We start from the raw sequence: 131,465 nt of genomic DNA, 5'->3' as shown, positions 1-131,465 counted from the left end.
TTTTTTATTTTGATAGCCTCTCTAATCTCCCTTAACATTTCAGCATCACTATCACTGTCCTGGTTAGGTGGTCGGTAATATATTCCTAATGCCATATTCATATTAGAGGAATGAATTGTTATCCATAATGATTCTATGGAACATTTTGATTCCTTTAGGATTTTTGCTTCATTTGATTCTATATTATCCTTCACATATAGTACCACTCTGCCACCCGCACGACCTGTTCTGTCTTTCCGATACAATTTATATCCCGGTATGATAGTGTCCCACTGATTGTCCTCATTCCACCATGTTTCTGAGATGCCTATTATGTCAACTTCCTCCTTTGATATGAGGTACTCCAGTTCACCCATCTTATTAGACAGACTCCGAGCATTAGTGTAAAAGCACGTTAAAAAACTACCACTATTTATATGTCCGCCTTTCACAGACGCGTTGGATTTTTTTATATGCGATTGTTTCACATCTGATCTTGCCCATATATTATTTCCCACGTTCCCTATCTGACTAACTTCTAGGGAATCCCTATCTGTGGAGCCTCGTGTAAGAGAAGTCTCCGTCCCATCCAGGTGCTCCCCCGCACCAATCGGCTTTCCCCCACCTCTTAGTTTAAAAACAGTAGTAAACACAAGAAAATCATTATCCTGTCACTCAAACTCAGCGGCCATCTTGGTTTCATTCATAAAATTGGGCGGTCAGTTTAAAACCCTTTTTACTCGTGGCAGCCGCTTCTGTTGTACAATCGCTGCCAGCGGTTTTCCTATTAACTGCGACTGAAGTTATAACGAATTCATATTTCTGTGTACCTTTTAATTACCTGTGAGTTAAATTGTTTCTATCTTTGTATAAATAAAAAAACTAACTGTTAAAGCCTCTGATAAGTGTATTTCCTCTTGCTGCTGTACCCAAACTAAACGCAAACCAACGAACCCAGCCTGCCCTGGCTGCTCAGCGCAGCTTCCGGTGCGGCATCACACCCTTTGCCCCACCAGACCTTTAGCTGGCACCTGGGCATCGGCTCACACCATAGTCAACGTAGACTGAAGGGTGCCTACTACTAATCCTACAGTAAAACTGGCTTGACGAGCCTTCCTTGCCTGTCAAAACAAGGAGAGGGAGACTCGTGTTTGTCTGCATGTGACTCCACTTTGGTGGATGTTAAGAGCTGAAGTCGCGGAGCAGCAGCTGAGACCACCAAGAGCTGAAATCTCGGGGTTTTGGTTCAGGCCAAACCCACAGCAGAAGCTGCAACCAGCAGCTGGCCGGTAGGAGAGAGCAGTGGATGGGGAGACCGGCGGGAGGCCGGTAGGAGGGAGCAGCGGATGGGGAGAATGGTGGGAGGCCGGTAGGAGGGAGCAGCGGATGGGGAGACCGGCAGGAGGCCGGTAGGAGGGAGCAGCGGATGGGGAGACCGGCGGGAGGCCGGTAGGAGGGAGCAGCGGATGGGGAGACCGGCGGGAGGCCGGTAGGAGGAGCAGCGGATGGGGAGACCGGCGGGAGGCCGGTAGGAGGGAGCAGCGGATGGGGAGACCGGCGGGAGGCCGGTAGGAGGGAGCAGCGGATGGGGAGACCGGCGGGAGGCCGGTAGGAGGAGCAGCGGATGGGGAGACCGGCGGGAGGCCGGTAGGAGGGAGCAGCGGATGGGGAGACCGGCGGGAGGCCGGTAGGAGGGAGCAGCGGATGGGGAGACCGGCGGGAGGCCGGTAGGAGGGAGCAGCGGATGGGGAGACCGGCGGGAGGCCGGTAGGAGGAGCAGCGGATGGAGAGACCGGCGGGAGGCCGGTAGGAGGGAGCAGCGGATGGGGAGACCGGCGGGAGGCCGGTAGGAGGAAGCAGCGGATGGAGAGACCGGCGGGAGGCCGGTAGGAGGAAGCAGCGGATGGGGAGACTGGCGGGAGGCCGGTAGGAGGAGCAGGCGGCGGGCGGCCGGCGGCCGGTGGCCGGTAGGAGCAGGCAGCGGGATGCTGTGGACAAGTGGGCAGCTCTACTGCCATGGTGATGTATCTGCGGGCTCTGGGCCTTGGACCGTGCCATGAGAGGTACAGCCTGTAACCGTGTGTGGGGTCCAGGCAAAAGGCCCGCAGCTGTTTCTCTGAAGTCTGGGCTGGTGCCTCGTTCGAGGGGTTTCTCTCTTCTTTGGTTCGGTAGGTTGCACGTGTCGCTGTGGAAGGTTGGTTTCGGTTATCGTTATGGAACAAGCTCTTTCTGTGCGAGACGCTGCGCTGCACTTACGTAACCCTCCTGCTAACGCCAGGTGCCTGCTGGCAGGGCCTCGCTCACATCCTAGAGCTGTTCTGTCAAGGGCACAGCCAACCAGCTCAAGCCCCCCCAGTGCCCTGAGACAATCTCGCCTCACTTGCTGGGTGCCTGAAAGCAATTCTTCCCCTCTAGGGTAAAAATGGCCTAGTTAATAACAGGAAGGACGTTCTAGTCAAACCCACCTCACAGCTGTATAGCCAAAGCACTCAGCTACCTGGTTCAGCTACTCCCCCTCTCCTCCTGCTTTACAATGCTTTAGAACAGGGGAGCCCTGTGCCATCCATGTCTTATGTGTTTATGATGACTGCCCTGCCCCCCACAACGACTTCAAGCATCGGTGAAGTTTCACAATTCTTATACTGAGTGTCCAGGAACTGCTCATGGAGTCCAATACTCCTGAGCCTGGCTACCTCTTCCTGCAGCTCCACCACCTGCTTCTTGACAGCTTCTACCAGAAGACACTTTCACATTGGATGGTCTCCCCAGCCCGGATTTCAGTCATAGGGAATTGCAAGTCACTGTCCCTGCAAAATCACACCAGGGTCTGAGTGGTGGCATCCCTGGCCAGGAGGTCTGTCTGGCTACAGGCACAGGAGGAGGAGACAGGAGCAGTGCTCGCACAGGTGTTGTGTGTCTTCCTAACCATAGTGGAACCCCTCTTGAACTCCCTTGTCTGCAGCCCCCTGTCTGCTCTGCTGCTCTGGTCACTCTGACTCTGGCTTTTAAAAGCCTGTAAACCTTGGCCAGGCCTCTCCCGTGTTAGTCACACAGGGGAAGGCTGATCCTGTGTCTGATCAAAGTTGAACATGAAGGAAGAACGGTACATCTTCGAATGCAAGTCAAGCTGACAAAAACCCAGGCAAGCTGCAGAGGGGGCTGTCAGACTTCTGCTGGAAGACAAAGAAGCCAGGGAAGAAGAGCAGGAACTTTATCATCCTGGTAAGCCAGCTCCTCTCGGCAGCAAAGACAGGGCTGGAAGCTAGTCAGCTGGGACACTGATGGTGTGTTGTGTGACTCTAACCCAGGCACGGGTAACTGTGTGAGTGGCCCTCCCTTGCTGTGGTGGAATGCAGCAGCTTGAAGCCCACTGGGGTTCCACCGGCAGCCCCACTGCCCTCCCGTCTTCCCCCCCCCAGATGGTTCCCCTCCTCCAGGGGCCTCCCTCACCAAGAGCCCTGCACCTCCCCAGAGCTCCCAGCACTTTGGGAGCATCAAACCATCGGATGTGCACTCTGTCCCTGCTCTTCCCGCTCCATCCCAGTGCCGGAATGCCATGGACAGCTGGTTGGCAGCATCCCAGCACTGGGTGGGTTGGGGACAGCGGAGGCAGAACCTGAATTGGTGCTGGAGGGGGATGAGTCGGGGGTGTGGGTCTCTGGTACCCCAGTGTAGGACAGATGCATGAGAGAGGGCGGGGGTAGCCGGGGGTCTGCGGGCTGCAGGTGGAGGCCCAGTGGGAAGGCAGCAGAGCTGGGGCAGACTTGGTTACAAAACTGGTCAAACACAAGCAGCTGCTCGGAGCTGTGCTAGGCACCCTACCACTGGTGTTTGACCCGTGTGTAACCAGGTCGGCCCCTGCCCTGCAGCCTTCTCAGCAGGAGCTGGTAGTGTGAGTAGGTGGTGGGCGGGTCCGTGGCCAGTGCCAATGCCGAGTACAGGAGTGGTAGTGGGAAATCCCAGAGGCAGAGAATCAATGATGAATTCCAGTTAGGCCAATTCTAGCTCCTGAGATCACTCCGTTAAAGCCGATTTTGTCAAAGAGGAAGCTAACTTACCCGATCAGAGTGGGAATATTGTAGTCCTCCACGGCAGGGGCGGGGAACCCTCAGTCCAGATGTGGAATACAGCTTGCCTGGATCCAGTATCACTGCAGCTAAAGAATCCTCCATTGTGCCTACTTGCTTAGCTACCACATCTAGCTCCTTAACGTCTGCAGCAGCTGCCACAGGGCAATCTGAAACAGACTCTGGAGACCTCCTCCCTGAAGCCAAAGCATTGTTATAGGCTGCAGAGCAACTGGCTAAGCAGAAGTACAATGGGAAGAGACCTAGAGGTTATGGTGGATGAAAGGCTGGATATGAGTAAACAGTGGGCCCTTGTAGCCAAGAAGGCTAACTGCATATTGGGGAGCATTAGGAGGAGTATTTTGAGCAGGTCTAGAGAAGTGGTTGTTCCCCTCTATTTGGCACTGGTGAGGCCACATCTGGAATATTGTGTCCAGTTTTGGGCCCCCCAGTATAAAAAGGATGTGGATTTGCTGGAGCAGGTTCAGCGGGGGGCAACAAAAATGATTAAGAGGCTGGAGCACAAGACCCATGAGGAGAGGCTGAGGGATTTGGGCTTGTTTAGTTTACAGAAGAGAAGACTTAGAGGTGATTTAATAGCAGCCTTCAACTTCCTGAAGGGGAGCACAAAAGAGCAGGGTGAGAAACTGTTCTCAGTGGTGTCAGATGGCAGAACAAGGAGTAACGGTCTGAAGTTGAAGAGGGAGAGGTGTAGGTTAGATATTAGGAAAAACTACTTCCCCAGGAGGGTGGTGAAGCACTGGAATGTGTTGCCTAGAGAGGTGGTGGGTTCTCTGTTCCTCAAGGTTTTTAAGTCCCAGCTTGACCAGGTCCTGGCTGGGATGACTTAGTGGGGGTTGATCCTGCTTGAAGCAGGGGGCTGGACTCAGTGATCTCCTGAGGTCCCTTCCAGCCCTGTGATTCTATGAATTCAGTTCCCAGGCTTAGTCATTCCAAGGTAGGATCTGGGCCTCTACTTGAATCAACGTTTTTCTCATCCGAGCGAACAACCTACCGTGGCCTGATTTGTACCGCTCCCGTGATCGTAGGCTGGCAGCCGCTCACTCTGGCCAGCAGCGTGCTTCCTCTTCGAGTCCTGTAGTTGATACCTGCTCCAGTCTAACTTTTTCTCCAACTCTGCTTCCTTAGGAGTAGGACTGACGGCTCCTCCGACATGACGCTGAACACCTTCTCCTGTGTTCACTCTCCAATAGTCTTTTCTCTCTCCTCCAAGGTTTGCTGGGCTTTTCTGAGTAACTCTAATTTCTCGTTCAATTTCCTCCCAAGTGCACTGCAGGACACAAGCAGACGTTCAATGGCTGTTCCTTGCAGGAGCTCAGGCTTCCATCTCATCTGTTCCCTTCTACACCAAACCTTCACTTACAGAGCCCCAAGGGTCCCGCTGCAAGAGGTTATTTGCTGTCTCTGACTTGGACTAGACTGCCTCCCTGTTCCTGAACGTAAGCTCTGGCAAAGCTTTCTGAAGCCAGGCTGTGGGTAAGTGATCAAGGAGGCAAAAATGCAATTGGAATTGAGGCTAGCGAGGGATGTGATGGGCAACAAGAAGGGTTTCTACAGACATGGTAACAATAAGAGGGTTATCAGGGAGGGCTTGGGGGCATTACTGGATGAGGGAGGTAACCTTGTGACAGATGATGTGGGAAAGGCTGAAGTACTCAATGCTTTTTTTGCCTCAGTCTTCACAGACAAGGTCAGCTCCCCGACTACAGCACTAGGCAATGCAGTGTGGGAAGGAGGTGGGCAGGCCTCAGTGGGGAAAGAACAGGTTAAGGGCTGTTTAGAAAAGCTGGATACACATAAATCCATGAGTCCAGATTTAATGCATTCAAGGGCACTGAGGGAATTGGCAGAGGTCATTGCTGAGCCTTTGGCCATTATCTCTGAAAACTCTTGGAGATTGGGAGAGATCCCGGATGACTGGAGAAGGGCAAATGTGGTGCCCATCTTTAAAAAAGGAAAGAAGGACAATCCAGCGAGCTACAGACTCGTCAGCCTTACCTCAATCCCTGGGAAAATAATGGAGGGAATCCTCAAGGAATCCATTTTGGAGCACTTGGAAGAGGGGGATGTGATCAAAAGTAGCCAACACGGATTCACCAGGGGCAAGTCCTGCCTGACCAGTCTGATTAGCTTCTATGACGAGGTAACAAGCTCTGTGGACATGAGGAAGTCAGTGGATGTGATACACCCTGACTTCAGCAAAGCTTTTGATACGGTCTCCCACAACATTCTTGCCCATAAGTTAAGGAAATATGGATTGGATCCATGGACTATACGATGGATAGAAAGCTGGCTTGATGGTCAGGCCCAACGAGTAGTGATCAATGGTACAATGTCTGGTTGGTGACCAGTTTCAAGTGGAGTGCCCCAAGGATCACTTCTACAGCCAGTATTGATCAACATATTTATTATAGAAGTGGGGCTGCCCCATGAAAGCTTATCACCCAATAAATTATTTTGACAGTCTTTAAAGTGCTACATGACTGCTGGTTTGTTAGAATACAGACTAACATGACTACCTCTCTGTTACTATCTTTATTAATGACTTGGTTGAGGAGATGGATAGCAACTCCCCCTCAAATTTCTAGATGACACTGAGCTAGGGGGACAGGTGGATAAGTAGGAGGGTAGAGATAGGGTGCAGAGTGACCTAGACAAATGGGAGGCCTGGGTCAAAAGAAATCTGATGAGGTTTAATAATGACAAGTGCAGAGTCTTGCACTGGGGATGAAAGAATCCCAAGCATTGTTACAGGCTGGGGACCGACCGGCTCAGTATTTATAATTGGAGATGCACATCTCCTAAAACCGGAAGGGACCTCAGGAGGTCATCTAATCCAGTCCCCTGCCCTCTTGGCAGGACCAAGCACCATCCCTGACATCTATTTGCCCCACTCCCTGAATAGCCTCCTCAAGGACTGAATTCACAACTGCAGGTTTAGCAGGCCAATGCTCCAACCACTGAGCTATCCCTCCCCTGATATAGCAGAAAAAGACCTGGGGATGACAGTGGATGAGAGGCTGGATATGAGTCAACACTCTGCCATTGTAGACAAGAAGGCTAATGGCATATTTGGTTGCATTAGGAGAAGCATTTCCAGCATATCTAGAGAAGTTATAGGCACTGATGAGGCCACATCTGGAGTATGCATCCAGTTCTTGGCCCCTCAGTGTAGAAAGGGTGTGGATGTGTTGGAAGAGTGCAGCAGAGGGTAACAAAAATGATCAGGTGGTTGGAACACATGGCTTATGGGGAGAGGCTGAGGGATTTGGGCTTATTTAGTTTGCAAAAGAGGAGACTGAAGGGCGATTTGATAGCAGCCTTCAACCTCCTGAAGGGGGGCTCTAAAGACAATGGAGAGAGGCTGTTCTCAGTGGTGACAGATGGCAGAACAAGGAGCAATGGTCTCAAGTTACAGTGGGAGAGGTGTAGGTTGGGTATTAGGAAAAATTATTTCCCCAGGAGGGCGGCGAAGCACTGGAATGTGTTACCTAGAGAGGTGGTGTAATCTCCATCTTTAAAGATTTTAAGTCCTGGCTTGACAAGGTCCTGGGTGGGATGATTTAGTTGGGGTTGATCCTGCTTTAGGCAGAGGGCTGGACTCAATGACCCTGCCCTAGGAGTCTGTGATTCGAACTCCGACAGCTTCTACTCTCACCGTTGTGCAACTCATTAGAACACGTGGCTGAGAAGTCGTTTCCAAACTAAACTTCTGTATGTGCTGCCAGACCATATATGGAACTGTACAAACGCTCTGCTTCTACTGAGCTCTAAAGCTCTAGACCGTTAGCAGCTGAAGGACATGTCCCATCACAGAAACAAACAGGAAATAGTGCCTCCAAATGGGCTTTTCACATTTCTTGCAATGAGTCCCCAAAGCAAACCAGAGACGGGTGGACAAGGGTTCCTGCCCTCATCCTTCAATGGCTCCTCAGTGGTTATTCCTCTGTAGGGACCTGCTGGAAGGTTGGGGAAAACTGAGGAAGACAGATCAAGAGTGCAGCTGGGAGAAATGAGGGGACTGAAGAATTTGAACCCCACAGATTCTGATTTGTGGCCTTTCTGGAGACTCAGCCTTTCTGATGGCTAACAAATGCATATGTCATCTGCTCCCACTGCCACAAGGGCAGGTCGCTGAGCTCTTCTTGGCACTGTACCTTTAACCCTCAGGGTCAATGGCCCCTAATGTGTGTAGAATTTAAAGAACCCTAGTGCTGCTTTTTATGTTGGAATATTAAACTACAAACCTACAATACCAAGCCGGCAGCCTGACTCCTGGATGGCAAATATTACTCATCTAGATGGTTTGGGCTGTGGGCTCTCCAACTGAACTCACAGCTCATGGTTGAGCTAATGGTGGTGGAGAGGAGCAAAGCTTATTCAAGCTAACAGTTAATTTAACTGGCTGACCTAAATCTGGATTAAACTAAGACTGTTAGAAAAGGAGTGTTCAAAAGAGAAGGTTTAGAGACCAAGTTCAACTCCTCCTGCCCTTTGTTTTTCTCTCTCTGTAGTTTTCCCTATGTATCTATTTGCCCCAATCCCTAAATGGCCTCCTCGAGGATTGAGCTGACAACATTGGGTTTAGCAGGCCAATGCTCAAACCACTGAGCTATCCTTCCCCACCTTGCATGCCTCTCTTCCTCAGCTTCTCTTTTTTCCCCTTTTCTCCACTTTTTTCTTCCTAGCAAAACTCTGGATGCCCTTTCCTGTAAGCAGAGGAGCCTGGGCCCCACTTCAAGGCCCAAATTTAACTGCCTCACCCACAGACTATTGGGGTGTGCTTACTGCGTAGGCTAGGCTTGTATAACCTACGGATGTTGACGCCTGCTGGTGACACATTAGCTCATTCTCACCTATGTTAGCTCTGTGTTATTTTTTTCTCAGGGTGGTGCGCTTGTTAACTTGAGACTATTCTTGGAAGCCCTTAGAACAACTTTTCATGGTATATCTTACCACCATCTCTCCAGCTGAAAGGGCCCAAATGTCTGTTAGCTGACAGTGTTATCTCAGTGAAAGGCCCCTAATCTGCCTTAGCTTAACATACAGGATATAGCCTGTAAGTCTCTTGTGTTACAGCCAAATTACTTTGGTATAAACCTAGAAACTATAATAAAACAAACAATTAAGCCATAAGAAGCTCTGTAGGTATCTCTAGGTAAGCAAGCAGGTTAGCCCTAAAGGCTACAGTAGCTGCGGTGAGCATATTTCCCTATTCTGAATATGGGAGACCTGGAAAAATTACTGATATTTAAGTGAGTTCAATGGGAATCGATCACACAAACATTCAAACCAACAAAATGTTGCCTGAGCCCCTGTTAAAATACTGTATGCTTAGATTCTAATAACGTAAGAACAGCCATACTGAGTCAGAAGCCCATCTAGCCCAGTATCCTGTCTGCCAACGGCAGCCAACACCAGGTGCCCCAGAGGGAGTGGACCAAATCGATAACCCTCAAACTATATGTCTCCTGCCATCCGTCTCCAGCTTCTGACAAACAGAGGCTATGGACACCATTCCTCACCCATCCTGGCTAATAGCCACAGAATCACAGGGCCGGAAGGGACCTCAGGAGGTCATCTAGTCCAGCCCCCTGCTTCAAGCAGGATCAACCCCCACTAAGTCATCCCAGCCAGGACCTTGTCAAGCCAGAACTTAAAAACCTCGAGAGATGGAGAATCCACCACCACTCCAGGCAACACATTCCAGTGCTTCACCACCTCCTGGGGAAGTAGCTTTTCCTAATATCTAACCGACACCTCTCCCTCTGCAACTTCAGACCATTGCTCCTTGTTCTGCCATCTGACACCACTGAGAACAGTTTCTCACCCTCCTTTTTAGAGCTCCCCTTCAGGAAGTTGAAGGCTGCTATTAAATCACCCCTCAGTCTTCTCTTCTGCAAACTAAAGAAGCCCAAATCCCTCAGCCTCTCCTCATAGGTCTTGTGCTCCAGCTCCTCAATCATTTTGGTTGCCCTCCGCTGAACCTTCTCCAGCACATATAGCCACTGATGGATCTAACCTCCAGGAATTTAGTTAGCTCTTTTTCAAACCCTGTTATAGTCCTAACCTTCACAGCCTCCTCTGGTGAGGAGTTCCACAGGCTGACTGTGCACTTCCTTTTCTTTGTTTTAAAACTACTGCCCAGTAATTTCATTTGGCATCCTCCAGTTCTGATATTATGAGAACAAGTAAATAATTTGTCCTTGTTCACTTTCTCCACACTGCTCAATTTTGTGTACCTCTATCATATCCCCATTTAGTCCCCTCTTCTCTAAGCTGAAAAGTCCCAGTCTCCTTAATCTCTCTTCATATGGGACCCGTTTCAAACCCCTAATCATTTTAGTTGGTCTTTTTTGGACCTTTTCTAATGCCAATACATCTTTTCTGAGATGAGGAGACCACATCTGTACACAGTATTCAAGGTGTGGGTGTACCATGGTTTTATATAAGGGCAGTAAGATATTGTCCCTCTTACTCTCTATCCCTGTTTTAATGGGTCCTAACCTCCTGTTTGCTTTTTTGACTGCCGCTGCACACTGCATGAATGTTTTCAGAGAACTATCCACAATGACTCCAAGATCTATTTCCTGATGCGTTCTAGCTAAATTAGCCCCCCTCATACTGTATGTATAGGTGGGGTTATTCTTTCCAATGTGCATTACTTTACATTTATCCACATTAAATTTCATTTGCCATTTTATTGCCCAGTCACTCAGTTTTGTGAGATCCTTTTGAAGTTCTTCACACTCTGTTCAGTGACCTCATGTCTTTAAGGGATTAGGGCTCAAACAAGGACGGGTGTCATGCGCTCACTGCCACGTACCTCACTCACATGGAGTGGGTGACTGACTCCCTGCCCTCCGCACCTGGCTGGGCTCCCAGAACAGACCCACCTCTCCTGGTGCCTTGCACACCTTCTTCCTAGGGCAACACGTGGGTGTGGAGAACACAGCAGCCGTGTCTACACGTGCACGCTACTTCGAAGTAGCGGCACTAACTTCGAAATAGCGCCCGTCACGGCTACACGCGCCGGGCGCTATTTCGAAGTTAACTTCGACGTTAGGCGGCAAGATGTCGAAGTCGCTAACCCCATGAAGGGATAGGAATAGCGCCCTACTTCGACGTTCAACGTCGAAGTAGGGACCGTGTAGTCGTTGCGCGTCCCGCAACTTCGAAATTGCCGGGTCCGCCATGGCGGCCATCAGCTGAGGGGTTGAGAGACGCTCTCTCTCTAGCCCCTGCGGGGCTCTATGGTCACCGTGGGCAGCAGCCCTTAGCCCAGGGCTTCTGGCTGCTGCTGTGGCAGCTGGGGATCTATGCTGCAGGCACAGGGTCTGCAACCAGTTGTCAGCTCTGTGTATCTTGTGTTGTTTAGTGCAACTGTGTCTGGGAGGGGCCCTTTAAGGGAGCGGCTTGCTGTTGAGTCCACCCTGTGACCCTGTCTGCAGCTGTGCCTGGCACCCTTATTTCGATGTGTGCTACTGTGGCGTGTAGACGTTCCCTCGCAGCGCCTATTTCGATGTGGTGCTGCGCAACGTCGATGTTGAACATTGACGTTGCCAGCCCTGGAGGACGTGTAGACGTTACTCATCGAAATAGCCTATTTCGGTGTTGCTACATTGAAATAAGCTATTTCGATGTTGGCTTCACGTGTAGACGTAGCCAGGGACACATGCTCCCTCCCCCGATTTCTGCCCGGGATCTCGGCAGGATGTGGCTAACAGCAGCTGTTTGGCCCCGCGAGGGAGGGGAGTTGCTTTCAGATGGGGTTGGGGTTGGGGTAGGGAAGGATGAATTTACAGAACTCATCTCTTATCGCACACCCCCCGCCCCCGGCCCTGTTCCGATGTGGCTGGAAACAGCTTGTCCCTTGCAGCCTGACAGTGCCAAAACGCAGCTCTCATCTCCCGCTGCCTCCTGGCCCCGGGGATAGCGTGGGCAGGAAGAGGGTAAGCCCTAATGGTAGCCTGACTGCGCGGGCTTCAGCAAATCCCGCCAGAGAGGTGGCTCAGCAGAGGAGAGCTCCCTGTGGGATGGGGGGAGACATCCTCCAGGACAGAGCAGGAGCTGGGGCTGGAGGTGGGTGTGGGGGAAGAGGGAGGGCACTGACCCTCGGCCTCTGGGGCTGCTGTAGATTCTGCAGGCTCAGGGTGTGACCAGGCTGCAAATTGCTCCTCTCTCCTGCTACCCCAGAGCTGAGCCAAGGGGCAGACAGGCTTCCCTGTGCCAGCGCTGTGCCGGCCTTCAGCTCATGCAGGGCTTGGCTCCTCCTGGGCAGTGCCCCAGCCAGAGGTCTTGGGCTCTCCCGGCCACAGGAAGGAAGGAGCCTGCCAGCCAGGCCATGGGTGAGCTCAGTGCTCTGACCAGGCCTGGTTCTCTGCACAGCACTGGGAGTGGGATGTGCCCCTCCGAGGGGAGTGGGAAGTACGGAGGAGGTCAGGGTGAGGGGCAAGTCGAAGGGGCAAAGCAGGGATTGGACAGGAAGAGGGGAAAGACCGATGGGTGGGCGAGAGAGGTAACGTAGCTGGCAGCTACCCGGCACCTGCCTGCACTCGCCACCTCCTGTAGCCAAAGCGGCTAGGATGAGGACATGGCAGGGCTCTGCAGGCTGCACTGTAGGACCAAGGGAGGAGCTGGCTCCATCCCCAGCACATTTGCCTCATCGTCCGTCTTGCGCACGCGCCCCCGTCACTCATCATCTGATGCTCCCCCCGTCACTGCTGGTGGCAGGCAGGGGGTGAACAGGGACCCACCAGTACTGATGGGACAGAGACAGAAAATATGGGCCAATTTCCCAAATTTAAGGAGAAAGTCAGGGCATCTGCAGGAGGCTGTCCATGCAGGACTGTCCCTTTAAAAACATCTGGGCACCCTATGCCTAGGAGACCAGCGTGCCTGGCTCTTCCCTCTCTATTCCTAGCAGGAGGTGTGACTGCTGAGTGGAGCAGGACCGGGAGAGGTATCCCAGTGTCTTCAGCCACTCCCAGAGGGGCTGAGCCAGGAATCAATCCCAGCCTCTGGGCTGTTCCCCCACTAGGTCCTCTCTACAGGAATCCTGCCCCAAATTTGACATCCCTGCATGTACCCCAGAACCTGACAACCCGGCAGTCAGCCATGGTGTGCGGCCAGCTGAGACCTCGCGCAGCGAGGAATGATCCTCGGCCTTTGTGAGACCAGGGCAGAGGGCCACCCGCAGGCAGCTTGATCGTCAGAATGGGGGTTGGGGCAGAAGGCGATGGAAGAGAGGGGGTGGGAGTGCCCCGGGTTTTAGGTGTCCCAATGTATTGTTGTCATGGTTAGAAACACAAGACATGGCTGGAGATGGGAGAAGTGTGTGGAACGCAGGTGAATTGGTGACCCACCAGAAGTCCCAGTGGGTTTGTGCTTTCTCCGTTGGCTATCAACGGTTCAGTGGGATCAATACCTCACAGCCATTCCCAGGGAGCTTTCTTCGGGCAAGGGGCTGGCATCTAAACTCCCCATGAGCTGGATGGAAAGAGGCTCCCAGAAGCCCAGCTGGTGGTGATGTGGAACAATCTGACTGCCGGCGGCTATGCCTGGGGTGTTCTAACGCTATTGTAGGGCAGGTGCTTATATCTACTGAATTATAGCACAAGATCGGCCACACTGGGTCAGAGCAAAGGTGCGTCCAGCCCCGTGTTCTGTCTCATGACGGAGGGCAATGCCGGGAGCCCCAGAGGGAGTGAACACAGCCGGTAACTATCAGGTGATCCCCCCGTTATCCACGTCCAGCCTCTGGCAAACAGGCTAGGGACGCCATCTCCTCCTGTGCTGGCCAGCAGCCATCCATGGACCTGCCCTCCATGGCCTGAGCTAGTTCTATTTCAAACCTTGTTATAGCCTCGGTCTTCCCAACAGCCTCTGGCAAAGAGTCCCACAGGCCGACTGCACACTGTGCAAACAACTACTCTTTGTTTTGTTGTTTTCAACCTGCTGCCAGTTCCTTTCAGGTTAGTTTGTGTTACAAGGAGCAAATAGTGCTGCCTTATTGACTTGGTCCGTGACACGAGTCGTGGTTTAGACGCTCTGTCGATTGCCACGGCCCTGTTTTCCTTTCCCCCAGACCCTTTTCATACCTTTGTCGTGAGCGACTTTTGTCAATAGCAATGTTGTGTGTGTGTGTGTGTGTGAGACTCCATTTTGAGAGGACAAACTCCATTTTATAAGGTGCCAGATAACACCGGCACAGGCAGAACTGGGTGTTAGCTGGTGGCTGGGTAATGTGCGGGAGGTACTCCCCTGGGTCCTAAGCAACCCAGTTTTTTACTGTTAGAGCAGGCAGCTCCTAGCACTCTCACCCACGGCCAGGCTGTAGTAACCAAACGGTTAAAGTTCTTTTTGTTGTGCCGGCTGTGTTGCAGTGACAAAAGGGTTAACAGGGTCAGGCTCAGAGCTTAACTAGTTACAAGTTTATTTAAGCTACAGTTATAAGCGTGGGGTTACAAAAGGCTATTGTTTACTTCTTATATGCTAGCAAAGTACAGGTGTTAACAAGTTATGTTACAATCCAATACAAAGATATCTGTTACCATCTAACACAATGATATCTTGACACAATGACATCTAGTTACAGAGCTCTAATTCTTTAGCTGTGCACAAAAAGTCGGAGACCTAGCATGGGTGTATCTTACCCTCTCTGCGTCTCTCGATACCAGCGTAGCCAAGCCGGATCGGTCACTCAATTCCGCGGAAAGGCGAATATGAGGTTGGGCGTCCCCAGCTGTGGACCTCGGGAGGCAATCACCTGACCCGACCAGCAGGTAGTTGGTGGAATGCACTCAAAGTTAGAGTTCTGCTGGACCCATCTTTTATACCCCTCTGGGTTACGTATTCTCTTTCTTATCTATGGTGCCAGATCATACTGGTCTGTCTTTGTGACGCCAGTTTGTTACAAGGGCATTTCTTAGTTTGCACTTGTAAGACAGGAGATAAGCAATTTGAGAGTACAGGACATTCTTTTTGTGCGGGCGGGGCACTTCCCCTTCTGGAATGGTTGTGTGTGTGTGCATCATATCGATCAATGCCAGCTGGGGTGATTTCTGGAGGGTCTCCCCCCGTCTCATGTTGACAGTTTGGCCTGTTAGCCTTCTAGCTGTACTTTCTGCTTCTCAGGGTCACGATAAGCTAGCACATCTGGGCCTCAATGAGGGCATCAAAGACTGTGCTGTCAGCAGCCATTTCCGTGCCCTGTGTGCTCCTCGGTGGGGAGGGGGGGCAGCGAGCAAGCTGGCTTGTAAGGGGGAGACTTTGTGTGGCTACATTCCACCCCCTGATGCACCACACTACATCCCAGAATGCAAGGTGGTTCCAACTGGATTTTCCCGCCCTTGTACCTCAGAAGTTGCGTCCCACCGACAGCCAAAAGAAAATCCCAGCACCTGTTGGCCTGTGCCAGGGTCTCGGCAGAGTCAGAGCCGAGGCTGCCGGCTGCGCTACCCCTCCCAGCAGCTCTGTAGTGTTACTTCCTCGCTGTCCGCGTCTGCGCGATCCTTCTGTTCTTCCACGCGGGCGATTTGGGCCCTCGGCGTCATGCCGAATGCTGTGTTTAACTTACACGCTATGCATGCTGTCCGATTATTACTGATTATTAGAGTCATTTTCCCCTTTCCTACGTACTGTTTAAACTTGTTCCTCTGTCTTTGGTCTTCCCAATCCACGTTAATTCCTCACCAGTGACAGACACGGCCGGGGCCAGCAGGCTGGCACCTCTGGGGCAGGGACACCCCAGCTTGTGGGCTTGCCTAATTGGGCAGCTGCTTTAGCCCAGGAGTACCCCACTGAACACATGCAGGCCGCCGAGGACACCGATGGCCGCATTAGGTCAGAGCACAGGCTCTGGTATCAGTCGTTTCTCTGACAGAATTGTTGGGCTCCTGATACTGCGCACGACACCCCCAGGAGGAATGGTTCGGTTAGCACAGCTTTGTGCTCTGAAAAGCACTGGGAAACACAGGCACGCCGGTCTGGGGTGCCCTTCTGCCTCCACGCCTGCCCCGGATACCTCCCAAGCACCAGGCTGGGACTCTGCAAGCATAGCACTTGCCTGCCAGCTACTCCAGGGAAGCTGAGCTGAAGCACGGGAAGATTGCCATGTCACCAAGCTGGAAAGGACCTGGGAAATCACCAAGTCTAGTCCCCTGCCTGCTTGGCAGGGTAACGCGCCATCCCTCAGAAATGTTTTTTTTTAAAAAAAAAACAAACGAGGAATCTCATTGCTCCGGGTGGTCTCCATGAGGATTGAACTGACAGGGTGGGGTTGAGCAGGCCAATGCTCAAACCACTGTTATCCCTGCCCACTCAGCTGCACGGTCACTGGGTGTGAGCTGTCACATCCGTTCCCACTTCCAGGTTCATCTCCTCCTCCCCCACCTCCCAGCCTCAGCCCCAGCCCTGCTGGGTTATAAATGCCTGGGACCCAGCACAGGCTCAGCTCCAGTCCCAAGCACCCAGCCCAGCCACCCAGATCGACAGACAGACAGGTGAGTCCCTGCCCCCTGCAGTCCCCCCTCCCCTCTGTGCTGTGTGCTGGGTACTGGGGACAGTCAGGCCCTGAGGTGGGACGCGGGGCCTGGACTTGTCCGTGGTGTTGGGTTTATGTGGCTTCCCCACTCACAGCCCTGCCACCCAAGGGAAGGGTCCTGACCAAGAGCATGGTGGCCAAAGCTCCCCACCCCCCCCAGCTGGCACTGAACCAGGGTCCCCCCATGTAACTCCTGACACAGGATACCCCACAGAGCGGTACATGAGCTGCATTTCCCTCACCTTGCGCACCCCAGGGATGTTGTACAAACCCTTCCAACCCCTACCCTGGTGGAGCAGAGAAGGCAGAAGTGCTGGGGGAACCCCATGGCAGTGCAGGGATTCAGGATGGGTGTGGGATGCTCCATAGTAGCGCAGAGATGCAGGACAGGTGTGGGATCCCCCACGACAGTGCAGGGATGCAGGGCGGGTGTGGGATCTCCCATGGCAGCACAGGGATGCAGGACGGGTGTGGGATCTCCCACGACAGTGCAGGGATGCAGGATGGGTGTGGGATGCTCCATAGTAGCGCAGAGATGCAGGACAGGTGTGGGATCCCCCATGCCAGTGCAGGGATGCAGGACAGGTGTGGGATCCCCCATGGCAGCGCAGGGATGCAGGACGGGTGTGGGATCCCCCATGGCAGCGCAGGGATGCAGGGCGGGTGTGGGATCTCCCACGACAGTGCAGGGATGCAGGACGGGTGTGGGATCCCCCACGACAGTGCAGGGATGCAGGGCGGGTGTGGGATCTCCCATGGCAGCACAGGGATGCAGGACGGGTGTGGGATCTCCCACGACAGTGCAGGGATGCAGGATGGGTGTGGGATGCTCCATAGTAGCGCAGAGATGCAGGACAGGTGTGGGATCCCCCATGCCAGTGCAGGGATGCAGGACAGGTGTGGGATCCCCCATGGCAGCGCAGGGATGCAGGACGGGTGTGGGATCCCCCATGGCAGTGCAGGGATGCAGGACGGGTGTGGGATCCCCCATGGCAGCGCAGGGATGCAGGACGGGTGTGGGATCTCCCACGACAGTGCAGGGATGCAGGACGGGTGTGGGATCCCCCATGGCAGTGCAGGGATGCAGGACGGGTGTGGGATCCCCCATGGCAGCGCAGGGATGCAGGGCGGGTGTGGGATCCCCCATGGCAGCGCAGGGATGCAGGACGGGTGTGGGATCTCCCACGACAGTGCAGGGATGCAGGACGGGTGTGGGATCCCCCATGGCAGTGCAGGGATGCAGGACGGGTGTGGGATCTCCCACGACAGTGCAGGGATGCAGGACGGGTGTGGGATCTCCCACGACAGTGCAGGGATGCAGGGCGGGTGTGGGATCCCCCATGGCAGTGCAGGGATGCAGGGCGGGTGTGGGATCTCCCATGGCAGCGCAGGGATGCAGGACGGGTGTGGGATCTCCCATGGCAGCGCAGGGATGCAGGGCGGGTGTGGGATCTCCCATGGCAGCGCAGGGATGCAGGACGGGTGTGGGATCTCCCATGGCAGCGCAGGGATGCAGGACGGGTGTGGGATCTCCCATGGCAGCGCAGGGATGCAGGACGGGTGTGGGATCTCCCACGACAGTGCAGGGATGCAGGGCGGGTGTGGGATCCCCCATGGCAGTGCAGGGATGCAGGACGGGTGTGGGATCTCCCATGGCAGCGCAGGGATGCAGGACGGGTGTGGGATCTCCCATGGCAGTGCAGGGATGCAGGGCGGGTGTGGGATCCCCCATGGCAGCGCAGGGATGCAGGACGGGTGTGGGATCCCCCATGGCAGCGCAGGGATGCAGGGCGGGTGTGGGATCTCCCATGGCAGTGCAGGGATGCAGGACGGGTGTGGGATCTCCCATGGCAGCGCAGGGATGCAGGACGGGTGTGGGATCCCCCATGGCAGCGCAGGGATGCAGGACGGGTGTGGGATCCCCCATGGCAGTGCAGGGATGCAGGACGGGTGTGGGATCTCCCATGGCAGCGCAGGGATGCAGGGCGGGTGTGGGAGCTGCCATTCCAGATCAGGGTGGTGCTGCCTGGAGCTCACAGCCCACTCTCCAGCCAAGCTCTCCCTTGCTGCGGCTGTGCAGTAACACAGGCTCACAGCTCTGCCTTGCAGCCATGGGATGGGGGTGTTTCCAGTGGGACCCTGCAGGGTGCAGTTCCCGGCCCTGCACTAATTAAGGCTGACACCAGCGACCTGGAAGGACACACGACTCCGTCCCTGGCAGGTCTGCAGGTGGCACAAAGTTTGGTACGGAGGAAGGATGAGGGCGCTCACTGACAGGGAGCCATCTGGGTCTCCCAGTGAATGGGGACCAGCAAACAATGTGTGTCTCAGTTTGGCTGAGTGTCAGTGCAGACAGCTGGGTACGAAGAGCACAGGCCAGCCTGGTGGGTGGGGTCTGTATCCTGGGACATGGGGACTGTGTAAGTGATTTGGGGTCACCCGAGCTCCCAGTGCAATGAATAGTTTCCTTCCTAGAGCCGGGGGTGAGGAACGCGGAGGAACTCCTGAAAATGACAAGACAAACTGCAGCCTGCGCCTGGCAGAAGCAGTGCAAAGGCTTGAGGGCGTTAGGGTAACTGAGGAGCTAAGGGAGGGGCAAGGAGCCTGCAGTGAACCTGGTGGGGGTTGGAGCTGGGTGGGGAGTTTTCCTTTGTGGGGGATGGAATCACAGACTCACAGAACACGAGAACCGGAAGGGCCCTCGAGAGGTCACCGAGTCCAGTCCCTGCCCTCACCGCAGGGCCAAGCACCACCTCGGCCATCCCCCACAGACTCATAGAATTCCAGGGCTGGAAGGGACCTCGGGAGGTCACCTAGTCCAGCCCCTAACAGGTGTCTGTCTAACCTGCTCTTAAACATCCCCACTGGTGGAGATTCCACAACCTCCCTACCAATTTATTCCACAGTTAAACCCCCTGACAGTCAGGGAGTATCTCCTAATGGCCAACCTAAACCTCCCTTGCTGCAGTTTAAGCCCATTGCTCCTTGTCCTGTCCTCAGAGGCCCAGGAGAACAATTTTTCTCCCTCCTCCTGGCAAGCCTCTTTGAGGTACTTGAAAACCACTGTCATGTCCCCTCTAAATCTTCTCTTTCCTAACCTAAACAAGTCCAGTTCTTTCAGTCTCCCATCATAGCTCATGTTGTCTAGACCAGAGATTCTCAAACTTTTCAGCATCCTGTCCCCCTTTTTACCAAAAATTCAATTCATAATGTAAAATAAATACAAAAGCTCGATGTAAAAATGCTATTTAAAATTAAAAATAAGCAGAAATAGTTTTTCGTGGTCCCAAAATTTAATAAAATGTAATTTAACATCAGAAAGAGCAGAAACAAAACGAATTTAGTGTGAAGGATGACGCTGCATTTTCTTCTCAAGGTGGGAAATCCTCGCTTTGAAAGATGAAAGTGCGCAGAGCAAATCGTTTTCGACATCCAGTCGATTTCTTTGTTTTGTTTTTAATGTGAGTGAACCTGAGAAGCTTTTTCATGGGGCTGTATGTACAAGCATGGAGGAACAACACATAGCTCTTCTTCCCCAGCTTTCAAGTACACGGGGAAATATTTTATCCAAAATTCCTCCAGCCCTGAGGTACCAAAATTCTTTTGCACTTGAATCATATTTTATTTCGGGTGCCTGTTCTTGCAATTCTTCTGGCGATGTATCGACATGAGCATCGAATGGATTGCTCACTAATTTACAAATGGGGTTGTCAGAAAGTTGTTTGGAAAATAGCGGACAGCAGAGCCAGTGGAGCTGAGCTGCCCCACCCTGAGCTGGGCGCCAAATGCTGAAGCCTTAATGTCCCCCCACCCCGACAGCCCCTGGGGCCCCCTTAACTCCAAAGGCTGCGATGGCTGGATGCAGCCCCATGCTGGCTATGGCCTGGGCCCCATGGCCTGGAGGCCAACTATGGATCAGCCAAGCTAACGGCAGAGCCCTCACCTTGCAGATGCTTGGTGCAGACCCAGCTGGCCTGCTGCCTGTGTCCTGTGCCAGCCGCCAGAGCCGCCCACCCGCCTGATCCCTGAGCTGCCAGACCTGCCCACGTCAGGCGCCCGCCCACCTGATCCCTGAGCTGCCGGACCTGCCCGCTTGTCCCCACACCAGCCACCATGGCCAGTTTCCTGCTCACCCACCAGCTGCCAGGGATAGACGTCTGCACACCAGCTGGCAGAGCTGCCCACCCAAACTGCGGGTCAGCCTCCTGAGCCCCTCAATGCTGGGACCAGCCGCCTGCCTGCCAGCCCAAACCGGAGCCACCTTCCTGGGCTGGGAACTAGCGGTGTGACAGGGACCCTGCCGAGGATGTGGGGAAGGGCCCTGGGGTGCCTGGGGGTGTGATGGAGTGGGGGGAGTGCATGTGTGAGTCAGGCTGGATGTCTGAGGCAAGCAGAGCAGTTCCCAGTGGCTAAGGATGACCCTGGGGCTACAACTGGCAGGTAACACCTCTGCCTGAACAAAGAGGAGGGAGGAGCCGAGCTGGGTTTTGAATCGGGGGCAGCAGTTAGAGGCGAGGGAAAGAGGAGCTGGAAGGCAGCCAGCCGGAGGAGGGGGAAAGCTACACCCCAGAGGGGCACCCCTCGGGGCCTTCTCCCCAGGACGGGTTGGAAGGACTGTCTCTGGCTGCTGTACTGTCGCTTCTGGGAGAAACTGGGCATCTGTTGCCTAATAAACCTTCTGTTGTACCTGCTGTGTGAGAGTCACTCCTGCCAGCAGAGGGGGTGCAGTGCAGGGGGACCCCTGAACCCCATCACAGGGGGTCACTGGGAATCTCGTGCACCAGGCTGGGCGCGAAGAGGAGCGGATCCATGTGTCTGGCACTAAACCCGCTCTCTAGCGAGAGAACTACTGCAGAGGGGCTGCAGCTGCAGCTGACATTCCAACCACGTGCACACAGACCGGCCTCCAGCCCGGGCACACCGGGGCCTCCGCCAGACTCTTCCCTCCAGCCACCTCTGAGCACCCTCCCTCTGAGCTCCAGCATAGGGGGGAGCGGGACAGTGGGAGATGGCAAATGCCCCTTCTGAGAACCGCTTTCTGCTGCAGATGGGACCCTGGTGTCTGGAACCAAAGGCCCCTGGGCGAGCCTGGCCTCCCCTCCTCCCACCTGCTGCCCGGGGCCAGGGAGTCCCTGGCGGTGCTGCTGGCAGAGCCCATCTGTGCAGGGCTGGGGCCTGGCTCCCTGCTGGGCGGCCGGTTCTCTCCCTGGGGCACAGCTCCGTGAGGGCTGGAGGCAGAAGGGCCCTTTGGACCTAGGGAGAGGGGCTCTGAGCTGAGTCCTCTGGGACGACGGGACAGGATCCCTGGGGGCACTGCCAGCCCAGCCAGGCCCTTGGCAAACAGTCCCAGGGCTGAAGCCCCCCACGAAATGCCCCCGGGGGAGGGAGGTGCCTCAGGCTCCCCTGGCTCATCTCTCTGGTGCGGTTTCTCCCCAGGGGAAGTGAGAAGATGGGACCAGTCGCCTGCTTCAGCCTCTTCCTCCTCGGCTGCCTGGTCTGCAGCCCCTCGCTGGCAGCTGAGAACCTGCCTGGCCCTGTGGAGCCGGCGGCCCCGAGTGCTGCTAGCCAGGGTGAGAACTGGGAAGTAGATTCATTTCCTTCGGGTGCTCCCAGGGCCACGGCCCATCTCCTGCTGCAGGGGTCACTGCCCTGGAGGGAGGCCCAGCCCCACAGCCCCTCCCCAGGCAGCAGGGGAGAGACAGTGGATGAAATACCACTGGGGTCAGCCCTGCCCCAGAGGATGGGAGGGGACCAGCCTGGGCCATGTGCTCTCACCGGGGCAGCTGCAGGCTCCCACACCCCCTGTGGTCCCACACCCTCCCGCTGGGCATCCGTGTCCCTGTGGGTCCCTCTCCAAGGGCTGGTCATGGCTCCGTGTCACCCGCACACCTCGGTGTGTGTCACTGGCCATGGAGTGGGACCTAGACCACCTCCCAGAGAAAGAGTGAGTGTCCTCTACAGCCCAAGCCCACAGCCAGCCGGCCTCCAGCTCAAGCTGTAGAGGTGCCGGCACTGAGCTCTGGAGGTCCCAGGCTCTAGCCTGCCTGTGGGCAGCTATAACTGTGGTGGCTGCAGCTTCTCCCCCATCCAGCCCCTGCTCCTTGCTGGGCTGCCCTATGTGGGGCCCAAGGCTCCTTTGCCTTCACTATGGGCCTCTCTACCTCCCCTGCTGGGGTATGGCTCTGACCTTCTCCCTCTCTGGCCTGGATGGGCCCTGACCACCCTGTGTGCCCTGCCCTTGGGGTGGGAAGAGAAGATGGAGACTGTGGGGAGGGGCTGAGGACTGGGCAGTGGAGTTGGGCCTGGGTGGAGACTGGCAGGGCCACAGGAGGGAGAGGGTTGTCTCCCCAAGTGGCAGCTTCACCCCCAGGCTGCCCCTCTGGGGCAGGGGTAGCTCTTGCCCCTCACACAGGGCAAACAGTCCTTCCCCCACAGCTGCCAGGGGAAAGATGCCCAGGCCCCACCCAAGCCCAGAGGCACTGCCCCCCTGCAATCAGGGCTGGATTCCGGGGGTACTGTGGGGTCTGGGCAGGGTCAGCTCCTCCAGGCACCTCAGCCCCAAGCAGACGCCCTGGAAGGTCCCCGAGACAGCCTCTCACTGTGATTTCTCTCCCTTCCCCTGCCCCACCCCTCTCCTCAGGGCCAGTTGCTGAGCCCTGTCCCAAGGGCTGGAGGCACTTTTTCGAAGGCTGCTACGGATACTTCTCCCATGAGAAAACCTGGGAGGAGGCTGAGGTGAGAGGCTGGGGGCTGCTGCCGGGCGCAGGGTCATTACTCTGCATTTTTTCCGACTTCCTGACTCTCCCTCACTCCTTTCTGCTGGGGATTAGACTCACCTGGTGCCGCGTCACCTGTCCCTTATCTACCCCCACCACCCGGGCCAGTCGCACACAGCCCAGCACCAGACGCTGAAAGTCCCACTCCCACTCACAGCACAATGGGGCAGCCGTGGGAAATTGCCGGGCTACCAGTGTCTCGTCTCGCTGCGGAGCTTCCGCACCACCTGAAAGCACTACGAATAACACTAACTCGTCACTGAACGGCCTCAAACAGGTTCAGCCCGTTTGGCGCCATCGTCTCATCAGCGTAGCAAAGTTGACCACCTCGGTGCTCATTGCCTTTCCCAGAGCACTCACGGCTTTGGCGACTAGGGCTGGTGCGGTGCAGGCCCTGGAGGACACCATTTTCTGCTCCCCTTTGGTTCCTGTCTTCTAACCAGCTCCAGGTCCAGGGGAGAACCGAGGGCAGCTCCCATTGCTTCAGAGCCTTTGGGGAGGGACCTTGTCAAAGTCTTTCTGAACGCCCAAGGACCTTCCCCACAGGCTTGTTGGCCCCACACAATGTTGTAGTAGATTGGTGAGGTACAAGTTCCCTTTGCAAAAAGTACATTGAGTCTGTGTTAGTGTCACTCGTACGTGTAACACGCCCCTGTGCCCCAACCCCTACTCCAGTGCTTGCACTCGCAAGGCTCACACTTGTGCCCTTGTGTGTCTGTGCTGCGAGGGGTGGGGTCCGTGCAGGTGAAGGGGAAGGGAGGAAGGAGGTTGCTGTCGGTGTTGGGGGGAGGAATTGGCAGTAACACGGGGTCCCATCCCCTGGGCCTTTGCTGCCTGGGGTGAATCAGGGCCCAGGACTGTGCTGGACTCACGCCTGCTGCTCCCAGTGGTGGGAGAAATGGGGGTAAGAATCTTTGGTTCTCTCTGGCCCAGATTGAGTGCCAGCACAGATGGGATGGAGCCCATCTGGTCTCCATTCACAGCGCCGGAGAAGAGAGCATCGTGTCCTCTTATATCAAGCAGATGAACAAAAGCAAGAAGCCTGTCTGGATCGGACTCTCGGACACTGCACGGGTGAGTGTTGGGCACCTGCTCTGCCTCCTGCAGCTCCTCCCCAGGGCCCCGCGTTCTGGTCACGGCTCAAGGAGGGGCTGGTTGGGAGGTACACCGGGACCCCGAGAGCAGGAGCTCCGTGGAAGGGGTGACAACGGGCTACACCCACCTGCGTTCTCCCCCACAGGATCAGTCCCCAACATCCTGCGCAGAGCACTCACCGCTGTTATTAACATTCACATGGTTACACTCGTGCCCAGGGACCCAGCGACGGCCGTTGGGCTCAGACTGTCACACCCAGGCTGGGAGTCAGCTCGGCCCACACAGACGAGAGCTCTGGGCGAGGGCTGGGGACGTGGGGCATCCCCACAGGCAGAGTGAGCCGTGCGGGGGCAGCAGTGCCCTGGGACCATGGGCAGTCTGTGTGTTCTTCCTGGGCGTGGCCTCAGTGAGGTGGGGATCCCCCGGCCGGAGCTGCTTCGGCTCCCAGCCCTGTAGGGGTGTCACAATGCGTCCCAAGAACCACCAGACTCGGGCCCTGGGCTGGCAGGAAAGGGAAGGTCACAGGTAGCCCCTAGCTGCAAAGGCTTTGTCAGTTACAGGCCACAGCCAGCCCCAGAGACTCTGGTGTGGGCCTGGGTCAGCAGCATGGAGGCTCTTGCCTCACAGGGACAGGAGCACCTGTCAGCCACCTGCCTGCTGCTCCCACCAGCCATCCCGGCTCTTGGCAAAACGCTGTGATTTCAGCTCTCAGGGGTTTCAGCTCTAGGCCTCATCACAAAGAATCACAGAATCACAGGGCTGGAAGGGACCTCAGGAGATCATTGAGTCCAGCCCCCTGCTTCAAGCAGGATCAACCCCCACTAAGTCATCCCAGCCAGGACCTTGTTCAGCCGGGACTTAAAAACCTCAAGGGATGGAGAATCCACCACCTCTCTAGGCAGCGCATTCCACTGCTTCACCACCCACCTGGTGAAGTAGTTTTTTCCTAATATCTAACCTACAACTCCCCCTCTTCAACTTCAGACCATTACTCCTTGTTCTGCCATCTGACACCACTGAGAACAGTTTCTCACCCTCCTCTTTAGAGCTCCCCTTCCGGAAGATGGAGGCTGCTATTAAATCACTCCTCCGTCTTCTATTCTGAAAACTAAACAAGCCCAAATCCCTCATCCTATCTGCAGAGGACTTGTGCTCCAGCCCCTCAATCATTTTTGTAGCCTTCTGCTGAACCTGCTCCAGCAAATCCACATCCTTTTTCTACTAGGGGGCCCACAACTGGACACAATATTCCAGATGTGGCCTCACCAATGATAAATAGAGGGGAACAACTACTTCTCTAGATCTGCTCGAAATGCTCCTGCTCATGCACCCTAGTATAACGTTAGCCTTCTTCTCTACAAGGGCCCTCTGTTTACTCATATCCAGCCTTTCATCCACCATAACCCCTAGGTCCCTTTCCGTCGTACTGCTGCTGAGCCAGTCAGTCCCCAGCCTATAACAATGCTTGGGATTCTTCCACCCGGGTGCAAGACTCTACACTTCTCCTTGTTGAACCGCATCAGATTTCTTTTGGCCCAGTCCTCCAATGTATCCAGGTCACTCTGGATTCTCTCTCTACCCTCCAATGTATCTACCTCTCCCCCTAGTTTTGTGTCATCTGCAAACTTCCTGAGGGTGCAGTCCCGTCCCTCATCCAGGTCATGAATAAAGATGTCGAAAAACACCAGTCCCAGAACTGAGCCTTGCGGCACTTCACTTGAAACCATCCGCCATCCAGAAATTGAGCTATTTACTACTACCCATTGGGCCCGACCGTCACGCCACCTTTCTATCCATTTTATAGTCCAAGAATCCAAACCTTATTTCCTTTTCTTATGGGCAAGAATGTTGTGGGAGACCGTATCAAAAGCTTTGCTGAAGTCAAGGTATATCACACCCACTGACCTCCCCATGTCCACAGAGACAGTTACTTCATCATAAAAGCTAATCAGATTGGTCAGGCAGGACTTGCCCCTGGTGAATCCGTGTTGGCTACTTTTGATCACTTTCCCCTCTTCCAAGTGCTCCAAAACGGATCCCTTGAGGATCCCCTCCATTATTTTCCCAGGGATTGAGGTAAGCCTGACTGGTCACAGAATCGCAGAATCACAGGGCTGGAAGGGACCTCAGCAGGTCACCTATCCAGCCCGCTGCTTCAAGCAGGATCAACCCCCACTAAGTCATCCCAGCCAGGACCTTGTTCAGCTGGGACTTAAAAACCTCCAGGGATGGAGAATCCACCACCTCTCTAGGCAACGCATTCCACTGCTTCACCACCCACCTGGTGAAGTAGTTTTTTCCTAATATCTAACCTACACTTCTCCCTCTTCAACTCCTGACCGTTACTCCTTGTTCTGCCATCTGACACCACTGAGAACAGTTTCTCACCCTCCTCTTTAGAGCTCCCCTTCCGGAAGTTGAAGGCTGCTATTAAATCACCCCTACGTCTTCTCTTCTGTAAACTAAACAAGTCCAAATCCCTCAGCCTCTCCTCATAGGTCTTGTGCTCCAGCCCCTTAATCATTTTTGTTGCATTTCGCTGAACCGGCTCCAGCACATCCACATTCTTTTTCTACTGGGGGGCCCAAAACTGGACACAATATTCCAGATGTGGCCTCACCAGTGCCAAATAAAGAGGAATAACTACTCTAGATGTGCTTAGTTCATGGAGACTGGAGAACTGGAACACTGGAATAAGAACTGGAACCGGGACTGGAGTTGGAATCTTAGAACCAAGGTGGTCACTGCCAGGGCCATCTTACAGTTTTCCATGTGGAGGGGAAAATTCCTCACTTCTCCCCATAGCTACAGGAGGGTCAGGGTCACCTGATTCAGGTGAGCTGTGCCAGCAAACTGCCATCGGTGGCTGGCTTGGCCTGCACGTCCCAGTCCTTTTACATGGCAGGTGGGATGGATGTCTGGACATCTGATTTCCATCCCATTCTTTTGCCCAGTTCACCTGACAGTTGGGCTGGTGCGGGTCACAAGTCCCAAATTCCTGAGGTGTGTATTTGACATCTGGGCCTTCTCTTCAGTCCATTCTCCTTGGTGGGAGGTGATCTCACCGCCTGTTGTGAATCTCAGCACTAAAACATTTCTAACACACCTACAGAGCCAATTCCTGTAACTTCACCTACCAACACGGCACTGACATACAAGGAACAGAAACAAATTCAGGGTATAACCAGCTGTCATGAGACACCTCACTTGGCCCACTGAGCCCAAGAATTGGTGCCACTATAGACGATGGTGACAGAAATGGCTTCCGTCTCCAATTCAAAAATTCAGTCATGTCACACAGGGGAGCTGCGTGTCAGCGTCTCTGGGACGTGGGACTTGCACTGGGACAAATCTAATATTTCACCCACACCCCCAGCTGCTGCGGCTGCCTGGGATGTGTCTGAGAGCTCTGGTCTGGGAGCACCTAGGGGTGCTGATGGCCCTGCTGGTCAGGTGTAGGGGCAGAGCAATGGCCCCTCTGGCACCGATGGAGATGGGGCATCTCCGTGGGCAGCACTGCCTGGCAGCTCAGGGACCCCCACCTCAGCTGCTCCTGCCCACCCCAGCGTGCGGGAGGGGCGGGTGTTTGGGAGCAGTGACAGCACAGACTCCTACACGGGGCTCCCTCCAGCCCACGGGCCGGGGCCACTCGCTACACGCGCCCGACTGCGCTCGGCTCCTCACTTCAAATGTCCCCCCAGCAGCACGGCCATTTCGTAGCCAGGCTCTGTGTCCCCAGTCTGGCTGAGCAGCCTCTCCCGGTGCCCTGCCCGCGGCCCTCCGGCTCCAGCCCGGCTCCAGCTGGGTCACCTCGGCTCTCACGGCTCTTCTCTCTCTGCCTGCAGAATCAGTGCTGGGGCTGGACTGATAAATCCCAAGTCACCTACACAGCCTGGGAGCAGGGGCAGCCGGACAGCCCAGTGAAGAAGGAGCACTGCGTGGCGCTAGAATATTCAGGTGAGCCGGCTGCTCAGCCCCACCTGTGCCTACCGGGGAAGCAGGCAGCGCTCTGAGCCGGGGTTCTGAGAGGCTGACCCAGGCTGGCCCCCACATGCTCTGGAGCCTTCCCCGCCCTTCCCAGGAGAGCAGGGACAGCCCTGGTCCGACCTGGTGGCCCTGCTGCTTCCCCGCTGCCCTGGGTCAGTTCCCCTCTGCTCCAGTGACAGGCAGGAGACACACGCGTGTGGACAGACACAGGGAGTGCCACGGGGGACTCTGCTGTGCTGCTTGAGGGGGTGGCTCTGAACACCTCTGCCCCCGACCCGACTCCTCTGCACCAGGGTGTTGAGCAGGCTGAGCTGTGCAAACACTGAGCCCCACAATGATTTTGGCACCAGAGCTGCATTCACCCTGTCGTGGAATTACACAAGTGCTTGTGAACGTGCTTCACAGGCTGGGGGAGTGCAAATGTTTAGCACTAATGACTGTTCCCCAGGGAGCTGGCACTGGGAGGTGGCTATTAGTGTAACCCGCAGCCAGAGGGCAGAACCCGCCAGATGGGGCCCCTGGCGGGTGCCCAGGGTACCGGCAGGAGGGGAATACGTTCTGAACGGCCCAGCCAGGGAGAGCGGCTCACCAGCGTGGGGGAGTGACAAGGGGTGGGTTTACAGACAGGCTCTAAACGGGGGCACAGAGAATTTCACAGCCAATCCCCTGCCCAGCCCCATTACTGGGCGCCGTGACAGCTCAGGCGCTCCAGCCCCGGCGAGTGTGGGGAGCGAGGGGCAGGGCGGGAGCCTTCTGACATGATGTGGTTATCACTGGGACAGGCCTGGGCCATGCTGAGCGCAGGGTTTTAGGTGGTGACACACAATAGTAACAAGCTGCCCGTTGCCCCCCTGGCTCTGCGACAATGGAGTCACCTTTTTATTTAAATATTACTGATTTGTTACTTTTACAAAGAGTTTGTAAATTACACATAAAAATGTGAAGCAGCCCTGTAGCGCCTTAAAGGGACATGGTGGTTCCAAAGTCATGGAAGTACCAGACCAAGGCTGCCCATGTAACCTTAACTCCGCCCTTGTACATGTGCATTACGATACACTCGTCAGTGACAGGCTCCCTGGGCGTCAGGCCTGGTGCTGGCAGAGGGCCACAGCCAGGGCTGCACTCACGGGACAGGGAGAGAGTCAAACAGCAGCACAAACCCGCAGCCTGGGAACGGGGCACAGAGAAAGGCCTATTTGCCCAGTGGAGCTCCCTGCCGGGTGTGGGGTGCTGCTGAGAGCTGAGCCCTCCAGCCCCGGGGCTGCCCTTCCCCAGGTGCGCTCTGGCCCCACTCAGCAGGAATAGTACTGCAGGGGCAGCCCCAGGGCAGGGGGTAGCGCTGCCTGAGGGAGGACTGTGCTGCTCCGCACACAGCAGGCCGGTAACACTGACTCCTGGGGCAGGGACACATCCCCGCTGCAATGGGGCTGAGCCCTGCCTGGCGCGCACCTTCCCACGGCTACAGCCAGGCCCAGGTGGGCAGGGCACAGGGAGGGAGGGAGGGAGGCAGCCGCCCAGGTCCTGAGCAGGTGCCGCAGCCCCGGGGCAGGTCTCTCGCTGTCCTCTGCCCTCTGGCTGGGGTGGGAACAGGAGCAGCAGCACATGGACCAGGGTTTCCCCTTCCACACTGAGCCCCAGCGTCTCTTTGCAGGGTGGGGCTGCTCCAGTCTGAGGTGTTCAGGGCCCCATCCTGCCCTCCTCTTCCGTGGGAACCTGCACTGGTGCTGGGAGCTTCTCCCAGGGGTGCAATGGGAGAGGGGCTGTTTTATGGCAGGAATGGACCAGCCTGGCTCACCCAGACTTATTTCTATTTGTCTTTCTAGACTATGTGAAATGGCACGATTACCCCTGCGGAGACAAATTCCCTTTCCTTTGCAAGCACAGTGTGCAGGGGAGACGGCTCCCCAAGGCTGGGGGCTCCCAGCTCCTGGGCAGTGAGTGAACGGGGCCCCTCCGGCTCCCCTGGGAGACCAGCTCCTGCGACCCTGGCTGCAAAGCCCCTTCTGCAGAGCAATGCTGTGTGATGCTGCGTGACTCCCGCACCGCCCTGCCCCCTTCTCTCCCTGCCGCCCCCACCCCGGCACTGCTGGTCTGAGCCGTCTCAGCGAAGAGACTGATAATAAACTTCCCCTGAGCACTCAGCTGCGCGTGTCTCTCCCTCTGGCTACTGGCTCCCGCGGGGCAGCTCCATGTGTCGCCTGGCCCTGGCCTCAGCTGCCCAGAGCCAGTCCGGCAGGGGCAGGGGCAGGGGCAGGGGCAGGGGCAGGGGCAGGGGAGGGCACGGAGGAGAAATGGGGGCCCAGACCCACTGGTAAAACCCCGGGGCACTGGTACTGCTGAGGCCTGGCCCAGTCACCCCTCTGCCCCAGCCAGCGCAGTCAGCCCAGCTGTCCTTGCAGTTTCCCTGGAGGGACCTGTGTAACCTGCCTGCAAAGCCCCACGGCCACAGGGCCACAGAACACGGGAATAGAAAGGGCCCTCCAGAGGTCATCAGGTCCAGGCCCTGCCCTCACAGCAGGACCAGCACCGTCTGTATCATCCCTATTAGAGCTTTATCTCTTCTGTTCTCAAATATCGTATCACCAGTGATGGAGATTCTACACTTACCCGAGACTATTTCTTCCTGTACACTCGTCCCTCGCTTTCGGAGCACAACTGGTTCCCAACGTTCTGCTCCTAGACAGCAACTCGTAAGAGGGACACTAAATCCCTCTTAAATTACATGTAAAAGTCTCTGATTAGTTCCTGCAGCTCCCAACTCGGGGAAGGAGCGGCAGCCGGTTGTGCTGCTTTGAGAGGTGAGTGACCCTTGGCTTGGGGAGGGTTAAAAGCTGGAGGTAGTTTGGGGCTGTGAGCGGGAGGGAGGGTTCAGGCTGCTGCAGTTTGGGGCAGCAGGAGACAGGCTGCAGGGCCGCAGGGGTCTGGCCGCAGGGGTTACAGCGGTGGAAGTCTGGCTGTGGGGCTGGCAGGGGTGTCGGGGTGTTGGGCTGCAGGGCCGCGGTGTTTACTGGCAGCAGCGGGGTCTAGCCACAGGGCCAGCAGGGGTGTTGGGCTGTGGGGCATGCAGGCGGATGAGGGGTCAGGCTGAGGGCCTGCCGGGGCTCCAGGAGGCAGAGAGGGGAGCGTCTGGCTGTGGGGCTGTCAGGACCGTCAGTCTGCTGTGGTGTGGGACTGCAGGGCTGGTGGTGGTGGGGGGGTGTCAGACTGGGGGGTTGGAACCGCGGGGAGGGGGGTAAGGTTCATACGAGCAGGGGAATTTCACTCGTAGAGTGAACTAAGGCAGGTAAGGGTCTCCCTTGTTTAAGCGAGCACTCCTACATGAAGTACTCATTTAAGGAGGGATGAGTGCACTTCACCTCCCCAACAAGCAAGTTTTCCTAATGTCCGACCTAAACCTCCCTTGCTGCAGTTTAAGCCCATTGCTTCTTGCCCTCTCAGAGGCCAAGGAGAACCATTTTTTTCTCTCCGCCTGGTAACACCCTTTCAGGTAGTGGAAAGCTGTTGGCGTGTCCCCTCTCTGCCTTCTCTTTTCCCAACTACACAAACCCACTTCTTTCAGTCTCCATTCAATAATCATGTTTTCTGGAACCTTTCCTAATTTTGGCCGCTTTTCCCTCAGTCCTCTCCCATTTCTCCAGAGATGTGGGGCTCAGAACTGGACACAATACTCCACCTAAGACCTAAGCGGCCGAGCAGAGTGGAAGAATGACTTTCTCCTCTCTTGCTCACCTTGCTCCTGTTTATGCACCCCAGAATCACGTTTGCTTGTTGACTCGTATTTAGCTTGGAGAACCACAAGAAGTCCTGTGGCACCGTAGAGACTAACAGATATTTTGCAGTACGAGCTTTTGGGGACAAAGACTCACTTCATCAGATGCATATTTAGCTTGTGGTCCAGTGTGAGCCCTAGATCCCTTCCTGCAGTGCTCCTCCCTCGGGGGCCCCTTCCTAGTCTCTCGCTGTGACACTGATTGTTCCTTCCTAAGCGGAGCAGTTTGCATTTGTATCACAGCACAGAGCTGCAAGGGACCTCCAGAGAGTATTACTCCGGTCCCTGCCCGCACAGCCAGGGTCTGGCGCCAACCGAAACAGGTTTCTTTTGCTCATCTAACCTGCCCCAGACCCGTAAAAGGCCCTGCAAGGATGGAGCTCACAGCCCTGAGTTTGTGAGGCTGAGGGGCTAACCACTGAGGTATTCCCTCCCTCCCAGGAAGGGGAGGGTCTCAGGGCAGCAACTGGCTCCCAGCCACGCTGGGGTGCAGGGCCGCTGTGCTCCCACTCAGCGCCCCATTCCCCTGGGAGGTGGGGCCTTGGCACAGTTGCTCCAGCCCAAGGGCTGGGGTAGGGGGTGCTTCACTTCACAGAGGCAGGGCCTCGGGGGCAGAAGGGGCAGGGCCTGGAGGGCAGAAGTGGTGGGGCTTCAGTGCTGGGCTGGGGCTTGCCTTCCCCAGCTGGGTCTGCAGCTGCCGCTGGATGTCTGGCAGAGATAGCTCGGGGATTCTCCTGCCCTGACCGTGGCCAGCAGCAGCGTGTCCTGGGGCTGGAACCCTTGTCTTTAACAGCCCAGAACACGAGAGCGCCCATAGCGGGTTCACCAAAAGGCCGTGCAGCCCAGAGTCCCACCCCGCAAGAGTGACCAGCGCCTCAGAGGGAGTGGAGAGGACAGAGAATCACCAAGTGACCCTCCCCACCTCCCCCACCCCGCCATCGCCCATTCCCAGCCCCTGGTGCACAGGCGAGGGTCTTCATACCTGCCCCTCCCGGCCAATGGCCAGCCAGGGACCCGTCCTCCTCCTCTTCAGCTCGTCTTTCTCAAACTCTGTTGACGTCTCGGTCTTCACAACATCCTCTGGTGAGGAGTTGCACAGGTTGACTGTGCGCTGTGAGAAGAAATATTTCCTGTTGCTGGTTCTGCACCTCTCACCTATTCATTTCATTTAGTCTCTCCTGTCTGACGGGAACAAAAATAACCTTTCTTCATGCACTTTCTCGCCACCCATGGTGACTGTAGGGACCTCTGTCATATCCCCCCTTGTCTTCTCTTTTCTAAGCTGAAAGGTAGAAAGGGCATTTCCTGCCATGGCTCCTGCCCCTTCCACCTGACTTATGGGGGAGGTGAGCCGTAGCTCCTGACCCCCTGCCTGTCCCACAGCTTGTAGTCGGTCGAGGCCTCAGCTCCTGCCTCCTCAGCCATAGCTCCCAGCCCCTCCTGCCTGTCCTATGGAGTTATTCAGGCTGGGGGACCTGGTGCACCTGGTGTAATCCATCTCCCCAACATTCCTCGGGGTGCACATTCACCAGCCGATGCTGCAGCGATGCACAACTCCCAGGATCTGCTTTGTTGTGCCTCCAGCACCTCTCGCTCTTACAAACCACCTTCCTTCCACTGTGCCCAGTCAGTCACTGCTGGAAGGCCACACGGGGGTGCAGTGGATCCCACTTCTGCCACCAGATGCAATGGGGTTCAGGGTTCCCCAAGCACTGTATCCTATCTGCAGCCAGGAGTGACTCTCACTCAGCAGATATAACAGGAGGTTTATTAATCAACAGAGACACAGTTCAGTACAGAGGCGTCAGTACACCAGGCAGAGACAGTCATTGCAATTCACCCTGGGGAGGGGAGGCCTGAGGGAAGCCACCCACGCCAGGGTCTTGGTTCCCACCCTTTGTACCTCTCCTTCGGTCCAGGCTGACTGCCTTCCAACTCCCCACACTGACTGCCCGCCTCTAATACAAACCCAGCTGGGCTCCTCCCTGCTCTATGTGCAGGGACCCACGTGTTACCTGACAGCCTAGCTTACAGTCAGCAGGGGTCATCGGCTGCCTGTGTGAGCAGCTCAGCCTGTCACATACACGTGTGATGGGATGGGTTTTCTGGGCACAGCTAGAGAAATCGAACCAGGGTAACTTTGCTTACAATTCAGGCTACTGACAGCCCCAGAGTGGGATTCTGTTCTCACTAAGGCAAATCCAACCAGCCTCCACAGCAGCTCTGCCAGCCCCACTGGCCAGCCAGAGCCACACCAGCAAACCCACAGACTTTCCAACTGCTCTATCAGCCCAGACCAACAACCCCCAAACTCAGGTGAGAGGCTCTTCAGCCTGTTTCACCAACACCCCACACCCCAATCCATATAGACTTGGATTTTACCCAAAACAACACACCACCAACCCTTTAGATCTTAATAGCTAAAGGTGTGTGAATACCAAAGAGAGAGCAGGGCTGGCGAGAAGGACGGGTAGAGTAATACTTTACATGCATCAGTCACGACTGCCGGTGCAGCCAGCGCTGTTATGTGCTGATTCCTGACAGTCTCTGAAAGCCCATTTCTGATTACTTGGTTTCAGTTCTGGAGCATGTGTAGACCCAGCCCGCTGGGGTCCACCTGCTGGGCATGGGCCCTTGGAGACTGGCACAGGTACCAGGAGACAGAAGATCCAAGCTGGACACTGCTAAGTCCACATTACCCTTTGTGTCCTTGTGTTCAGGGTCCAAGCCCTTTCTTCCTCCTGCAGTCCCTTGTGCCCCCCCCGCCCCCCCGCCCTCCTGACTCAGGTGGGCTGTTCTGGCAAACTGTCACTGCTTGCTGGCTTCACTAGCACACCCCAGTGTTGTATTGAAAAGTACTGCATGAGATCTTTCCAGGCGAAAAGGCAAAAGGCCGCATTTATTGGTAACACACATATAGCAATCAACACTTCTCATGTGCATATGGTATATCCCATTTCCATTCACTCATACACACACACACACACACAAGCACACCCCTGTCTTGTTGCTGTTACCTGTCATTGCTCCCCTTAACTGCACTGGCCAGGTGAGTTAGATGGGGGAGTGGTGGAGCCGGGCTTCTGCCAATCCAGGTCAGTGCTCCAGTGATGACAAAACAAAACCTGGGGTCCCTGTGCGAGATGCCTTCTTTTACACAGGCCTCTCTCTCAGGCAGGCTGCCACCAGCTAGCATCTCATGCAGATGCATCATCTGGGAGAGCAGCCTTAAGAATATGCATTTAGCACCTTCCTCTGCGTGGTGCTTCCAAAGGCGGCACTTGCTGGTGACTCCCCAGGCGTCCATGTGTCCAGTCTTCTTTCAATGGGTCCACTGCACAGGCTCCATTGTTCTTCTCACTGGGCTTGGATCTACCTTCTCCAACCCTTGCAGGTACCTGGAGGTGCTGGTCTCCTGCCTTTCCATTCACACCTCATGCACTCAACAGGGCAATCAATGAAGCAATCCAAAAAGAAAGGGTACTGAGAGTTTTGTCTTTACCTTACCTCCTTCTAGGAGCCATTCGACAAAACAGAACTACATTCCTATCAAACAGGGCTTCGTACAGTGATACACCAAATGACTTGACAATATTTAGAAACTCCAATGAGAAGAGAGTTAAAACAGAGCTGTACCTACACCAGCCGTGTACATGGCGGGTGGAACCTACGTCTGGGCATCTCCTTTCAGCTCATTTGCTCAGCTCAGGTCACCTGACCAGTGGGGCTGCATCCCGCTGACAAGTCCCAGACATCTGGGATGTGGATTAGGTCTGAGCACTTTGTTCATAGTGCGTTACCCTGGCTGGAGCGGCAATCCCCTCCCATTGTGAAGCTTAGCACTAAAGCTCTGCAAACGCCCCTACAGAGCTAAAATCTGTAACTTTACCTCCCAACGGTATAGACATGTGAGTAGCACACACCGACTCCGGGCATTATCAGCTTTCCTTAGACACCTCACACGGCATTCGCAGTTCCTGAATGCCTGCTGCACAGCCTCGAGCCTCAGCTGTGCTGTTTGGAGCAATGGCACAAGTCAGGCAGGTCCGATCTGGATCTTTGTGACACCGGCTGGAACGAAGGGAACACGGTCACAGGGCCCTCCATGGGGTCCAATCATACACCTCGGCTGAGGGGCAGATTGCACAGAGACATTTGTGAAATGGAGTTCATATGCAAATTTGACACATTAACACGTGGTGTGAGCAGGGACAACAACTGCCTCACGCATTGCAAGCACTGCTTCCCTGCCTTTGATGCTTGTAATTATCTCAGGCAGGACCCTCGCCATCGCCCACCCTCCACCCCCTCCTTCAGTCCGACGTACTCGGTTTGTCAGGTTCTATGGCAGGTTTTGCATTTGGACCTCTGCACCTAGAGAGGTGCGTCTGGGCTGGAAATGCGACTGATCCGAACAAGTGGGTCTGTCCCACGAAAGCTCATCTCCCCGTAAATCAGTTCCTTAGTCTTCACAGTGCTACATGAGTGCGACCTTGTTTCCTACAAATGCTGTTAGCCTTTCCCTGCGCATGGGGGAGAGATTTCCTGACCAGCAGGCTAACATCTGGGGTTCACCCATCTCCCCTGCCACGTGGCTGTGCCCTGCTGCACTTAATCGCATCTGGAACTGATGTGGAGGCTCATTGGTCTTTGCGTTAGATCGGACAGGGGGTTACTCCAGCCTGCCCGGGGTGCTGGTTGTGTTCCATTCGGGCTAGTTTCTTCAAAACATTTCCACCCTGCTCCATACTCAGGAGGAAAGGTGCTCCTTAATGCTCGATACACTGTGAGCTGCAGGATTGTAAGCCCTCGCCCCTTGGTAAGCCAAGCACCCGTGCTATTTCCTGCACACGCCAGGCATGCACTGCAAGTGAACAATCCTCCACCGTCCCCACTTGCTTCCCTACCAAACCCAGCACCTTGAGGTAGGTAGCAGCTGCCACAGGGCAATCTGAGACAGACTCTGGACACCCCCTCCCTGAATCGGTGTCTGAATTCAGGTCCCAGGCCTCGACATTGGAAGGCACGATCTGGGCTTCTCCCACCCGAATCAGCATTTTCCTTATGCGAGCTACCGGAGCTCTCCCTGCCCAGTAATTCCCAGGGAGCAAGATAACCTGATGCAAAACATCTGTGTGCTTTGCTTAAGGCCTCTTCACTCTGACAGGGCATTTTCCAGTCCATTACACCGGGAGTGGCTGGCTGATCCCCAGGTTAACCAGCTGGTGCCGGCCTACACCATGGGGGCCAGGGAGCGCCTTAAATTCTCGGGTCTCAGGTAATGCCGATGAGGCCAGTGGAGGTCTGCCCGGAGCGGCTGGATCTTCTGATCTGCGTGGAGCCTGCGTGACGTGATGTGGAGGAACTGGCACGGTGTTGTGTCTCTCCCTGTTGTAACCCAGCTCTTACCACACCCCAGGCACTAGCTACCTGTGTCACCTGTGACGTGGCCTCTGCTAGTCCCTGCCCGCTCACCGGATCTAAAGAAACTCCAGCTGCTCCAGCAGGGTGGGCACCTCTAGAGGAGAGGGCATCTCCTCCTCCTTTGCACTGCTCCCCTCTGCCTTCGCATCACGAGCGACCTCCTCTCAGATGACACCTGACTCCACCTCCTGCAGTGTCACCCGAGGACACCCTTAACCCTTCCTGCAGATCACAGACAGCGCTCGGGCTACTGACTTCCTTCTCCAGCTTTCCCAGTGGCTCCTGAGACTCGATCACCAGCTCCACTCCAAAAGGTATTGTACCCGCCTGCACCAATGCTCTCGTCTTCCCTCTCGCGATTGGACCCACCGGTAGCTCTGTGTCTATCGGCTCCTCCAACAGGAATAGGAATGGACCCTTCGTTCCCTGCACCTTGTCTCCTACCCTTCCCACAGTCTGTGCCTCCTTCTGTACCCCTGTGCTCTCCTTTCTTTCAAGGAGCTGTCTCCAACGGGCACTTCATCACCGTCATGAGAATTAACTTTCTCCAACTCACTGCAAAGGATTTCCAACTCTGATTCTTTTAACAGCCAACCGCAGTCTGATGTACACCTGTCTAGAGATCGTGGGCTGGCAGCTGCTCGCTCTTGCCACTTCCCTCTTCTTTTTCCTCTATGTGCTGCTTGCTCCTCTAGCTTTTAACTTCTGCTTCCTTAGGAGAGGGACTGACCGCTCCTGCGACACTAGACCCAGCACCTCCTCCTGTGTTAGCTTCCCCCATCGTCTTTTCTTTCTCCTCCAGCGTTTGCTGGTCCTTTCTCAGAACTCGAATTTCTCGTTCAATTTCCTCCCACCCACGCTGCAGGACACAAGCAGACGTTCACCGGCTGCTCCTTCCAGCAGGTCAGCCTTCCATTTCTTCTGCTGCGTTGTACATCAAACCCTCACTTCCAAAGCCCCAGGGGCTACAACGTGGGGCTGAATCTCCTTCCTAGTCCGGAATGCCAGTTCTGGCAACGTTTCCTAACGCCGGGCTGTGGGCAACTCCTACAGATTCTACTCTCCCCTTGTGCTACTCATGTTCACACGGAGACTACAACTCCTTTCCAAACTAAACTTCACTAAGGGCGAGTCTATGTAAGGAACTATATGAACACTCCGATCGCCCTTAATGCTAAAACTTTACAAGCTCTAAAATGCTAAACCTTTAGCAAGGGAAGCAGGCGTCCCTTCACTGAAGCAAGCAGGAAATAACGCCCCAAACTGGCTTTTCACACTTATTTCAATGAGTCCCCAAAGCAAAGAGGTGGGGGGTGGGGGGTGAGTTCCTGCTCTCATCTTTCAATAGCTCTTCAAGGGTTGTTCCTCTGTTGGGACCAGCCAAGAGGCAATGTCCCCTAACATGCATAGACTGTAAAGAACCCTCTAACTGCTGTTTATCTTGCAAGATTAAACTACAAACCTGTGACCAGGAAAAGAGGTGAAGAAACCACTAACTTAAACTACAGTTTCAAGCAAAACTGGGACCAATGCCCAGAAGCAGCCACAGGAAATAAAAATGTCCGTGCTCTAAGACTCTCAGCTAATAGAGTGTGAGTCAAACGAGCCTCTGCTCCTGTTCTCTCCTTCTTCTACTTTTGCCTCAGGTGAGGTTCAGGAGGGTGTGAAATGCCTGGAATCTCCAGAAATTCCCAGCACGCACTCCTGGAAACTCCTGACTGGCTTCCCAGTCGGCAGCCTGATTGGAGGCTGGTATATATGATTTATTGGAAGGCTTTGGTCTGTAGGCTCGCCAGTTGAGCTCAGGGCTGAAGGTTGAACTAACAGTAACGAAGAGGTGCTAATATTGACACTAACTTAGTTTACTTAACTGACTGACTTAAATCTGGATTCAACTAAGATGCTGTTAGGAAACGAAAGTTGAAATGACAATGTGTAGAGACGCATCTCAACTCCTAACTCCTCCTGCCCTTCATCTCTCTGTCGCTTTCCTGATGCCCTTCTCTCTTCCTCTGGCTTCTTCTCTTTGCTGCCCTTTTATGCCCTTTCTCTTCCTAACCAAAGCTCTGGGCACTTTTCTCTATGAGAGGAGCCTCAGCCCCCTTCGATGCCCAAATTTAACTGCCTCACCCACAGATTACTGGGGTGTACTTCCTGTGTAGGCTAGACGTATAGAAGAGGTTTGTATATATTGATGACGTGTGCTTGCGTGTTCATGGTGTTAGCTAATTCTCACCTAGGGCCTTCTGGAGTGTGGCATCCTGATTAAGTATAGGTTTTAGGTCTGTAATGATGCATTGCAATGGTTTGAGTTGGGGGCTGTAGGAAATGCCCAGTGGTGCTCTGTTCTTGGCTGTTTTGGGCCTATCTTGGACTAGCTGGTCTCTGGGTATCTGTCTGGCCCTGTTGATTTGGTTTTTTGTTTCTCCTAGTGGGTAATTCAGGTTTATGAATATTTCATTTTTGGTCTCTGTCAGTTGCATCAGAGCAAATGCGACTGTACCTAAGGGCTTGACTGTAAACAATGGATCTAGTAATGTGTTCAGGATGAAAACTAGAAGCATGTAGGTAAGTATAGCGATCAGTGGGTTTCCGTTAGACTGTGATACTGATCAGGCCATCCTTGATTTGTACTGTAGTGTCCAGGAAATGTATCTCTTGCGTGGAGTAATCGAGGCATAAGTTGATGGTGGGTGCAGATTGTTAAAGTCTCCGTGGAATTCTTCCAGAGTCTCTCTGTGCCACGGGTCCAAATCATAAAGACGTCATCAATGCATCTTAAGTAAAGGAGAAGCAATAGGTGACAAGAGCTGAGGAATCGTTGTTCCAGATCAGCCATAAATATCTTAGCAGACTGTGGGGCCATGCAGGTACCCATAGCAGTCCCACTAATCTGGAGGTATAAATGGTCCCCAAATGGGAAATAATTGTGTGTGAGAACAAAGTTACGGAGGTCAGACACCAAACTGGCTGTGGTACCATCAGGGATGGAATTCCTGACTGCTTGTAATTCGTCTTCATGTGGAATATTAGTGTACAGAGCCTCTGCGTCCACGGTGGCAAGGATGGTGTTGTCAGGAACTTTTCTGATGTTTTGTAATTTCCCCAGGAAGTCGGTGGTATCTCGAAGAGAGCTGGGAGCGTTGGTGGCGCAGGGTTTGAGGAGGGAGTCCACATAACTGGACAGGCCGGTGGTAAGGGTGCCAATACCCGAAAGGATAGGGCGCCTGGGGTTCCCAGGTTTGTGGGTTTGGTAAGTAAATAGAATAATCCAGGCTGGGGCTCAGATGGTGTGTCTGAGTGGATAAGGTCCGGAGTAGCAGCAGCTTCCGCAACCGTGCACAGACTGACATCATTCACAAACAATATCAAATGGGTCACAGTCTCAGCTGTGCTGAATGCTGGGCTGTGCAGAGTCTCAGAAATTACCCAGACATTATAACCAACTCAGCTGACAAAGGGGGTGCTGCTGTCATCATGAATAAGTCAGAATATGAATAGGGGGCAGCCAGACAACTCTCCAACACCACATTTTACAGACCTCTCTCCGCTGATCCCACTGTGGAATTCCAAAAGAAATTCCCACAACTACTTAAGGAACTGCCTGCTGCTCCTCGGGACCCGGCAGTCGGTTTCAAGCGGAGTACTGCAAGGTTCCGTTCTGGGCCGCTGCTGTTGAACACCTCTATTAATGACCTGGATGAGGGACTGGGTTGCACCCTCAGCAAGTTTGTGGATGACACAAAACTAGGGGGTGAGGTAGACGTGTTGGAGGGTAGAGAGAGAATCCAGAGCGACCTGGATACATTGGAGGACTGGGCCAAAAGAAATCTGATGCAGTTCAACAAGGAGAAGTGCAGAGTCCTGAACCAGGGGGGAAGAATCCCAAGCGTTGTTAAAGGGTGGGGAACCGACTGGCTCAGCAGCAGTACAGTGGAAAGGGACCAAGGGGTTATGGTGGATGAAAGCTGGATATGAGTAAACAGTGGGCCCTTGTAGCCAAGAAGGCTAACGGCATACGAGGGTGCATTAGGAGGAGCATTTCAAGCAGATCTACAGAAGTGGTTATTCCCCTCTATTCGGCACTGCTGAGGCCACGTCTGGAATATTGTGTCCAGTTTTGGGGCCCCCCCAGTAGAAAAAGGATGTGGATTTGCTGGAGCAGGTTCAGTGAAGGGCAACAAAATTGACTAAGGGGCTGGAGCACAAGACCCATGAGGATAGGCTGAGGGAGTTGGGCTTGTTTAGTTTGCAGAAGACAAGACTTAGGGGTGATTTAATAGCAGCCTTCACCTTCCTGAAGGGGAGCTCTAAAGAGGAGGGTGAGAAACTGTTCTCAGTGGTGTTAGGTGGCAGAACAAGGAGTAATGGTCTGAAGTTGGAGAGGGAGAGGTGTAGGTTGGACATTAGGAAAAACTACTTCCCCAGGCGGGTGGTGAAGCACTGGAATGGGTGGCCTAGAGAGGTGGTGGATTCTCCATCCCTTGAGGTTTTTAAGTCCCGGCTGGACAAGGTCCTGGCTGGGATGACTTATTGGGGGTTGATCCTGCTTGAAGCCGGAGGCTGGACTAGATGATCTCCTGAGGTCCCTTCCAGCCCTGTGATTCTGTGAAAGGGAACACCCCCTCTCCAGCCTTCCTTCTGCCGGGTGCATGTGGCTGCATGGTGAAGGATCCCCAGTCAGTGCCTCTGGTGGGTTAATTCTGGGACACGTTTGGGGCTGGGGTTGGATTTTGGGGCTGAGGCAGAAAAGGTTGGGAGGTGGCAGTAGGTTTGGGGGGGCTAGAGCCTGGGAATGGGGTTGGGGGGGCAGCATGGAAACTATTGCTCCTGCCTCTGTAGGAGCCTGTCCCCGGTTACAGTGTGTTAATGATAATGGTGATGTTGGAGATACCCATGTCCTAGACCTGGAAAGGACCTTGGGAGGTCATTCGGTTCAGTCCCTTTCCCTCTCGGCAGGACCAAGCACCATCCTCACCATCCATTTGCTCCAATCCCTAAATGGTTTCTTCTGGAATTGAACTCACAGCTTCGGGTTCAGCAGGTCAGTGCTCAAGCCACTGAGCTGTCTCCCACCACCCTGCACGAAAACCAGGAGCACCTTCCCTGGCCAGCATGGGGCTTGAACCATGACCTTGGTGTTATTAGCACCATGGGCTAAACAACGGAGCTAGTGGGCCTGCAAAAAACCAAACCAAACCAGGAAGAGGCATGTCTTGCAGAACTGGAAGGGACCTCAGGAGATCGTTGAGTCCAGTCCCCTGCCCAGGCCAAGCACCACTCCTGAGAGGTGCGTTTTTGGAGTCTATTTGCCCAGGCCCCTAAATGGCTCTTCAAGGGTTGGGCGCACAACCATGGGTTTGACAGGGCGATGCTCAAGCCACTGAGCTGTCCCTTCCCCCTGAAAGTTGCAGGCCTTGCTGTGGGCAGGATTTGAACCTGTGCAGGGAAACCCTATTGGATTTCAAGTCCACAGGCAAGTTTTTCTTGTCCTCATCTGCTCTCCATTCCAGGGGGGAAAGTAACTTCAACCTTCTACCTGGTACCAATCACTGCGTGTGCGCTGCTCTGAACCGAGGGGTGACGCAAAGCACGGTTTGACGTTGGTTATTCAGGACTGTCATGTTCACTCACACGGCGGCTCTTGGAGGATTGATTTGTGGCTGACATGGTGAACCGGGGATCTATTCCCTCGAGCCCCAGATGGGGCTCCTACCTGCAGCCCAGCCTGAGTGCGACTGCGAAGGAAGAGGCACAGCCTTTGGGTCAGGCAGGGAGCTGGCTTATAGCCAGGGCCAGGGTAATTCACATCACAAAAGGCTTGTCCTTCAAGTGAACTGAGGGTCAGTAATAACAAGCAGTCCTCTGGCCCCTGAGAGACTAGCAAATGCACCAGGCCACGAGCCTTCCTGGGTAAAACCCACTGCCTCGTCCGGAAGCTGGCCAGGTATGGCAGGCCAAGGAGAGCGAAGCAGGGAGGTCAGAGGCTGAGTGTAAGGGGCTAGTCCACTTCCCACTTAACCTTCAGCTAAAACCAAACCAAACCCACCCGGAACAAGTTCCCCAGGGCCCTGGGGGATGCTCCCTCCCGCGCTGCGGTGAAACGGGCGTTGGACGTTTTCCTGAGGGCTCTGCTCTGGGCAGCCAAGCAGGGGTCTCCAGCCCGCCCGTGTTTCACAGGGGTCAGACCAATGGTTTCTCCTGGCCTTGCCAGCTGTGGACAAATTCACCTTTGAGTTGGCTGGGACTGGGAAATGAGCGGAGCAGTGAATTCACAGGTGGTGCTGTGCTGGGCCTTTAACAGGCTCAGCTGGCCCACAGAAGCTCACTTAATAATTATTTTGCTAGTCTTTAAAGTGCTGCTTGACTGCTTTTTGTTTTGATCGTGTATAGACGAGCACGGCTCCCTCTCTGTTACTAGCCAAACCACAGGTGTGAGAACAGAGTCACTTCAGGAGCAAGCCTTACCCCACCTTCCTCTGCCGCAGTAGCACCACGGCGCCAGGGTCACACAGCCAGACAGACCTGGGGAGGGAGGGTGGGTGGCCCACAACAGGGCCAATACCTTGGTCCGCGGCAGCAGCCTCAGGGCACAGTCTAGTCCTCATGGGCCGGACTCTCCCCCATGCCACCTGTCCCCCTTCACACCGTGCCCAGCAGGAGTACAGTGCTGCCCAGTGTCCCCGTGGGTCCCTCTCCAAGGGCTGGCTGTGGTTCTGTGTCACCCGCACACCTCGGTGTGGGTCACTGGCCATGGAGTGGGACCTAGACCACCTCCCAGAGAAAGAGTGAGTGTCCTCTACAGCCCAGGCCCACAGCCAGCTGGGCTCCAGCTCAAGCTGTAGAGGTGCCGGCACTGAGCTGCAGAGGTCTCAGGTTCTCGACTCTCTGTGCGTAGCTCCATCTGCTGCAGCTTCTCCCCCAGCCAGCCCCTGCTGGGCTGCCCTATGTCTGGCCCATGGCTCCTTTGCCGTCACCCCGGGGCCTATTCCCACCCCTGCTGGGGTATGGCTCTGACCCCCCTCCCTCCCTGACCTGGATGGGCCCTGCCCACACAGTGGGCCCTGCCCTCGGGGTGGGAAGAGAAGATGTGGGCCCTGGGCAGGGTGAAGGAGGGGCCTCAGTGGAGACCGAGTGGGGGATCATCACCCCAAGAAGCAGCTTCATGCGCTGGGTGGCCCTCTGGGGGAAGGGCAGATGTCAGCCTTCTCATGGGGCACTGGCTGCTTCCGCCACCAGCTCCCAGGGGAAAAGGTGCCCAAGCCCAACCCACACCCAGAGGCGCTGCCCCCCCAGGCTGGATGCTCTGGGTTGTGTTCCAGTACTGCAGGGTATGGGCAGGGCCCTGCTGTCCTGGGGCCTGGACGTTTCTCCAGCTGACCCCAAGCAGATGCCCTGTGTCATTCATCCTCCCTGGAAGGTCCCTGTGATTTCTCTCCCTTCCCCTGCCCCGCCCCTCTCCTCACGGCCAGTTGCTGAGCCCTGTCCCAAGGGCTGGAGGCACTTTTTCGATCCCTGCTACAGATACTTCTCCCAATAGAATACCTGGGAGGAGGCTGAGGTGAGAGGCTGGGGGCTGCTGCCGGGCGCAGGGTCATTACTCTGCATTTCTTCCGACTTCCTGACTCTCCCTCACTCCTTTCTGCTGGGGATTAGACTCACCTGGTGCCGCGTCACCTGTCCCTTATCTACCCCTACCACCCGGGCCAGTCGCACACAGCCCAGCACCAGACGCTGAAAGTCCCACTCCCACTCCCAGCACAATGGGGCAGCCGTGGGAAATTGCCGGGCTACCAGTGTCTCGTCTCGCTACGGAGCTTCCGCACCACCTGATCACACTACAAATAACACTAACTCGTCACTGAACGGCCTCAAACAGGTTCAGCCCGTTTGGCGCCATCGTCTCATCAGCGTAGCAAAGTTTACCACCTCGGTGCTCATTGCCTTTCCCAGAGCACTCACGGCTTTGGCGACTAGGGCTGGTGCGGTGCAGGCCCTGGAGGACACCATTTTCTGCTCCCCTTTGGTTCCTGTCTTCTAACCAGCTCCAGATCCAGGGGAGAACCGAGGGCAGCTCCCATTGCTTCAGAGCCTTTGGGGAGGGACCTTGTCAAAGTCTTTCTGAACGCCCAAGGACCTTCCCCACAGGCTTGTTGGCCCCACACAATGTTGTACTAGATTGGTGAGGTACAAGTTTCCTTTGCAAAAAGTACACTGAATTTGTGTTAGTGTCACTCGTACGTGTAACACCCCCGCCGGGCCCCAACCCCTACTCCAGTGTTTCACTCGCAAGGCTCACACTTGTGCCCTTGAGAACAACAAGAAGTCTTGTGGCACCTTATAGACTAACAGATAATTTGGAGCATAAGCTTTCGTGGAGAGAGAGCAGAAGTGAATGGAAGAATTCAAGACAGGGCATGTTAGGGCAAACAAACTTACTATGTTTATCAAGTATAACTATCTATTAATGAAACGTATATGTTCATTTATATTGTATTATACTATACGATATTAACTAGACTTTAACCTGTTATACTATACCCCTATATACAAAAATACATTAATTAAAGAGAGTGGGTAAATGGAAATGGATGTTTAGATTCTCAGGCTACCGCGGCTGGTGCCCGGAGCTCCCGGTGGTTACCAGCCTATCTCCGAAGAGAGTCCGGGTGGGGGCGCTACTCCCCACCCGGTACTGCGATAGCTTGCGAATTTAAACAATAGGGGTAGGATAGGGTAATCAATATCTTACTTATCTATATATTAATTGGCTATACTAATTATCTATCCTAATACTAACAATACTAACATACTTCACATCACCTTGGTATTTACGTTTATGTTACATGGGAAAGTCTGGCCTGGGCCCTTAGGCCCGGCCTGTACACAGTTAAATGAAAGGCGACACGTCCGGTAGTCTTTATCTAGAGTTAGTGGTCAAGTCCAGTAATCATATTTAAGTGAACAGTCAAGTCCGGTGCTTATAATACCTAGTAATGAAGTGGTGGGTGGTCAGATAGGTTAGCTAGAATGGCGGAGGTGGTGTTACCGCAGATGAGATGGTCCAGGTAGGCACTGGCGGGCGATGAGGTGGCCGTAGGAGCGGCGTCGATGAGATGACGTTGGTGGGCCTCCGGTTTCCTCACCGGGTACGCAGTACCCGCGGCAGAAGCCACGGGCCAGTTCGCCACCCGGTGAGTACGCCTGAAGGCCCACTTGCCGCTCCTAGATGCGAGCGCGGTGCTGGGGCTCGGGGAGGTGCTTGAACGACGGCACCGCTTCAGAGCTCAGCTGCCCCTGAGGCGAGCTGCAGCTCCGGTGATTCAGCACAGCTGCAGCCACAGAGACAGGTGCTGCAGTGATTTCAGCTCCAGGCGGTGCCCACTGAAGGGCAGCCGCCTCAGTGATTTCAGCTCTTGCCCGCAGTACCCGAGGGCCCTGAATGCCAGGACCATCCTGACTTATATAGACAGAGTTCATACATGATTCATGAGGTAATTATCATATGAAAGTTCTGAGCACCTGTTCTCAAACAGGTCCTCCGGGCCGGGGAAGCTTCCAGAAACTGCGCACCTGCGCCCAATCAGGAGCCCGGATTTCAAATCCATGATCATGAATTATTTATGAGTTCAGGTTACCGGGGAAACCAACTGACACAGAGTGACCCTTGCAGGGGGCTGCTAAATGGCAGCCTATGTGAAATTAGATTTTGCATGGGCCTGCACTGATGTTTACTGGCCAAAGGCTTGCCTCCCCCGACCCACGGGGGCGATGATGCCCAGGGGATGAAAAAGTCCCTGACACTCGTGTTCGCTATACCAGTGGTTCCAAACTTTTCAGCATCCCATCTCCCTTTTTACCAAAAATTCAATTCATAATGTAAAATAAATACAAAAGCTCGATGTACAAATGCTATTTAAAATTAAAACTAGGCAGAAATAGCTTTTTCGTGGTCCCAAACTTTAATAAAATGTAATTTAACATCAGAAAGAGCAGAAACAAAACGAATTTAGTGTGAAGGATGACGTTGCATTTTCTTCTCAAGGTGGGAAATCCTCGCTTTGAAAGACGAAAGTGCGCAGAGCAAATCGTTTTCGACATCCAGTCGATTTCTTTGTTTTGTTTTTCATGTGAATGAACTTGAGAATCTTTTTCATGGGGCTGTATGTACAAGCATGGAGGAACAACACATAGCTCTTCTTCCCCAGCTTTCAAGTACACGGGGAAATATTTTATCCAAAATGCCTCCAGCCCTGAGGTACCAAAATTCTTTTGCACTTGAATCATATTTTATTTCGGGTGCCTGTTCTTGCAATTCTTCTGGCGATGTATCGACATGAGCATCGAATGGACTGCTTACTAATTTACAAATGTGGTTGTCAGAAAGTTGTTTGGAAAATAGCGGACAGCAGAGCCAGTGGAGCTGAGCTGCCCCACCCTGAGCTGGGCGCCAAATGCTGAAGCCTTAATGTCCCCCCACCCCGACAGCCCCTGGGGCCCCCTTAACTCCTGCTGGACCTTGCTGCTGCTAGGCTGACACCAGCCCAGCCACAGGCTGCGATGGCTGGATCCAGCCCCATGCTGGCTATGGCCTGGGCCCCATGGCCTGGAGGTCAACTATGGATCAGCCAAGCTAACGGCACAGCCCTCACCTTGCAGATGCTTGGTGCAGACCCAGCTGGCCTGCTGCCTGAGTCCTGTGCCAGCCGCCAGAGCCGCCCACCCGCCTGATCCCTGAGCTGCCAGACCTGCCCACCCCAGCCGCCCACCCGCCTGATCCCTGAGCTGCCAGACCTGCCCGCTTGTCCCTACACCAGCCACCACTGCCAGTTTCCTGCTCACCCACCAGCTGCCAGGGATAGACGTCTGCACACCAGCTGACAGAGCTGCCCACCCAAACTGCGGGTCAGCCTCCTGAGCCCCTCAATGCTGGGACCAGCCGCCTGCCTGCCAGCCCAAACCGGAGCCACCTCCCTGGGCTGGGAACTAGCGGTGTGACAGGGATCCTGCCAAGGATGTGGCGAAGGGCCCCGGAGTGCCTGGGGGTCGCTGGGTATCTCGTGCACCAGGCTGGGCGCGAAGAGGAGCGGCTGAACCCTCTGGCACTAAACCCGCTCTCTAGCGAGAGAACTACTGCAGAGGGGCTGCAGCTGCAGCTGACATTCCAACCACGTGCACACAGACCGGCCTCCAGCCCGGGCACACCGGGGCCTCCGCCAGACTCTTCCCTCCAGCCACCTCTGAGCACCCTCCCTCTGAGCTCCAGCATAGGGGGGAGCGGGACAGTGGGAGATGGCAAATGCCCCTTCTGAGAACCACTTTCCGCTGCAGATGGGACCCTGGTGTCTGGAACCAAAGGCCCCTGGGCAAGCCTGGCCTCCCCTCCTCCCACCTGCTGCCCGGGGCCAGGGAGTCCCTGGCGGTGCTGCTGGCAGAGCCCATCTCTGCAGGGCTGGGGCCTGGCTCCCTGCTGGGCGGCCGGTTCTCTCCGTGGGGCACAGCTCTGTGAGGGCTGGAGGCAGAAGGACCCTTTGGACCTAGGGAGAGGGGCTCTGAGCTGAGTCCTCTGGGACAGGATCCCTGGGGGCACTGCCAGCCCAGCCAGGCCCTTGGCAAACAGTCCCAGGGCTGAAGCCCCCCACGAAATGCCCCCGGGGGAGGGAGGTGCCTCAGGCTCCCCTGGCTCATCTCTCTGGTGCGGTTTCTCCCCAGGGGAAGTGAGAAGATGGGACCAGTCGCCTGCTTCAGCCTCTGCCTCCTCGGCTGCCTGGTCTGCAGCCCCTCGCTGGCAGCTGAGAACCTGCCTGGCCCTGTGGAGCCGGCGGCCCCGAGTGCTGCTAGCCAGGGTGAGAACTGGGAAGTAGATTCATTTCCTTTGGGTGCTCCCAGGGCCACGGCCCATCTCCTGCTGCAGGGGGTCACTGCCCTGGAGGGAGGCCCAGCCCCACAGCCCTCCCCAGGCAGCAGGGGAGAGACAGTGGATGAAATACCACTGGGGTCAGCCCTGCCCCGGAGGATGGGAGGGGACCAGCCTGGGCCATGTGCTCTCACCGGGGCAGCTGCAGGCTCCCACACCCCCTCCTGTGGTCCCCTCCCGCTGGGCATCCGTGTCCCCGTGGGTCCCTCTCCAAGGGCTGGTCATGGCTCCGTGTCACCCGCACACCTAGGTGTGTGTCACTGGCCATGGAGTGGGACCTAGACCACCTCCCAGAGAAAGAGTGAGTGTCCTCTACAGCCCAAGCCCACAGCCAGCCGGCCTCTAGCTCAAGCTGTAGAGGTGCCGGCACTGAGCTCTGGAGGTGCCAGGCTCTAGCCTTCCTGTGGGCAGCTCTTACTGTGGTGGCCGCAGCTTCTCCCCCATCCAGCCCCTGCTCCTTGCTGGGCTGCCCTATGTGGGGCCCAAGGCTCCTTTGCCTTCACTATGGGCCTCTCTACCTCCCCTGCTGGGGTATGGCTCTGACCTTCTCCCTCTCTGGCCTGGATGGGCCCTGACCACCCTGTGTGCCCTGCCCTTGGGGTGGGAAGAGAAGATGGAGACTGTGGGCAGGGGGTGAGCACTGGGCAGTGGAGGTGGGCCTGGGTGGAGACTGGCAGGGCCACAGGAGGGAAAGGGTTGTCTCCCCAAGTGGCAGCTTCACCCCCAGGCTGCCCCTCTGGGGCAGGGGTAGCTCTTGCCCCTCACACAGGGCAAACAGTCCTTCCCCCACAGCTGCCGGGGGAAAGGTGCCCAGGCCCCACCCAAGCCCAGAGGCACTGCCCCCCTGCAATCAGGGCTGGATTCCAGGGGTACTGTGGGGTCTGGGCAGGGTCAGCTCCTCCAGCCACCTCAGCCCCAGGCAGACGCCCTGGAAGGTCCCCGAGACAGCCTCTCACTGTGATTTCTCTCCCTTCCCCTGCCCCACCCCTCTCCTCAGGGCCAGGAGCTGAGCACTGTCGCAAGGGCTGGAGGCACTTTTTCGATAGCTGCTACGGATACTTCTCCCATGAGAAAACCTGGGAGGAGGCTGAGGTGAGAGGCTGGGGGCTGCTGCTGGGCGCAGGGTCATTACTCTGCATTTTTTCCGACTTCCTGACTCTCCCTCACTCCTTTCTGCTGGGGATTAGACTCACCTGGTGCCGCGTCACCTGTCCCTTATCTACCCCCACCACCCGGGCCAGTCGCACACAGCCCAGCACCAGATGCTGAAAGTCCCACTCCCACTCACAGCACAATGGGGCAGCCGTGGGAAATTGCCGGGCTACCAGTGTCTCGTCTCGCTGCGGAGCTTCCGCACCACCTGATCGCACTACGAATAACACTAACTCGTCACTGAACGGCCTCAAACAGGTTCAGCCCGTTTGGCGCCATCGTCTCATCAGCGTAGCAAAGTTGACCACCTCGGTGCTCATTGCCTTTCCCAGAGCACTCACGGCTTGGGCGACTAGGGCTGGTGCGGTGCAGGCCCTGGAGGACACCATTTTCTGCTCCCCTTTGGTTCCCGTCTTCTAACCAGCTCCAGATCCAGGGGAGAACCGAGGGCAGCTCCCATTGCTTCAGAGCCTTTGGGGAGGGACCTTGTCAAAGTCTTTGTGAACGCCCAAGGACCTTCCCCACAGGCTTGTTGGCCCCACACAATGTTGTAGTAGATTGGTGAGGTACAAGTTCCCTTTGCAAAAAGTACATTGAGTCTGTGTTAGTGTCACTCGTACGTGTAACATGCCCCTGTGCCCCAACCCCGACTCCAGTGCTTGCACTCGCAAGGCTCACACTTGTGCCCTTGTGTGTCTGTGCTGCGAGGGGTGGGGTCCGTGCAGGTGAAGGGGAAGGGAGGAAGGAGGTTGCTGTCGGTGTTGGGGGGAGGAATTGGCAGTAACACGGGGTCCCATCCCCTGGGCCTTTGCTGCCTGGGGTGAATCAGGGCCCAGGACTGTGCTGGACTCACGCCTGCTGCTCCCGGTGGTGGGAGAAATGGGGGTAAGAATCTTTGGTTCTCTCTGGCCCAGATTGAGTGCCAGCACAGATGGGATGGAGCCCATCTGGCCTCCATTCACAGCGCCGGAGAAGAGAGCATCGTGTCCTCTTATGTCAAGCAGATAAACAAAAGCAAGAAGCCTGTCTGGATCGGACTCTCGGACACTGCACGGGTGAGTGTCGGGCACCTGCTCTGCCTCCTGCAGCTCCTCCCCAGGGCCCCGCGTTCTGGTCACGGCTCAAGGAGGGGCTGGTTGGGAGGTGCACCGGGACCCCGAGAGCAGGAGCTCCGTGGAAGGGGTGACAACGGGCTACACCCACCTGCGTTCTCCCCCACAGGATCAGTCCCCAACACCCTGCGCAGAGCACTCACCGCTGTTATTAACATTCACATGGTTACACTCGTGCCCAGGGACCCAGCGACGGCCGTTGGGCTCAGACTGTCACACCCAGGCTGGGAGTCAGCTCGGCCCACACAGACGAGAGCTCTGGGCGAGGGCTGGGGACGTGGGGCATCCCCACAGGCAGAGTGAGCCGTGCGGGGGCAGCAGTGCCCTGGGACCATGGGCAGTCTGTGTGTTCTTCCTGGGCGCGGCCTCAGTGAGGTGGGGATCCCCCGGCCGGAGCTGCTTCGGCTCCCAGCCCTGTAGGGGTGTCACAATGCGTCCCAAGAACCACCAGACTCGGGCCCTGGGCTGGCAGGAAAGGGAAGGTCACAGGTAGCCCCTAGCTGCAAAGGCTTTGTCAGTTACAGGCCACAGCCAGCCCCAGAGACTCTGGTGTGGGCCTGGGTCAGCAGCATGGAGGCTCTTGCCTCACAGGGACAGGAGCACCTGTCAGCCACCTGCCTGCTGCTCCCACCAGCCATCCCGGCTCTTGGCAAAATGCTGTGATTTCAGCTCTCAGGGGTTTCAGCTCTAGGCCTCATCACAAAGAATCACAGAATCACAGGGCTGGAAGGGACCTCAGGAGATCATTGAGTCCAGCCCCCTGCTTCAAGCAGGATCAACCCCCACTAAGTCATCCCAGCCAGGACCTTGTTCAGCCGGGACTTAAAAACCTCAAGGGATGGAGAATCCACCACCTCTCTAGGCAACACATTCCACTGCTTCACCACCCACCTGGTGAAGTAGTTTTTTCCTAATATCTAACCTACAACTCCCCCTCTTCAACTTCAGACCATTACTCCTTGTTCTGCCATCTGACACCACTGAGAACAGTTTCTCACCCTCCTTTTTAGAGCTCCCCTTCCGGAAGATGGAGGCTGCTATTAAATCACTCCTCCGTCTTCTATTCTGAAAACTAAACAAGCCCAAATCCCTCATCCTATCTGCAGAGGACTTGTGCTCCAGCCCCTCAATCATTTTTGTAGCCTTCTGCTGAACCTGCTCCAGCAAATCCACATCCTTTTTCTACTAGGGGGCCCACAACTGGACACAATATTCCAGATGTGGCCTCACCAATGATAAATAGAGGGGAACAACTACTTCTCTAGATCTGCTCGAAATGCTCCTGCTCATGCACCCTAGTATAACGTTAGCCTTCTTCTCTACAAGGGCCCTCTGTTTACTCATATCCAGCCTTTCATCCACCATAAACCCTAGGTCCCTTTCCGTCGTACTGCTGCTGAGCCAGTCAGTCCCCAGCCTATAACAATGCTTGGGATTCTTCCACCCGGGTGCAAGACTCTACACTTCTCCTTGTTGAACCGCATCAGATTTCTTTTGGCCCAGTCCTCCAATGTATCCAGGTCACTCTGGATTCTCTCTCTACCCTCCAATGTATCTACCTCTCCCCCTAGTTTTGTGTCATCTGCAAACTTCCTGAGGGTGCAGTCCCGTCCCTCATCCAGGTCATGAATAAAGATGTCGAAAAACACCAGTCCCAGAACTGAGCCTTGCGGCACTTCACTTGAAACCATCCGCCATCCAGAAATTGAGCTATTTACTACTACCCATTGGGCCCGACCGTCACGCCACCTTTCTATCCATTTTATAGTCCAAGAATCCAAACCTTATTTCCTTAACTTATGGGCAAGAATGTTGTGGGAGACCGTATCAAAAGCTTTGCTGAAGTCAAGGTATATCACACCCACTGACCTCCCCATGTCCACAGAGACAGTTACTTCATCATAAAAGCTAATCAGATTGGTCAGGCAGGACTTGCCCCTGGTGAATCCGTGTTGGCTACTGTTGATCACTTTCCCCTCTTCCAAGTGCTCCAAAACGGATCCCTTGAGGATCCCCTCCATTATTTTCCCAGGGATTGAGGTAAGCCTGACTGGTCACAGAATCGCAGAATCACAGGGCTGGAAGGGACCTCAGCAGGTCACCTATCCAGCCCGCTGCTTCAAGCAGGATCAACCCCCACTAAGTCATCCCAGCCAGGACCTTGTTCAGCTGGGACTTAAAAACCTCCAGGGATGGAGAATCCACCACCTCTCTAGGCAACACATTCCACTGCTTCACCACCCACCTGGTGAAGTAGTTTTTTCCTAATATCTAACCTACACTTCCCCCTCTTCAACTCCTGACCGTTACTCCTTGTTCTGCCATCTGACACCACTGAGAACAGTTTCTCACCCTCCTCTTTAGAGCTCCCCTTCCGGAAGTTGAAGGCTGCTATTAAATCACCCCTAAGTCTTCTCTTCTGTAAACTAAACAAGTCCAAATCCCTCAGCCTCTCCTCACAGGTCTTGTGCTCCAGCCCCTTAATCCTCTGGCTGGCTGCCTACCAGCTCTCCCTTCCCCTAGCATCTACCTGTGGCCCCCGCCCTCGCCCCCCAATTCCAAGCCAGCTCGGCTCCTCCCTCCTGTTTGTTCAGGGCAGAGGTGTCACCTGCCAGCTGTAGTGCCAGGATCCTCCTTTGGCCCTGGGAGCTCCTCGGCTCGGGTGGCTCATATGTAGCCTGAGTCTCCCTTTGGCACTCCCCCCACTCCATCGCATGCTGCTGCTGCGGGGTGTCCGACCCCCTCCGCCCGGGGGCCCCTCGAGGTTCCGCTCACACCTGGCCCGGGGATGGGGCATGGCACTGTCATGCAGGGTGGCAGGGGGCAGGGGCTGATGGCTGCAGTGCTGTGAGGGCCATGGCCCTGGTGTCCTTGGGGCCATGGCCATGTGAGCGTGTGGGGGGCCCTGGACACATCTCTGTTCCCCCCGCCCCTCAAGCCCCGGGGTGTCCACCAGAGAGGGGTACCTACCTGTGGGTCCGCTCCCATGGTCCGGAGATCCCCGGGGGTCGGAGGCCCTGCTGCTGCTCCGGGATGGCAGGAGGAGGATCTGCAGGCTGGAATCGGTGGAGGAGGAGCCCCCCTCCTCCTCCTCCTCCTCCTCCTCCTGCCGCGATGTCCCGGGGATGGCCTCCGGGGGGGGACCCCGGGGTGCGGAAAAAAAAAATTAAAAACACAATGGAGGGGGGTAACTAGTGGTGTTCCCCAGGGCTCAGTCCTGGGACCGATCCTGTTCAACTTGTTCATCAATGATCTAGAAAATGAGGTAAGCAGTGAGGTGGCAAAGTTTGCAGATGACACCAAGTTGTTCAGGACAGTCAAAAGCAAAAGGGATTGTGAAGAACTACAAAAAGATCTCAGCAAACTGAGTGATTGGGCAGCAAAATGGCAAATGAAATTTAATGTGGGTAAGTGTAAGGTAATGCATGTTGGAAAAAATAACCCAAATCACACGTACTACATGATGGGGTCAAATTTAGGTACGACAGATCAGGAAAGGGATCTTGGAGTTATAGTGGATAGTTCTCTGAAGACATCCACGCAGTGTGCAGCAGCAGTTAGTAAGGCAAATAGGATGTTAGGAATTATTAAAAAAGGGATCGATAATAAGACAAAAGATATCATACTTCCCCTATATAAAACTATGGTACGCCCACATCTTGAGTACTGCGTGCAGATGTGGTCTCCTCACCTCAAAAAAGATATATTGGCATTAAAAAAGGTTCAGAAAAGGGCGACTAAGATGATTAGGGGCTTGGAAAGGGTCCCATATGGGGAGAGGCTAGAGAGACTGGGACTTTTCAGTTTGGAAAAAAGGCGATTGAGGGGCGATATGATAGAGGTATATAAAATCATGAATGGTGTGGAGAAAGTGAATATAGAAAAATTATTTACCTTTTCCCATAATACAAGAACTAGGGGACACCAAATGAAATTGATGGGTAGTAGGTTCAAACTAATAAAAGGAAATTTTTCTTCACACAGCGCACAGTCAACCTGTGGAACTCCTTGCCCGAGGAGGCTGTGAAGGCCAGGACTCTATTAGGGTTTAAAAAAGAGCTTGATAAATTTTTGCAGGTCAGGTCCATAAATGGCTATTAGCCAGGGATAAAGTATGGTGCCCTAGCCTTCATAACAAGGGCAGGAGATGGATGGCAGGAGATAAATCACTTGTCTTCTGTTCTCCTTCTCTGGGGCACCTGGCATTGGCCACCGTCGGCAGATGGGATGCTGGGCTTGATGGACCTTTGGTCTGACCCAGTATGGCCATTCTTATGTTCTTATGTTCTTATATTTTTGTTGCATTTCGCTGAACCAGCTCCAGCACATCCACATTCTTTTTCTACTGGGGGGCCCAAAACTGGACACAATATTCCAGATGTGGCCTCACCGCTGCCAAATAAAGAGGAATAACTACTCTAGATGTGCTTAGTTCATGGAGACTGGAGAACTGGAACACTGGAATAAGAACTGGAACCGGGACTGGAGTTGGAATCTTAGAACCAAGGTGGTCACTGCCAGGGCCATCTTACAGTTTTCCATGTGGAGGGGAAAATTCCTCACTTCTCCCCATAGCTACAGGAGGGTCAGGGTCACCTGATTCAGGTGAGCTGTGCCAGCAAACTGCCATCGGTGGCTGGCTTGGCCTGCACGTCCCAGTCCTTTTACATGGCAGGTGGGGTGGATGTCTGGACATCTGATTTCCATCCCATTCTTTTGCCCAGTTCACCTGACAGTTGGGCTGGTGCGGGTCACAAGTCCCAAATTTCTGAGGTGTGTATTTGACATCTGGGCCTTTTCTTCAGTCCATTCTCTTTGGTGGGAGGTGATCTCACCGCCTGTTGTGAATCTCAGCACTAAAACATTTCTAACACACCTACAGAGCCAATTCCTGTAACTTCACCTACCAACACGGCACTGACATACAAGGAACAGAAACAAATTCAGGGTATAACCAGCTGTCATGAGACACCTCACTTGGCCCAATGAGCCCAAGAATTGGTGCCACTATAGACGATGGTGACAGAAATGGCTTCCGTCTCCAATTCAAAAATTCAGTCATGTCACACAGGGGAGCTGCGTGTCAGCGTCTCTGGGACGTGGGACTTGCACTGGGACAAATCTAATATTTCACCCACACCCCCAGCTGCTGCGGCTGCCTGGGATGTGTCTGAGAGCTCTGGTCTGGGAGCACCTAGGGGTGCTGATGGCCCTGCTGGTCAGGTGTAGGGGCAGAGCAATGGCCCCTCTGGCACCGATGAAGATGGGGCATCTCCGTGGGCAGCACTGCCTGGCAGCCCAGGGACCCCCACCTCAGCTGCTCCTGCCCACCCCAGCGTGCGGGAGGGGCGGGTGTTTGGGAGCAGTGACAGCGCAGACTCCTATACGGGGCTCCCTCCATCCCACGGGCCGGGGCCACTCGCTACACGCGCCCGACTGCGCTCGGCTCCTCACTTCAAATGTCCCCCCAGCAGCACGGCCATTTCCTAGCCAGGCTCTGTGTCCCCAGTCTGGCTGAGCAGCCTCTCCCGGTGCCCTGCCCGCGGCCCTCCGGCTCCAGCCCGGCTCCAGCTGGGTCACCTCGGCTCTCACGGCTCTTCTCTCTCTGCCTGCAGAATCAGTGCTGGGGCTGGACTGATAAATCCCAAGTCACCTACACAGCCTGGGAGCAGGGGCAGCCGGACAGCCCAGAGAAGAAGGAGCACTGTGTGGTGTTAGAAAAACCAGGTGAGCCGGCTGCTCAGCCCCACCTGTGCCTACCGGGGAAGCAGGCAGCGCTCTGAGCCGGGCTTCTGAGAGGCTGACCCAGGCTGGCCCCCGCATGCTCTGGAGCCTTCCCCGCCCTTCCCAGGAGAGCAGGGACAGCCCTGGTCCGACCTGGTGGCCCTGCTGCTTCCCCGCTGCCCTGGGTCAGTTCCCCTCTGCTCCAGTGACAGGCAGGAGACACACGCGTGTGGACAGACACAGGGAGTGCCACGGGGGACTCTGCTGTGCTGCTTGAGGGGGTGGCTCTGAACACCTCTGCCCCCGACCCGACTCCTCTGCACCAGGGTGTTGAGCAGACTGAGCTGTGCAAACACTGAGCCCCACAATGATTTTGGCACCAGAGCTGCATTCACCCCCTGTCGTGGAATTACACAAGTGCTTGTGAACGTGCTTCACAGGCTGGGGGAGTGCAAATGTTTAGCACTAATGACTGTTCCCCAGGGAGCTGGCACTGGGAGGTGGCTATTAGTGTAACCCGCAGCCAGAGGGCAGAACCCGCCAGATGGGGCCCCTGGCGGGTGCCCAGGGTACCAGCAGGAGGGGAATACGTTCTGAACGGCCCAGCCAGGGAGAGCGGCTCACCAGCGTGGGGGAGTCACAAGGGGTGGGTTTACAGACAGGCTCTAAACAGGTATCGGAGGGGTAGCTGTGTTAGTCTGGATCTGTAACAGCAACGAAGGGTCCTGTGGCACCTTATAGACGAACAGAAGAGTTTTGAGCATGAGCTTTCGTGAGCACAGACTCACTTCATCAGATGCTGGTCTTGGAAATCTGCAGGGCCAGGTATAAATAAGCCAGGGCAATGGTGGGGATAACAAGGTTAGCTCAGTCAGCAAGGGTGAGGCTTACTACCAGCAGTTGATCTGGAGGTGTGAACACCAAGGGAGGGGAAGCTGCTTCTGTATTTAGCCAGCCATTCGCAGTCTTTGTTTAAGCCAGAGCTGAGGGCGTCAAATTTGCAGATGAATTGTAGCTCAGAAATTTCTCTTTGGAGTCTGGTCCTGAAATTTCTCTGCTGTAGGATAGCTACTTTTAAGTCTGCTGCTGTGTGGCCTGGGAGATTGAAGTGCTCTCCTACGGGTTTTTGTATATTGCCATTTCTGATATCTGGTTTGTGTGCGTTTATTCTTTTACGTAGAGACTGTCCAGTTTGTCTGATCTATAGTAGTAGCAGAAGGCATCCTTCAGTCTGCATAAACTATGGATCGCGCCCTTTAAAGTTTCAATTGAGGACTTCATTTACAGCGTCTATTGTGACTATGAAGACCCACATGAGAGTGACAGTCCTTGCTGCATCTCTTGCAGATGTAGTGGGTGTCTGGCAAGTCCTTAGTGTGCTTTCTGTGCGCTCGCTTCTCCTCTGCTAGCTGTCTGATCTTCAACTCGCCCTTCTGAAGGCCCTTGTGTAACCCCTGCCTCCATCTGCTGCGGTCGTCTGCTAGTTCTTCCCAGTTGTCCAGCTCGATGTCTACCTCTCTGAGGTCTCTCTTGCAGACATCTTTGTAGTGCAACTGGGGGCGTCCGGGAGGTCTTTTGCCAGAGGCTAGCTCACCATACAGGATGTCTTTTGGAATCCTTCCATCGTTCATCCTGTGGACATGGCCAGGCCAGCGGAGTTGACGCTGCCTGAGGAGGGGGTGCATGGTTGGGATTCCAGCTTGCTCGAGGACGGCGGTGTTGGTCACTCTGTCCATCCATGATATTCCAAGGATGCGCCTGAGGCAGCGCAAGTGGAAGACGTTCGGCCTCTTTTCCTGGCGGGCATACAGGGTCCAAGTCTCGCTGCCATAAAGGAGGGTGCTGAGGATGCTGCCTCTGTAGACTTGCATTTTGGTGTGAGTGTACAGCTTGTTGTTATTCCACACTCTCTTGCTGAGTCTGGACAGAGTTGTGGCCGCTTTTCCGATCCTCCTATTTAGCTCAGTGTCCAATGACAGGGTGCCAGTGATGGTGGGCCCAAGGTAAACGAACTCGTGGACGACCTCTAACGTATAGTTGTCAATGCTGATTGATGGGGATTCAGCAACATCCTGACCGATATAGCAGAGATTATATATATATATATAGGAGAGCACTTCAATCTCCCAGGCCACACAGCAGCAGACTTAAAAGTAGCTATCCTACAGCAAAGAAATTTCAGGACCAAGGCTGCCTGAGTCACCTTAACTCCGCCCTTGTACGTGTGCATTACGATACACTCGTCAGTGACAGGCTCCCTGGGCGTCAGGCCTGGTGCTGGCAGAGGGCCACAGCCAGGGCTGCACTCACGGGACAGGGAGAGAGTCAAACAGCCGCACAAACCCGCAGCCTGGGAACGGGGCACAGAGAAAGGCCTATTTGCCCAGTGGAGCTCCCTGCCGGGTGTGGGGTGCTGCTGAGAGCTGAGCCCTCCAGCCCCGGGGCTGCCCTTCCCCAGGTGCGCTCTGGCCCCACTCAGCAGGAATAGTACTGCAGGGGCAGCCCCAGGGCAGGGGTAGCGCTGCCTGAGGGAGGACTGTGCTGCTCCGCACACAGCAGGCCGGTAACACTGACTCCTGGGGCAGGGACACATCCCCGCTGCAATGGGGCTGAGCCCTGCCTGGCGCGCACCTTCCCACGGCTACAGCCAGGCCCAGGTGGGCAGGGCACAGGGAGGGAGGGAGGGAGGCAGCCGCCCAGGTCCTGAGCAGGTGCCGCAGCCCCGGGGCAGGTCTCTCGCTGTCCTCTGCCCTCTGGCTGGGGTGGGAACAGGAGCCCCATCCTGCCCTCCTCTTCCGTGGGAACCTGCACTGGTGCTGGGAGCTTCTCCCAGGGGTGCAATGGGAGAGGGGCTGTTTTATGGCAGGAATGGACCAGCCTGGCTCACCCAGACTTATTTCTATTTGTCTTTCTAGAATTTAAGAAATGGCACAATTACCCCTGCGGAGACAAATTCCCTTTCCTTTGCAAGCACAGTGCGCAGGGGAGACGGCTCCCCGAGGCTGGGGGCTCCCAGCTCCTGGGCAGTGAGTGAACGGGGCCCCTCCGGCTCCCCTGGGAGACCAGCTCCTGCGACCCTGGCTGCAAAGCCCCTTCTGCAGAGCAATGTTGTGTGATGCTGCGTGACTCCCGCACCGCCCTGCCCCCTTCTCTCCCTGCCGCCCCCACCCCGGCACTGCTGGTCTGAGCCGTCTCAGCGAAGAGACTGATAATAAACTTCCCCTGAGCATTCAGCTGTGTGTGTCTCTCCCTCTGGCTACTGGCTCCCGCGGGGCAGCTCCATGTGTCGCCTGGCCCCGGCCTCAGCTGCCCAGAGCCAGTCCGGCAGGGGCAGGGGCAGGGGAGGGCACGGAGGAGAAATGGGGGCCCAGACCCACTGGTAAAACCCCGGGGCACTGGTACTGCTGAGGCCTGGCCCAGTCACCCCTCTGCCCCAGCCAGCGCAGTCAGCCCAGCTGTCCTTGCAGTTTCCCTGGAGGGACCTGTGTAACCTGCCTGCAAAGCCCCACGGCCACAGGGTCACAGAACACGGGAATAGAAAGGGCCCTCCAGAGGTCATCAGGTCCAGGCCCTGCCCTCACAGCAGGACCAGCACCGTCTGTATCATCCCTATTAGAGCTTTATCTCTTCTGTTCTCAAATATCGTATCACCAGTGATGGAGATTCTACACTTACCCGAGACTATTTCTTCCTGTACACTCGTCCCTCGCTTTCGGAGCACAACTGGTTCCCAACGTTCTGCTCCTAGACAGCAACTCGTAAGAGGGACACTAAATCCCTCTTAAATTACATGTAAAAGTCTCTGATTAGTTCCTGCAGCTCCCAACTCGGGGAAGGAGCGGCAGCTGGTGGTGCTGCTTTGAGAGGTGAGTGACCCTTGGCTTGGGGAGGGTTAAAAGCTGGGGTTAGTTTGGGGCTGTGAGCGGGAGGGAGGGTTCAGGCTGCTGCAGTTTGGGGCAGCAGGAGACAGGCTGCAGGGCCACAGGGGTCTGGCCGCAGGGGTTACAGCGGTGGAAGTCTGGCTGTGGGGCTGGCAGGGGTGTCGGGGTGTTGGGCTTCAGGGCCGCGGTGTTTACTGGCAGCAGCGGGGTCTAGCCACAGGGCCAGCAGGGGTGTTGGGCTGTGGGGCATGCAGGCGGATGAGGGGTCAGGCTGAGGGCCTGCCGGGGCTCCAGGAGGCAGAGAGGGGAGCGTCTGGCTGTGGGGCTGTCAGGACCGTCAGTCTGCTGTGGTGTGGGACTGCAGGGCTGGTGGTGGTGGGGGGGTGTCAGACTGGGGGTTGGAACCGCGGGGAGGGGGGTAAGGTTCATATGAGCAGGGGAATTTCACTCGTAGAGTGAACTAAGGCAGGTAAGGGTCTCCCTTGTTTAAGCGAGCACTCCTACATGAAGTACTCATTTAAGGAGGGATGAGTGCACTTCACCTCCCCAACAAGCAAGTTTTCCTAATGTCCAACCTAAACCTCCCTTGCTGCAGTTTAAGCCCATTGCTTCTTGCCCTCTCAGAGGCCAAGGAGAACCATTTTTTTCTCTCCGCCTGGTAACACCCTTTCAGGTAGTGGAAAGCTGTTGGCGTGTCCCCTCTCTGCCTTCTCTTTTCCCAACTACACAAACCCACTTCTTTCAGTCTCCATTCAATAATCATGTTTTCTGGAACCTTTCCTAATTTTGGCCGCTTTTCCCTCAGTCCTCTCCCATTTCTCCAGAGATGTGGGGCTCAGAACTGGACACAATACTCCACCTAAGACCTAAGCGGCCGAGCAGAGTGGAAGAATGACTTTCTCCTCTCTTGCTCACCTTGCTCCTGTTTATGCACCCCAGAATCACGTTTGCTTGTTGACTCGTATTTAGCTTGGAGAACCACAAGAAGTCCTGTGGCACCGTAGAGACTAACAGATATTTTGCAGTACGAGCTTTTGGGGACAAAGACTCACTTCATCAGATGCATATTCAGCTTGTGGTCCAGTGTGAGCCCTAGATCCCTTCCTGCAGTGCTCCTCCCTCGGGGGCCCCTTCCTAGTCTCTCGCTGTGACACTGATTGTTCCTTCCTAAGCGGAGCAGTTTGCATTTGTATCACAGCACAGAGCTGGAAGGGACCTCCAGAGAGTATTACTCCAGTCCCTGCCCGCACAGCCAGGGTCTGGCGCCAACCGAAACAGGTTTCTTTTGCTCATCTAACCTGCCCCAGACCCGTAAAAGGCCCTGCAAGGATGGAGCTCACAGCCCTGAGTTTGTGAGGCTGAGGGGCTAACCACTGAGGTATTCCCTCCCTCCCAGGAAGGGGAGGGTCTCAGGGCAGCAACTGGCTCCCAGCCACGCTGGGGTGCAGGGCCGCTGTGCTCCCACTCAGTGCCCCATTCCCCTGGGAGGTGGGGCCTTGGCACAGTTGCTCCAGCCCAAGGGCTGGGGTAGGGGGTGCTTCACTTCACAGAGGCAGGGCCTCGGGGGCAGAAGGGGCAGGGCCTGGAGGGCAGAAGTGGTGGGGCTTCAGTGCTGGGCTGGGGCTTGCCTTCCCCAGCTGGGTCTGCAGCTGCCGCTGGATGTCTGGCAGAGATAGCTCGGGGATTCTCCTGCCCTGACCGTGGCCAGCAGCAGCGTGTCCTGGGGCTGGAACCCTTGTCTTTAACAGCCCAGAACACGAGAGCGCCCATAGCGGGTTCACCAAAAGGCCGTGCAGCCCAGAGTCCCACCCCGCAAGAGTGACCAGCGCCTCAGAGGGAGTGGAGAGGACAGAGAATCACCAAGTGACCCTCCCCACCTCCCCCACCCCGCCATCGCCCATTCCCAGCCCCTGGTGCACAGGCGAGGGTCTTCATACCTGCCCCTCCCGGCCAATGGCCAGCCAGGGACCCGTCCTCCTCCTCTTCAGCTCGTCTTTCTCAAACTCTGTTGACGTCTCGGTCTTCACAACACCCTCTGGTGAGGAGTTGCACAGGTTGACTGTGCGCTGTGAGAAGAAATATTTCCTGTTGCTGGTTCTGCACCTCTCACCTATTCATTTCATTTAGTCTCTCCTGTCTGACGGGAACAAAAATAACCTTTCTTCATGCACTTTCTCGCCACCCATGGTGACTGTAGGGACCTCTGTCATATCCCCCCTTGTCTTCTCTTTTCTAAGCTGAAAGGTAGAAAGGGCATTTCCTGCCATGGCTCCTGCCCCTTCCACCTGACTTATGGGGGAGGTGAGCCGTAGCTCCTGACCCCCTGCCTGTCCCACAGCTTGTAGTCGGTCGAGGCCTCAGCTCCTGCCTCCTCAGCCATAGCTCCCAGCCCCTCCTGCCTGTCCTATGGAGTTATTCAGGCTGGGGGACCTGGTGCACCTGGTGTAATCCATCTCCCCAACATTCCTCGGGGTGCACATTCACCAGCCGATGCTGCAGCGATGCACAACTCCCAGGATCTGCTTTGTTGTGCCTCCAGCACCTCTCGCTCTTACAAACCACCTTCCTTCCACTGTGCCCAGTCAGTCACTGCTGGAAGGCCACACGGGGGTGCAGTGGATCCCACTTCTGCCACCAGATGCAATGGGGTTCAGGGTTCCCCAAGCACTGTATCCTATCTGCAGCCAGGAGTGACTCTCACTCAGCAGATATAACAGGAGGTTTATTAATCAACAGAGACACAGTTCAGTACAGAGGCGTCAGTACACCAGGCAGAGACAGTCATTGCAATTCACCCTGGGGAGGGGAGGCCTGAGGGAAGCCACCCACGCCAGGGTCTTGGTTCCCACCCTTTGTACCTCTCCTTCGGTCCAGGCTGACTGCCTTCCAACTCCCCACACTGACTGCCCGCCTCTAATACAAACCCAGCTGGGCTCCTCCCTGCTCTATGTGCAGGGACCCACGTGTTACCTGACAGCCTAGCTTACAGTCAGCAGGGGTCATCGGCTGCCTGTGTGAGCAGCTCAGCCTGTCACATACACGTGTGATGGGATGGGTTTTCTGGGCACAGCTAGAGAAATCGAACCAGGGTAACTTTGCTTACAATTCAGGCTACTGACAGCCCCAGAGTGGGATTCTGTTCTCACTAAGGCAAATCCAACCAGCCTCCACAGCAGCTCTGCCAGCCCCACTGGCCAGCCAGAGCCACACCAGCAAACCCACAGACTTTCCAACTGCTCTATCAGCCCAGACCAACAACCCCCAAACTCAGGTGAGAGGCTCTTCAGCCTGTTTCACCAACACCCCACACCCCAATCCATATAGACTTGGATTTTACCCAAAACAACACACCACCAACCCTTTAGATCTTAATAGCTAAAGGTGTGTGAATACCAAAGAGAGAGCAGGGCTGGCGAGAAGGACGGGTAGAGCAATACTTTACATGCATCAGTCACGACTGCCGGTGCAGCCAGCGCTGTTATGTGCTGATTCCTGACAGTCTCTGAAAGCCCATTTCTGATTACTTGGTTTCAGTTCTGGAGCATGTGTAGACCCAGCCCGCTGGGGTCCACCTGCTGGGCATGGGCCCTTGGAGACTGGCACAGGTACCAGGAGACAGAAGATCCAAGCTGGACACTGCTAAGTCCACATTACCCTTTGTGTCCTTGTGTTCAGGGTCCAAGCCCTTTCTTCCTCCTGCAGTCCCTTGTGCCCCCCCCGCCCCCCCGCCCTCCTGACTCAGGTGGGCTGTTCTGGCAAACTGTCACTGCTTGCTGGCTTCACTAGCACGCCCCAGTGTTGTATTGAAAAGTACTGCATGAGATCTTTCCAGGCGAAAAGGCAAAAGGCCGCATTTATTGGTAACACACATATAGCAATCAACACTTCTCATGTGCATATGGTATATCCCATTTCCATTCACTCATACACACACACACACACACAAGCACACCCCTGTCTTGTTGCTGTTACCTGTCATTGCTCCCCTTAACTGCACTGGCCAGGTGAGTTAGATGGGGGAGTGGTGGAGCCGGGCTTCTGCCAATCCAGGTCAGTGCTCCAGTGATGACAAAACAAAACCTGGGGTCCCTGTGCGAGATGCCTTCTTTTACACAGGCCTCTCTCTCAGGCAGGCTGCCACCAGCTAGCATCTCATGCAGATGCATCATCTGGGAGAGCAGCCTTAAGAATATGCATTTAGCACCTTCCTCTGCGTGGTGCTTCCAAAGGCGGCACTTGCTGGTGACTCCCCAGGCGTCCATGTGTCCAGTCTTCTTTCAATGGGTCCACTGCACAGGCTCCATTGTTCTTCTCACTGGGCTTGGATCTACCTTCTCCAACCCTTGCAGGTACCTGGAGGTGCTGGTCTCCTGCCTTTCCATTCACACCTCATGCACTCAACAGGGCAATCAATGAAGCAATCCAAAAAGAAAGGGTACTGAGAGTTTTGTCTTTACCTTACCTCCTTCTAGGAGCCATTCGACAAAACAGAACTACATTCCTATCAAACAGGGCTTCGTACAGTGATACACCAAATGACTTGACAATATTTAGAAACTCCAATGAGAAGAGAGTTAAAACAGAGCTGTACCTACACCAGCCGTGTACATGGCGGGTGGAACCTACGTCTGGGCATCTCCTTTCAGCTCATTTGCTCAGCTCAGGTCACCTGACCAGTGGGGCTGCATCCCGCTGACAAGTCCCAGACATCTGGGATGTGGATTAGGTCTGAGCACTTTGTTCATAGTGCGTTACCCTGGCTGGAGCGGCAATCCCCTCCCATTGTGAAGCTTAGCACTAAAGCTCTGCAAACGCCCCTACAGAGCTAAAATCTGTAACTTTACCTCCCAAAGGTATAGACATGTGAGTAGCACACACCGACTCCGGGCATTATCAGCTTTCCTTAGACACCTCACACGGCATTCGCAGTTCCTGAATGCCTGCTGCACAGCCTCGAGCCTCAGCTGTGCTGTTTGGAGCAATGGCACAAGTCAGGCAGGTCCGATCTGGATCTTTGTGACACCGGCTGGAACGAAGGGAACACGGTCACAGGGCCCTCCATGGGGTCCAATCATACACCTCGGCTGAGGGGCAGGTTGCACAGAGACATGTGTGAAATGGAGTTCATATGCAAATTTGACACATTAACACGTGGTGTGAGCAGGGACAACAACTGCCTCACGCATTGCAAGCACTGCTTCCCTGCCTTTGATGCTTGTAATTATCTCAGGCAGGACCCTCGCCATCGCCCACCCTCCACCCCCTCCTTCAGTCCGACGTACTCGGTTTGTCAGGTTCTATGGCAGGTTTTGCATTTGGACCTCTGCACCTAGAGAGGTGCGTCTGGGCTGGAAATGCGACTGATCCGAACAAGTGGGTCTGTCCCACGAAAGCTCATCTCCCCGTAAATCAGTTCCTTAGTCTTCACAGTGCTACATGAGTGCGGCCTTGTTTCCTACAAATGCTGTTAGCCTTTCCCTGCGCATGGGGGAGAGATTTCCTGACCAGCAGGCTAACATCTGGGGTTCACCCATCTCCCCTGCCACGTGGCTGTGCCCTGCTGCACTTAATCGCATCTGGAACTGATGTGGAGGCTCATTGGTCTTTGCGTTAGATCGGACAGGGGGTTACTCCAGCCTGCCCGGGGTGCTGGTTGTGTTCCATTCGGGCTAGTTTCTTCAAAACATTTCCACCCTGCTCCATACTCAGGAGGAAAGGTGCTCCTTAATGCTCGATACACTGTGAGCTGCAGGATTGTAAGCCCTCGCCCCTTGGTAAGCCAAGCACCCGTGCTATTTCCTGCACATGCCAGGCATGCACTGCAAGTGAACAATCCTCCACCGTCCCCACTTGCTTCCCTACCAAACCCAGCACCTTGAGGTAGGTAGCAGCTGCCACAGGGCAATCTGAGACAGACTTTGGACACCCCCTCCCTGAATCGGTGTCTGAATTCAGGTCCCAGGCCTCGACATTGGAAGGCACGATCTGGGCTTCTCCCACCCGAATCAGCATTTTCCTTATGCGAGCTACCGGAGCTCTCCCTGCCCAGTAATTCCCAGGGAGCAAGATAACCTGATGCAAAACATCTGTGTGCTTTGCTTAAGGCCTCTTCACTCTGACAGGGCATTTTCCAGTCCATTACACCGGGAGTGGCTGGCTGATCCCCAGGTTAACCAGCTGGTGCCGGCCTACACCATGGGGGCCAGGGAGCGCCTTAAATTCTCGGGTCTCAGGTAATGCCGATGAGGCCAGTGGAGGTCTGCCCGGAGCGGCTGGATCTTCTGATCTGCGTGGAGCCTGCGTGACGTGATGTGGAGGAACTGGCACGGTGTTGTGTCTCTCCCTGTTGTAACCCAGCTCTTACCACACCCCAGGCACTAGCTACCTGTGTCACCTGTGACGTGGCCTCTGCTAGTCCCTGCCCGCTCACCGGATCTAAAGAAACTCCAGCTGCTCCAGCAGGGTGGGCACCTCTAGAGGAGAGGGCATCTCCTCCTCCTTTGCACTGCTCCCCTCTGCCTTCGCATCACGAGCGACCTCCTCTCAGATGACACCTGACTCCACCTCCTGCAGTGTCACCCGAGGACACCCTTAACCCTTCCTGCAGATCACAGACAGCGCTCGGGCTACTGACTTCCTTCTCCAGCTTTCCCAGTGGCTCCTGAGACTCGATCACCAGCTCCACTCCAAAAGGTATTGCACCCGCCTGCACCAATGCTCTCGTCTTCCCTCTCGCGATTGGACCCACCGGTAGCTCTGTGTCTATCGGCTCCTCCAACAGGAATAGGAATGGACCCTTCGTTCCCTGCACCTTGTCTCCTACCCTTCCCACAGTCTGTGCCTCCTTCTGTACCCCTGTGCTCTCCTTTCTTTCAAGGAGCTGTCTCCAACGGGCACTTCATCACCATCATGAGAATTAACTTTCTCCAACTCACTGCAAAGGATTTCCGACTCTGATTCTTTTAACAGCCAACCGCAGTCTGATGTACACCTGTCTAGAGATCGTGGGCTGGCAGCTGCTCGCTCTTGCCACTTCCCTCTTCTTTTTCCTCTATGTGCTGCTTGCTCCTCTAGCTTTTAACTTCTGCTTCCTTAGGAGAGGGACTGACCGCTCCTGCGACACTAGACCCAGCACCTCCTCCTGTGTTAGCTTCCCCCATCGTCTTTTCTTTCTCCTCCAGCGTTTGCTGGTCCTTTCTCAGAACTCGAATTTCTCGTTCAATTTCCTCCCACCCACGCTGCAGGACACAAGCAGACGTTCACCGGCTGCTCCTTCCAGCAGGTCAGCCTTCCATTTCTTCTGCTGCGTTGTACATCAAACCCTCACTTCCAAAGCCCCAGGGGCTACAACGTGGGGCTGAATCTCCTTCCTAGTCCGGAATGCCAGTTCTGGCAACGTTTCCTAACGCCGGGCTGTGGGCAACTCCTACAGATTCTACTCTCCCCTTGTGCTACTCATGTTCACACGGAGACTACAACTCCTTTCCAAACTAAACTTCACTAAGGGCGAGTCTATGTAAGGAACTATATGAACACTCCGATCGCCCTTAATGCTAAAACTTTACAAGCTCTAAAATGCTAAACCTTTAGCAAGGGAAGCAGGCGTCCCTTCACTGAAGCAAGCAGGAAATAACGCCCCAAACTGGCTTTTCACACTTATTTCAATGAGTCCCCAAAGCAAAGAGGTGGGGGGTGGGGGGTGAGTTCCTGCTCTCATCTTTCAATAGCTCTTCAAGGGTTGTTCCTCTGTTGGGACCAGCCAAGAGGCAATGTCCTCTAACATGCATAGACTGTAAAGAACCCTCTAACTGCTGTTTATCTTGAAAGATTAAACTACAAACCTGTGACCAGGAAAAGAGGTGAAGAAACCACTAACTTAAACTACAGTTTCAAGCAAAACTGGGACCAATGCCCAGAAGCAGCCACAGGAAATAAAAATGTCCGTGCTCTAAGACTCTCAGCTAATAGAGTGTGAGTCAAACGAGCCTCTGCTCCTGTTCTCTCCTTCTTCCACTTTTGCCTCAGGTGAGGTTCAGGAGGGTGTGAAATGCCTGGAATCTCCAGAAATTCCCAGCACGCATGCCTGGAAACTCCTGACTGGCTTCCCAGTCGGCAGCCTGATTGGAGGCTGGTATATATGATTTATTGGAAGGCTTTGGTCTGTAGGCTCGCCAGTTGAGCTCAGGGCTGAAGGTTGAACTAACAGTAATGAAGAGGTGCTAATATTGACACTAACTTAGTTTACTTAACTGACTGACTTAAATCTGGATTCAACTAAGATGCTGTTAGGAAACGAAAGTTGAAATGACAATGTGTAGAGACGCATCTCAACTCCTAACTCCTCCTGCCCTTCATCTCTCTGTCGCTTTCCTGATGCCCTTCTCTCTTCCTCTGGCTTCTTCTCTTTGCTGCCCTTTACTGCCCTTTCTCTTCCTAACCAAAGCTCTGGGCACTTTTCTCTATGAGAGGAGCCTCAGCCCCCTTCGATGCCCAAATTTAACTGCCTCACCCACAGATTACTGGGGTGTACTTCCTGTGTAGGCTAGACGTATAGAAGAGGTTTGTATATATTGATGACGTGTGCTTGCGTGTTCATGGTGTTAGCTAATTCTCACCTAGGGCCTTCTGGAGTGTGGCATCCTGATTAAGTATAGGTTTTAGGTCTGTAATGATGCATTGCAATGGTTTGAGTTGGGGGCTGTAGGAAATGCCCAGTGGTGCTCTGTTCTTGGCTGTTTTGGGCCTATCTTGGACTAGCTGGTCTCTGGGTATCTGTCTGGCCCTGTTGATTTGGTTTTTTGTTTCTCCTAGTGGGTAATTCAGGTTTATGAATATTTCATTTTTGGTCTCTGTCAGTTGCATCAGAGCAAATGCGACTGTACCTAAGGGCTTGACTGTAAACAATGGATCTAGTAATGTGTTCAGGATGAAAACTAGAAGCATGTAGGTAAGTATAGCGATCAGTGGGTTTCCGTTAGACTGTGATACTGATCAGGCCATCCTTGATTTGTACTGTAGTGTCCAGGAAATGTATCTCTTGCATGGAGTAATCGAGGCATAAGTTGATGGTGGGTGCAGATTGTTAAAGTCTCCGTGGAATTCTTCCAGAGTCTCTCTGTGCCACGGGTCCAAATCATAAAGACGTCATCAATGCATCTTAAGTAAAGGAGAAGCAATAGGTGACAAGAGCTGAGGAATCGTTGTTCCAGATCAGCCATAAATATCTTAGCAGACTGTGGGGCCATGCAGGTACCCATAGCAGTCCCACTAATCTGGAGGTATAAATGGTCCCCAAATGGGAAATAATTGTGTGTGAGAACAAAGTTACGGAGGTCAGACACCAAACTGGCTGTGGTACCATCAGGGATGGAATTCCTGACTGCTTGTAATTCGTCTTCATGTGGAATATTAGTGTACAGAGCCTCTGCGTCCACGGTGGCAAGGATGGTGTTGTCAGGAACTTTTCTGATGTTTTGTAATTTCCCCAGGAAGTCGGTGGTATCTCGAAGAGAGCTGGGAGCGTTGGTGGCGCAGGGTTTGAGGAGGGAGTCCACATAACTGGACAGGCCGGTGGTAAGGGTGCCAATACCCGAAAGGATAGGGCGCCTGGGGTTCCCAGGTTTGTGGGTTTGGTAAGTAAATAGAATAATCCAGGCTGGGGCTCAGATGGTGTGTCTGAGTGGATAAGGTCCGGAGTAGCAGCAGCTTCCGCAACCGTGCACAGACTGACATCATTCACAAGCAATATCAAATGGGTCACAGTCTCAGCTGTGCTGAATGCTGGGCTGTGCAGAGTCTCAGAAATAACCCAGACATTATAACCAACTCAGCTGACAAAGGGGGTGCTGCTGTCATCATGAATAAGTCAGAATATGAACAGGGGGCAGCCAGACAACTCTCCAACACCACATTTTACAGACCTCTCTCCGCTGGTCCCACTGTGGAATTCCAAAAGAAATTCCCACAACTACCTAAGGAACTGCCTGCTGCTACTCGGGACCCGGCAGTCGGTTTCAAGCGGAGTACTGCAAGGTTCCGTTCTGGGCCGCTGCTGTTGAACACCTCTATTAATGACCTGGATGAGGGACTGGGTTGCACCCTCAGCAAGTTTGTGGATGACACAAAACTAGGGGGTGAGGTAGACGTGTTGGAGGGTAGAGAGAGAATCCAGAGCGACCTGGATACATTGGAGGACTGGGCCAAAAGAAATCTGATGCAGTTCAACAAGGAGAAGTGCAGAGTCCTGAACCAGGGGGGAAGAATCCCAAGCGTTGTTAAAGGGTGGGGAACCGACTGGCTCAGCAGCAGTACAGTGGAAAGGGACCAAGGGGTTATGGTGGATGAAAGCTGGATATGAGTAAAGAGTGGGCCCTTGTAGCCAAGAAGGCTAACGGCATACGAGGGTGCATTAGGAGGAGCATTTCAAGCAGATCTACAGATGTGGTTATTCCCCTCTATTCGGCACTGCTGAGGCCACGTCTGGAATATTGTGTCCAGTTTTGGGCCCCCCCCAGTAGAAAAAGGATGTGGATTTCCTGGAGCAGGTTCAGTGAAGGGCAACAAAATTGACTAAGGGGCTGGAGCACAAGACCCATGAGGATAGGCTGAGGGAGTTGGGCTTGTTTAGTTTGCAGAAGACAAGACTTAGGGGTGATTTAATAGCAGCCTTCACCTTCCTGAAGGGGAGCTCTAAAGAGGAGGGTGAGAAACTGTTCTCAGTGGTGTTAGGTGGCAGAACAAGGAGTAATGGTCTGAAGTTGGAGAGGGAGAGGTGTAGGTTGGACATTAGGAAAAACTACTTCCCCAGGCGGGTGGTGAAGCACTGGAATGGGTGGCCTAGAGAGGTGGTGGATTCTCCATCCCTTGAGGTTTTTAAGTCCCGGCTGGACAAGGTCCTGGCTGGGATGACTTATTGGGGGTTGATCCTGCTTGAAGCCGGAGGCTGGACTAGATGATCTCCTGAGGTCCCTTCCAGCCCTGTGATTCTGTGAAAGGGAACACCCCCTCTCCAGCCTTCCTTCTGCCGGGTGCATGTGGCTGCATGGTGAAGGATCCCCAGTCAGTGCCTCTGGTGGGTTAATTCTGGGACACGTTTGGGGCTGGGGTTGGATTTTGGGGCTGAGGCAGAAAAGGTTGGGAGGTGGCAGTAGGTTTGGGGGGGCTAGAGCCTGGGAATGGGGTTGGGGGGGTAGCATGGAAACTATTGCTCCTGCCTCTGTAGGAGCCTGTCCCCGGTTACAGTGTTTTAATGATAATGGTGATGTTGGAGATACCCATGTCCTAGACCTGGAAAGGACCTTGGGAGGTCATTCGGTTCAGTCCCTTTCCCTCTCGGCAGGACCAAGCACCATCCTCACCATCCATTTGCTCCAATCCCTAAATGGTTTCTTCCGGAATTGAACTCACAGCTTCGGGTTCAGCAGGTCAGTGCTCAAGCCACTGAGCTGTCTCCCACCACCCTGCAAGAAAACCAGGAGCACCTTCCCCGGCCAGCATGGGGCTTGAACCATGACCGTGGTGTTATTAGCACCATGGGCTAAACAACGGAGCTAGTGGGCCTGCAAAAAACCAAACCAAACCAGGAAGAGGCATGTCTTGCAGAACTGGAAGGGACCTCAGGAGATCGTTGAGTCCAGTCCCCTGCCCAGGCCAAGCACCACTCCTGAGAGGTGCGTTTTTGGAGTCTATTTGCCCAGGCCCCTAAATGGCTCTTCAAGGGTTGGGCGCACAACCATGGGTTTGACAGGGCGATACTCAAGCCACTGAGCTGTCCCTTCCCCCTGAAAGTTGCAGGCCTTGCTGTGGGCAGGATCTGAACCTGTGCAGGGAAACCCTATGGGATTTCAAGTCCACAGGCAAGTTTTTCTTGTCCTCATCTGCTCTCCATTCCAGGGGGGAAAGTAATTTCAACCTTCTACCTGGTACCAATCACTGCGTGTGCGCTGCTCTGAACCGAGGGGTGATGCAAAGCACGGTTTGACGTTGGTTATTCAGGACTGTCATGTTCACTCACACGGCGGCTCTTGGAGGATTGATTTGTGGCTGACATGGTGAACCGGGGATCTATTCCCTCGAGCCCCAGATGGGGCTCCTACCTGCAGCCCAGCCTGAGTGCGACTGCGAAGGAAGCTGCACAGCCTTTGGGTCAGGCAGGGAGCTGGCTTATAGCCAGGGCCAGGGTAATTCACATCATAAAAGGCTTGTCCTTCAAGTGAACTGAGGGTCAGTAATAACAAGCAGTCCTCTGGCCCCTGAGAGACTAGCAAATGCACCAGGCCACGAGCCTTCCTGGGTAAAACCCACTGCCTCGTCCGGAAGCTGGCCAGGTATGGCAGGCCAAGGAGAGCGAAGCAGGGAGGTCAGAGGCTGAGTGTAAGGGGCTAGTCCACTTCCCACTTTACATTCAGCTAAAACCAAACGAAACCCACCCGGAACAAGTTCCCCAGGGCCCTGGGGGATGCTCCCTCCCGCGTTGCGGTGAAACGGGCGTTGGACGTTTTCCTGAGGGCTCTGCTCTGGGCAGCCAAGCAGGGGTCTCCAGCCCGCCCGTGTTTCACAGGGGTCAGACCAGTGGTTTCTCCTGGCCTTGCCAGCTGTGGACAAATTCACCTTTGAGTTGGCTGGGACTGGGAAATGAGCGGAGCAGTGAATTCACAGGTGGTGCTGTGCTGGGCCTTTAACAGGCTCAGCTGGCCCACAGAAGCTCACTTAATAATTATTTTGCTAGTCTTTAAAGTGCTGCTTGACTGCTTTTTGTTTTGATCGTGTATAGACGAGCACGGCTCCCTCTCTGTTACTAGCCAAACCACAGGTGTGAGAACAGAGTCACTTCAGGAGCAAGCCTTACCCCACCATCCTCTGCCGCAGTAGCACCACGGCGCCAGGGTCACACAGAGAGACAGACCTGGGGAGGGAGGGTGGATGGCCCACAACAGGGCCAATACCTTGGTCCGCGGCAGCAGCCTCAGGGCACAGTCTAGTCCTCATGGGCCGGACCCTCCCCCATGCCACCTGTCCCCCTTCACACCGTGCCCAGCAGGAGTACAGCGCTGCCCAGTGTCCCCGTGGGTCCCTCTCCAAGGGCTGGCTGTGGCTCTGTGTCACCCGCACACCTCGGTGTGGGTCACCGGCCATGGAGTGGGACCTAGACCACCTCCCAGAGAAAGAGTGAGTGTCCTCTACAGCCCAGGCCCACAGCCAGCCGGGCTCCAGCTCAAGCTGTAGAGGTGCCGGCACTGAGCTGCAGAGGTCTCAGGTTCTCGACTCTCTGTGCGCAGCTCCATCTACTGCAGCTTCTCCCCCAGCCAGCCCCTGCTGGGCCGCCCTATGTGTGGCCCATGGCTTCTTTGCCGTCACCCCGGGGCCTATTTCCACCCCTGCTGGGGTATGGCTCTGATCCCCCTCCCTCCCTGACCTGGATGGGCCCTGCCCACACAGTGGGCCCTGCCCTCGGGGTGGGAAGAGAAGATGTGGGCCCTGGGCAGGGTGAAGGAGGGGCCTCAGTGGAGACCGAGTGGGGGATCATCACCCCAAGAAGCAGCTTCATGTGCTGGGTGGCCCTCTGGGGGAAGGGCAGATGTCAGCCTTCTCATGGGGCACTGGCTGCTTCTGCCACCAGCTCCCAGGGGAAAAGGTGCCCAAGCCCAACCCACACCCAGAGGCACTGCCCCCCGGGGCTGGATGCTCTGGGTTGTGTTCCAGTACTGCAGGATGTGGGCAGGGCCCTGCTGTCCTGGGGCCTGGACGTTTCTCCAGCTGAACCCAAGCAGATGCCCTGTGTCATTCAACCTCCCTGGAAGGTCCCTGTGATTTCTCTCCCTTCCCCTGCCCCGCCCCTCTCCTCACGGCCAGTTGCTGAGCCCTGTCCCAAGGGCTGGAGGCACTTTTTCGATCCCTGCTACAGATACTTCTCCCAATAGAATACCTGGGAGGAGGCTGAGGTGAGAGGCTGGGGGCTGCTGCCGGGCGCAGGGTCATTACTCTGCATTTCTTCCGACTTCCTGACTCTCCCTCACTCCTTTCTGCTGGGGATTAGACTCACCTGGTGCCGCGTCACCTGTCTCTTATCTACCTCCACCACCCGGGCCAGTCGCACACAGCCCAGCACCAGACGCTGAAAGTCCCACTCCCACTCACAGCACAATGGGGCAGCCGTGGGAAATTGCCGGGCTACCAGTGTCTCGTCTCGCTGCGGAGCTTCCGCACCACCTGATCGCACTACGAATAACACTAACTCGTCACTGAACGGCCTCAAACAGGTTCAGCCCGTTTGGCGCCATCGTCTCATCAGCGTAGCAAAGTTGACCACCTCGGTGCTCATTGCCTTTCCCAGAGCACTCACGGCTTTGGCGACTAGGGCTGGTGCGGTGCAGGCCCTGGAGGACACCATTTTCTGCTCCCCTTTGGTTCCTGTCTTCTAACCAGCTCCAGGTCCAGGGGAGAACCGAGGGCAGCTCCCATTGCTTCAGAGCCATTGGGGAGGGACCTTGTCAAAGTCTTTCTGAACGCCCAAGGACCTTCCCCACAGGCTTGTTGGCCCCACACAATGTTGTAGTCGATTGGTGAGGTACAAGTTCCCTTTGCAAAAAGTACACTGAATTTGTGTTAGTGTCACTCGTACGTGTAACACCCCCGCCGTGCCCCAACCCCGACTCCAGTGCTTGCACTCGCAAGGCTCACACTTGTGCCCTTGAGAACAACAAGAAGTCTTGTGGCACCTTATAGACTAACAGATAATTTGGAGCATAAGCTTTCGTGGAGAGAGAGCAGAAGTGAATGGAAGAATTCGAGACAGGGCATGTTAGGGCAAACAAACTTACTATGTTTATCAAGTATAACTATCTATTAATGAAACGTATATGTTCATTTATATTGTATTATACTGTACTATATTAACTAGACTTTAACCTGTTATACTGTACCCCTATATACAAATATACATTAATTAAAGAGAGTGGGTAAATGGAAATGGATGTTTAGATTCTCAGGCTACTGCGGCTGGTGCCCAGAGCTCCCGGTGGTTACCAGCCTATCTCCAAAGACAGTCCGGGTGGGGGCGCTACTCCCCACCCGGTACTGCGATAGCTTGCGAATTTAAACAATAGGGGTAGGATAGGGTAATCAATATCTTACTTATCTATATATTAATTGGCTATATTAATTATCTATCCTAATACTAACAATACTAACATACTTCACATCACCTTCGTATTTACGTTTATGTTACATGGGAAAGTCTGGCCTGGGCCTTTAGGCCCGGCCTGTACACAGTTAAATGAAAGGCGACACGTCCGGTAGTTTTTATCTAGAGTTAGTGGTCAAGTCCAGTAATCATATTTAAGTGAACAGTCAAGTCCGGTGCTTATAATACCTAGTAATGAAGTGGTGGGTGGTCAGATAGGTTAGCTAGAATGGCGGAGGTGGTGTTACCGCAGATGAGATGGTCCAGGTAGGCACTGGCGGGTGACGAGGTGGCCATAGGAGCGGCGTCGATGAGATGACGTTGGTGGGCCTCCGGTTTCCTCACTGGGTACGCAGTACCCGCGGCAGAAGCCACGGGCCAGTTCGCCACCCGGTGAGTACGCCTGAAGGCCCACTTGCCGCTTCTAGATGCGAGCGCGGTGCTGGGGCTCGGGGAGGTGCTTGAACGACGGCACCGCTTCAGAGCTCAGCTGCCCCTGAGGCGAGCTGCAGCTCCGGTGATTCAGCACCGCTGCAGCCACAGAGACAGGTGCTGCAGTGATTTCAGCTCCAGGCGGCGCCCACTGAAGGGCAGCCGCCTCAGTGATTTCAGCTCTTGCCCGCAGTACCCGAGGGCCCTGAATGCCAGGACCAGCCTGACTTATATAGACAGAGTTCATACATGATTCATGAGGTAATTATCATATGAAAGTTCTGAGCACCTGTTCTCAAACAGGTCCTCCAGGCCGGGGAAGCTTCCAGAAACTGCCCACCTGCGCCCAATCAGGAGCCCGGATTTCAAATCCATGATCATGAATTATTTATGAGTTCAGGTTTCCGGGGAAACCAACTGACACAGAGTGACCCTTGCAGGGGGCTGCTAAATGGCAGCCTATGTGAAATTAGATTTTGCATGGGCCTGCACTGATGTTTACTGGCCAAAGGCTTGCCTCCCCCGACCCACGGGGGCGATGATGCCCAGGGGATGAAAAAGTCCCTGACACTCGTGTTCGCTATACCAGTGGTTCCAAACTTTTCAGCATCCCATCTCCCTTTTTACCAGAAATTCAATTCATAATGTAAAATAAATACAGAAGCTCGATGTACAAATGCTATTTAAAATTAAAACTAGGCAGAAATAGCTTTTTCGTGGTCCCAAACTTTAATAAAATGTAATTTAACATCAGAAAGAGCAGAAACAAAACGAATTTAGTGTGAAGGATGACGCTGCATTTTCTTCTCAAGGTGGGAAATCCTCGCTTTGAAAGACGAAAGTGCGCAGAGCAAATCGTTTTCGACATCCAGTCGATTTCTTTGTTTTGTTTTTCATGTGAGTGAACTTGAGAAGCTTTTTCATGGGGCTGTATGTACAAGCATGGAGGAATAACACGTAGCTCTTCTTCCCCAGCTTTCAAGTACACGGGGAAATATTTTATCCAAAATGCCTCCAGCCCTGAGGTACCAAAATTCTTTTGCACTTGAATCATATTTTATTTCGGGTGCCTGTTCTTGCAATTCTTCTGGCGATGTATCGACATGAGCATCGAATGGACTGCTTACTAATTTACAAATGTGGTTGTCAGAAAGTTGTTTGGAAAATAGCGGACAGCAGAGCCAGTGGAGCTGAGCTGCCCCACCCTGAGCTGGGCGCCAAATGCTGAAGCCTTAATGTCCCCCCACCCCGACAGCCCCTGGGGCCCCCTTAACTCCTGCTGGACCTTGACTGCTGCTAGGCTGACACCAGCCCAGCCACAGGCTGCGATGGCTGGATCCAGCCCCATGCTGGCTATGGCCTGGGCCCCATGGCCTGGAGGTCAACTATGGATCAGCCAAGCTAACGGCACAGCCCTCACCTTGCAGATGCTTGGTGCAGACCCAGCTGGCCTGCTGCCTGAGTCCTGTGCCAGCCGCCAGAGCCGCCCACCCGCCTGATCCCTGAGCTGCCAGATCTGCCCACCCCAGCCGCCCACCCGCCTGATCCCTGAGCTGCCAGACCTGCCCGCTTGTCCCCACACCAGCCACCACTGCCAGTTTCCTGCTCACCCATCAGCTACCAGGGATAGACGTCTGCACACCAGCTGGCAGAGCTGCCCACCCAAACTGCGGGTCAGCCTCCTGAGCCCCTCAATGCTGGGACCAGCCGCCTGCCTGCCAGCCCAAACCGGAGCCACCTCCCTGGGCTGGGAACTAGCGGTGTGACAGGGATCCTGCCAAGGATGTGGCGAAGGGCCCCGGAGTGCCTGGGGGTCGCTGGGTATCTCGTGCACCAGGCAGGCCGCGAAGAGGAGCAGCTGAACCCTCTGGCACTAAACCCGCTCTCTAGCGAGAGAACTACTGCAGAGGGGCTGCAGCTGCAGCTGACATTCCAACCACGTGCACACAGACCGGCCTCCAGCCCGGGCACACCGGGGCCTCCGCCAGACTCTTCCCTCCAGCCACCTCTGAGCACCCTCCCTCTGAGCTCCAGCATAGCGGGGAGCGGGACAGTGGGAGATGGCAAATGCCCCTTCTGAGAACCACTTTCCGCTGCAGATGGGACCCTGGTGTCTGGAACCAAAGGCCCCTGGGCGAGCCTGGCCTCCCCTCCTCCCACCTGCTGCCCGGGGCCAGGGAGTCCCTGGCGGTGCTGCTGGCAGAGCCCATCTGTGCAGGGCTGGGGCCTGGCTCCCTGCTGGGCGGCCGGTTCTCTCCCTGGGGCACAGCTCCGTGAGGGCTGGAGGCAGAAGGGCCCTTTGGACCTAGGGAGAGGGGCTCTGAGCTGAGTCCTCTGGGACGATGGGACAGGATCCCTGGGGGCACTGCCAGCCCAGCCAGGCCCTTGGCAAACAGTCCCAGGGCTGAAGCCCCCCACGAAATGCCCCCGGGGGAGGGAGGTGCCTCAGGCTCCCCTGGCTCATCTCTCTGGTGCGGTTTCTCCCCAGGGGAAGTGAGAAGATGGGACCAGTCGCCTGCTTCAGCCTCTTCCTCCTCGGCTGCCTGGTCTGCAGCCCCTCGCTGGCAGCTGAGAACCTGCCTGGCCCTGTGGAGCCGGCGGCCCAGAGTGCTGCTAGCCAGGGTGAGAACTGGGAAGTAGATTCATTTCCTTTGGGTGCTCCCAGGGCCACGGCCCATCTCCTGCTGCAGGGGTCACTGCCCTGGAGGGAGGCCCAGCCCCACAGCCCTCCCCAGGCAGCAGGGGAGAGACAGTGGATGAAATACCACTGGGGTCAGCCCTGCCCCAGAGGATGGGAGGGGACCAGCCTGGGCCATGTGCTCTCACCGGGGCAGCTGCAGGCTCCCACACCCCCTCCTGTGGTCCCCTCCCGCTGGGCATCCGTGTCCCCGTGGGTCCCTCTCCAAGGGCTGGTCATGGCTCCGTGTCACCCGCACACCTAGGTGTGTGTCACTGGCCATGGAGTGGGACCTAGACCACCTCCCAGAGAAAGAGTGAGTGTCCTCTACAGCCCAAGCCCACAGCCAGCCGGCCTCCAGCTCAAGCTGTAGAGGTGCCGGCACTGAGCTCTGGAGGTCCCAGGCTCTAGCCTGCCTGTGGGCAGCTATAACTGTGGTGGCTGCAGCTTCTCCCCCATCCAGACCCTGCTCCTTGCTGGGCTGCCCTATGTGGGGCCCAAGGCTCCTTTGCCTTCACTATGGGCCTCTCTACCTCCCCTGCTGGGGTATGGCTCTGACCTTCTCCCTCTCTGGCCTGGATGGGCCCTGACCACCCTGTGTGCCCTGCCCTTGGGGTGGGAAGAGATGATGGAGACTGTGGGCAGGGGGTGAGCACTGGGCAGTGGAGGTGGGCCTGGGTGGAGACTGGCAGGGCCACAGGAGGGAAAGGGTTGTCTCCCCAAGTGGCAGCTTCACCCCCAGGCTGCCCCTCTGGGGCAGGGGTAGCTCTTGCCCCTCACACAGGGCAAACAGTCCTTCCCCCACAGCTGCCGGGGGAAAGGTGCCCAGGCCCCACCCAAGCCCAGAGGCACTGCCCCCCTGCAATCAGGGCTGGATTCCAGGGGTACTGTGGGGTCTGGGCAGGGTCAGCTCCTCCAGGCACCTCAGCCCCAAGCAGACACCCTGGAAGGTCCCCGAGACAGCCTCTCACTGTGATTTCTCTCCCTTCCCCTGCCCCACCCCTCTCCTCAGGGCCAGGAGCTGAGCACTGTCGCAAGGGCTGGAGGCACTTTTTCGATAGCTGCTACGGATACTTCTCCCATGAGAAAACCTGGGAGGAGGCTGAGGTGAGAGGCTGGGGGCTGCTGCCGGGCGCAGGGTCATTACTCTGCATTTTTTCCGACTTCCTGACTCTCCCTCACTCTTTTCTGCTGGGGATTAGACTCACCTGGTGCCGCGTCACCTGTCCCTTATCTACCCCCACCACCCGGGCCAGTCGCACACAGCCCAGCACCAGACGCTGAAAGTCCCACTCCCACTCACAGCACAATGGGGCAGCCGTGGGAAATTGCCGGGCTACCAGTGTCTCGTCTCGCTGCGGAGCTTCCGCACCACCTGATCGCACTACGAATAACACTAACTCGTCACTGAACGGCCTCAAACAGGTTCATCCCGTTTGGCGCCATCGTCTCATCAGCGTAGCAAAGTTGACCACCTCGGTGCTCATTGCCTTTCCCAGAGCACTCACGGCTTGGGCGACTAGGGCTGGTGCGGTGCAGGCCCTGGAGGACACCATTTTCTGCTCCCCTTTGGTTCCTGTCTTCTAACCAGCTCCAGGTCCAGGGGAAAACCGAGGGCAGCTCCCATTGCTTCAGAGCCTTTGGGGAGGGACCTTGTCAAAGTCTTTCTGAACGCCCAAGGACCTTCCCCACAGGCTTGTTGGCCCCACACAATGTTGTAGTAGATTGGTGAGGTACAAGTTCCCTTTGCAAAAAGTACATTGAGTCTGTGTTAGTGTCACTCGTACGTATAACACGTCCCTGTGCCCCAACCCCTACTCCAGTGCTTGCGCTCGCAAGGCTCACGCTTGTGCCCTTGTGTGTCTGTGCTGCGAGGGGTGGGGTCCGTGCAGGTGAAGGGGAAGGGAGGAAGGAGGTTGCTGTCGGTGTTGGGGGGAGGGATTGGCAGTAACACGGGGTCCCATCCCCTGGGCCTTTGCTGCCTGGGGCGAATCAGGCCCAGGACTGTGCTGGACTCGCTCCTGCTGCTCCCAGTGGTGGGAGAAATGGGGGTAAGAAGCTTTGGTTCTCTCTGGCCCAGATTGAGTGCCAGCACAGATGGGATGGAGCCCATCTGGCCTCCATTCACAGCGCCGGAGAAGAGAGCATCGTGTCCTCTTATGTCAAGCAGATAAACAAAAGCAAGAAGTCTGTCTGGATCGGACTCTCGGACACTGCACGGGTGAGTGTCCGGCACCTGCTCTGCCTCTGGCAGCTCCTCCCCAGGGCCCCGCGTTGTGGTCACGGCTCAGCGAGGGGCTGGTTGGGAGGTGCACAGGGACCCCAAGAGCAGGAGCTCTGTGAAAGGGGTGACAACGGGCTACACCCACCTGTGTTCTCCCCCACAGGATCAGTCCCCAACACCCTGCGCAGAGCACTCACCGCTGTTATTAACATTCACATGGTTACACTCGTGCCCAGGGACCCAGCGACGGCTGTTGGGCTCAGACTGTCACACCCAGGCTGGGAGTCAGCTCGGCCCACACAGACGAGAGCTCTGGGCGAGGGCTGGGGACGTGGGGCATCCCCACAGGCAGAGTGAGCCGTGCGGCGGCAGCAGTGCCCTGGGACCATGGGCAGTCTGTGTGTTCTTCCTGGGCGCGGCCTCAGTGAGGTGGGGATCCCCCGGCCGGAGCTGCTTCGGCTCCCAGCCCTGTAGGGGTGTCACAATGCGTCCCAAGAACCACCAGACTCGGGCCCTGGGCTGGCAGGAAAGGGAAGGTCACAGGTAGCCCCTAGCTGCAAAGGCTTTGTCAGTTACAGGCCACAGCCAGCCCCAGAGACTCTGGTGTGGGCCTGGGTCAGCAGCATGGAGGCTCTTGCCTCACAGGGACAGGAGCACCTGTCAGCCACCTGCCTGCTGCTCCCACCAGCCATCCCGGCTCTTGGCAAAACGCTGTGATTTCAGCTCTCAGGGGTTTCAGCTCTAGGCCTCATCACAAAGAATCACAGAATCACAGGGCTGGAAGGGACCTCAGGAGATCATTGAGTCCAGCCCCCTGCTTCAAGCAAAATCAACCCCCACTAAGTCATCCCAGTCAGGACCTTGTCCAGCCGGGACTTAAAACCTTTGAGGAATGGAGAATCCACCACCTCTCTAGGCAGCGCATTCCACTGCTTCACCACCCACCTGGTGAAGTAGTTTTTCCTAATATTTAACCTACACCTCCCCCTCTTCAACTTCTGACCATTACTCCTTGTTCTGCCATCTGACACCACTGAGAACAGTTTCTCACCCTCCTCTTTAGAGCTCCCCTTCCGGAAGTTGGAGGCTGCTATCAAATCACTCCTCCGTCTTCTCTCCTGAAAACTAAACAAGCCCAAATCCCTCATCCTATCTGCAGAGGACTTGTGCTCCAGCCCCTCAATCATTTTTGTAGCCTTCTGCTGAATCTGCTCCAGCAAATCCACATCCTTTTTCTACTGGGGGGCCCAAAACTGGACACAATATTCCAGATGTGGCCTCACCAATGATAAATAGAGGGGAACAACTACTTCTCTAGATCTGCTCGAAATGCTCCTCCTCATGCACCCTAGTATAACGTTAGCCTTCTTCTCTACAAGGGCACACTGTTTACTCATATCCAGCCTTTCATCCACCATAACCCCTAGGTCCCTTTCCGTCGTACTGCTGCTGAGCCAGTCGGTCCCCAGCCTATAACAATGTTTGGGATTCTTCCGCCCGGGTGCAAGACTCTACACTTCTCCTTGTTGAACCGCATCAGATTTCTTTTGGCCCAGTCCTCCAATTTATCCAGGTCACTCTGGATTCTCTCTCTACCCTCCAATGTATCTACCTCTCCCCCTAGTTTTGTGTCATCTGCAAACTTCCTGAGGGTGCAGTCCCGTCCCTCATCCAGGTCATGAATAAAGATGTCGAAAAACACCAGTCCCAGAACTGAGCCTTGCGGCACTCCACTTGAAACCATCCGCCATCCAGAAATTGAGCTATTTACTACTACCCATTGGGCCCGACCGTCACGCCACCTTTCTATCCATTTTATAGTCCAAGAATCCAAACCTTATTTCCTTAACTTATGGGCAAGAATGTTGTGGGAGACCGTATCAAAAGCTTTGCTGAAGTCAAGGTATATCACACCCACTGACCTCCCCATGTCCACAGAGACAGTTACTTCATCATAAAAGCTAATCAGATTGGTCAGGCAGGACTTGCCCCTGGTGAATCCGTGTTGGCTACTTTTGATCACTTTCCCCTCTTCCAAGTGCTCCAAAACGGATCCCTTGAGGATCCCCTCCATTATTTTCCCAGGGATTGAGGTAAGCCTGACTGGTCACAGAATCGCAGAATCACAGGGCTGGAAGGGACCTCAGCAGGTCACCTATCCAGCCCGCTGCTTCAAGCAGGATCAACCCCCACTAAGTCATCCCAGCCAGGACCTTGTTCAGCCGGGACTTAAAAACCTCAAGGGATGGAGAATCCACCACCTCTCTAGGCAACACATTCCACTGCTTCACCACCCACCTGGTGAAGTAGTTTTTTCCTAATATCTAACCTACACTTCTCCCTCTTCAACTCCTGACCGTTACTCCTTGTTCTGCCATCTGACACCACTGAGAACAGTTTCTCACCCTCTTCTTTAGAGCTCCCCTTCCGGAAGTTGGAGGCTGCTATTAAATCACCCCTAAGTCTTCTCTTCTGTAAACTAAACAAGTCCAAATCCCTCAGCCTCTCCTCACAGGTCTTGTGCTCCAGCCCCTTAATCATTTTTGTTGCCTTTCGCTGAACCGGCTCCAGCACATCCACATTCTTTTTCTACTGGGGGGCCCAAAACTGGACACAATATTCCAGATGTGGCCTCACCAGTGCCAAATAAAGAGGAATAACTACTCTAGATGTGCTTAGTTCATGGAGACTGGAGAGCTGGAACACTGGAATAAGAACTGGAACCGGGACTGGAGTTGGAATCTTAGAACCAAGGTGGTCACTGCCAGGGCCATCTTACAGTTTTCCATGTGGAGGGGAAAATTCCTCACTTCTCCCCATAGCTACAGGAGGGTCAGGGTCACCTGATTCAGGTGAGCTGTGCCAGCAAACTGCCATCGGTGGCTGGCTTGGCCTGCACGTCCCAGTCCTTTTACATGGCAGGTGGGGTGGATGTCTGGACATCTGATTTCCATCCCATTCTTTTGCCCAGTTCACCTGACAGTTAGGCTGGTGCGGGTCACAAGTCCCATATTCCTGAGGTGTGTATTTGACATCTGGGCCTTTTCTTCAGTCCATTCTCCTTGGTGGGAGGTGATCTCACCGCCTGTTGTGAATCTCAGCACTAAAACATTTCTAACACACCTACAGAGCCAATTCCTGTAACTTCACCTACCAACACGGCACTGACATACAAGGAACAGAAACAAATTCAGGGTATAACCAGCTGTCATGAGACACCTCACTTGGCCCACTGAGCCCAAGAATTGGTGCCACTATAGACGATGGTGACAGAAATGGCTTCCGTCTCCAATTCAAAAATTCAGTCATGTCACACAGGGGAGCTGCGTGTCAGCGTCTCTGGGACGTGGGACTTGCACTGGGACAAATCTAATATTTCACCCACACCCCCAGCTGCTGCGGCTGCCTGGGATGTGTCTGAGAGCTCTGGTCTGGGAGCACCTAGGGGTGCTGATGGCCCTGCTGGTCAGGTGTAGGGGCAGAGCAATGGCCCCTCTGGCACCGATGGAGATGGGGCATCTCCGTGGGCAGCACTGCCTGGCAGCCCAGGGACCCCCACCTCAGCTGCTCCTGCCCACCCCAGCGTGCGGGAGGGGCGGGTGTTTGGGAGCAGTGACAGCGCAGACTCCTACACGGGGCTCCCTCCAGCCCACGGGCCGGGGCCACTCGCTACACGCGCCCGACTGCGCTCGGCTCCTCACTTCAAATGTCCCCCCAGCAGCACGGCCATTTCCTAGCCAGGCTCTGTGTCCCCAGTCTGGCTGAGCAGCCTCTCCCGGTGCCCTGCCCGCGGCCCTCCGGCTCCAGCTGGGTCACCTCGGCTCTCACGGCTCTTCTCTCTCTGCCTTCAGAATCAGTGCTGGGGCTGGACTGATAAATCCCAAGTCACCTACACAGCCTGGGAGCAGGGGCAGCCGGACAGCCCAGAGAAGAAGGAGCACTGTGTGGTGTTAGAAAAACCAGGTGAGCCGGCTGCTCAGCCCCACCTGTGCCTACCGGGGAAGCAGGCAGCGCTCTGAGCCGGGGTTCTGAGAGGCTGACCCAGGCTGGCCCCCGCATGCTCTGGAGCCTTCCCCGCCCTTCCCAGGAGAGCAGGGACAGCCCTGGTCCGACCTGGTGGCCCTGCTGCTTCCCCGCTGCCCTGGGTCAGTTCCCCTCTGCTCCAGTGACAGGCAGGAGACACACGCGTGTGGACAGACACAGGGAGTGCCACGGGGGACTCTGCTGTGCTGCTTGAGGGGGTGGCTCTGAACACCTCTGCCCCCGACCCGACTCCTCTGCACCAGGGTGTTGAGCAGGCTGAGCTGTGCAAACACTGAGCCCCACAATGATTTTGGCACCAGAGCTGCATTCACCCCCTGTCGTGGAATTACACAAGTGCTTGTGAACGTGCTTCACAGGCTGGGGGAGTGCAAATGTTTAGCACTAATGACTGTTCCCCAGGGAGCTGGCACTGGGAGGTGGCTATTAGTGTAAACCGCAGCCAGAGGGCAGAACCCGCCAGATGGGGCCCCTGGCGGGTGCCCAGGGTACCGGCAGGAGGGGAATACGTTCTGAACGGCCCAGCCAGGGAGAGCGGCTCACCAGCGTGGGGGAGTCACAAGGGGTGGGTTTACAGACAGGCTCTAAACAGGTATCGGAGGGGTAGCTGTGTTAGTCTGGATCTGTAACAGCAACGAAGGGTCCTGTGGCACCTTATATACGAACAGAAGAGTTTTGAGCATGAGCTTTCGTGAGCACAGACTCACTTCATCAGATGCTGGTCTTGGAAATCTGCAGGGCCAGGTATAAATAAGCCAGGGCAATGGTGGGGATAACAAGGTTAGCTCAGTCAGCAAGGGTGACGCTTACTACCAGCAGTTGATCTGGAGGTGTGAACACCAAGGGAGGGGAAGCTGCTTCTGTATTTAGCCAGCCATTCGCAGTCTTTGTTTAAGCCTGAGCTGAGGGCGTCGAATTTGCAGATGAATTGTAGCTCTGAAATTTCTCTTTGGAGTCTGGTCCTGAAATTTCTTTGCTGTAGGATAGCTACTTTTAAGTCTGCTGCTGTGTGGCCTGGGAGATTGAAGTGCTCTCCTACGGGTTTTTGTATATTGCCTTTTCTGATATCTGGTTTGTGTGCGTTTATTCTTTTACGTAGAGACTGTCCAGTTTGTCTGATCTATAGTAGTAGCAGAAGGCATCCTTCAGTCTGCATAGACTATGGATCGCTCCCTTTAAAGTTTCAGTTGAGGACTTCATTTACAGCGTCTATTGTGACTATGAAGACCCACACGAGAGTGACAGTCCTTGCTGTATCTCTTGCAGATGTAGTGGGTGTCTGGCAAGTCCTTATTGTGCTTTCTGTGCGCTCGCTTCTCCTCTGCTAGCTGTCTGATCTTCAACTCGCCCTTCTGAAGGCCCTTGTGTAACCCCTGCCTCCATCTGCTGCGGTCGTCTGCTAGTTCTTCCCAGTTGTCCAGCTCGATGTCTACCTCTCTGAGGTCTCTCTTGCAGACATCTTTGTAACGCAACTGGGGGCGTCCGGGAGGTCTTTTGCCAGAGGCTAGCTCACCATACAGGATGTCTTTTGGAATCCTTCCATCATTCATCCTGTGGACATGGCCAGGCCAGCGGAGTTGACGCTGCCTGAGGAAGGGGTGCATGGTTGGGATTCCAGCTTGCTCGAGGATGGCGGTGTTGGTCACTCTGTCCATCCATGATATTCCAAGGATGCGCCTGAGGCAGCGCAAGTGGAAGACGTTCGGCCTCTTTTCCTGGCGGGCATACAGGGTCCAAGTCTCGCTGCCATAAAGGAGGGTGCTGAGGATGCAGGCTCTGTAGACTTGCATTTTGGTGTGAGTGTATAGCTTGCTGTAATTCCACACTCTCTTGCTGAGTCTGGACAGAGTTGTGGCTGCTTTTCCGATCCTCCTATTTAGCTCAGTGTCCAATGACAGGGTGCCAGTGATGGTGGGCCCAAGGTAAACGAACTCGTGGACGACCTCTAACGTATAGTTGTCAATGCTGATTGATGGGGATTCAGCAACATCCTGACCGATATAGCAGAGATTATATATATATATATATAGGGGAGCACTTCAATCTCCCAGGCCACACAGCAGCAGACTTAAAAGTAGCTATCCTACAGCAAAGAAATTTCAGGACCAAGCCTGCCTGAGTCACCTTAACTCCGCCCTTGTACGTGTGCATTACGATACACTCGTCAGTGACAGGCTCCCTGGGCGTCAGGCCTGGTGCTGGCAGAGGGCCACAGCCAGGGCTGCACTCACGGGACAGGGAGAGAGTCAAACAGCCGCACAAACCCACAGCCTGGGAACGGGGCACAGAGAAAGGCCTATTTGCCCAGTGGAGCTCCCTGCCGGGTGTGGGGTGCTGCTGAGAGCTGAGCCCTCCAGCCCCGGGGCTGCCCTTCCCCAGGTGCGCTCTGGCCCCACTCAGCAGGAATAGTACTGCAGGGGCAGCCCCAGGGCAGGGGTAGCGCTGCCTGAGGGAGGACTGTGCTGCTCCGCACACAGCAGGCCGGTAACACTGACTCCTGGGGCAGGGACACATCCCCGCTGCAATGGGGCTGAGCCCTGCCTGGCGCGCACCTTCCCACGGCTACAGCCAGGCCCAGGTGGGCAGGGCACAGGGAGGGAGGGAGGGAGGCAGCCGCCCAGGTCCTGAGCAGGTGCCGCAGCCCCGGGGCAGGTCTCTCGCTGTCCTCTGCCCTCTGGCTGGGGTGGGAACAGGAGCCCCATCCTGCCCTCCTCTTCCGTGGGAACCTGCACTGGTGCTGGGAGCTTCTCCCAGGGGTGCAATGGGAGAGGGGCTGTTTTATGGCAGGAATGGACCAGCCTGGCTCACCCAGACTTATTTCTATTTGTCTTTCTAGAATTTAAGAAATGGCACAATTACCCCTGCGGAGACAAATTCCCTTTCCTTTGCAAGCACAGTGCGCAGGGGAGACGGCTCCCCGAGGCTGGGGGCTCCCAGCTCCTGGGCAGTGAGTGAACGGGGCCCCTCCGGCTCCCCTGGGAGACCAGCTCCTGCGACCCTGGCTGCAAAGCCCCTTCTGCAGAGCAATGCTGTGTGATGCTGCGTGACTCCCGCACCGCCCTGCCCCCTTCTCTCCCTGCCGCCCCCACCCCGGCACTGCTGGTCTGAGCCGTCTCAGCGCAGAGACTGAGAATAAACTTCCCCTGAGCACTCAGCTGTGTGTGTCTCTCCCTCTGGCTACTGGCTCCCAAGGGGCAGCTCCATGTGTCGCCTGGCCCTGGCCTCAGCTGCCCAGAGCCAGTCCGGCAGGGGCAGGGGCAGGGGAGGGCACGGAGGAGAAATGGGGGCCCAGACCCACTGGTAAAACCCCGGGGCACTGGTACTGCTGAGGCCTGGCCCAGTCACCCCTCTGCCCCAGCCAGCGCAGTCAGCCCAGCTGTCCTTGCAGTTTCCCTGGATGGACCTGTGTAACCTGCCTGCAAAGCCCCACGGCCACAGGGTCACAGAACACGGGAATAGAAAGGGCCCTCCAGAGGTCATCAGGTCCAGGCCCTGCCCTCACAGCAGGACCAGCACCGTCTGTATCATCCCTATTAGAGCTTTATCTCTTCTGTTCTCAAATATCGTATCACCAGTGATGGAGATTCTACACTTACCCGAGACTATTTCTTCCTGTACACTCGTCCCTCGCTTTCGGAGCACAACTGGTTCCCAACGTTCTGCTCCTAGACAGCAACTCGTAAGAGGGACACTAAATCCCTCTTAAATTACATGTAAAAGTCTCTGATTAGTTCCTGCAGCTCCCAACTCGGGGAAGGAGCGGCAGCTGGTGGTGCTGCTTTGAGAGGTGAGTGACCCTTGGCTTGGGGAGGGTTAAAAGCTGGGGTTAGTTTGGGGCTGTGAGCGGGAGGGAGGGTTCAGGCTGCTGCAGTTTGGGGCAGCAGGAGACAGGCTGCAGGGCCACAGGGGTCTGGCCGCAGGGGTTACAGCGGTGGAAGTCTGGCTGTGGGGCTGGCAGGGGTGTCGGGGTGTTGGGCTTCAGGGCCGCGGTGTTTACTGGCAGCAGCGGGGTCTAGCCACAGGGCCAGCAGGGGTGTTGGGCTGTGGGGCATGCAGGCGGACGAGGGGTCAGGCTGAGGGCCTGCCGGGGCTCCAGGAGGCAGAGAGGGGAGTGTCTGGCTGTGGGGCTGTCAGGACCGTCAGTCTGCTGTGGTGTGGGACTGCAGGGCTGGTGGTGGTGGGGGGGTGTCAGACTGGGGGGTTGGAACCGCGGGGAGGGGGGTAAGGTTCATATGAGCAGGGGAATTTCACTCGTAGAGTGAACTAAGGCAGGTAAGGGTCTCCCTTGTTTAAGCGAGCACTCCTACATGAAGTACTCATTTAAGGAGGGATGAGTGCACTTCACCTCCCCAACAAGCAAGTTTTCCTAATGTCCGACCTAAACCTCCCTTGCTGCAGTTTAAGCCCATTGCTTCTTGCCCTCTCAGAGGCCAAGGAGAACCATTTTTTTCTCTCCGCCTGGTAACACCCTTTCAGGTAGTGGAAAGCTGTTGGCGTGTCCCCTCTCTGCCTTCTCTTTTCCCAACTACACAAACCCACTTCTTTCAGTCTCCATTCAATAATCATGTTTTCTGGAACCTTTCCTAATTTTGGCTGCTTTTCCCTCAGTCCTCTCCCATTTCTCCAGAGATGTGGGGCTCAGAACTGGACACAATACTCCACCTAAGACCTAAGCGGCCGAGCAGAGTGGAAGAATGACTTTCTCCTCTCTTGCTCACCTTGCTCCTGTTTATGCACCCCAGAATCACGTTTGCTTGTTGACTCGTATTTAGCTTGGAGAACCACAAGAAGTCCTGTGGCACCGTAGAGACTAACAGATATTTTGCAGTACGAGCTTTTGGGGACAAAGACTCACTTCATCAGATGCATATTTAGCTTGTGGTCCAGTGTGAGCCCTAGATCCCTTCCTGCAGTGCTCCTCCCTCGGGGGCCCCTTCCTAGTCTCTCGCTGTGACACTGATTGTTCCTTCCTAAGCGGAGCAGTTTGCATTTGTATCACAGCACAGAGCTGCAAGGGACCTCCAGAGAGTATTACTCCAGTCCCTGCCCGCACAGCCAGGGTCTGGCGCCAACCGAAACAGGTTTCTTTTGCTCATCTAACCTGCCCCAGACCCGTAAAAGGCCCTGCAAGGATGGAGCTCACAGCCCTGAGTTTGTGAGGCTGAGGGGCTAACCACTGAGGTATTCCCTCCCTCCCAGGAAGGGGAGGGTCTCAGGGCAGCAACTGGCTCCCAGCCACGCTGGGGTGCAGGGCCGCTGTGCTCCCACTCAGCGCCCCATTCCCCTGGGAGGTGGGGCCTTGGCACAGTTGCTCCAGCCCAAGGGCTGGGGTAGGGGGTGCTTCACTTCACAGAGGCAGGGCCTCGGGGGCAGAAGGGGCAGGGCCTGGAGGGCAGAAGTGGTGGGGCTTCAGTGCTGGGCTGGGGCTTGCCTTCCCCAGCTGGGTCTGCAGCTGCCGCTGGATGTCTGGCAGAGATAGCTCGGGGATTCTCCTGCCCTGACCGTGGCCAGCAGCAGCGTGTCCTGGGGCTGGAACCCTTGTCTTTAACAGCCCAGAACACGAGAGCGCCCATAGCGGGTTCACCAAAAGGCCATCCAGCCCAGAGTCCCACCCCGCAAGAGTGACCAGCGCCTCAGAGGGAGTGGAGAGGACAGAGAATCACCAAGTGACCCTCCCCACCTCCCCCACCCCGCCATCGCCCATTCCCAGCCCCTGGTGCACAGGCGAGGGTCTTCATACCTGCCCCTCCCGGCCAATGGCCAGCCAGGGACCCGTCCTCCTCCTCTTCAGCTCGTCTTTCTCAAACTCTGTTGACGTCTGGGTCTTCACAACACCCTCTGGTGAGGAGTTGCACAGGTTGACTGTGCGCTGTGAGAGGAAATATTTCCTGTTGCTGGTTCTGCACCTCTCACCTATTCATTTCATTGAGTCTCTCCTGTCTGACGGGAGCAAAAATAACCTTTCTTCATGCACTTTCTCGCCACCCATGGTGACTGTAGGGACCTCTGTCAGATCCCCCCTTGTCTTCTCTTTTCTAAGCTGAAAGGTAGAAAGGGCATTTCCTGCCATGGCTCCTGCCCCTTCCACCTGACTTATGGGGGAGGTGAGCCGTAGCTCCTGGCCCCCCTGCCTGTCCCACAGCTTGTAGTCGGTCGAGGCCTCAGCTCCTGCCTCCTCAGCCATAGCTCCCAGCCCCTCCTGCCTGTCCTATGGAGTTATTCAGGCGGGGGGACCTGTTGCACCTGGTGTAATCCATCTCCCCAACATTCCTCGGGGTGCACATTCACCAGCCGATGCTGCAGCGATGCACAACTCCCAGGATCTGCTTTGTTGTGCCTCCAGCACCTCTCGCTCTTACAAACCACCTTCCTTCCACTGTGCCCAGTCAGTCACTGCTGGAAGGCCACACAGGGGTGCAGTGGATCCCACTTCTGCCACCAGATGCAATGGGGTTCAGGGTTCCCCAAGCACTGTATCCTATCTGCAGCCAGGAGTGACTCTCACTCAGCAGATACAACAGGAGGTTTATTAATCAACAGAGACACAGTTCAGTACAGAGGCGTCAGTACACCAGGCAGAGACAGTCATTGCAATTCACCCTGGGGAGGGGAGGCCTGAGGGAAGCCACCCACGCCAGGGTCTTGGTTCCCACCCTTTGTACCTCTCCTTCGGTCCAGGCTGACTGCCTTCCCACTCCCCACACTGACTGCCCGCCTCTAATACAAACCCAGCTGGGCTCCTCCCTGCTCTATGTGCAGGGACCCACGTGTTACCTGACAGCCTAGCTTACAGTCAGCAGGGGTCATCGGCTGCCTGTGTGAGCAGCTCAGCCTGTCACATACACGTGTGATGGGATGGGTTTTCTGGGCACAGCTAGAGAAATCGAACCAGGGTAACTTTGCTTACAATTCAGGCTACTGACAGCCCCAGAGTGGGATTCTGTTCTCACTAAGGCAAATCCAACCAGCCTCCACAGCAGCTCTGCCAGCCCCACTGGCCAGCCAGAGCCACACCAGCAAACCCACAGACTTTCCAGCTGCTCTATCAGCCCAGACCAACAACCCCCAAACTCAGGTGAGAGGCTCTTCAGCCTGTTTCACCAACACCCCACACCCCAATCAATATAGACTTGGATTTTACCCAAAACAACACACCACCAACCCTTTAGATCTTAATAGCTAAAGGTGTGTGAATACCAAAGAGAGAGCAGGGCTGGCGAGAAGGATGGGTAGAGTAATACTTTACATGCATCAGTCACGACTGCCGGTGCAGCCAGCGCTGTTATGTGCTGATTCCTGACAGTCTCTGAAAGCCCATTTCTGATGACTTGGTTTCAGTTCTGGAGCATGTGTAGACCCAGCCCGCTGGGGTCCACCTGCTGGGCATGGGCCCTTGGAGACTGGCACAGGTACCAGGAGACAGAAGATCCAAGCTGGACACTGCTAAGTCCACATTACCCTTTGTGTCCTTGTGTTCAGGGTCCAAGCCCTTTCTTCCTCCTGCAGTCCCTTGTGCCCCCCCCGCCCCCCCGCCCTCCTGACTCAGGTGGGCTGTTGTGGCAAACTGTCACTGCTTGCTGGCTTCACTAGCACGCCCCAGTGTTGTACTGAAAAGTACTGCATGAGATCTTTCCAGGCGAAAAGGCAAAAGGCCGCATTTATTGGTAACACAAATATAGCAATCAACACAGCATATGGTATATCCCATTTCCATTCACTCATACACACACACACACACACAAGCACACCCCTGTCTTGTTGCTGTTACCCGTCGTTGCTCCCCTTAACTGCACTGGCCAGGTGAGTTAGATGGGGGAGTGGTGGAGCCGGGCTTCTGCCAATCCAGGTCAGTGCTCCAGTGATGACAAGACAAAACCTGGGGTCCCTGTGCGAGATGCCTTCTTTTACACAGGCCTCTCTCTCAGGCAGGCTGCCACCAGCTAGCATCTCATGCAGATGCATCATCTGGGAGAGCAGCCTTAAGAATATGCATTTAGCACCTTCCTCTGCGTGGTGCTTCCAAAGGCGGCACTTGCTGGTGACTCCCCAGGCGTCCATGTGTCCAGTCTTCTTTCAATGGGTCCACTGCACAGGCTCCATTGTTCTTCTCACTGGGCTTGGATCTACCTTCTCCAACCCTTGCAGGTACCTGGAGGTGCTGGTCTCCTGCCTTTCCATTCACACCTCATGCACTCAACAGGGCAATCAATGAAGCAATCCGAAAAGAAAGGGTACTGAGAGTTTTGTCTTTACCTTACCTCCTTCTAGGAGCCATTCGACAAAACAGAACTACATTCCTATCGAACAGGGCTTCGTACAGTGATACACCAAATGACTTGACAATATTTAGAAACTCCAATGAGAAGAGAGTTAAAACAGAGCTTTACCTACACCAGCCGTGTACATGGCGGGTGGAACCTACGTCTGGGCATCTCCTTTCAGTTCATTTGCTCAGCTCAGGTCACCTGACCAGTGGGGCTGCATCCCGCTCACAAGTCCCAGACATCTGGGATGTGGATTAGGTCTGAGCACTTTGTTCATAGTGCATTACCCTGGCTGGAGCGGCAATCCCCTCCCATTGTGAAGCTTAGCACTAAAGCTCTGCAAACGCCCCGACAGAGCTAAAATCTGTAACTTTACCTCCCAACGGTATAGACATGTGAGTAGCACACACCGACTCCGGGCATTATCAGCTTTCCTTAGACACCTCACACGGCATTCGCAGTTCCCGAATGCCTGCTGCGCAGCCTCGAGCCTCAGCTGTGCTGTTTGGAGCAATGGCACAAGTCAGGCAGGTCCGATCTGGATCTTTGTGACACCGGCTGGAACGAAGGGAACACGGTCACAGGGCCCTCCATGGGGTCCAATCATACACCTCGGCTGAGGGGCAGGTTGCACAGAGACATGTGTGAAATGGAGTTCATATGCAAATTCGACACATTAACACGTGGTGTGAGCAGGGACAACAACTGCCTCACGCATTGCAAGCACTGCTTCCCTGCCTTTGATGCTTGTAATTATCTCAGGCAGGACCCTCGCCATCGCCCACCCTCCACCCCCTCCTTCAGTCCGACGTACTCGGTTTGTCAGGTTCTATGGCAGGTTTTGCATTTGGACCTCTGCACCTAGAGAGGTGCGTCTGGGCTGGAAATGCGACTGATCCGAACAAGTGGGTCTGACCCACGAAAGCTCATCTCCCCGTAAATCAGTTCCTTAGTCTTCACAGTGCTACATGAGTGCGGCCTTGTTTCCTACAAATGCTGTTAGCCTTTCCCTGCGCATGGGGGAGAGATTTCCTGACCAGCAGGCTAACATCTGGGGTTCACCCATCTCCCCTGCCACGTGGCTGTGCCCTGCTGCACTTAATCGCATCTGGAACTGATGTGGAGGCTCATTGGTCTTTGCGTTAGATCGGACAGGGGGTTACTCCAGCCTGCCCGGGGTGCTGGTTGTGTTCCATTCGGGCTAGTTTCTTCAAAACATTTCCACCCTGCTCCATACTCAGGAGGAAAGGTGCTCCTTAATGCTCGATACACTGTGAGCTGCAGGATTGTAAGCCCTCGCCCCTTGGTAAGCCAAGCACCCGTGCTATTTCCTGCACACGCCAGGCATGCACTGCAAGTGAACAATCCTCCACCGTCCCCACTTGCTTCCCTACCAAACCCAGCACCTTGAGGTAGGTAGCAGCTGCCACAGGGCAATCTGAGACAGACTCTGGACACCCCCTCCCTGAATCGGTGTCTGAATTCAGGTCCCAGGCCTCGACATTGGAAGGCACGATCTGGGCTTCTCCCACCCGAATCAGCATTTTCCTTATGCGAGCTACCGGAGCTCTCCCTGCCCAGTAATTCCCAGGGAGCAAGATAACCTGATGCAAAACATCTGTGTGCTTTGCTTAAGGCCTCTTCACTCTGACAGGGCATTTTCCAGTCCATTACACCGGGAGTGGCTGGCTGATCCCCAGGTTAACCAGCTGGTGCCGGCCTACACCATGGGGGCCAGGGAGCGCCTTAAATTCTCGGGTCTCAGGTAATGCCGATGAGGCCAGTGGAGGTCTGCCCGGAGCGGCTGGATCTTCTGATCTGCGTGGAGCCTGCGTGACGTGATGTGGAGGAACTGGCACGGTGTTGTGTCTCTCCCTGTTGTAACCCAGCTCTTACCACACCCCAGGCACTAGCTACCTGTGTCACCTGTGACGTGGCCTCTGCTAGTCCCTGCCCGCTCACCGGATCTAAAGAAACTCCAGCTGCTCCAGCAGGGTGGGCACCTCTAGAGGAGAGGGCATCTCCTCCTCCTTTGCACTGCTCCCCTCTGCCTTCGCATCACGAGCGACCTCCTCTCAGATGACACCTGACTCCACCTCCTGCAGTGTCACCCGAGGACACCCTTAACCCTTCCTGCAGATCACAGACAGCGCTCGGGCTACTGACTTCCTTCTCCAGCTTTCCCAGTGGCTCCTGAGACTCGATCACCAGCTCCACTCCAAAAGGTATTGTACCCGCCTGCACCAATGCTCTCGTCTTCCCTCTCGCGATTGGACCCACCGGTAGCTCTGTGTCTATCGGCTCCTCCAACAGGAATAGGAATGGACCCTTCGTTCCCTGCACCTTGTCTCCTACCCTTCCCACAGTCTGTGCCTCCTTCTGTACCCCTGTGCTCTCCTTTCTTTCAAGGAGCTGTCTCCAACGGGCACTTCATCACCGTCATGAGAATTAACTTTCTCCAACTCACTGCAAAGGATTTCCAACTCTGATTCTTTTAACAGCCAACCGCAGTCTGATGTACACCTGTCTAGAGATCGTGGGCTGGCAGCTGCTCGCTCTTGCCACTTCCCTCTTCTTTTTCCTCTATGTGCTGCTTGCTCCTCTAGCTTTTAACTTCTGCTTCCTTAGGAGAGGGACTGACCGCTCCTGCGACACTAGACCCAGCACCTCCTCCTGTGTTAGCTTCCCCCATCGTCTTTTCTTTCTCCTCCAGCGTTTGCTGGTCCTTTCTCAGAACTCGAATTTCTCGTTCAATTTCCTCCCACCCACGCTGCAGGACACAAGCAGACGTTCACCGGCTGCTCCTTCCAGCAGGTCAGCCTTCCATTTCTTCTGCTGCGTTGTACATCAAACCCTCACTTCCAAAGCCCCAGGGGCTACAACGTGGGGCTGAATCTCCTTCCTAGTCCAGAATGCCAGTTCTGGCAACGTTTCCTAACGCCGGGCTGTGGGCAACTCCTACAGATTCTACTCTCCCCTTGTGCTACTCATGTTCACACGGAGACTACAACTCCTTTCCAAACTAAACTTCACTAAGGGCGAGTCTATGTAAGGAACTATATGAACACTCCGATCGCCCTTAATGCTAAAACTTTACAAGCTCTAAAATGCTAAACCTTTAGCAAGGGAAGCAGGCGTCCCTTCACTGAAGCAAGCAGGAAATAACGCCCCAAACTGGCTTTTCACACTTATTTCAATGAGTCCCCAAAGCAAAGAGGTGGGGGGTGGGGGGTGAGTTCCTGCTCTCATCTTTCAATAGCTCTTCAAGGGTTGTTCCTCTGTTGGGACCAGCCAAGAGGCAATGTCCCCTAACATGCATAGACTGTAAAGAACCCTCTAACTGCTGTTTATCTTGCAAGATTAAACTACAAACCTGTGACCAGGAAAAGAGGTGAAGAAACCACTAACTTAAACTACAGTTTCAAGCAAAACTGGGACCAATGCCCAGAAGCAGCCACAGGAAATAAAAATGTCCGTGCTCTAAGACTCTCAGCTAATAGAGTGTGAGTCAAACGAGCCTCTGCTCCTGTTCTCTCCTTCTTCCACTTTTGCCTCAGGTGAGGTTCAGGAGGGTGTGAAATGCCTGGAATCTCCAGAAATTCCCAGCACGCACGCCTGGAAACTCCTGACTGGCTTCCCAGTCGGCAGCCTGATTGGAGGCTGGTATATATGATTTATTGGAAGGCTTTGGTCTGTAGGCTCGCCAGTTGAGCTCAGGGCTGAAGGTTGAACTAACAGTAATGAAGAGGTGCTAATATTGACACTAACTTAGTTTACTTAACTGACTGACTTAAATCTGGATTCAACTAAGATGCTGTTAGGAAACGAAAGTTGAAATGACAATGTGTAGAGACGCATCTCAACTCCTAACTCCTCCTGCCCTTCATCTCTCTGTCGCTTTCCTGATGCCCTTCTCTCTTCCTCTGGCTTCTTCTCTTTGCTGCCCTTTTCTGCCCTTTCTCTTCCTAACCAAAGCTCTGGGCACTTTTCTCTATGAGAGGAGCCTCAGCCCCCTTCGATGCCCAAATTTAACTGCCTCACCCACAGATTACTGGGGTGTACTTCCTGTGTAGGCTAGATGTATAGAAGAGGTTTGTATATATTGATGACGTGTGCTTGCGTGTTCATGGTGTTAGCTAATTCTCACCTAGGGCCTTCTGGAGTGTGGCATCCTGATTAAGTATAGGTTTTAGGTCTGTAATGATGCATTGCAATGGTTTGAGTTGGGGGCTGTAGGAAATGCCCAGTGGTGCTCTGTTCTTGGCTGTTTTGGGCCTATCTTGGACTAGCTGGTCTCTGGGTATCTGTCTGGCCCTGTTGATTTGGTTTTTTGTTTCTCCTAGTGGGTAATTCAGGTTTATGAATATTTCATTTTTGGTCTCTGTCAGTTGCATCAGAGCAAATGCGACTGTACCTAAGGGCTTGACTGTAAACAATGGATCTAGTAATGTGTTCAGGATGAAAACTAGAAGCATGTAGGTAAGTATAGCGATCAGTGGGTTTCCGTTAGACTGTGATACTGATCAGGCCATCCTTGATTTGTACTGTAGTGTCCAGGAAATGTATCTCTTGCGTGGAGTAATCGAGGCATAAGTTGATGGTGGGTGCAGATTGTTAAAGTCTCCGTGGAATTCTTCCAGAGTCTCTCTGTGCCACGGGTCCAAATCATAAAGACGTCATCAATGCATCTTAAGTAAAGGAGAAGCAATAGGTGACAAGAGCTGAGGAATCGTTGTTCCAGATCAGCCATAAATATCTTAGCAGACTGTGGGGCCATGCAGGTACCCATAGCAGTCCCACTAATCTGGAGGTATAAATGGTCCCCAAATGGGAAATAATTGTGTGTGAGAACAAAGTTACGGAGGTCAGACACCAAACTGGCTGTGGTACCATCAGGGATGGAATTCCTGACTGCTTGTAATTCGTCTTCATGTGGAATATTAGTGTACAGAGCCTCTGCGTCCACGGTGGCAAGGATGGTGTTGTCAGGAACTTTTCTGATGTTTTGTAATTTCCCCAGGAAGTCGGTGGTATCTCGAAGAGAGCTGGGAGCGTTGGTGGCGCAGGGTTTGAGGAGGGAGTCCACATAACTGGACAGGCCGGTGGTAAGGGTGCCAATACCCGAAAGGATAGGGCGCCTGGGGTTCCCAGGTTTGTGGGTTTGGTAAGTAAATAGAATAATCCAGGCTGGGGCTCAGATGGTGTGTCTGAGTGGATAAGGTCCGGAGTAGCAGCAGCTTCCGCAACCGTGCACAGACTGACATCATTCACAAACAAGATCAAATGGGTCACAGTCTCAGCTGTGCTGAATGCTGGGCTGTGCAGAGTCTCAGAAATTACCCAGACATTATAACCAACTCAGCTGACAAAGGGGGTGCTGCTGTCATCATGAATAAGTCAGAATATGAACAGGGGGCAGCCAGACAACTCTCCAGCACCACATTTTACAGACCTCTCTCCGCTGATCCCACTGTGGAATTCCAAAAGAAATTCCCACAACTACTTAAGGAACTGCCTGCTGCTACTCGGGACCCGGCAGTCGGTTTCAAGCGGAGTACTGCAAGGTTCCGTTCTGGGCCGCTGCTGTTGAACACCTCTATTAATGACCTGGATGAGGGACTGGGTTGCACCCTCAGCGAGTTTGTGGATGACACAAAACTAGGGGGTGAGGTAGACGTGTTGGAGGGTAGAGAGAGAATCCAGAGCGACCTGGATACATTGGAGGACTGGGCCAAAAGAAATCTGATGCAGTTCAACAAGGAGAAGTGCAGAGTCCTGAACCAGGGTGGAAGAATCCCAAGCGTTGTTAAAGGGTGGGGAACCGACTGGCTCAGCAGCAGTACAGTGGAAAGGGACCAAGGGGTTATGGTGGATGAAAGCTGGATATGAGTAAAGAGTGGGCCCTTGTAGCCAAGAAGGCTAACGGCATACGAGGGTGCATTAGGAGGAGCATTTCAAGCAGATCTACAGAAGTGGTTATTCCCCTCTATTCGGCACTGCTGAGGCAACGTCTGGAATATTGTGTCCAGTTTTGGGCCCCCTCCAGTAGAAAAAGGATGTGGATTTGCTGGAGCAGGTTCAGTGAAGGGCAACAAAATTGACTAAGGGGCTGGAGCACAAGACCCATGAGGATAGGCTGAGGGATTTGGGCTTGTTTAGTTTGCAGAAGACAAGACTTAGGGGTGATTTAATAGCAGCCTTCACCTTCCTGAAGGGGAGCTCTAAAGAGGAGGGTGAGAAACTGTTCTCAGTGGTGTCAGGTGGCAGAACAAGGAGCAATGGTCTGAAGTTGAAGAGGGGGAGGTGTAGGTTAGATATTAGGAAAAACTACTTCACCAGGCGGGTGGTGAAGCACTGGAATGTGTTGCCTAGAGAGGTGGTGGATTCTCCATCCCTTGAGGTTTTTAAGTCCCGGCTGGACAAGGTCCTGGCTGGGATGACTTATTGGGGGTTGATCCTGCTTGAAGCCGGAGGCTGGACTAGATGATCTCCTGAGGTCCCTTCCAGCCCTGTGATTCTGTGAAAGGGAACACCCCCTCTCCAGCCTTCCTTCTGCCGGGTGCATGAGGCTGCATGGTGTAGGATCCCCAGTCAGTGCCTCTGGTGGGTTAATTCTGGGACACGTTTGGGGCTGGGGTTGGATTTTGGGGCTGAGGCAGAAAAGGTTGGGAGGTGGCAGTAGGTTTGGGGGGGCTAGAGCCTGGGAATGGGGTTGCGGGGGCAGCATGGAAACTATTGCTCCTGCCTCTGTAGGAGCCTGTCCCCGGTTACAGTGTTTTAATGATAATGGTGATGTTGGAGATACCCATGTCCTAGACCTGGAAAGGACCTTGGGAGGTCATTCGGTTCAGTCCCTTTCCCTCTCGGCAGGACCAAGCACCATCCTCACCATCCATTTGCTCCAATCCCTAAAGGGTTTCTTCCGGAATTGAACTCACAGCTTCGGGTTCAGCAGGTCAGTGCTCAAGCCACTGAGCTGTCTCCCACCACCCTGCAAGAAAACCAGGAGCACCTTCCCCGGCCAGCATGGGGCTTGAACTATGACCTTGGTGTTATTAGCACCATGGGCTAAACAACGGAGCTAGTGGGCCTGCAAAAAACCAAACCAAACCAGGAAGAGGCATGTCTTGCAGAACTGGAAGGAACTTCAGGAGATCGTTGAGTCCAGTCCCCTGCCCAGGCCAAGCACCACTCCTGAGTGGTGCGTTTTTGGAGTCTATTTGCCCAGGCCCCTAAATGGCTCTTCAAGGGTTGGGCGCACAACCATGGGTTTGACAGGGCGATGCTCAAGCCACTGAGCTGTCCCTTCCCCCTGAAAGTTGCAGGCCTTGCTGTGGGCAGGATCTGAACCTGTGCAGGGAAACCCTATGGGATTTCAAGTCCACAGGCAAGTTTTTCTTGTCCTCATCTGCTCTCCATTCCAGGGGGGAAAGTAACTTCAACCTTCTACCTGGTACCAATCACTGCGTGTGCGCTGCTCTGAACCGAGGGGTGACGCAAAGCACGGTTTGACGTTGGTTATTCAGGACTGTCATGTTCACTCACACGGCGGCTCTTGGAGGATTGATTTGTGGCTGACATGGTGAACCAGGGATCTATTCCCTCGAGCCCCAGATGGGGCTCCTACCTGCAGCCCAGCCTGAGTGCGACTGCGAAGGAAGCTGCACAGCCTTTGGGTCAGGCAGGGAGCTGGCTTATAGCCAGGGCCAGGGTAATTCACATCATAAAAGGCTTGTCCTTCAAGTGAACTGAGGGTCAGTAATAACAAGCAGTCCTCTGGCCCCGAGAGACTAGCAAATGCACCAGGCCACGAGCCTTCCTGGGTAAAACCCACTGCCTCGTCCGGAAGCTGGCCAGGTATGGCAGGCCAAGGAGAGCGAAGCAGGGAGGTCAGAGGCTGAGTGTAAGGGGCTAGTCCACTTCCCACTTAACCTTCAGCTAAAACCAAACCAAACCCACCCGGAACAAGTTCCCCAGGGCCCTGGGGGATGCTCCCTCCCGCGCTGCGGTGAAACGGGCGTTGGACGTTTTCCTGAGGGCTCTGCTCTGGGCAGCTAAGTGGGGGTCTCCAGCCCGCCCGTGTTTCACAGGGGTCAGACCAGTGGTTTCTCCTGGCCTTGCCAGCTGTGGACAAATTCACCTTTGAGTTGGCTGGGACTGGGAAATGAGCGGAGCAGTGAATTCACAGGTGGTGCTGTGCTGGGCCTTTAACAGGCTCAGCTGGCCCACAGAAGCTCACTTAATAATTATTTTGCTAGTCTTTAAAGTGCTGCTTGACTGCTTTTTGTTTTGATCGTGTATAGACGAGCACGGCTCCCTCTCTGTTACTAGCCAAACCACAGGTGTGAGAACAGAGTCACTTCAGGAGCAAGCCTTACCCCACCTTCCTCTGCCGCAGTAGCACCACGGCGCCAGGGTCACACAGAGAGACAGACCTGGGGAGGGAGGGTGGGTGGCCCACAACAGGGCCAATACCTTGGTCCGCGGCAGCAGCCTCAGGGCACAGTCTAGTCCTCATGGGCCGGACTCTCCCCCATGCCACCTGTCCCCCTTCACACCGTGCCCAGCAGGAGTACAGCGCTGCCCAGTGTCCCCGTGGGTCCCTCTCCAAGGGCTGGCTGTGGCTCTGTGTCACCCGCACACCTCGGTGTGGGTCACTGGCCATGGAGTGGGACCTAGACCACCTCCCAGAGAAAGAGTGAGTGTCCTCTACAGCCCAGGCCCACAGCCAGCCGGGCTCCAGCTCAAGCTGTAGAGGTGCCGGCACTGAGCTGCAGAGGTCTCAGGTTCTCAACTCTCTGTGTGCAGCTCCATCTGCTGCAGCTTCTCCCACAACCAGCCCCTGCTGGGCTGCCCTATGTCTGGCCCATGGCTCCTTTGCCGTCACCCTGGGGCCTATTCCCACCCCTGCTGGGGTATGGCTCTGACCCCTCTCCCTCCCTGACCTGGATGGGCCCTGCCCACACAGTGGGCCCTGCCCTCGGGGTGGGAAGAGAAGATGTGGGCCCTGGGCAGGGTGAAGGAGGGGCCTCAGTGGAGACCGAGTGGGGGATCATCACCCCAAGAAGCAGCTTCATGTGCTGGGTGGCCCTCTGGGGGAAGGGCAGATGTCAACCTTCTCATGGGGCACTGGCTGCTTCCGCCACCAGCTCCCAGGGGAAAAGGTGCCCAAGCCCAACCCACACCCAGAGGCACTGCCCCCCGGGGCTGGATGCTCTGGGTTGTGTTCCAGTACTGCAGGGAGTGGGCACTCACGGCTTGGGCGACTAGGGCTGGTGCGGTGCAGGCCCTGGAGGACACCATTTTCTGCTCCCCTTTAGTTCCTGTCTTCTAACCAGCTCCAGATCCAGGGGAGAACCGAGGGCAGCTCCCATTGCTTCAGAGCCTTTGGGGAGGGACCTTGTCAAAGTCTTTCTGAACACCCAAGGCCCTTCCCCACAGGCTTGTTGGCCCCACACAATGTTGTAGTCGATTGGTGAGGTACAAGTTCCCTTTGCAAAAAGTACACTGAATTTGTGTTAGTGTCACTCGTACGTGTAACACCCCCGCCGTGCCCCAACCCCTACTCCAGTGTTTCACTCGCAAGGCTCACACTTGTGCCCTTGAGAACAACAAGAAGTCTTGTGGCACCTTACAGACTAACAGATAATTTGGAGCATAAGCTTTCGTGGAGAGAGAGCAGAAGTGAATGGAAGAATTCGAGACAGGGCATGTTAGGGCAAACAAACTTACTATGTTTATCAAGTATAACTATCTATTAATGAAACATATATGTTCATTTATATTGTATTATACTATACGATATTAACTAGACTTTAACCTGTTATACTATACCCCTATATACAAATATACATTAATTAAAGAGAGTGGGTAAATGGAAATGGATGTTTAGATTCTCAGGCTACCGAGGCTGGTGCCCAGAGCTCCTGGTGGTTACCAGCCTATCTCCGAAGAGAGTCCGGGTGGGGGCGCTACTGCCCACCCGGTACTGCGATAGCTTGCGAGTTTAAACAATAGGGGTAGGATAGGGTAATCAATATCTTACTTATCTATATGTTAATTGGCTATACTAATTATCTATCCTAATACTAACAATACTAACATACTTCACATCACCTTGGTATTTACGTTTATGTTACATGGGAAAGTCTGGCCTGGGCCCTTAGGCCCGGCCTGTACACAGTTAAATGAAAGGCGACACGTCCGGTAGTTTTTATCTAGAGTTAGTGGTCAAGTCCAGTAATCATATTTAAGTGAACAGTCAAGTCCGGTGCTTATAATACCTAGTAATGAAGTGGTGGGTGGTCAGATAGGTTAGCTAGAATGGCGGAGGTGGTGTTACCGCAGATGAGATGGTCCAGGTAGGCACTGGCGGGCGATGAGGTGGCCATAGGAGCGGCGTCGATGAGATGACGTTGGTGGGCCTCCGGTTTCCTCACTGGGTACGCAGTACCCGCGGCAGAAGCCACGGGCCAGTTCGCCACCCGGTGAGTTCGCCTGAAGGCCCACTTGCCGCTCCTAGATGCGAGCGCGGTGCTGGGGCTCGGGGAGGTGCTTGAACGACGGCACCGCTTCAGAGCTCAGCTGCCCCTGAGGCGAGCTGCAGCTCCGGTGATTCAGCACCGCTGCAGCCACAGAGACAGGTGCTGCAGTGATTTCAGCTCCAGGCGGTGCCCACTGAAGGGCAGCCGCCTCAGTGATTTCAGCTCTTGCCCGCAGTACCCGAGGGCCCTGAATGCCAGGACCAGCCTGACTTATATAGACAGAGTTCATACATGATTCATGAGGTAATTATCATATGAAAGTTCTGAGCACCTGTTCTCAAACAGGTCCTCCGGGCCGGGGAAGCTTCCAGAAACTGCGCACTTGCGCCCAATCAGGAGCCCGGATTTCAAATCCATGATCATGAATTATTTATGAGTTCAGGTTACCGGGGAAACCAACTGACACAGAGTGACCCTTGCAGGGGGCTGCTAAATGGCAGCCTATGTGAAATTAGATTTTGCATGGGCCTGCACTGATGTTTACTGGCCAAAGGCTTGCCTCCCCCGACCCACGGGGGCGATGATGCCCAGGGGATGGAAAAGTCCCTGACACTCGTGTTCGCTATACCAGTGGTTCCAAACTTTTCAGCATCCCATCTCCCTTTTTACCAAAAATTCAATTCATAATGTAAAATAAATACAAAAGCTCGATGTACAAATGCTATTTAAAATTAAAACTAGGCAGAAATAGCTTTTTCGTGGTCCCAAACTTTAATAAAATGTAATTTAACATCAGAAAGAGCAGAAACAAAACGAATTTAGTGTGAAGGATGACGCTGCATTTTCTTCTCAAGGTGGGAAATCCTCGCTTTGAAAGACGAAAGTGCGCAGAGCAAATCGTTTTCGACATCCAGTCGATTTCTTTGTTTTGTTTTTAATGTGAATGAACTTGAGAATCTTTTTCATGGGGCTGTATGTACAAGCATGGAGGAACAACACATAGCTCTTCTTCCCCAGCTTTCAAGTACACGGGGAAATATTTTATCCAAAATGCCTCCAGCCCTGAGGTACCAAAATTCTTTTGCACTTGAATCATATTTTATTTCGGGTGCCTGTTCTTGCAATTCTCCTGGCGATGTATCGACATGAGCATCGAATGGACTGCTTACTAATTTACAAATGGGGTTGTCAGAAAGTTGTTTGGAAAATAGCGGACAGTAGAGCCAGTGGAGCTGAGCTGCCCCACCCTGAGCTGGGCGCCAAATGCTGAAGCCTTAATGTCCCCCCACCCCGACAGCCCCTGGGGCCCCCTTAACTCCACAGGCTGCGATGGCTGGATGCAGCCCCATGCTGGCTATGGCCTGGGCCCCATGGCCTGGAGGCCAACTATGGATCAGCCAAGCTAACGGCACAGCCCTCACCTTGCAGATGCTTGGTGCAGAGCCAGCTGGCCTGCTGCCTGAGTCCTGTGCCAGCCGCCAGAGCCGCCCACCCGCCTGATCCCTGAGCTGCCAGACCTGCCCGCTTGTCCCCACACCAGCCACCACTGCCAGTTTCCTGCTCACCCACCAGCTGCCAGGGATAGACGTCTGCACACGAGCTGGCAGAGCTGCCCACCCAAACTGCGGGTCAGCCTCCTGAGCCCGTCAATGCTGGGACCAGCCGCCTGCCTGCCAGCCCAAACCGGAGCCACCTTCCTGGGCTGGGAACTAGCGGTGTGACAGGGATCCTGTCAAGGATGTGGGGAAGGGCCCCGGAGTGCCTGGGGGTCGCTGAGTATGTCGTGCACCAGGCTGGGCGCGAAGAGGAGCGGCTGAACCCTCTGGCACTAAACCCGCTCTCTAGCGAGAGAACTACTGCAGAGGGGCTGCAGCTGCAGCTGACATTCCAACCACGTGCACACAGACCGGCCTCCAGCCCGGGCACACCGGGGCCTCCGCCAGACTCTTCCCTCCAGCCACCTCTGAGCACCCTCCCTCTGAGCTCCAGCATAGGGGGGAGCGGGACAGCGGGAGATGGCAAATGCCCCTTCTGAGAACCACTTTCCGCTGCAGATGGGACCCTGGTGTCTGGAACCAAAGGCCCCTGGGCGAGCCTGGCCTCCCCTCCTCCCACCTGCTGCCCGGGGCCAGGGAGTCCCTGGCGGTGCTGCTGGCAGAGCCCATCTCTGCAGGGCTGGGGCCTGGCTCCCTGCTGGGCGGCCGGTTCTGTTCCTGGGGCACAGCTGTGTGAGGGCTGGAGGCAGGAGGGCCCTTTGGACCTAGGGAGAGGGGCTCTGAGCTGAGTCCTCTGGGACGAGGGGACAGGATCCCTGGGGGCACTGCCAGCCCAGCCAGGCCCTTGGCAAACAGTCCCAGGGCTGAAGCCCCCCACGAAATGCCCCCGGGGGAGGGAGGTGCCTCAGGCTCCCCTGGCTCATCTCTCTGGTGCGGTTTCTCCCCAGGGGAAGTGAGAAGATGGGACCAGTCGCCTGCTTCAGCCTCTGCCTCCTCGGCTGCCTGGTCTGCAGCCCCTCGCTGGCAGCTGAGAACCTGCCTGGCCCTGTGGAGCCGGCGGCCCCGAGTGCTGCTAGCCAGGGTGAGAACTGGGAAGTAGATTCATTTCCTTTGGGTGCTCCCAGGGCCACGGCCCATCTCCTGCTGCAGGGGTCACTGCCCTGGAGGGAGGCCCAGCCCCACAGCCCTCCCCAGGCAGCAGGGGAGAGACAGTGGATGAAATACCACTGGGGTCAGCCCTGCCCCGGAGGATGGGAGGGGACCAGCCTGGGCCATGTGCACTCACCGGGGCAGCTGCAGGCTCCCACACCCCCTCCTGTGGTCCCCTCCCGCTGGGCATCCATGTCTCTCCAAGGGCTGGTTGTGGCTCTGCCCCAGCTGCAGCTTCTCCCCCATCCAGCCCCTGCTCCCGGCTGGGCTGCCCCATGTTTGGCCCATGGCTCCTTTGCCCTCGCCATGGGCCTCTTCCCTGCCCTGTGGGTGTATAGTGCTGACCCTGCTCCCTCTCCAGCCTGGATGGGCCCTGCCCTCACAGTGTCAGTGCTCTCTGCGCACCCCACAGGTCCCTGTTACTCCCCTTCTTTATGCCCCATCTCTTTGGGCACCTCTCTCCCCTCCCGCCTCCCACAACCCCTTAGCTCCTTCCGTCCAGTCCTGGGCCCCTGCCCCGATTTCCTCTCTGCTCCCAGCTGTGTGACCCCATTCCTCCCCCAGCTGCACCCTTTGGGCCTGGGTGTTCCCTGCCCCTAGAATTGTAGACTCCTGGGGCTGGAGGAGACTTCAGCAGGTCATCAAGCCCAGCCTCCTGCCCAAAGCAGGATCAACCCCATCTCAATCGTCCCAGCCTGGACTGTGTCCAGCCAGGAGTTAAAAACCTCCAGGGACGGAGATTCCACCACCCCTCTAGGCAGCGCATTCCAGTGCTTCACCACCCGCCTGGGGAAGCAGTTTTTCCTAATATCCAACCTGCACCTCCCCCTCTGCAGCTTCAGCCCTTTACCCCGTGTTCTGCCGTCCGTCGCCACTGAGAACAGCCTCTCTCCATCCTCCTTGGAGCCCCCCTTCAGGAAGTTGAAGGTCGTGTGCTCCAGGCCTGTCCTCATTTTGGCTGCCCTTCACTGGACCTTCCCCGATGTGTCCACATCCTCCGTCCCCCCTCCCATCTCCCCTCCGCTGCCAGCTTCCCCCGTCCCATGGCCCTGCCTGCCCAGCAAATCTGCCTCTGCCTGAGGGCTGCAGCTGGCTGGGGGGCACAGCAGCTGGCTGCTCCATACTTCTCCCTCCCTGGGGGCTGGGGCCCACGGGGCTGTCTGGAAGGGCAGAGGCGAGAAGAGGCAAGGGAAGGCATTGCCACCCCCGGCTGCTGGTGCCCAGCTGCTCTCTCTTGCTGTCCATATTCTGACCGCTCCAGCAGGCTCCCCACAGCAGGCGGGTGCAGTCTCATTGGTGCTCAAAACAAAACCTCCCAGCTTGCCAGAGCTGGCAGTGTCCTATTGCGCCCTGCCCCCTTGCGCAGCCAGTCCCAGTCCTGGCACAAAAGAGCCCTGTGCCGGCGGAGGAGCCAGCTGGTGGCAATGAAGCCATTTGCCAGGCATGTGCCAGCACGGAGATGCAGCCTGGCAGCCTTCACGGTCTGGCGCGCCGTGGGGAACACGCTCCCTTTTCTTCACACAGGAGAGCCAGAGGGGTGAGGTTTTAAATGTCCCTTGCTACATTTGGCTTCAGGGATTTGGCTGCACGGGATGAGCAGGGAGCAGGGGGAAGAGAAGATGGAGACGGTGGGGAAGGGATGGGCCTGGCCAGAGTTGGGGCAGAGCCACAGGCCGGGGGAGAGGGGGCTGCCTCCCCAAGCGGCAGCTTCACCTGCTAGCCAGCTCTCTGGGGCAGGGGCAGATCTCAGCCCTCTCATGGTGCACTGGCTCCTTCTCCCCAGCTGCCATGGGGAAAAGTGCCCCAGCCCCACCCAAACCCAAAGACTCTGCCCCACTGGGATCAAGGCTCAGGGCTGGATTCCAGGGCTCCTGGGGGGTCTGGGCCGGGCCATCTTCTTCTTGCCATCCTGGGGCCTGGAGGTTCCTCCAGTCACCTCAGCCCCAAGCAGATGCCCTGTGTCACTCGTCCTCCCTGGAAGGCTCCTGAGCCAGCCTCTCACCGGGATGTCCTATCCCTGTGATTGTCGTCTCCCCACAGGGCCACGAGCTAAGCCCTGTCAGAAGGGCTGGATGCACCTTCTCGACGGCTGCTACCGGTACTTCTGCACCGAGAGAACCTGGGAGGATGCTGAGGTGAGAGGCTGGGGGCTGCCGGGCTCAGGCTCTGGGCTGGAGCAGGAGCTGGAGGTGGGGGGATGGGGAGATTTAGGTTGAGTACCAGAGTACGTGAGCTGGGCTGGACCAGGCCAAGGTGCCCGCTCCGGTCGGAGGGGTGAGAGCCCAGTGCTGGCACATTTCACACCGCCCCACACAGAGCCTGGGAAGGGGGGAGGGAGCAGCCTGCCCTGGCCAGGCTGGGGAGCAGAGTGCCAGGAAAACGTGATCCAGGTGGAGCGCGGTCTCATGGGGGCCCCACGCGCTTGGCATGAGCTGTGTGTGTCGGGCTCCAGGCATGGCCTGAGCCTTTGCGAGGTCTTGTCACCCTGGGGAAGCCAGCTCAGGAGGCGGCTGCCCCTTCCAAAGCAGAGTCTGCCTGGCTGAGCAGCTCCCTGAGCTCCGCGGTCGGGGCTGTGCAGAAGGCCTCAGGCTCGATCGCCTTTGCTGGCTGCCCTGCGCTCAGGGAGTTGCTGCGCAGGACCAGGGCGTGGAGACAAGACCATAAGAACCTGCATCTCTTACCCTGGGTCAGACCAAAGGTCCGTTTAGCCAGTGTCCTGTCTGCCAACAGCAGCCGATGGCGGGAGCCCCAGTGGGAATGAACAGCCCAGGCCAGTCAGTGAGCGACCCATCCCCTGTCGCCCATTCCCAGCATCCAGCAAACAGACACGAGGGCCTGCGTCCCTGCTCAGCCTGGCTGGTAGCCACAGATGGCCTGGCCTGCGGGAACGCCTCTAGTTCATGTCTGAACCCTGGTTTAGTGTCGCCCTTCACAGCTTCCTGTGGCAGAGAGGTCCACAGGCGGCCTGTGAGTCGCCGGAAGGAATACTCGTTTCTTCACTTTTCACCTGCTTCCTGTCAGCGTCGTTGGCGGGCCCCTAGTTCTTGTGTTAGGAGAAGGAGTAGACAGGACTTCCTTGGGTACTTCCTGGACACCACTCACCCGTACATAGCCCTGTTCCAAGCCTCCCCCGACTGTCCCTTTCCCAACGTCCGAGTCCGAGGAACGTCTCCTCCTCAGCAAGCCCCTCCATGAGCACTTGTGTTGCTCCTTTTCCAGTTTCAATGTGTCTTGTTTTGGAGGGGGCACACATTTGCACACGCTGCTCAGGAGGTGGGTGTACCAGCATCGACTGGCCATTCCCAGGGTCCTTTCCCACCACTGATGTGCGGCTCCCTGGTCGCGAAGTGCCACTGGGTGTTCACACAGCTGCTCCTTAGCTCACCCTTCGGGCTCGGTGTGTGAGGGGCCTTGCACCCTGGGGTCATTGTTATCATCTGCACATTTGCCACCTCAGTGCTCATTGCCTTTCCCAGAGCGCTCACGGCTTGGGCGACTAGGGCTAGTCCCAGTGCAGGCCCTGGAGGACACCACTTACTGCTCCCCTTTGGTTCCTGTCTTCTAACCAGCTCCAGATCCAGGGGAGAACCGAGGGCAGCTCCCATTGCTTCAGAGCCTTTGGGGAGGGACCTTGTCGAAGGCTTTCTGAACGCCCAAGTACACCATAGCCACTGGCTGCCCCTTGTCCACAGGCTTGTTTGCCCCTCACACTGTTTTAGTCGATTGGTGAGGAGCAATTTCCCTTTACAAAAACATGTTAACCCCGTGGTTGTCTCACTAGTGCCCCTGCCGTGCTCCAACCCCCTAGTCCCGTGCTTGCATGCACAAGGCTCACACTTGTGCCCTTGTGTGTCTGTGCTGCAAGGGGAGGGGTCTGTGCAGGCGAAGGGGAAGGGGGAAGCGGGGAAGGAGGTTGCTGTTGGTGTCGGGGGCAGAGATTGGCAGTAACACGGGGTCCATCCCCTGGGCCTTTGCTGCCTGGGGGGATCAGAGCCTGGACCGTGCTGGGCTCGTGCCTGCCTGTCCCAGCAGTGGGCGAAATGTGGGTAACTGGCTTTCTTCCTTCGTGGCCCAGAATGAGTGCAAAAGCAAAGGGGAAGGGACCCATCTGGTCTCCATTCACAGCGCCGAAGAAAACAGCATGCTGGCTTGTTATGTCAAGCAGAAGAAGATAGACAAGCATGTCTGGATCGGACTCTCGGACACTGCACAGGTGAGTGTCGGGCACCTGCTCTGCCTCCGGCAGCCCCTCTCCAGGGCCCCGCGTTCTGGTCATGGCTCAAGGAGGGGCTGGTTGGGAGGTGCACAGGGACCCCGAGAGCAGGAGCTCCGTGGAAGGGGTGACAACGGGCTACACCCACCTGCGTTCTCCCCCACAGGATCAGTCCCCAACACCCTGCGCAGAGCACTCACCGCTGTTATTAATATTCACATGGTTACACTCGTGCCCAGGGACCCAGCGACCGGCCGCTGGGCTCAGACTGTCACACCCAGGCTGGGAGTCAGCTCGGCCCACACAGACGAGAGCTCTGGACGAGGGCTTGGGGCAAGGGGTAGCCTCAGCCTCAGAGACTGGGAGTGGAGGGCCCATTATAAAAGCTGTTTCTCCACTCTTGGTGTTCACACCTCCACATTAGCTGCTGCTAATGGGCCACGTCCTCCCTGACTAAACTGACCTGCTCCACTCTGGCCCTCCTCTTGACTGGGACTCCCTCCTTTACATGAGCCTACAGATTTAGACCCTCCTCTGGAACCCCCACACATGCAGCTGATGAAGCAGGTCTTTTCCCACAAACACTTATGCTCCAAAATATCTGTTAGTCTATCAGGTGCCCCAGGACTTCTTGTTGTTTTTGCCTTCAGGGTATATTTGCTTAAATCTGGGCCACTTACAGCCCAGGCTGTGATTTGCTTCTCACTAAGGCAAGTCCACCCAGCCAGAGAAGTACCTCTGCCAGCCCCTCTGGCAGCCAGAAGCCACACAAGCAAACCCACAGACTTCCCAGCTGCTACAAAAGCCCAAACCAGCAGCCCTCTGTCTCAGGTGAGAGATTATTAAACTGATTTCACCATCTCCACACTGAGTCTTCCGGTACCAGGTCCGTATGTACGTGGATCTTACCCAAAACAACACACTGGCCCAATCCTTTAGCATCTAAAGGTTTATTATCAAAGAAGGAAAGAATATGGTGGAAGCGAAATTGATAAAGTGATGTATTACATACACCAGTCACCGTTGTTGATGCAGCCGGCAGTGTTATATACTGGTACCTTGAAAGTCTCTGAAAACGCACCCAGTGAGTTTGGGACCCAGGTTACAGTGGCTTAGTTCGTGGAGACCGGAGAACTGGAACACTGGAATCAGAGCTGGAACCTGAACTGGAACTGGAAGCTCGATGGTCACTGCCAGGGGCATCTTATAGTTTTCCATGTGGAGGGGAAAATTCCTCACTTCTCCCCATAGCTACAGGAGGGTCAGGGTCACCTGACTCAGGTGAGCTGTGCCAGCAAACTGCCATCGGTGGCTGGCTTGGCCCGTACGTCCCAGTCCTTTTACATGGCAGGTGGGATGGATGTCTGGACATCTGATTTCCATCCCATTCTTTTGCCCAGTTCACCTGACAGTTGGGCTGGTGCGGGTCACAAGTCCCAAATTCCTGAGGTGTGTATTTGACATCTGGGCCTTTTCTTCAGTCCATTCTCCTTGGTGGGAGGTGATCTCACCTCCTGTTGTGAATCTCAGCACTAAAACATTTCTAACACACCTACAGAGCCAATTCCCGTAACTTCACCTACCAACACGGCACCGAGACACAAGGAACAGAAACAAATTCAGGGTATAACCAGTGTAACCCTTCTGCCGGAAGGAGTCGGCGGCAACCAGGGCTGGGTTCAACATCTAGGGGCTCCTTTTCTTCCATCTCACACAGAGCTGGCTCAAGCCTCCACCCAGTAGCCTGGGAAATTCACACACCCGTGGGCGCCTCAGAGGCAATGCTTCCCACTCGCAAGCACAGAGTCTGCGTGTAGAAAAGAAACTTCTAATGAAAGAGGCAGAAAAGTCACATGGCGTAAGCTTGGGAAAATACCACACCCAGAGTGATAGAAAGGGCTTCCATCTCCAATTCAAAAATTCAGTTACATCACACAGGGGAACTGCGTGTCAGCATCTCTGGGATGTGGGACTTGCACTGGGACAAATCTAATATTTCACCCACAGCCCCAGCTGCTGAGGCTGCCTGAGATGTGTCTGAGAGCTCTGGGCTGGGTGCACCTGGGGGTGCTGCTGGCTGGGTTGTTACCTGCACAAATTTCTTTATCCCTTCCACTCTCAGGGACCACCCCCCCCCTTTACCCAGTCCGTAGGGCACAAGGTGTGACCCTGTTAATTTAAACTCCCGCCCTTACCCAATTCCGAGGGCTCAGGGTGTAATTCCCTGCGGTGTGCAGGATCTGTGCCATTGGAAAAGCCTTGCAAAGGAATATTCTTATTCTCTAGCTCTTTACAATAGCCAAGAAAATAGAATACATGCTCAGCACTCAGTGTCATGCTCACCAGTCCTGATAAGGCAGCAGCCTTCCTCTGTGGGGACAGACAAAGCCACTCTCTGGATGCTGGCTGCTGCACCTCATGCTCTTGGGAGTTTTGTGGGGGTGAGTCCTCCTTAAGGTGTTCCTCCTGCCTTCCTTCTTCCCTTCCTTTCCTGCTTGATGTTCTTTTCCCCCTTTCCTTCCTGGACCCCAGTTTAAGTAGTGAAACTTGAGTCCTGATTAGCTCTACCTTGATCAAATATTTTTAGTATAATTTTACTAACCAACCATAACCTATGGTAACAGAATAACCTACCCAGTCACAGCCCACCACCTTCACTGATTTACACCTAGCAAAAGGCTTATAGAGCAGCCGGGAGCAATTACAAACCAGCCCGAGATTATGCAGAAAACAGTAGAAAAGTGAAGACAAACATCATAGAACAGGAATTCCCCAGCCCCAGCTGCTGAGACGTCCTTGCTCACCAGATGAAATGCTGTTCACTAAGTTTCTTTTGCCCATCTTGAGATCTGTTTCTTTCTCTGGTGACAGCAAGCGGCGTTAGGACGTGGTCTTCCTCCTGTGAGCCTGGTGTGACACTATTGTGCTGAAGTGTAGGTGGAATGAGAGTGTGTGACCTGCAGGTTCACAGTTGCTGGCGGCAGCTTCTCTTTATTCTGGCTGCAGACAAGCTCTAGGCCTCCCACTATGGCCAGAGAGAAACCACATTGGTGATACTGTTACATGGGGCAGGGCAGAGCAATGGCCCCTCTGGCACCGATGGAGATGGGGCATCTCCGTGGGCAGCACTGCCTGGCAGCCCAGGGACCCCCACCTCAGCTGCTCCTGCCCACCCCAGCGTGCGGGAGGGGCGGGTGTTTGGGAGCAGTAACAGCGCAGACTCCTACACGGGGCTCCCTCCAGCCCACGGGCCGGGGCCACTCGCTACACGCGCCCGACTGCACTCGGCTCCTCACTTCAAATGTCCCCCCAGCAGCACGGCCATTTCCTAGCCAGGCTCTGTGTCCCCAGTCTGGCTGAGCAGCCTCTCCCGGTGCCCTGCCCACGGCCCTCCGGCTCCAGCCCGGCTCCAGCTGGGTCACCTCGGCTCTCACGGCTCTTCTCTCTCTGCCTGCAGAATAACCAATGGAAATGGGCCGATGCATCCCCAAACAACTACACAGCCTGGGACCAGGGGCAGCCGGACAGCCCAGAGAAGAAGGAGCACTGCGTGGCACTAAAATATTCAGGTGAGCCGGCTGCTCAGCCCCACCTGTGCCTACCGGGGAAGCAGGCAGCGCTCTGAGCCGGGGTTCTGAGAGGCTGACCCAGGCTGGCCCCCGCATGCTCTGGAGCCTTCCCCGCCCTTCCCAGGAGAGCAGGGACAGCCCTGGTCCGACCTGGTGGCCCTGCTGCTTCCCCGCTGCCCTGGGTCAGTTCCCCTCTGCTCCAGTGACAGGCAGGAGACACACGCGTGTGGACAGACACAGGGAGTGCCACGGGGGACTCTGCTGTGCTGCTTGAGGGGGTGGCTCTGAACACCTCTGCCCCCGACCCGACTCCTCTGCACCAGGGTGTTGAGCAGGCTGAGCTGTGCAAACACTGAGCCCCACAATGATTTTGGCACCAGAGCTGCATTCACCCTGTCGTGGAATTACACAAGTGCTTGTGAACGTGCTCCACAGGCTGGGGGAGTGCAAATGTTTAGCACTAATGACTGTTCCCCAGGGAGCTGGCACTGGGAGGTGGCTATTAGCGTAACCCGCAGCCAGAGGGCAGAACCCGCCAGATGGGGCCCCTGGCAGGTGCCCAGGGTACCGGCAGGAGGGGAATACGTTCTGAACGGCCCAGCCAGGGAGAGCGGCTCACCAGCGTGGGGGAGTGACAAGGGGTGGGTTTACAGACAGGCTCTAAACGGGGGCACAGAGAATTTCACAGCCAATCCCCTGCCCAGCCCCATCACTGGGCGCCGTGACAGCTCAGGCGCTCCAGCCCCGGCGAGTGTGGGGAGCGAGGGGCAGGGCGGGAGCCTTCTGACATGATGTGGTTATCACTGGGACAGGCCTGGGCCATGCTGAGGGCAGGGTTTTAGGTGGTGACACACAATAGTAACAAGCTGCCCGTTGCCCCCCTGGCTCTGCGACAATGGAGTCACCTTTTTATTTAAATATTACTGATTTGTTACTTTTACAAAGAGTTTGTAAATTACACATAAAAATGTGAAGCAGCCCTGTAGCGCCTTAAAGGGACATGGTGGTTCCAAAGTCATGGAAGTACCAGACCAAGGCTGCCCATGTAACCTTAACTCCGCCCTTGTACGTGTGCATTACGATACACTCGTCAGTGACAGGCTCCCTGGGCGTCAGGCCTGGTGCTGGCAGAGGGCCACAGCCAGGGCTGCACTCACGGGACAGGGAGAGAGTCAAACAGCCGCACAAACCCGCAGCCTGGGAACGGGGCACAGAGAAAGGCCTATTTGCCCAGTGGAGCTCCCTGCCGGGTGTGGGGTGCTGCTGAGAGCTGAGCCCTCCAGCCCCGGGGCTGCCCTTCCCCAGGTGCGCTCTGGCCCCACTCAGCAGGAATAGTACTGCAGGGGCAGCCCCAGGGCAGGGGTAGCGCTGCCTGAGGGAGGACTGTGCTGCTCCGCACACAGCAGGCCGGTAAAACTGACTCCTGGGGCAGGGACACATCCCCGCTGCAATGGGGCTGAGCCCTGCCTGGCGCGCACCTTCCCACGGCTACAGCCAGGCCCAGGTGGGCAGGGCACAGGGAGGGAGGGAGGGAGGCAGCCGCCCAGGTCCTGAGCAGGTGCCGCAGCCCCGGGGCAGGTCTCTCGCTGTCCTCTGCCCTCTGGCTGGGGTGGGAACAGGAGCAGCAGCACATGGACCAGGGTTTCCCCTTCCACACTGAGCCCCAGCGTCTCTTTGCAGGGTGGGGCTGCTCCAGTCTGAGGTGTTCAGGGCCCCATCCTGCCCTCCTCTTCCGTGGGAACCTGCACTGGTGCTGGGAGCTTCTCACAGAGTTATTTGTATTTGTCTTTCTAGACTATGAGAAATGGCACGATTTCCCCTGCGGAGACAAATTCCCTTTCCTTTGCAAGCACAGTGCGCAGGGGAGACGGCTCCCCGAGGCTGGGGGCTCCCAGCTCCTGGGCAGTGAGTGAACGGGGCCCCTCCGGCTCCCCTGGGAGACCAGCTCCTGCGACCCTGGCTGCAAAGCCCCTTCTGCAGAGCAATGCTGTGTGATGCTGCGTGACTCCCGCACCGCCCTGCCCCCTTCTCTCCCTGCCGCCCCCACCCCGGCACTGCTGGTCTGAGCCGTCTCAGCGCAGAGACTGATAATAAACTTCCCCTGAGCATTCAGCTGTGTGTGTCTCTCCCTCTGGCTACTGGCTCCCGCGGGGCAGCTCCATGTGTCGTCTGGCCCCGGCCTCAGCTGCCCAGAGCCAGTCGGGCAGGGGCAGGGGCAGGGGCAGGGGCAGGGGAGGGCACGGAGGAGAAACGGGGGCCCAGACCCATTGGTAAAACCCCGGGGCACTGGTACTGCTGAGGCCGGGCCCAGTCACCCCTCTGCCCCAGCCAGCGCAGTCAGCCCAGCTGTCCTTGCGGTCTGGGGGGGGAAGCTCCCTGGTCAAACATTGGCCCCCTCCCCCCAGGGTTGTGAGCTCAGCCCTTGAGGGGGCCGTTGAGGGATGTGGGACAAACACCTTTATTTAAAACTCTCTTTGGGAGGGTGCTGGGTGGAGCTGTGAATGCAGGGCCTGGGCCGGTCCCCCCCAGCGCCGACAGGAGCCGCACAGCCGGCCTGCGAGGTACCACAGCCGCAGCACCACGGACCACGAGGGCCGTGTCTCCACTTACGGAAAACTGCCACAGGGCCACGCGAATGGCCACATCGACGAACACTAATGCATGCTAATGAGGCACTGAATATTCATTTCAGCAGCTCACTGGTGTTCTTCCATTTGGCCACGCGCATGGCCCTGTGGAAGTTGCTCAGAAGTGCAGACGTAGCCGAGAGCAGGGAGGGCCCTTTCGAGGCCGATCCTGGGGCGCTGGCTGCTCCTGGGCTGGAGCCCCAGCCGGTCCCCTGGGGGAGAGCCCCGGTGGCCATGGCATAGACCCCCTGCTGGGCAGCCCCCCCTCGCCCTGGGCAGGAGCACTGGCAGCTGGGGTACGAAGCTGCCTCTGGCCCTGGAGCGCAGAGACTCGCGTGGGCCCCTGACCGTCCTCGGCACCTGGGGTGCAGCGCCATTGCCCGCCATGGGGTGCAGAACCCCAGCCTGCCCTGGGGCACGGGGCCACCACTGGCCTGAGGCCTGGATCCCTGGTAGGCTGCCAGCTGCCCCCAGGCCAGGCAGCCATCCCTGCTACCAGCCCAGGGTACAAAGCCCCATCCAGCTGCACAGGGGAGCCCCAGCTGGCCTGGGCGGGCACCCGCTGCTGTCCCCAGTGGGGCTGCTGGCTGCACGGTGCTGGGGAGATTGTCCAACCCCCAGTGGGGCTGCCGGCTGCACGGTGCTGGGGAGATTGTCCAACCTCCAGTGGGGCTGCCGGCTGCATGGTGCTGGGGAGATTGTCCAACCCCCAGTGGGGCTGCCGGCTGCACGGTGCTGGGGGAGATTGTCCAACCCCCAGTGGGGCTGCCGGCTGCACGGTGCTGGGGGAGATTTTCCAACCCCCAGTGGGGCTGCCGGCTGCACGGTGCTGGGGAGATTGTCCAACCCCCAGTGGGGCTGCTGGCTGCACGGTGCTGGGGGATATCGTCCAACCCCCAGTGGGGCTGCCGGCTGCACGGTGCTGGGGGAGACTGTCCAACCCCCAGTGGGGCTGCCGGCTGCACGGTGCTGGGGGAGACTGTCCAACCCCCAGTGGGGCTGCCGGCTGCACGGTGCTGGGGGAGATTGTCCAACCCCCAGTGGGGCTGCCGGCTGCACGGTGCTGGGGGAGATTATCCAACCCCCAGTGGGGCTGCCGGCTGCACGGTGCTGGGGGAGATTGTCCAACCCCCAGTGGGGCTGCCGGCTGCACGGTGCTGGGGGAGATTGTCCAACCCCCAGTGGGGCTGCCGGCTGCACGGTGCTGGGGGAGACTATCCAACCCCCAGTGGGGCTTCCGGCTGCACGGTGCTGGGTGAGATTATCCAACCCCCAGTGGGGCTGCCGGCTGCACGGTGCTGGGTGAGATTATCCAACCCCCAGTGGGGCTTCCGGCTGCACGGTGCTGGGTGAGATTATCCAACCCCCACTTATTCACCTTTCCATTTCAGCCGACACTGCCGAAGGCGGTGTCAGATAAACCGGAACGCTGGATACCTGGGGGACAGAGAACCTGAGTTCTCCTGTATTTATCCCAACTGCTCTTAAACTTCGTCAGTGATGGAGGTTCTGCAACCTCCCTGGGCAATTTATTCCAGTGCTTCACCACTCTGACTGTTTGGGAGTTTTGCCTCATATCCAGCCTAACACACCCATGCTGCGGGTTAAGCCCCTTGCTCCTTGTCCTATCCTCAGGGGCCAAAAAGAATAAACTTTCTCCCTCCTCCTTGGAGCACCCACCCTTCCAGGTACTGGAAAGCTGGTCTCATGACCCCTCTGCCCCCTGGGTTCCAAATGACACAAGCCGAGTTCTTTCCATCTGCTCTCATAGGCCAGGCCTGCCAGACCTTTCATGCTTCTGTCTCCCCTGCCTGTGCCTGTAGCCAGACGAGCTGCCTCCCCAGGGGAGCCTCTACCCAGATCCTGGTGCGGCTTTGCGGGGACGGTGGCTTGCAGTTCCCACTCACTGATATCCAGGCTGCGGGGAGCATCCAGTGTGAAAGGTGCCTGCTGGTGGAGTCTCTCAGGCGACAGGTGGGGGAGCTACAGGAGGAGGTAGCCAGGTTGAGGAGTATCCGAATGCACGAGCAGTTCCTGGACAGTACACAGGATGGCTGACACACCCCAGCTCCCAACCCTCCCACCGTGGTACTAGGAAACCATTATGCTCTACTTGATACAGGAGACAAGGAATCGCCCCGTACAGCAGAGAAGCCTGGCACCCCCAAGGCTGGGAGGTCTGCTGCCACCACTGTGAGGAGGAAACATGGAGTAGCGGTGGTCGGGGACTCTCTTCTGAGGGGGACGGAGGTGCCCATCTGTCGCCCTGACATTTCCTCTCGGAGGTGTGCTGCCTGCCGGGGGCCCGTATCCAAGACTTTAGGGAGGTGCTGTCGAGAATTATCCAGCTCTGACTACTACCCCCGGCTACTCGTCCATGTGGGCACTAATGACACTGTGAGGTGTGATGCTGAGCAGGTCAAGAGTGACTTCAGGGCTCTGGGGCACAGGTGAGGGAGTGTGGGGTGCAGGTGGAATTCTCCTCAATCCTGCCTGTCAGTGGTAGGGGCCCAGGCAGAGACAGGTGCATCCTAGAGGCGAATGCCTGGCTTCGAAGATGGTGCCACTAGGAAGGCTGTGGCTTCCTCGACCACGGGATGCTATTCCAGGAAGGACTGCTGGGCAGAGATGGTGTTCACCTTTCGAGGAGGGGAAAGACCGTATTGGACACAGACTGGTTAATTTAGTGAGGAGGGCTTTAAACTAGTGTAGCACCAGAGGCACTGAGACCTCATCTGGGGTGAGTGAAGTCTCTACTCCACAGCCTCAGCTGTGAGCCAGCTGGCCATTAGCTCATGTGGTAGAGGGCAGGGCTTCAGACCCTACCCTTGCAGGTTTATCTCTGGGGCCAGCAACCCCAGGTCTGTCAGTGTTACACTAGGTTCAATGCGGACAGGGGAGCAAAGCCCCCAGGTGAGTGGAGACCTGAGAGATGGGTCAGAAATGGGAGGGAGCCTGGGCTATAATGGCAGAGTAAAAGGAGGGTCAGGGCAAAGCTGGGAGGCAAGATCAAATCAGTATCTTAGATGCCTGTATACAAATGCAAGAGCATAAGAACGGCCACACTGGGTCAGACCAAAGGTCCATCCAGCCCAGTCGCCTGTCTGCCACCAGTGGCCAGTACCAGGTGCACCAAAGACCAAGGTCAAGCAATTTGTCTGCTGCCATCTATCTCCCGCCTCTGACAATCAGAGGCCAGGGACACCATTCCTACCCTTGGCTAACAGCCTTTTATGGACCTAACCACTAGGAATTTATCTTGCTCTTTGCTAAATTCTGTTATAGTTCCACCCTTCACAGCCTTTTCCGGCAAGGGGTCCACAGGTTAACTATGCTCTGAGTGAAGAAGAACTTTCTTTTATTAGTTTTAAACCTGCTAACCATTAATTTCATTTGAGCTGTGTCTACACGTGCACGCTACTTCGAAGTAGCGGCACTAACTTCGAAATAGCACCCGTCGCGGCTACACGCGTCGGGCGCTATTTCGAAGTTAACTTCGACGTTAGGCGGCGAGACGTCGAAGTCGCTAACCTCATGAGGGGATCGGAATAGCGCCCTACTTCGACGTTCAACGTCGAAGTAGGGACCGTGTAGACGATCCGCGTCCCGCAACGTCGAAATTGTGGGGTCCTCCATGGCAGCCATCAGCTGGGGGGTTGAGAGACGCTCTCTCTCCAGCCCCTGCGGGGCTCTATGGTCACCGTGTGCAGCAGCCCTTAGCCCAGGGCTTCTGGCTGCTGCTGCTGCAGCGGGGGATCCATGCTGCATGCACAGGGTCTGCAACTCGTTGTCAGCTCTGTGTATCTTGTGCTGTTTAGTGCAAGTGTGTCTGGGAGGGGCCCTTTAAGGGAGCAGCTTGCTGTTGAGTCCGCCCTGTGACCCTGTCTGCAGCTGTGCCTGGCACCCTTATTTCGATGTGTGCTACTGTGGCGTGTAGACGTTCCCTCGCTGCGCCTATTTCGATGTGGTGCTGCGCAACGTCGATGTTGAACATCGACGTTGCCAGCCCTGGAGGACGTGTAGACGTTATTCATCGAAATAGCCTATTTCGATGTCACCACATCGAAATAGGCTACTTCGATGTAGGCTTCACGTGTAGATGTAGCCTTGCTGTCCTCTAGTTCTTGCATTATGGGAACAAGTAAATAACTGTTCAATATTCACTTTCTCCACACCATTCATGATTTTATATACCTCTATCATATCGCCCCTCAATCTCCTCTTTTCTAGACTGAAAAGTCCCAGTCTCTCTGGCCTCTCCTCATATGGGACCCATTCCAAACCCTTAATCATTTTAGTTGCCCTTTTCTGAACCTTTTCTAACACCAATATATCTTTTTTGAGGTGAGGAGACCACATCTGCACGCAGTACTCAAGATGTGGGCGTACCATAGTTTTTATATAGGGGAAGTAAGATATTCTTCATCTTATTCTCTATCCCTTTTTTAATTATTCCTATTGGCTTTACTGACTGCCGCTGCACACTGTGTGGATGTTTTCAGAGAACTACCACTATAATTCCAAGATCCCTTTCCTGATCTGTTGTAGCTAAATTTGCCCCCATCATATTGTATGTATAATTGGGGTTATTTTTCCAATGTGCATTACCTTACACTTGCCCACATTAAATTTCATATATATTCCTACTGCTATATAATATAATATAATATAATATAATATAATATAATATATTTCTATTGCTATATTCTTAGCAGAGCTTGGAATTTCTATCCGTAGTGATTCTAGGGAACATTTTGATTCATTTAAAATTCTTATTTCATTTGATTCTACATTATCTGTCACAAACAGAGCCACTCTGCCACCCACACGGCCCATTCCATCCTTCCAATATATTGTATATCCTGGTACGATTGTGTCCCATACACTGTCTTCATCCCACCAGGTTTCTGTGATGCCTGTTGTGTCAGTTTCCTCCTTTAGCACAAGGTACTCTAGTTCCCCCATCTTATTCGTCAGACTTCTAGCATTTGTGTAGAAGCATTTTAAAGTTTTGTCTCTGCTTATTTGCCTTCCCATCCCCGATGTATTAGATTCTTTTACACATGATTGTTTGTCTGATCTAGCCCATTGTTTTGATCTAGCCCATTGTTTGATATCTCCCCTCCTCCCTTTTTTTTTCTTCACTAAAGCCTAGAGTCTGTCTATCGATGGATTCTGTCCGACCCACGTGCTCCTCTGCAACTGAGGCAGAAACTTTTCTCACTCGGCCTTCACCACCTCCCTTTCCCAGGCCTTCACCCACCCTCCCCTTTCCCTGCCCTGGCACGTATACTTGCCTTGCAGTATTTTTCCATTCCTCATCATTGCCCGCTTGTGAGCGCTTGTGCTTACACCTCTGTTTTCATCAGACCTATAATATTCCCTTGTTGCTCACACTCACAGGCTACTTCCCTAAGTACCATCATCGGTAGTTCTGTTCTAGACAGCTCAGAGATGCTTTGGGTGGTTTTAGTTAGGCAAAGGTGTAAGTAGCACAATACTAGCAGGACAAATGCATATAACAATAACAAGACAATCAGAGCAAACAAGATTCCATACAACATCTTTCTTGCAATCAACCCTAAATCAGGCAGCCAGGAGGTTAACCAGGCCCAGACATGGCTAAAACCCCAGTCACTGTCTTCTGAGGCCACCTGGTGGATGATGGTTAGCTGAGTCTTAATTTTGTGAATATCTGTTTCAATGCGCTTACCCTGGGAGACATCAGCACAACAACTGGAGTTAATTAGCACACATACGCCACCTTGGGAGGCTAGCAAGTAATCAAGGGCTTTACAATTTTGGGAGAGTTGGGACTGGGAGAGTTGTGAAATTTCTTCCTTTAGTGCCTGAAGTGCATCCATGGTCGCATTTCCCAGGGCTTGGGGATTGACAGATCTTTTGCCACGATGACGGTTCAGGTTCCTGGCATCCTGCAGGATTTGAACGCCAGGTACGCTATATCCCAGAGTACAGGTGCCCACCCACTGGGGAGGGTCTTATAAGTCTGGCTTCTGCAAAAGCATTATAGCCCAGGGGCAGTTTGATTGGTGTGGATCATCCAGCCACCTACCGGGAAGCTGGTATTGGTGGCACTGACCCCCTGAGTATGGTTGCAAGGTGTATAATGACTCAGGTTAATGGCATTGGAGGTGTGCCACTAACTTGATAACAGGTAGGGGCCGATATCCCAGAGGGTATTATCCTTGTCCCTTGGCGCCCCGCGGTCTTATCTGGACTATACTGGACTCCAGCCAGTACCCTGGGCTTAGTATTGTTTCACTCCTCAGAAGACACGGGAATGCCAGTCATGAGGAACCCCTGTTCCAGGTGTGTGGGGCCGTGTGCACATATCCAGCAAGCGTTTAAGTTTCCCCCATGTGACACTGCCTGAGAAAGGTTTACAAATCGATTCCGTTCCCATCCTCCTTGCACGGAGGCCAGGGAACTCATAACTACCGGTAATATTGGCAGCATGGTGGTTAGTCTTTAAAACTTTGGATTCCAGCACACCACCACTAACAAAATAATGACTACAAGAATGCAAAACAGCGTTACTCCCTGGCGAGTTTCTAAATCTGCATAATTATCTCTGACTTCCCAAGGGTTAGTGTGATTCACACTAAGTTACTGAAAGCACTGTCACACATATATATACCCAACAGCCGTGGTTTCAGGTGAAATTTGGCTAGCAGTGTAGGCTATTTTTCAAGATTTCGTTGTCTGATCTTCACTCACAAGGAACCCTCTGGATTTTCAAGGCGGTGTCACTGGTGAGAAAGGCTTTCCACTCTGTCAGGGCAGGTACCTTTTTGCGGTGGGAGGTATGAACCCAGGCAGAAACTTCGGCAACCTTCACAGCAGTTGGGGTGGTTAGCAGGACCTGGAAAGGCCCCTTCCACCGAGGCTGCTGGCACTCCTTCCTCTGGTGAACCTTAATCAGGACCCTATCTCCTGGTTGGATTGGATTGGCAACCGAGCCACCACGTAGAGACTGGTCCTGTGCTGTGGCTTTAACCTGCAACGAGATGACCTTAAGGGCCTTGGTGAGCCCTTGGCAGTAGGTTAATAGAGAATCATGGTGGTGAGTCAGGTGTTGAGGCAGAGGGGCAACAAGTCCCCTCGTGGGTTGCCCCATAACAATCTGAAAAGGGGATAAACCCAAGGACTTCTGGACATAATTTTGGATTTGGAAAATCACCAAGGGGAGGGCCTCTGGGCATTTTAGTTTGCTCACAGGTCTTTGCCAGGCGAAACTTGATATCAAAGTTTTTTCGTTCCCCTTTACCCCCACTCTGAGGATGGTTTGGGGTGTGGAGCTGGTACGGGGTGGAAAGGACCTTACAAACATATTGGACCACTTGGCCAACGAATGGGAGCCACGGTCTGAGTCCAGGGAAAGGGGCAGACCGAAGCAGGGCTGTAAGTCAAAAAGAAGTTTCTTGGCCCCAGTGAGGGCATCAGCTCATTGGCAAGGGTATGCCTCAGGCCAGCCACTGAAAAGGCAGACAATAACCAACACATACTTCCAGGGCCCTGACCTGGGCAACTCAATAAAATCCATCTGGAGGTGGGAAAAGGGGTAAAGGTGCAAAGGTCCATGGAATGGGGTAAAGGCGCGGGGAAAATGGGTAAAGGCGCGGGGACCGTACAGCCCCACAGGGGCTGGACAGAGCGTCTCAACCCCTCAGCTGATGGCCGCCATGGAGGTCCCTGTTATTTCGAAGTAGCAGGACGCAGATCGTCTACACACACCCTACTTCGACATTCAAAGTCCATCTTCGGATGGGAATAGCGATTTTGACGTCTTGCCACCTAACATCAACTTCAATGCTGAAATAGCGCACGGCGTGTGTAGACGTACCCAAAGTTTTGTTTAAATTAATTGTCTTGCTAACACGTGTTTGTGTCAGAGTCTGATAACTTGCCCGTGCAGCAACAAAGAGCTGTTTTGGTTTTGTACTGCCAAGTGTCTGGCAATTAAAATCTGTACTAATCTGTACTCCTCATCCTTTTGTGTTTGGAGCGTCTTTGCTTTTTTGACCCATCTGGGGTAATTTTGTCTGTCTGTCTGTTTTTTTGTCTGTCTTGCTGGTGTATCCACAAGGAGGGGACACATTCCAATGTGGACACCTTCCAATATCAGAGATTGAAAGTTGTGTAAAACCTAAATAAGCTCAAGAGTTAAATTTTCTCTTCTGTTGTACAGTTAAGTAAATTATAGAGGTAACATCAATATATAGAAATAATGGGTGAGATGTACTTAAAAATCTCCTGCCAAGGGTTATGCCCAGCAGGGCCATGGGGATCTGCAGGGTCTGGTAAACCAAATATTGAAGTTAGGAGAAGGGTTTCATACCAACCTGTCAACCGCTCTCAGCTTTATAGTTAATCCAAGATTTACTAAAGGAAGGGGCTCTCGTTAAGACCCAGAGCCCCTTCAGTAGCCCAAATTTGGCCAGTTCAAAAGAAATAATCAAATTTAAATGTCCATAATTCACTAAAACTTGCTAAAAGAAGATAAAGGGTATCTACTGGGATTCAACTGCCCCAAATGTATAAAAGAGAATGTAAGCAGTGTACAGCCCTGTAAAATTAATTAGAGTGGTGCAACGGGTGTTTTAAAACCATAATGTGTGCACTTAACATGAGTGACCCTGTAATAAGGTGCAATGTACCGGGCTGTCTTTTAATAAAGGGAAAGTTTTTAAGCAATGTTCAAAATGGTCATAAAAACCATCCTTTGTGCTAAAAGGTGGCGGGGGGAGTAGTCAAGGAGCCCACTCTCCTTGCTGTATTGTCAGTGAGTTAAAGCCTGTGCCCATAAAGAGAAACATTTTGACTACGAAAACAGGATTGGGCTCACCCAGGTAAGCGATAGATAACGGAAGCTACAGTCCAAGCCCCCTGAGGGCACATTAGCAGGAATAAGGGAAGTAATGAAAGTCAAAGGGAAAGTCAGATCCCTGTAATAACACCTTCAAAAGGCAAAATCTGAACTAATAAAGTTTTCATTTTGGAGGGAGCAAGCGGGTGATTAGAGGTGAGTCACTAACTCTGAAGCATCTGGAGAAAATTCAGAGTAACTACCTTGCAGAGTTTAAAAAAGAACTAAGCATCTCTGTAAATGGAGTATTTTAGGGTGTAATCGGCCACCCCCAAAGGGGGGGTAGAAAAGTGTTCCTTTGTCTTGCAGAAACACAGAAAAACGAGTATTTACTGAAGAACAACTTACAACATCACGGATCCCCTCTCAGCATGAAGAGTGCGGTTTTGTACTTTATGTTTGTGCTTACCTTATTAATAGCATTGTTAAGTTGTCTATATTGCTAGTAAAAAAAATAACTAACTATACATGGGTTCCCAATGTTTCAGCTGAGGCAAAACCCAGAAAACCCAGAAAAGGGAAACCCCGCTGGTAGAAGATTCTGCCCAAAGTGCTTTAAAGCTTCAGCTGGCAGCTTTTCCCTCAAGGCCATGTGTTATCTGTTCTGTGCTAGTAACAATGCAGTATCAGCTCCACAAACCAAATTGCCCAGCAGCTGCCTAGTCTAATGAGTGTGGTGCCTAACAACTCCACCCTCCCGCAAATGTATTTTGTCAGGCAAACTAAAGGAAAAGCTTTGGAAAACAGCTAAAACCTGATTCCCACACTAACTTGCTTACATAAGTAACAGTGTTGTGGTGCCTAAACTCTTTACGGAGGAAAACAGATCTTCCAGCCATACCATCAACACTGGAAACACCTCCTGGCTGGCTGGCAAATTAAGAATGGTCCGTGTGTTGCTGCCTTATTAAAGGCCTTGCAGTTACCCTGTGCTGTTGCAGTTACTAAGTGTGCCGCTCATCAGGCTGCTCGTGACAAAGTTACACGTGGAAATGCCTTGCCTGAGGCTGCGGCCCTTTCCCCTCTTGGGCCACTTCACTATTTCCTATTTTTACAGACTCCCAGGCTCCTATTGCAGCTCTTATGGACAGCGCACTGTTCCAAGACTAGGCCCTAGATTTGGAAAAGACCACCTGGAGACTGGATGGATGCCTTTTGCATCCTGACCACCTTTGGCGCTCCCCGGACAGCCGCCTGGTTGCGCCCAGGGTCCTTCTGCCTTATTTTGCTTGCGTGCACCACAGTGTGGCTCAGGTAAGCAAAGGGGAGGTGACTACTGCTGTGCAAACAAAATTGGTTTGCTCCCAAATTCTCCCAAGTAGCCCAAGACTACTGCCTGGCTTGCCCTGTCTGCCAAGCCCACAACATGGGCAAACCTGTAAAGACACTTCCAGCAGCCATCTTTTGAATACATGCTGGTTATTAAAACAAAGAAGCACTTTAAAGACTAACAAAATAATTTATTAGGTGAGCTTTCGAGGGACAGACCCACTTCTTCAGACCATAGCCAGACCAGAACAGGCTCAATATTTAAGGCACAGAGAACCAAAAACAGTAAGCAAGGAGGACAAATCAGAAAAAGATAATCAAGGTGAGCAAATCAGAGAGTAGAGGGGCGGGGGAAGTCGAGAATTAGATTAAGCCAAGTATGCAAACAAGCCCCTATAATGACCCAGAAAATTCCCATACCAGTTCAAACCACATGTTAATGTGTTGGATTTGAATATAAAAGAGAGCTCAGCAGCCTCTCTTTCAAGAGCGTTGTGAAAATTCCTCTTCAGTAAGACGCAAACTCTAAAGTGCTGGTTATTGTTTGTTTGTTCTTGAGATGGGTAGAACCTTATCCATGTAGGAAAGCTGACACCATCGCAGTGGCAAAAAGACTTTTAAATCATTATATCCCATCCTGGGGAATGCCCCTCATGATCTCCAGTGACAGAGGTACACACTTCACTGGACAAATTAGTCAAAATTTGGCTAAGTACTACTCTAGCCGACAGGCGCTACGTTGCCCGTGACGCCTGGAGAACGCGGGAGCAGCAGAGGGACGAAACGGGATTTTAAAGAATAAACTCACTACAATATGTGAGGACTCTGGTTTAACTTGGGTGGATGCCCTCCCGATTGCCCTAATGAGCACAAGAGCCGCTCCTCACCAAAACCGGAGCTAGTCCCGACGAGACTGTGTGTGGCTGGCGCATGAGACAGCTGAGCAGCCCGGAGATGGCCCAGCCGATACCACACTTGTCAAAGGAAGCAGTGAAGTACTGTCAGGACCTTACAAGGTGTCTGCAGTCCTGTCACTCACAGGTCACAGGCGCTTGCCGGGAGGCCCCGACTGAGCCGTGCCATAAGCTGCAACCAGGAGATTGGGTCTGTGTGAACATCCACCAGCGAAAGACTGCCTGGAACCAAGGTGAAAGGGCCCCTACCAAGTCCTTGTGACCACCCATACCGCTGTGAAGTGCCAGGGACTGCCCACCTGGGTTCCCGCACCTCACTGACTGCCCACCTGATCTCCCTGTCCCAGCCAGTATGGAATTTGCAAACCAAACTGGTTTCTAAAGTTGTTTTGTGAGTCCCAGACGCAGAATCCACATGAAGGGATCCCTGTTTATCCCTTACTGGCCCACCAGGCCCAAAGCTCCTTTGTCCTTCCACCTCCAACTACTGCCTCCCCATGGAATCAGAAGTGGAGTCCAGTATAAGAATATAAGTGTTTCCAGCATCTGGAGATGGGGAATTGCTGGCGCTCTCCTGCATCCTACAGAGACTGACTGTGCAGCTGTTTTACTTGGTTCTCACAGGGCTGCTCACACTCCCTGATAGTTTTCACTTTACTTGGACCAGCTTCCAGTTCCTGAGAAGCCTGTGCCCTGCCTGCTCTGGACCCTTCCAGAGCACAGCCAGTGGTTTCACACTCAGGCGGGTCCTGGCCATCAGGAGCTGAAACAAACTTCTCCCAGGCAAAGGGCTGCCCTGGCTCTCACAGACAAGCACCTTTCCTGTTCACTCTCCTTCACCTCACTCCCATTTTCTGCAGTCCCCACAGACGGGTCAGGAAAAGTTTCAGGGAAATTCTCTTCCTCAAGAGCTCCCCCAGACAACAACTCACCCCTGTCTGGCTCCACAGGGGCACTGCTCCCTTGAGCCACAACCAGCTCCTGGGGTTCACCTACACCCAGGATCACTTCTGGCCCATCAGGCAGATTCCCACATAGTCCCCCTCCAGGCAGACAGCTGGTACCACCAGACAGAAGGTTAGGATCCCTTTCCTCCCTTCTGTACCAGCTTCTTTATCTTCATCGATCAGCGTAACTCCATGGCCAGTCTGCTCTTCCTAGCTACGTCTACACTGAGATGCTACATTGAAATAGCTTATTTTGATGTAGCGAAAGCGAAATAAGCTATTTTGATGAATAGCTTCTACACGTCCTCCAAGGCTGGTGCTGTCGACGTTCAACGTCGATGTTGGGCAGCACCACATTGAAGTAGGCGCTGCAGGGGAGCGTCGACATGCCAAAGCGGCACACATTGAAATAAGGGTGCCAGGAACAGCTGCAGACAGGGTGACAGGGTGGACTAGCACTTCTGGGGCAACAGCTAGCCGCTCCCTTAAAGGGCCCCTCCCAGACACACTCAGCCTGCACAGCACGCGGCCTGCAGAGGCACAGGCACGCACGCCCGTCGAAGCAGTATGGACCCCCAGCAGCAGCAGCCGCAGCAGCCAGAGGCCCACACGCCCGCCCCGGAGGACCAGTGGCTGCCCTGTTCAGTGCCATGCAGGAGGCAGCTGACCACCTTTTATTTGAGGAAGATGAGCTGTCCCCAGGGGATAAGGAAGCAGCCCCCTCCCAGCTCCCCCGCCGCACACACCGCCGGCTGCGGAGCTACCCCACAAGCACCGACTGGTGGGAGCGGCTGGTGCTCGGCGAGTGGGACAACGACCGCTGGCTCCAGAACTTTCGGATGAGCCGGCAGACATTCCTGGAGCTCTGCCAGTGGCTCACCCCGCCTTACGGCACCAGGACCCCCCCCCATGCGACGTGCCATCACCGTCGAGAAACGGGTCGGCATTGCTGTCTGGAAGCTGCCCACTCCAGACAGCTACCGATCCATAGGGCAGCAGTTCGGCGTGGGCAAGGCCACCGTCGGGCTGTCCTCATGGAGGTAAGAGGACCCAGGGGGGCGGAACCCTGTGGGGAGGGGAGGGAGCCCTGGGGGGAGGGGGGGAACCCTGTTGGTGGGGGGAGCCCTGGGGGGAGGGCCAGACACACCCTGCACACCCCTCACCGGTGCTCTCTCATGTCCTTCCCCTGCAGGTCGTCCGCGCAATCAATGCCCTGCTCCTCCACAGGCTCGTGCGGCTTGGGGACCCGGATGCTGCCACCACGCAGTTTGCCAGCCTGGGCTTCCCAAATTGCTTTGGGGCTCTGGATGGGACCCATATCCCCATCCGTGCCCCGGAGCACAGCGGAGGACGCTTCCTCAATAGGAAGGGCTACCATTCAGTGGTCCTCCAGGCCTTGGTGGACAGCCGGGGCCACCTCTTGAACATTTATGTGGGCTGGCCTGGCAGCACGCACGACTCCTGGGTGTTCAGGAATTCGGGCCTGTGCCGCCGGCTGGAGGCGGGGACCTACATCCCCCAGCGGGAGGTCCCTGTGGGGGACACCACCATGCCCCTCTGCATCGTCGCAGACACGGCGTACCCCCTCCGGCCCTGGCTCATGCACCCGTACACGGGCCACGTCACAGCCAGCCAGGAGCGCT

General features: G+C 55.1%; 4 protein-coding genes across 4 annotated transcripts; all 4 read left to right on the top strand.

Annotated features, from left to right (window-relative positions):
* The first annotated feature begins 16,503 nt into the window (after nt 1–16,503).
* On the top strand, nt 16,504–30,610 carry LOC142007565 (dromaiocalcin-1-like). The gene is made up of 6 exons (XM_074984251.1): nt 16,504–16,570; nt 22,048–22,181; nt 23,252–23,346; nt 24,321–24,461; nt 28,328–28,439; nt 30,293–30,610. The coding sequence occupies exons 2-6, from the start codon at nt 22,061–22,063 to the stop codon at nt 30,409–30,411; spliced, it is 588 nt and encodes a 195-aa protein (XP_074840352.1). The 5' UTR covers nt 16,504–16,570; nt 22,048–22,060; the 3' UTR covers nt 30,412–30,610.
* Nucleotides 30,611–37,888: 7,278 nt separating this feature from the next.
* On the top strand, nt 37,889–60,781 carry LOC142007564 (dromaiocalcin-1-like). The gene is made up of 6 exons (XM_074984249.1): nt 37,889–37,976; nt 49,375–49,508; nt 50,577–50,671; nt 51,646–51,786; nt 57,459–57,570; nt 60,483–60,781. Exons 2-6 carry the CDS (start codon nt 49,388–49,390, stop codon nt 60,599–60,601), a joined length of 588 nt encoding a protein of 195 aa, XP_074840350.1. The 5' UTR covers nt 37,889–37,976; nt 49,375–49,387; the 3' UTR covers nt 60,602–60,781.
* A 7,278-nt stretch (nt 60,782–68,059) lies between these two features.
* On the top strand, nt 68,060–89,151 carry LOC142007563 (dromaiocalcin-1-like). Its single transcript, XM_074984248.1, has 6 exons — nt 68,060–68,141; nt 79,550–79,683; nt 80,751–80,845; nt 81,819–81,959; nt 85,814–85,925; nt 88,840–89,151. Exons 2-6 carry the CDS (start codon nt 79,563–79,565, stop codon nt 88,956–88,958), a joined length of 588 nt encoding a protein of 195 aa, XP_074840349.1. The 5' UTR covers nt 68,060–68,141; nt 79,550–79,562; the 3' UTR covers nt 88,959–89,151.
* A 7,245-nt stretch (nt 89,152–96,396) lies between these two features.
* On the top strand, nt 96,397–117,284 carry LOC142007562 (dromaiocalcin-1-like). Its single transcript, XM_074984247.1, has 6 exons — nt 96,397–96,492; nt 107,195–107,328; nt 109,437–109,531; nt 111,472–111,609; nt 115,067–115,178; nt 116,973–117,284. The coding sequence occupies exons 2-6, from the start codon at nt 107,208–107,210 to the stop codon at nt 117,089–117,091; spliced, it is 585 nt and encodes a 194-aa protein (XP_074840348.1). The 5' UTR covers nt 96,397–96,492; nt 107,195–107,207; the 3' UTR covers nt 117,092–117,284.
* Nucleotides 117,285–131,465: the final 14,181 nt, after the last annotated feature.

The sequence above is a fragment of the Carettochelys insculpta genome, chromosome 1 (genome assembly GCF_033958435.1).
Source record: "Carettochelys insculpta isolate YL-2023 chromosome 1, ASM3395843v1, whole genome shotgun sequence".
NCBI classification, from domain to species: Eukaryota; Metazoa; Chordata; order Testudines; family Carettochelyidae; genus Carettochelys; species Carettochelys insculpta.
Note: the sequence above shows the minus strand (reverse complement) of the source record. Positions and strands in the feature narration are given on the sequence as shown.

Bases quoted from the DNA above. Each gene is read 5' to 3' on its own strand.
- LOC142007562 (XM_074984247.1), top strand. From the start codon at position 107,208: ATGGGACCAGTCGCCTGCTTCAGCCTCTGCCTCCTCGGCTGCCTGGTC. The intron at 107,329-109,436 runs GTGAGAACTGGG...GTCTCCCCACAG, and splicing joins CCCGAGTGCTGCTAGCCAGG to GGCCACGAGCTAAGCCCTGT. The intron at 111,610-115,066 runs GTGAGTGTCGGG...CTCTGCCTGCAG, and splicing joins GACTCTCGGACACTGCACAG to AATAACCAATGGAAATGGGC.
- LOC142007565 (XM_074984251.1), top strand. From the start codon at position 22,061: ATGGGACCAGTCGCCTGCTTCAGCCTCTTCCTCCTCGGCTGCCTGGTC. The intron at 23,347-24,320 runs GTGAGAGGCTGG...TCTCTGGCCCAG, and splicing joins AAACCTGGGAGGAGGCTGAG to ATTGAGTGCCAGCACAGATG. The intron at 28,440-30,292 runs GTGAGCCGGCTG...TTGTCTTTCTAG, and splicing joins CGTGGCGCTAGAATATTCAG to ACTATGTGAAATGGCACGAT.
- LOC142007563 (XM_074984248.1), top strand. From the start codon at position 79,563: ATGGGACCAGTCGCCTGCTTCAGCCTCTTCCTCCTCGGCTGCCTGGTC. The intron at 79,684-80,750 runs GTGAGAACTGGG...CCCTCTCCTCAG, and splicing joins CCAGAGTGCTGCTAGCCAGG to GGCCAGGAGCTGAGCACTGT. The intron at 80,846-81,818 runs GTGAGAGGCTGG...TCTCTGGCCCAG, and splicing joins AAACCTGGGAGGAGGCTGAG to ATTGAGTGCCAGCACAGATG.
- LOC142007564 (XM_074984249.1), top strand. From the start codon at position 49,388: ATGGGACCAGTCGCCTGCTTCAGCCTCTGCCTCCTCGGCTGCCTGGTC. The intron at 49,509-50,576 runs GTGAGAACTGGG...CCCTCTCCTCAG, and splicing joins CCCGAGTGCTGCTAGCCAGG to GGCCAGGAGCTGAGCACTGT. The intron at 50,672-51,645 runs GTGAGAGGCTGG...TCTCTGGCCCAG, and splicing joins AAACCTGGGAGGAGGCTGAG to ATTGAGTGCCAGCACAGATG.